Source organism: Podarcis pityusensis (genome assembly GCF_964106645.2).
Source record: "Podarcis pityusensis genome assembly, chromosome: Z".
In the NCBI taxonomy this organism is placed as follows: domain Eukaryota; kingdom Metazoa; phylum Chordata; class Lepidosauria; order Squamata; family Lacertidae; genus Podarcis; species Podarcis pityusensis.
This window is the reverse complement of record NC_138044.1, coordinates 50378309-50521393: the sequence shown is the minus strand read 5'-3', so window position 1 is coordinate 50521393 and position 143085 is coordinate 50378309. Positions and strand designations below refer to the sequence as shown.

The following is a 143085-nucleotide window of genomic DNA, read 5'->3' as shown; positions in this document are numbered from 1 at the left end:
GCAATAGGGCAAGTGCTTCTCCTCCGGCATCCCTTGTAGCCGAGTAAGATTTTCTTCCATAAATATGGATTTTAACAGTGAGCCTGTAAGTGACTGTGGAGGCCAATTCTGGATTCACACATCCTTCCACAGTGGGGACATTGGTTTCTGGGCGGGAGTTGATCCCAGCGAGTCTTCCTTCCTCTTCGCCCGTTTCTCCCTTGCGTCCCGAGTTTGAGTGTCTTCAAAGCCCACGACACCTTTGGTCAAGGCTGTTCTCCCATTGGAGCGCTTGCAAGCCAGTGCTTCCCAGTTGCCGATGTTCGTACTACATTTTTTAAAGATTTGCTTTGAGATCTTTCAACCTCTTTTGGAGACCACAAAACAGACCTCAGCGTAACACTCAAAGCGGAAGTGTGGCACTCAAATCAGAAGCAGAACCAGGGCCATCTTGAGCACATGCGCCGCCAGGGTGCAAAGATCCGCCCAGCGACCCCAAATTTTGTTGTGTTGTTGTTGTTTAGAAAGCGATTGGGGTGGATCCGGCCCCCGGGCCTTAGTTTGCCTGTCCATGGACTAGATCAGGGGTAGGTAACCTAAGGCCTGGGGGTTGGATGTGGCCCAATCGCCTTCTCAGTCCGGCCCATGGACGGTCTGGGAATCAGCGTGTTTTGACATGAGTAGAATGTGTCCTTTTATTTAAAATGCATCTCTGGGTTATTTGTGGGGCATAGGAATTCATTCTTTTTTTCCTTCAAAATACAGTGGTGCCTCGCAAGACGAAATTAATTCGTTCCGCGAGTTTTTTCATCTTGCGGTTTTTTTCCGTCTTGCGAAGCACGGTGTCGGAAAAGCTTTGGAAAAGCTTCAAAAATCACCAAAGTCTTCAAAAACCTCAAAAAAGGCTACCACACCGCGTGCTATGAGTTGCTCCTCAAAGTCAAGTCACAACTGTATTAACGGTTTTAAGAAAAAGGAAACAAACTTGTAAGACGTTTCCGTCTTGCGAAGCAAGCCCATAGGGAAAATCGTCTTGCGAAGCAACTCAAAAAACCAAAAACCCTTTCGTTTTGCGAGTTTTCCGTCTTGCGAGGTACCACTGTATAGTCTAGCCTACCACATGGTCTGAGGGACGGTGGACTGGCCAATGGCTGGAAAAGGTTGCTGACCCCTGGATTAGATGTTCCCTGCGGTCCCTTTCAGCTCTGTGATTTGTGATTCTGTGGTTCCTTTTCAGAAGGAATCAAATGAGCTTACTGTTCTAGCGAAGTCTCTAGGTGTCTTGCCTTCCTTTTTAGCTTCATCTTCCTCTGAATTCTCCCCTTCCTGGAAGCGAGTTAACCAAAGAACCGTTTCGCTGGGATCAGAGGCTGTTTGCCCTCGTGCTGCGCTTACCTGGAGCCTCTTCAGTGGAGCCCGAACAGCTAGGAAGTGTCCCGACAGATGAGTCTGCCATTACACAGATGTGTGAAGTCACAGGAGGTAGCCTTTTTGCGCCTTTTTCTTGGTTTGCCAACCTCAATCCATCTACTTTGAAATCATGACGAGCATTAGTGCATTGACACGTAACATCTGGCTAAGCTTCTCATTTGTGTCTATATGTGCCTAGATGCCTGTGTCAAACCAAAACCACCAGAAGGCCTGTATTACACAAATCCAGTTAAAAAAACACACACGTAATAGGCCATATTGTAACAATTGCAAAGTTCTTTACTAGAAACTACTTACTTCGTGACATAATACATTAAAAGATAGCTTTTCAGTTGATCACCAGGTCCAGTATGTACAAAATACAAATCCTGTTTTGTCAGTGCCATAGTACGTTTTGATCTAATTTCTCTAGTTTCTCTTGTATTTTCCTGTCTGATGTATTCCTTAGACGAGTGATATGAAATACTCTTCTAAGTGTCTAATGAAGATGATAGGGTTGGCAGGCATACTGGACTTAGTGATCAACTGAAAAGCTACTTTAAGTAGTTTAGGTTTTCTGGTTGTTTTGGTTTTGCGTTTTGTTGTGGCTGTTTATACTAAAAAAAAATAATGGGTACACTGATGTAGAAAAAGACAAGTTATTAAACATGTTTACCTTCTTTCAGAGTGAAGGTGACCAGGTGCTTAATGGTGACATGAACTTTGAGTCTGTATCTAAGCAAAAAGGACGTTTAGAGAGGCATGGAGCCTCACTTGCTGAGTATGTTAAGAATAATTTGATTCCTAGAGGGTTACGCATCCCAAAGGCACCTACTCAATTCAAAGAGGATAACAGATTTGTGGAAAAATGGGTGTGAACAAATTCTCAACAAATGTTCCAGTGATTTAATGTTGTTAATAATAGAACAATTCGTAGCCAGTTTAGACCAGATTAATAAGGATATAGAGGAGGCGAAAGAATGTCGTGAAGCCAAGCTAAACAAACTTGATTATGACAAACTCATACAAACGACAGAAGAATACATGAAGAACTTCTCTAATGAACTCACTAATTTGAAAAGGAAGAAATTAAGTAGAGATCATAATGACTATTCAACAGGTGGAGTTTATTTATGGCTTACCCCCACTGGACAGGTTGAAAAAAAGTCCAAGAGACCTACTAATCAACAAACCTTGACCACTCCTGCAGATTATGATACACTGGTATAATAATAATAATAATAATAATAATAATAATAATAATAATAATTTATTATTTGTACCCCGCCCATCTGGCTGGGTTTCCCCAGCCACTCTGGGCGGCTTCCATAGAAACAAAAAATACAGTAAAATACTGGTACCTCGGGTTAAGAACTTAATTCGTTCTGGAGGTCCGTTCTTAACCTGAAACTGTTCTTAACCTGAAGCACCACTTTAGCTAATGGGGCCTCCTGCTGCCGCTGCGCTGCCAGAGCACGATTTCTGTTCTCATCCTGAAGCAAAGTCCTTAACCCGAGGTACTATTGCTGGGTTAGCAGAGTCTGTAACCTGAAGCGTATGTAACCTGAGGTACCACTGTACTTCTAGTTTTTCTAGCTAGAGTGGAACAGATGAAGATAGGGAACCTAGACTCAGATCATTGTCTGCCTGTGCCAGCATCTCCCAGTGCCAGGTTCTTTTGTCTGCCAACCCTATCATTAGACACTTAGAAGATTATTTCATGTCACTCGTCTGAGGAATACATTAGACAGAAAAATACATTTTACATTTATGTGTATATGCCTATGTCTGCAAAAAGGTCCTGAATGGGGTAACTGTGCCCCTGAAGGACCAGGTGCGCAGCCTGGGCTTCATTTTGGACCCTTGGAGGCGCAGGTCCATTCTGTGTCCAGGGCAGCTCCATCTGGTACGCAGGATGAGACCCTCCCTGCCTGCAGGCTTTCTTGCCAGAGCGGTGCACGCTCCGGTTATCTCCCACTTGGACTACTGCAATGCACTCTACGTGGTGACCCGTGAAGGTGACCCGGAAACTACAATTAATCCAGAATGCGACAGCTAGACTAGTGACTGGGAGCGGCTGCTGAGACCACATAACACTGGTCTTGAGAGCAGAGCGAGGACCACCTTCTCCTGCGCTGGTCGGCTTCCCGTTGGCTGCAGGAAGCTCCTGCAGCCAATGGGAAACTGCTCGTGCCTCCTCCGCACCGGAAGCAGTGTTGTTAATAGCATTTGTGCATGCGCGTGCACACTCCAGCCCACCACAGTGTCTGTGGGACCATGAACTGACCCCTGAGATAAAGCTTTTATTTCCTGCTAAACCTAGAAGTCAGGTAGGCATTCAACCTAGCGCCAGGTTCAACTTCCTTGGCGGTGTACCTCATGAGCTAGCAGAATGGCTTGCATGAGAGAAGGCTACAGGAAGTCACTGTGTTTCTCATGGCTGGTTGCACAACAGATTGCTGTAGCCCCGATCCGCCTTGTTGCCCATCCAGTCTCAAAGTAAACCCATTGGCGTTGCTGTTGTGCAGCTATTCTCACCCTTACGCTAGCACAACAGCCCTTGCACTGGCTGTTTGAAAACATGGAATCTGTGCCATAGTTTTGTTCTGAGGCAGGCATCCCCAACCTGTGGTCCTCCAGATGTTTTGGCCTGCAACTCCCATGATCCCTAGCTAACAGGACCACAGTGGTCAGGGATGATGGGAATTGTAGTCCAAAACATCTGGCGGGCCAAAGGTTGGGGATGCCTTATCTGAGGTATAATAAGACCGAAACCCGTGTATTCTGTTCAGTGGCGCTTCTTTACAAAGGGGATGAACAAGATTCAACAGCTTGTGTGCAAAGTTAAATATCCTCCGCTTTAATCAGGCCAGGCATTGGTGCCATAGGGAAGAGAATGGCAGGGGGCGCTTGTACCTCCCATACAACAATACTGATGTCTTCTTTTTTCCCATAAGCTGGTATGATGGAAAGTCTACTTCATGGGTAGGCAAACTAAGGCCCAACCGCCTTCTAAATCTGGCCCGCGGACAGTCTGGGAATCAGTGTGTTTTGACACTTATTTAAAATGCATCTCTGAGTTATTTGTGGGGCATAGGAATTCGTTCATTTTTTATTTTATATTTTAAAATATAGTCCAGCCCCCCACAAGGTCTGAGGGACAGTGGACTGACCCCATGCTGAAAAAGTTTGCTGACCCCTGGTCTGTTTCAATAGTAGCCTTTTGCCATATTCACAAGTCATGTTGCCTTCAGAATCTCCTTATCTCTTCGCTTTCCATTATAGGACGTTCCTATTGTGTTCGGACTCAGAGGATGCTGAACCAGTGTTTAGAATCTCTTGCTCAGAAAGTTCAGAGTGGTGTTGTCATAAACTTTGAGAAATCTGGACCCGATCCACCCTACATTGGGGAAGGTATGGTAAACGCTTTATGACCATTGTAAACTCTTAAGGTTTGCAAATGTGTAAACGTCTTTGGTAAAAAAAAAGGACGATATTGCAAAACCAGAGTAGATTCTGTACACAATATTGTATTATAACTTTGCTTCTGACATTTCTGTTGAACAATTATCTTCAGTTCTTTGAATGCTTAAACTGGTTCATTTCTTGCTCCGGAAATGATTCTCCTGCTGCATGTTTTCATTCTTGGATGCAAAACTAATCTTTATCTTAAACACAAAACCACCACGCAGACTTTTTAATCTCCCCTCCCCCAAATTATCTTAGGCACAAAACCAGTCAATAGACCTACTTTTCCCAAAACAGTCTTAGATGTGCAACCACTACACAGACTTCTTTGTTTTTCCAACTCAAAATATCATTTTTACAGCTAATCTGTTCGCTCGTGGCTTTGAGAAAACACATCTAAGTAGTGATTGGAAAAGTAATGCTTGAGACCTAATGTGCTGTACTAACTTATTATTGTTCTCCTTTTGGATTTTAGATGGAGTTGTTGATGTCACCAGACCTATCAATTCTTTTGGTTCTCAGCCATGGCACAGCTGTCATAAGCTCATCTATGTGAGGCCTAATCCTAAAACGGGCGTTCCTGTTGGGCATTGGCCAATTCCAGAATCCTTTTGGCCCGATCAAAATTCACCAACACTGGTATGTCGCAGGGCTTTCAAGCTTCTTTGCAGATACGGTCAACACAAATGTCTTTTGGTGACCATTGGTAATGTGGTGGAAAGTAGCTGGACAGCTTAGTCGATAGAGCATGAGACTCATAATCTCAGGATCGTGGATTTGAGTCCCACCTTGGGCAAAAAAGGTTCCTGCGTTGCAGGGGGTTGCAGGGAAAGCAAATGATCCTTGCTTTCCCTTCCAGCTCTGATTCTCTGTTTTCAGATCGCATCCAATCTCAAGTAACACTGGGTAGCCCTAATACATGGGTCAGCAAACTAAGGTCCACGGGTTGGATCAGGCCCAATTGCCCACGGACAGTCCTGGAATCTCCGCTTGGATCGGCGTGATTGTTCGGGGTTGCGCCATTTTTTTGCATTTTTTTTGAGGTGCCTCCCCCCACACTGCCTCCTCCCTCCCGGCTTCTCCCCATCCTGCGAAGGAAGGGAGCTGGGCTTTGATTGGTGCCAGCCAATCCGAAGCCTCGTCGCCCACGCGCCAAGGTGTGGCCCAGGCTCACCATCTGCCCTCTGGCCTCTCCACCCATGGCCGCGCTGTGGGCATCGTGATGGCTGCGTCGCGGGGCTTTGGCTGGAGCTGGGTGCGTCTGTGGGCCCTGTGCCTGGCGCCCTGGAAAGCTGGCCCGGAAAGCAGAGGCGGCGGCGGCTCCCAACCGCAGGCGGAGCGGCGGAGGAGGTAGGAAAGCAGGGGGGGAGGGGCTGGGGGAGAGAGAGAAGCCCCCTTCTGCTGCACGTGCGCAGTCCGACCCGCCACAAGGTCTGAGGGGCAATGAACCGTTCTCCTAAAAATGTTTGCTGACCCCTACCCTAATATCCCCCCTTGCAACCTCTTAATTCTCCCACTGTGGGGATCATGTAGGCCAGAGGTCAGCAAACTTTTCAGCAGGGGGCTGGTCCACTGTCCCTCAGACCTTGTGGGGGGCCAGACTATACTTTGAAAAAAATATATGAACGAATTCCTATGCCCTATAAATCACCCAGAGATGCATTTTAAATAAAAGCACGCATTCTACTCATGTAAAAATACACTGATTCCTGGACCATCTGCGGGCCAGATTTAGAAGGCGATTGGGCCGAATCCGGCCCAATCACATTCTTATCCGGCCCCTGGGTGATCTGGGAATCAGTGTGTTTTGACACAAGTAGAATGTGCCCTTTTATTTAAAATGCATCTCTGGGTTATTTGTGGGGCATAGGAATTCGTTCATCCCCCCCTTCCCCCCCAAAATCTAGTCCGGCCCCCCACAAGGTCTGAGGGACAGTGGACCGACCCCCTGCTGAAAAAGTTCGCCGACCCCTGTTACAGACCAACCTTCTGGAACATTGTGACTAATGTATTCTACATTTTGAACACTTGGTGCTGGATAGCTATTGAGCTAGCCATTCTTTGCGATGTTTTGTGGAGTATTATGAAAAAAGGAATAAATTAACCTAGCTGGCCAATTGGCTCTTGGGATGACGCCCTGTAAGCTCGGTAGTGGCACCCGCCCTGTGGAACACCTCCCACCAGATGTCAAAGAGAAAAACAACTACCAGACTTTTAGAAGACGTCTGAAGGAAGCCCTATTTAGGGAAGCTTTTAATGTTTGACGGACTATTGTATTTTAATGTTCTGTTGGAGACCGCCCAGAGTGGCTGGGGAAACACAACCAGATGGGTAGGGTATAAATATTGAATTATTATTATTGTTGTTATTTCCCTTTTCCTCCAAATGGTTCTTATGCCCTTTCTTCCTTCCCCCCCACTTCCTAGCCTCCCCGCACAGCCCACCCAGTGGTGAGGTTCTCCTGCACGGATTGCGAGCCCATGGTGATCGACAAGCTTCCATTTGACAAGTACGAGCTCGAACCATCACCTCTAACTCAGTTCATCTTGGAGCGGAAGTCGCCTATTGTGTGCTGGCAGGTATTTGCGATATACCCATTCCAGGGTTCCCAAGCCAGTCCGGGATAAACTTTGCAGGTGAAAGTAGAGAGAATGCCCTGTATTAGTCTCTCTCTCTCCCCCCTCCCCCCCATTAGCAGCCAGGTCGTCGCATGTTGAAGACCGTAGCTTGGGACCTCAGCATTTGCAATCCAGCTTAGCAGAGCTGGAGAAGAACTTTCTCTTCCTGAGGACTGTTCCGAGTTGAAACATTGGTTTTCGACATCTGCCCATGCGCCATCACAGAATTTGCAGAATTGCTAATCCCTTACAGCCCTTTAGTGCCGCTACATGCCACGCTTTTTAGATAAAAGTTCAGAGAAGTTGCAACTTTTTTAACAAAAAAAAAAGGTAAAGGGACCCGGGACCGTTAAGTCCAGTCGCGGACGACGGGTTGCGGCTCTCATCTCACTTTACTGGCCAAGGGAGCCAGTGTTGTCCGCAGACAGTTTTTCCGGGTCTTGTGGCCAGCATGACTAAGCCGCTTCTGGTGAAACCAGAGTAGCACACGGTAACGCCGTTTACCTTCCTGCTGGAGCGGTATCTACTTGCACTTTGACGTGCTTTTGAACTGCTAGGTTGGCAGGAGCAGGGACAGAGCAACGGGAGCTCACCCTGTCACGGAGATTCGAAGCGCCAACCTTCCAATCGGAAAGGCCTAGGCTCAGTTGTTTAGACCACAGCGCCACCCGTGTCCCTTTCTGCAACGTTTTGAGAAGCTCATATTTATAATAACAATACAAGAATTACCAAAATGGATCACATTTTATTCAAGCCTAGCCTTATCTTCATTTAAGGAGCCCAAGCAAAAGCATTATTTTTCTCCCAGGCCATTGGCTAACAAAACCATCTACCGTGCCATGCACCTGTGCAGAACAGGCACCTCCGGTTGCGGAAACCTTGGGATCTGATCGGAGTCGAACCCATTGGCAACCGGAGGTACAGTGGCACCTCGGGTTAAGTACTTAATTTGTTGCGGAGGTCCGTTCTTAACCTGAAACTGTTCTTAACCTGAAGCACCACTTTAGCTAATGGGGCCTCCCGCTGCTGCCGCGCCGCCAGAGCACAATTTCTGTTCTCATCTTGAAGCAAAGTTCTTAACCTGAAGCACTATTTCTGGGTTAGCAGAGTCTGTAACCTGAAGCATATGTAACCCGAGGTACCACTGTACCACTATATCTTGGTTTGATAAGGGGGAGGGGGAGAAGGAATCTTTGCTTTGCAGAAGCAATGCCTCCCCATAAACCAGGTATGTCCAAAGTGCGTTCCAGGGGCCTCATCTGGAAGTAAGGGAGGGGGACGGGAGGAAGTCAAAGCTCAATTTGCGCCAAGATCTATGTGATGAAGAAATTTCATTTGGTTGTTCTAAAGCAGGCATGTCCAAGGTCCGTTTCGGGGGCCCAATCTGGCACGCTGGTTGGTTTAATCCGGTTTATTTCCTGGGGTAAAGTCCAAAAAAAAACCCTCAACAACTTCAATCCTAAAAAAAGCTCAACTTTGGGGTAAAATCCTAAAAGAAGCTCAACAGCTTCAAACCCCCCCCAAGTTCAAAAACTTCAGCTCTAAAGAAAGCTCAATTTGGGGGTAAATCCTAAAAAAAGCTCAACAGCTTCAATCCCAAAAGAATCTCAACAACTTTGGTCGGCCCTCACGCATTTTCACTTCATCAAATCTGGCCCTCTTTGGAAAAAGTTTGGGCACCCCGATCTCTGGTCTTAAACTGTGAGTGTGGGGAGTTATTGTTTTGGTTTGCTACTATACTATTCATTTTTGTGTCTTTACACCGTAGACTGCGTTTTGATCCTCGGATGAAAGGGGGGTATAGATATTTAATAAATAAAAGACATTGCCTTCTGATACTTTTAATTTAAAAGGTTTTTTTTTAAAAAAATGGACTCTGCAGCCCTTGAACAATTATTTATCCAATCATTTGCAACTGACTTGAGTGGGAAGTTGATCAGATCCAGAGCATTTTCCTAATTGCTTAAACAATTGTCAATCAAGTGGGTAACACTATCTCTATTATTCTTAGTCCCGTGTACCAATTTTAAGTGGATTATTTGAGTGATCTGTTTGAGTAGCCAAAAAAGCTCCAATTACCCTGTGGAGGAATGGAGATTTCGTTTTAAAAGATAAGTCTGCTGGGTGTTGACAGTGTGAGACTGCCTTTTGAGCAAGGGCTGGTGATGAGTTTTCTTGCATTTGGGTTCTAAGAACATGGTTGGGTTTCCTTTTTCCTCTCCTCCCCCCCCCCCATGTACACTAATCTGTTAGAAATGAAAAATACAAAACAATAACCACACATAGAAAACAAATAATACACCCATGTGACTTTTCTCCTCCAATACCCGTCATCTCTTAACCTTTAAGTCAGGCATCCCCAACCTTTGGCCCTCCAGGTGTTTTGGACTACAATTCCCATCATCCCTGACCACTGGGGTCCTGTTAGCTAGGGATCATGGGAGTTGTAGGCCAAAACATCTGGAGGGCTGCAAGTTGGGGATTCCTTCTTTAAGTTCTTAATTAACATTGCATCTTTGGTATCTCACCCCCAATACTCCCAATATATAACTTTTTTCTAGTTTCACTTTGCAAACTTAATCTATACATATCAACATATTACCCTTAGAGCAGTGTTTTTTCATGTAAATTCAAAACTTTGCCATTCTGTCCTTAATTTCTGGCATGTCTGATACCTTATGGCTGCTGTTAAATTTACTAATTCTATAAATTCATTTAATTTACATCTCCAATCTTCCTTTGTGGGGATATTTCCGTTCCAATTCTTTGTAAGTAATAATCTCACTGCGGCTGTGGTTGGGCTTCAAACCCACAATGGCCTTCCTAGAAGTGTAGCTCTGCAGAGCTGGTTCTAGCCATGTATGTTTCTTTGGTCTGTGAATTGGTGGTGCTGTTTTATTTCACCCCAGATTTGAACCTGGAAAGATCTCCAGAGCCCCATAAGATGTAAAAAAAAATCCAAATGCAATGAAATTGGGGCTTCTTCTACAGCCTCCAACACCTGGGGTTGTTCTCGAATATAGTGTGTCTTCTCCTCTTCCTCCCAAACCCACCAGTTCTTAGCAAGAACCTGTGGCTGTTTGGTTTGATCTCCCAAGGGCTGGCAGTGGAGTGGTCTGTTATTATTAATAATTATTAATTTATTATTTATTCCCCAGCCACTCTGGGTGGCTTCCAACAGAACACTAAAAACAGAATAAAACTTCAAACATTCAAAACTTCTCTAAACAGGGCTGCCTTCAGATGTCTTCTAAAAGTCCGATAGTTGTTTATTTCTTTGACATCTGATGGGAGGGAAGGCCCGCCGAGAAGGCCCTTGGCCTGGATCCCTGTAACCTTGCTTCTCGCAGGGAGGGAACTGCCAGAAAGCCCTTGGGAAAGGAACCCCGGCATCTGGGATGCAGACGCTTCTTCAGGTCTACTGGGCCAAGGCTGTTTAGGGCCTTTGAATTGTGCTTGGAAACGTCCCGGGAGCCAGTGCATGTCTTTCAAGACTGGTGTTATGTGGTCTCGGCGGTTGCTCCCAGTCCCCAGTCTGGCTGCCGCATTCTGGATTAATTGCAGTTTCTGAGTCACCTTCAATGGGAGCCCCACGTAGAGCCCATTGCAGTAGTCCAAGCGGGAGATAACTAGAGCATGCACCACTCTGGTGAGACAGTCTGCAGGCAGGTAGGGTCTCATCCTGCATACCAGATGGAGCTGGTAGACAGCTGTCCTGGACACAGAATTGACCTGCACCTCCATGGACAGAGGTGAGCCCAAAATGACCCCCAGGCTGCGCAGCTGGTCCTTCAGGGACACAGTTGCCCCATTCAGGACCAGGGAGTCCCCTCCCCAGCTGTTCACGCATAACAGTACTTCTGTCTTGTCAGGATTCAACCTCAATCTGTTAGCCGCCATCCATCCGCCTCCAGACACTCACACAGGACCTTCACTGCCCTCACTGGTTCTGATTTAAAAGAGAGGTAGAGCTGGGTGTCATCTACATATGGATGAACCCCTAGCCCAAACCCCATGATGATCTCTCCCAGCGGCTTCATGTCAACGTTAAAAAGCCGGGGGGGGATGGAGCCCTGAGGCACCCTGTTGTCTCCCATCCAGAACAACGCACCCTTTCACTCTCCGAGGGCCGAGAGAGGGGAGGCAGGGGCCGTAGTTGTGCTTCAGGCAGTGAAGATCTGATTTTAATAATAGCCCACCATCTGGACAAGTGGGGCCAATACCACTGAAAAGTGCAGTAGTTCCGGACTTCCGGGGTGGCGCCGTCGGCAATGGCGGACTCCCTCTGATCTGGAGGGACTAGCTCCACGCAAAACGGGTCTTTTCCGCTACGGCGAAGCGGGGACCCTTTCAAAAATCACAGGCGGATGAAGCCTGTGACCATGGGACTCGGCGGACACCTTTAGCGCCCCCCCCAACCCGCAAAGGAACCCACTAACGGGCTCCGGAGCGAAGAGGGGGAAGTGGCGCGGTGCTGAGAGTCAACTGCTTCCGTGGAGCGAAGCCGCACAGCCATTGCCGGAGAGCGCTGCCTTTTTCCTGGGACAATTTGGCTTCTAAAATAATCACCCGTGAGTACTTAAATTTCGGACAATTGGACTTTAAATAAGGACTTGCGAGCAGAAAGGAAAATTGGACTTAAAAGTTTACCTCAATTTGGCACTGAAACGGGAAGGTCTAAACAGGAAGTCAGCCTTCCGTTTCTTTGTAGATAGATTAAAGCAAAGACATGGCAAACTAGAGCTCAGAAAATCGCTTGTAAAAGATTAACTTTCATCATTTAAAATTGTTGAACCCCCTTCGGAAGCAGGAGAAGAGGGGGGATTTTTTCGGACTGTTTAAACCTGCAGAAGTGAGTGTAAAGTAAAGTAATTTTCCACCGTCCTGATCCTGGAGCAGGGTGTCAGGACTGATGTTTATTGAAGCTCATTGACCAGAGACAAACGTTTTTGACAGATAGCTATAAGAAGAGAAACATTGATTCCATTGTTCCCCTTCGCATTTTAAAGGAACAAATATTGACAAAATATCTGAAAAAGGAAACTTTGTTGTTAGACTTGTCTTTAAAAGAAAGATCAAATAGAAGTTTTCCCCCTAGAGGGAGACTGTGAAACTGTAACCAACTCCGGGGAGCTTGCAGCTGTTACAGATTACAATCGTGGGAATAGACTTCTGACCTTGCAGGACAATGTATTCAGAAGCTCTGTTGTGTGCTTTCTGTAAAACAAATGCCCTACTGGAACAGCTACATGAGAAGACGGACTTGATGACTGATGCGATCAGAAATTTTGAACAGGCAGTGGGAAATTATATGGAGCCCACCCAGGAATTAAATCAGGAGTGTGCCCTGACAGAACAGATGAGGGAAGAGGATGTTGCTGAATCTTGGGCGCCAGAGATGAAGGGAGCTGTGGCCCAGCAGGAACATGAGCTTTTGGATTTGACAAATGAACTTGGAAAAAGTCAGATTTGGAAAGATAAAGTTTGGTTTGGTTTGGAAATGGGGGGTTGGATAGACCCCCCTATGCAGGGATGTTTGGACTTTTCAAATCTGGCAATGGGCTGTGAGATGTTTGGGGTTGTGGGGGCTCTTAATTTTGGAGGGATTTTGAAACATGTTCTTAAATACCACATGGAGTTTAGTGTGGACTATGGAAAAGGGGCTGATTTGTCAAGAAGGGTCAAAAACATTGTTAAGCTGGAGTTCCCACGAGTGAAAGGAGCAGGAGACAAAGGAAAATACAGTTATAAATATGAAGAAGAGCCGCGGAAGGGACATGGAAGAGACTTAAGGGCCTTGGATACAAGGTTACCAGGTTAATGCGCTAGATCGATGGGATAATAAGGACTGACAAAACCTGGGACCAGGAGGAAGGGACGCTGGATGAAGATTGGATTGTTTTTATTTCTTTTTTTTACTACTAGGATTGTTTTATAAAATTGATGAATGTTAGAAAAATGTTGGAATGAAATTACTTGGCTTTAGCAAAAATGTTTAAAGAATTATGTAAGAATATTATGGTTATGAGAAGTTGGTAAAAATAAGATTTAAGTTTTAAGCTTTAAGGTTCTTTATAGTAAGATAAGATTAAAATAGATTAAGGTAATGTAATGACAGAATATTATGAAATATGGAAAGGATTTGCCGCGACAATTAACAACTAGGATACAAAAAAAGGGAGGAGGAGGAGGTCAAAGAAAGAAGGCAATGACAGTTGAGGATTTGAGAATGATGGATTTGTTTTTGAGTGTTTGTGGTGTACTTTTGTTTTTTTGAATTTGTATTGTTTGATGTGGTTTGTTTTTTCTTTGTTTTTTCTTTCTCTTTTTCTGCTTTGTTCTCTTTTGTAATTCTAAAAATTTTCAATAAATATCATTTGAAAAGTGCAGTAGTTCCTTAATAGCTGTACCCCAACATCAAGGAATAATACAGTGGACCCCGAAGGTAACGTATCTTTCCAGTTGTGAATGCAGCAAACCCGGAAGTGTAGAAGCGCCCTATCTGGAGGACCCACTGTAAAAGGGCCTATCTAAGCACTTTAAATTTTAGGTGATTGGAAGCTTTGATGCACTCTCTAGTCCAGGGGTGGTGAACCTTCAGCCTTCCAGCTGTTCAGCAACATCCGAAGGGTTCCCCTACATATTGTTCTGTGGACTGGAATTGGGTTTGTAGTGAAACTGATGTCAATTAATGTGGAGCCGCCTCAGAGCCATCATAGGCTCGCCTGCTGATTCATAAATGTGTTACAAAAACAATAGGAATATTACTGCTTGAATATATTCAGCAATTCACTTATAACAGGCACATCCAACTGGTAGATCGTGATCTACCGGTAGATCACTGGATGTCTGTGGTAGATCACTGGCTCCCTCCAAAGAAGCTCAACAACTGGTTCCCCTATAAAAGCTCAACATTTTTGCCCTTCAACCCCGAAAAACGGGGCTTTCCTCCTCCCTAAAAAAAGTTCAACAGCTTTGACCTGAACCCCAAAATAGGGGGTAGATCACCATTACTGCCAGTTTTTAACTCTATGAGTAGATTGCAGTCTCTCAGGAGTTGGCCACATAACATTCATAACATTTTCTTTCTTCCAATCATAATTACAGGGCAGATCACAGCATAGTATAGCAAATACATAAAACCCACCGATCAAACAAAGTGAATTTACAAGAAGTTCAGTCAGCTTTTGTGGGTTTTCCCCCCATCAGCTTGAATCATAATGTCATGCAGACCAGCTGCTTTTCTCATGATCATATTAACTGGTGGTACTGTCCTGAGGTAACAGCTGTCCATAAAGGAATAAGAGTGATTTTATTATAGATAGTGTAATTATTGGACGCTTGGTTTGACTCTTGGTAGAAAGCTTTGTGCGTTGGTAGCTCTGTTCAGCCAGGAAACTTCCTTTTCTGTGTCTTGCAGGACCGTAAATGGGCAAAAAACAAGTAAACTGCCCAGGATTCCTCCCCTGAGCCTCTGAGAGAAGGGGGAAAACAATTGCGCTGTGACTATTGCAAAAAACACATGCCACGCCACGTCTGTGAAAACGCCAGGATGTTTTGAATTCCTCCGAAGGCCAGCAGCCCCTTGCATGTGCTGAACTTTTGTCTCTTCCTTTGTCGTTCTCCAGGTGTTTGTGAGCACCAGCGGCAAGTACAGTGAACTGGGCCACCCCTTTGGATACCTGAAAGCCAGCACCACTCTGACGTGCGTCAATCTCTTTGTCATGCCGTACAACTACCCTGTCCTTCTCCCTCTGCTAGGTGAGTGTGGTGCAGAGTGTCTCGGCGCAGCCGAGCAGGAAAGGGAGCCTGTCTGCCCGCGGTGTTTACTTGCCAGCCGTTTTCTTAGGTGGGACGGGAGGCCGGAGCGCCTCGAGGGTTGCAGGCGGCTCCATTGGAAGGAGAGGGATTTTTACACCCGCCCTCTCCCTTTTTCTCTCTGCAGCAGAGGAGGAGAGCCGCCTGCTTCGTGGGCATGTTTGACGCTGCTCACCTCCTCGACTCGTAGCTCCTTCCTTAATTGGAGTAAGGTTCAACCTCCGTTCTTTTCCCCTCTTTCAGGACGTTGGTGCCTGCATAGTCTTTGGCAGCAGCGTTGTGTCGCCCGTTTTTCATTGGGCTTTGTGAGCTGGGGGCGCACATTTCCAAAGGGGGCACACGGGGAAGAAGGCATCCCAGAGAGGACTAGAATATGGTTACCAGATGTTCCTGGGACCACAAATATATGCCTCCAAGAAGCAAATGGGATTAGAACCTTTCAAGAAGTGGTCCAGGAAACAAGAACAACTCCGTATGGGGCTGTGTGTTCTTCCAGAGAGGCAAGAAATATGGTTACCAGGCAGCCCCATTTCCCGGGGAAAGTCGCCGGATTTACAAACCTCTCCCTGGACAACATCCATCCCTGGATTTCATTTCATGTCCCCGGATTTATATTTTAAGCGTTGTAGATTTATTAGTAGGAAATGAACATTGCGTGATTGGTTCAATGGCAGAAGACACATCACACAGGGACTTAAGGTGAGGCAAAATGGCAGGTGCCACAGCAGTGAGCAGCTCCAGAAGCCACTGGAGCCAATTGCACTACCAGGCTACTGAGGCTGCCGCCGCCACTGCCAAGGAGCAAATGACGCCCGACGCATCAACTGGGGGAACCACTAACCTGCCCCCTGCGACCCAAATCGAGCCGGGGGTGAGAGCATCCAGCTGACTGCCCAGTGGTGCTCCAGGGCCAGGAAAACCCCAGAGCCAACGCAGGGAGGAGGAGAGGAGGAGGAAGGAGAAAAAAGAGGCAAGCCCCGACCTTGACGTGCCACTGCCGGATATCGTCTGGGGACAGATTTGTAAATCCAGGGACTGTCCCCGGGAAACGGGATCGTCTGGTAACCATAATATAGAAGTGCATGCGCCTTGAGCTATTTCTTGCCTCTCTGGAAGAACACACTCGCACACCCATACGGAGTTGTTCTTGTTTTCTGGACCACTTCTTGAAAGGTTCTAATCCCATTTGCTTCTTGGAGGCATATATTTATGGTGGCTGCATTTTAAAAACACAAGCTCTGCTGAACCCGCTCTTCCGTGCCCCCTTCCCCACAACTCTTTAATAGAAGGTTTTGGGGAAATGCTCAGGCAGGCTTCATGAATCGCCTGGGGCTTTCCAGAGGCTTTGAATTGCTTTGGTGCAGCTCATGGTGTCCTGAAGTGATCTCCTCTTGTTTCTCTGCCCCCAAAAAAGCACAACTGTGAGGTTCCTCCTGACTGCAACCTGTTAAAAAATTCTTTCCCCAACATTCATGTAGAAAGAATCGTACATCAGAGGACTCTTATTTTTGTCTGCATCAGCCTTCCTTGTTCAATAGGTGCTATTTGTTGGATGTGTGGCCACTCTTCTGAGTGGTACCCCTTCTGTCAAATAACCCTTGGATTCTTCCAGGAATTAAGCTACAAGGAATTTTGCCAGTCTCAATAATGGCACATGTAGGGTACCTTGTTTTGGGTCAAGCTTCTGCTGGGAATAGTTTCTCAGATACTTAGTATCCTAATTTACCATACTTTTTTTGTGGAAAAGACTAGGTTATTTTTTACTCTAAAACAGGCTTCTCCAAAAATCCGTTCCGGGGGCCTAATCTGGCCCCCCGGTCAGTTTAATCTGGCCCCTGTGGCAGTTTATTTCCTGGGGTAAAATACTAAAGAAACCTTAACTTCAACCCTAAAAGAAGCTCAGCAACTTTGGTTGGCCCTCATGCATGTTCACATCATCAAATCTGGCCCTCTTTGAAAAAGGTTTGGGCACCCCAATCTAAGGCCTTTAAATTGTGAGTGCGGGGAGAGGGGTTAATTGATTTTGGGGTAAAATCCTAAAGAAAGCTCAACAACTTCAAAAGGTGGACAACTTTGGTTGGCCCTTTGGTCAGCCTCCACAGCCCTTCACTTCATAAAATCTGGCCCTCTTTGAAAAAAGTTTGGAAACCACTGCCTAAAAGAATGTTAAAAAACCGGGGGTCATCATCTCCCCCCATCTCAATAAATTTGTGCCCCCCAAATAGGGGTCATATGATACATGGAAAAATATGGTAAATACACACTTACAACATTTCACTTTCAACAGTACCACAGAATTAATAGTTCAAAGTGTGGGCTCTCCCCTTTGCATGGGATTGTAAGGGGAATATACGGAATGTGTTGGCATCTAAAACGAGAAGAATCTTAAGTTGTTTAGGACTTCAGAGGTCTTCAGACTGAGCACTGCTGGTTCCCTTCATTCAAAGCTGTGATTGTTACTCTGCTAAGGTACAGCTTAATTTTTGTCTCTGTGGATCCCTTCCACTGCCTGTGTCAAAACTGGATATATAAGGAGGAGAGAGGCTAAAGAGAGAGAAAAGCCCATGGAAGCATAAAAACTCTCCAGATTGTTCTCAAGGGACGTTCCCGCGGAGCATGACTCTGCTCGGATACTGTGACTGGAACATGGGGCATGTGGGTGACTGGTCTTGTTTCTCCTCCGTGCAGATGACTTTTTTAAGGTTCACAAGCTGAAGCCCAATCCAAAGTGGCGGCAATCTTTGGACAACTACTTAAAAACCATGCCTCCCTACTACTTGCTGGTACGTACCTCTTGCGAACTCAGTGGCCCTAAATAAATGAATTGGTGGCTGGCTGTCCTTGGCAGAGCGGTTTTTACGTGTCTTCTGCTGGAAACCAAACAGCCCACAGGCCAGGGTTCAAAAACCAAAAATGCTTTGCAGCTTAGCACGACTTACTGGCCCCTCGTCCTTGGATTGCTATCCAGTGCAAGTCCAGCATTTATTCTTTCGGCTCTCCCTCCTCCCCTTGGGAATACTTCTTTGCTGCGACTGGCAGTGTGGAAAAGCTCCTAGTGAAGCCCTCCTCTGCCCCCGGATAAATCTCATTTAACAAAGGGCTGGGCTGGGGAGGAAGCTGGGGGGCGCGGTGGAAGCGGCAGAAACCTCCCTCATCGCTTGGGCAAGACGCCGCTGTGTGGACTTGCCATATCCCAGCAATCAGGGACTCTCGCCTCTGTGTGGAATCAGCTGGTGGTGCTGCACTGCAAAGCACCACGCTCGCAGTGTAGCCCGATGCCCGCCGGCGAGCCAGCTGAAACCCACCTCGCTTCCCAAAGCGTCAATGCCAAGCTTCCTCAACCTCGGCCCTCCAGATGTTTTTTTGTCCTACAACTCTCATGATCCCTAGCTAGCAGGACCAGTGGTCAGGGATGATGGGAATTGTAGTCTCAAAGCATCTGGAGGGCCGAGGTCGCCTTTGCCTGCCTTAGCTTGACGTAACACTGATCTGCGAGGAACTTTAAAAAAACAACGGAAAAACTTTTTTTTAAAAGAAAAAAGAATATTTTTGACCCTCTTCTTACTCTTTTTTGTTTTGTTTTCCTTATAGCCGTTAAAGAAAGCCCTAAGGATGATGGGAGCTCCAAATCTGATATCAGATAATTTAGATTGTGGACTTAGTTACAGTGTTATCTCTTACCTTAAAAAACTCAGCCAACAGGTAGTATCGACAAAACCTTTGCAATCAGAAGTACATTGATGATGATGACTATGATGATGATTTGTTTTATTTTTAGTGTGTTTTGCTCTGGTTGTATAAATGCATTGCTTAAGGAATGTCGTGTCCCCCCCCCCCCCCCCCCGTTTTTTGAGATGGGTAAAGACTGGCCTGCATTTCCGTTTTCATGTAAGTCAGGCTTCCTCAACCTTGGCCCTCCAGATGTTTTTGACCTCCCAACTCCCACGATCCTGAGCTAGCAGGACCAGTGATCAGGGATGATGGGAATTGTAGTCTCAAAACAGCAGGAGGGCCGAGGTTGAGGAAGGCTGATGTAAGTGGTGGGGGCTGCTGGAAGAAGTTACTGAAGAAGAGGAAGACAACAATTCAGCTTACTTGTCGCGTGTTCTTAGTTGTTTGCTGCTAATGAGCATTGCAGTCAACATTGCGGATGATTTGAAAGAGTGGCAGCTGTCCAATCTTATGTGGCTGGTGGCCAAAGGCCTCCTGTCTTCCTGAACCCAGTTTTCATAAGGGCTACCTAAATCTGTAACATCAAAGAAGTGCTATTCCAGGTGTCAGCAAACTTTTTCAACAGGGGGCCGGTTCCCTGTCCCTCAGAACTCGTGGGGGCCTGGACTAGATTTTTTTTGGGGGGGATGAATGAATTCCTATGCCCCACAAATAACCCAGAGGTGGATTTAAAACAAAAGGGCACGTTCTACTCATTTCAAAACACACTGATTCCCGGACTGTCCGCGGGCCGGATTGAGAAGGCGATTGGGCTGGATCCAGCCCCCGGGCCTTAGTTTGCCTACCCATAGGCTATTCCAGGCTTCCTCAACCTCAGTCCTCCAGCTGTTTGGGGCCTACAACTCCCATGATCCCTAGCTAGCAGGACCAGTGGTCAGGTGCGATGGGAATTGTAGTCTCAAAACATCTGGAGGGCTGAGGTTGAAGAAGCCTGTGCTATTCTTTCCCTTGCTCAAATTCGCCCTTTCCCTGTGGTATTTAAGAAACGTGACCAGTGCTTCTTCCTGTTCTGGTTTTGCCTAACATTAAATAGAGTAACCAGTTGTTACCAAATTTTTCTGTGCATAAGATGAGGTTTTTTTGACCCAAAAATGGGGTTCAAAATTTAGGGTTGTCTTATACACGAGTAGTGCTGAGCAGGCAAATGGTTTTTTGGCGCGAGCTTGTAAGCGGCGATTGGCTGCTTGGTCATTTTTGGGGGGCGGATACTGAAAATGGCTCACCCGCCAGAACGCAGCGCACAACCACATGCGTTGCTCGCGATTTTCGGCATCCACTCCCCACCCCCCCAAACAATGAAGAGGCAAATCACCACTGAAAATCTCAGGCTTCTGCTTCGTTCCGGTGGGTGGGCGATTTTGGCATTTGCTGCTTGATTGTTGGGGGAGGGGATGCCGGAAACTGCTCACCTGCCGGAATGTGGCACACAGCCACTTGTGTCGCAGCTGCCCGGTTGCCGCTGTTAGCCCTCCCAATCCTGTTGCTGTAGCCAATAGACAGCTGCCCTTGTCACCGCAAGCAGGAGCATGATTGACAGCAAGCCGGACAGCTGATAGGTGGTTTCTGTGACGTGAGCGGTTGTGCACTGCCTTCTGGTAGGTGAGTGATTTTTGGCATTCCCCCCACATAGTCCTCGCCCCAAAGCTCAATCCCCCCTATTTTCTAAATTTTGAGGCCCCCAAAAGTCTTAAGTGTGGTAAATGCCGGCTAAAGCTTTCTACCTTCCTACGGACAAGGAGGATGGAAGGATTCAGCTCACACACAACAAGGGTGGATTTTGCTGATTTTGGAGAGCTTGGAAACATCACTTGAGTATCATGCCTGCAGTTCTAGAAAATCGGCCTTCCCCTCCAGGCAAAGCATCTTGAAATACTCACGCAAGGGCCTTATTGTCCAGTGAAAATCAAGTCCACTGGTGGCCTATTTGGCCCTCCAGCTGTTTGGGGACTACAATTCCCATCACCCCTGGCTCGTTTTGACATGAGTAGTATGTGTCCTTTTATTTAAAATGCACCTCTGGGTGATTTGTGCGGCCTGCCTGGTGTTTTGACATGAGTAGAATGTGTGCTTTAATCTCTGGGTTATTTGTGGGGCATAGGAATCCGTTCATTCCCCCCCCTCCAAAATCTAGTCCGGCCCCCCGCAAGGTCTGAGGGACAGTGGACCGGCCCCCTGCTGAAAAAGCTTGCTGACCCCTGCAACTCTTTCAGCATGTAGACAGCAGGCTTGGGTTGCCTTTTGACGCGGCCAGAATTTGCTTTACGCTAGAGTCGTCTGCGCTGCTGTTTGCTTAACGTGCCGTGTGCTTTTGTCATAGACGAAAATCGAGTCGGAGCGGATCATAGGGTCGGTGGGCAAGAAAGCCCCGCAGGAGACTGGCATTAAAGTGAAGAACCACTCCAGCGGCCTCTCCCCGATCCAGAACCGGGATTTCAAACAGCTTCTTCGAGGGATCTCGGGGGAATCTCCGCTCAGGCTGTCCGAAACAAGCGCGAAGGAATTTGCCGGCTTCCACATAGGGCTCTTCAACAAGGTGGGTGTGCGGCGACATTCGCTCAAGCATATGAAATGGAGTCATCGTCAGGATTGGAAAGAAAAGAAAAAAGGGGGGAATGGAGGGGAAGAAAAAATGGAAAGGAAGGTGATTTTAACCAGTTGTGTCCAAGCTTTTTCCAAAGAGGGCCAGATTGGATGGAGTGAAGGGCCGTGGGGGCCGACCAAAGTTCTTGAGCATTGTTTAGGATTGAAGTAGTTTAGGTTTTTTTAAGATTGAAGTTGTTGAGCTTCTTCTAGGATTGTTGTTGAGCTTTTTGAAGGGCTGGAGTTGTTGAGCTTCTTTGATGATTCAAGCCGTTGCTTTTAGGATTTTACCCCAAAGTTGAGCTTTTTTTAGGATTGAAGTTCTTGAGGTTTTTTTAGGGTTGGAGTTGTTGAGCTGCTTTTAGGATTGAAGTTGAGCTTTTTTTTGGATTTTATCTCAGGAAATAAACTGCCACAGGGGCCAGGTTAAACCAGCCAGCGGGCTGGATTGGGCCCCCGCAACGGACTTTGGACATGCCTGTTTTTAACTTTATGTAGTGGGTCTGTAAGGAGGCGAAGGCTTTATGGGAAATGATTTGTTATAAACTTTAAAAAATGTTGAAAATAAACATTTGTTTAAAAAACACACCAGAAGCCTTCTTATTAAGCATTGTAGGTAATGAAATTCATAAGCAAGATAAAAGCCTTTTTATCTGCAAGAACTGCAGCAAGGATATTATTAGCCCAGTGGTGGTAGGGTTGCAAGAAGTTTTGTAAGGTGGACTATCAATTACAGTGGTACCTTGGTTTACAACCACAATCCGTTCCGGAGGTCCGTTTCTAAACCAAAACAGGTTGTAACCCAAGGCGTGCTTTCGCCGATGGGGCCTCCCCCCAAAATTTGTTTGTAATCCTAAAAAAAGGGTTTTCATCCAAAAAACGGTTGCAAACTGGGAACCGCATTTCAGGGTTTGACGTGTTTGTAATCTAAAACTTATGCAAACCAAGACACCACTTTTATAATTTAAAAATGGTTGATTGACAGTTAGGATTTAATAGTAATAATTATAATTCCAAAATGCAGTATTAGATAGTAAGTGGGGAAACCATGAGTCGAGGAGGAGGGAAGTCTCAGGCTGTTGCTGCCAAAGGTTTTCTATATTATATAGCAATTGAATGTTACTTTGAAAATATTTGCAAAAACTAATAAAAATTATTATATATATTAAAAAATAAACAAGGTGGGTGTGACATGGTGCCAAGGGGGAACAAACTGCTTGCTTTGCAACTTCCATCTTTGCAAATGATCTGTTTTGTTTTGACAACAAACAGGATCTGAAGCCACAGGCTTACAGGAACGCTTACGATATTCCTCGCCACAGCCTTTTAGACCAGCTGACCCGCATGAGGACGAACCTGCTGAAAACACACAAGCTCATTCTTGGCCAAGACGAAGGTGGGTGCTGTGTTGGTGTGGCACTGAATTGAGGTTGACGTTTGGTTCCTTTAGGTCAGGGGCTGTTAAACCAAAGTCCACGGGCCAGATCCAGCCCAATCGCCCTCTGGATCCGGCCCATGTATGGTTCTGCAATCACCGCTTGGATCGGCGTGATCACCATTCCCCCCCCCCCATTTTGTTTTCGGGTGCTTTTTTTGCAATTCCCCCCTGGACTACATCTCCCAGCATTCTCCAAGGTTTTTTCCTTCATAACCAAAGATCAGATCTCTTTGAAATTTTACACAGAAGTCAATAAGAGAATGAGGATTTCAGGAAAAAATACACCAGTACTCAAAAGATTTTATAAATGCCTTTTTATGGAGAAAAATAAAATAAAATGTACATGTGCTGAGGGTCTCGAGGTTTTTGAAATTTTGAAGTACTATAATTATTATTTTTTTGAAATTTTGAAGTGCTATAAAATTTAAACCGTTTGAGATAGAGGGGGAAAATTTAAGGCGATTTCTTTCAACCATAAGGGAAGGGTGTGTACACCAAGTTTCATCCAAATCCCAAGATGGTGGGTGACATGACCGCATTGACATGACGTGGAATGAGCCTTTAGGGAAGTTTCAGTCTTCTGGAAATGAAGTGTGGTCTCCTTTCTGTTTCTGCTGCAGACTGCCTTCATAGTGTTCCTGTGGCTCAGATGGGGAACTACCAGGAATATCTCAAGATGATGCCCGCTCCTCTACGAGAAATTGACCCAGACCAGCCCAAAAGACTCCATACTTTTGGGAACCCTTTCAAGCAGGATAAGAAGGTAGGCCGATTTCACGGGGTCCCCTTCCCCCCGGCAATTTCTCACGGCCTGTGAATGAGTGGAGTTGCCCCTTTCTTACAAAAGAAGAAGAAGAAGAACACTGCGGATTGTTCTTAACGGGTGATGATGTGTCTTCCAGGGCATGATGATTGATGAAGCAGACGAGTTTGTCGCTGGTCCTCAGAACAAAATCAAGCGCCCAGGAGAGCCCAACACGCCAGCTTCTCTGAAAAGGAGGCGCAGCATGTCCCCGATGCTAAGGCGGCCCCAGTCTCCACCAGCGATAGCCAACCATGTCAGTGGGAAGGGCCCCCCTTCTGCTTCAGGGGCACCAGCCAACACCACCCTCAAAGCCATGCCAGCTTTCAATGGTAATTTGTGCTTAGCCTCCTAAAGGCTCCCTGAGCGATTGCCGTCTGCCTCTTCATGTGCTTTTGACAATGTGTGTACTTCGGTGAAACATGCATTTTTTATAATTTTTTTATTTTGGTCTTGTGTGCACTGAGGTTTTGTCTTCTGGAATCATTTTTATAAGCAGAGGAATTGAACTGTTTGACGCTATTGTAATAAAACATACCCAGAAGCACTATAATAAATAAGCAAGCTAACTTACTGAAACAAAACTCCTCCCCCAAGCATGCTCCGGGCAGCTTCCAACAAAAGATTAAAAGTACATTAAAAGATCAGTCATTAACAACTTGCCCAAACAGGGCTGCCTTCAGATGTCTTCTAAATATCAGGTGGTTGTTTATTTCCTTGACATCTGACGGGAGGGTGCCATCACCAAGAAGGCCCTCTGCCTGGTTCCTTGTAACCTCGCTTCTCGCAGGAAGGGAACTGCTAGAAGGCCCTCAGCGCTGGACCTCAGTGTCCAGGCCAAATGATGAGGGTGGAGACGCTCCTTCAGGTCTATTGGGCCGAGACCGTTTAGGGCTTTCAAGGTCAGCACCAGCACTTTGAATTGGGCCCAGAAAGGTACTGGGAGCCAATGTAGGTCTTTCAAGACCGGTGTTACGTGGTCTTGGCAGCCGCTCCCAGTCCCCAGTCTGGCTGCCGCATTCTGGATTAATTGCAGTTTCCAAGTCACCTTCAAAGGGAGCCCCACATAGAGTGCATGGCAATAGTCCAAGCAGGAGATAACTAGAGCATGCACCACTCTGGCAAGACAGTCTGTGGGCAGGGAGGGTCTCATCCTGTGTACTAGCTGGAGCTGCCCTGGACACAAATTTGACCTGCACCTCCATGGACAGCTGTGAGTCCAAAATGACTCCCAGGCTGCGCACCTGGTCCTTCAGGGACACAGTTACCCCATTCAGGACCAGGAAGTCCCCCATACCAGCCTCTCCCCTGCCCCCAAAGAACAGGACTTCTGTCTTGTCAGGATTCAACCTCAATCCGTTAGCCACCATCCAACCTCCAACCACCTCCAGGACCTTAACCATCTTCACTAGTTCCAGTTTGAAAGAGAGGCAGAGCTGGGTATCATCTGCATACTGATGAATGCCCAGCCCATACCCCCTGATGATCTCTCCCAGAGGCTTCATGTAGATGTTAAAAAGCATAGGGGCAGAGGCACCCCACAAGTGAGATCCCAGGGGTCTGAACACTCATCCCCCAACACCACTTTCTGGACACGGCCCAGGAGAATGGAGCGGAACCACTGTATAACAGTGCTCCCAGCTCCCAGCCCCTCTAGACGGTCCAGAAGGATGTTATGGTTGATGGTATCAAAAGCCGCTGAGAGATCCAGCAGAACTAGGAAACAGCTCTCACCTTTGTACCTAGCCCACTGGAGATCCTCGACAGGCGCGACCAAGGCAGTTTCATTCCCATGGTGAGGCCTGGATCCTGATTGGAAGGGATCCAAATGGTCTGCATCCTCCAGGCGTGCCTGGAGTTGTTCTGCAACCACCCACTCAATCACCTTGCCCAAGAATGGAAGATTTGAGACTGGGCAATAGTTGGCTATATTGGCCAGGTCCAAATATGTTTTTTAAGAAGCAATTTAATGACTGCCTCTTTCAGTGGTCCTCACAGAGGGAAGCATTTGCCACCCAGTGGATCCCATTGCCCAGCCCTTCCTGGCTCGCTTTTATGAGCCAGGATGGGCAAGGATCAAGGAGACAGGTGGTTGGTTTCACTCGTCCAAGCGAGTGGAACAGATTGGAATTGATTCCATACAACTCAACTAGACAGGACTCTTAGCTCTCTCCCGCCCCATCCCTGATCCCACAGTGGAGTCTATCCCTTTCTGAATCTGAGCGATTTTATCTGCAAAAAACTTTCCAAAATCGTTGCAGGAGATCTTGGGGTCTTTCCCAGGCCCCGGTGGCAAAGGTGGTTCCGTGAAATTGTGAACCACCTGAAAGAAACCACCTGCTGCTGTTTTCTGCAGATGCAATAGAGGCGGCGAAGAAAGTCCTCTTTGCTGTCGCTATCACCACTACCTGTGTCTGGTCCGATTCAGAATGAGTTTCCACCACCGGCGCTCTAGCCGTCTCAGCGATTGTTTCATCACACTCAGCTCTGTGGGAGACCACGGGGCTGTCCGGGCTCCATGCAATCGGAAAGGGCGCTTCAGAGCCAGGCGGTTGATAACTCTGGTTAACTCCGCATTTCAGTGGCCGCCCCCGGGAATCAGCTGAAGGGCCATCAGCATGGCATAAAGCACCCCCTACCACTCTCTGGAAACCATTTGGATCCATTAAGTGGCGGGGGTGGCCCATCCGAATCAGTCGCACCTCCTTGCAGAGGGGAAGGGTTGCAGAGAAGTCCAAGTGATCTGGCCACAGCACTTCTTTCGTTTCACTTTTACTTAATGTCAGATCACCCGTCACTAGAGGTGAACACCAGGTCTAAGGCATGTCCATGACTATGAGTTGGGCCAAACTTGTTCGGGGACTGCCCCATGGAGGCCATGCTTTCCACGAAGTCCCGAGCGCCCCTTGTAAGGTCGTGTTGGCGTGGATGTTAAAATCCCCATGGCCAACCAAACTAGGTGTCTCCAGGAGAACATCCGCCACGACCTGAAGCAGCTCAGGCAGGGAATCCTTGCTGCAGCGGGGAGGAAAGGCATCCTGCATTGCCCCTATTGCCTAGCTTCTGGAACACACAGAGAACTAGGTCTTCCCAATAGGGCGCCCAGTGCAAACCAGTGACTCCCTAAAAACTACTGTGACACCCCCCCCCACCCACATGACCCAGGTTGCTGTGTGTACAAGAAACCTGGTGCACAAGCAGCGGCAAGGACAGGTCTGTGTGCTTCATCAAACCAAGTGTCCATCACACATGGCCAGGTCAAGTCCTTCAGCCACGCTCAAGTCTTGTGAATCATTGACCTGGCATTGCACAGGTCGTGTGGGTCTCCCTTGCTGATTCCACTGTCCATCCAGTCATGATGGGGTCTGGTCTTAGTGTAACTCCTCCTCCTGTCCGTGAGCACTGAGATTGGGCGTCCCAGAGACAACCCCCCCCCCTGTGGAACGTGCCCCAGCCATTCTGTCGGCTGGGCACACTCCCTGGCAACCCTGACCCTCTCCCCTTAAGAACCAAATACAAACTATATAAAAAAATAGAAACTAATTTTTTTAAGGGTTGCCACTGATGAGCCCACAAAAGGGGAGCCTGTTCCCACCTTGATGGAATTCCAGAGCTGAGCTTGTAAAGCAGTAGTGGCCCAACTTGGCCCTCCAGCTCTTTTGGGAGTCCAACTCCCATCATCCCTAGCTAACAGGACCAGTAGCTAAGGATGATGGGAGTAGTAGTAATAATAGTAATAGTAATAATAATAATAATAATAATATTAATAATATTAATATATAATAATAATTTATTATTTATACCCCACCCACCTGGCTGGGTTTCCCCAGCCACTCTGGGCGGCTCCCAACAGAATATTAAAATACAATAACCTATTAAACATTAAAAGCTTCCTTAAACAGGGAACACTGCTCTAGATCAGGCGTAGCCCAACTTGGTCCTCCAGCTGTTTTGGGACTGCAACTCCCATCATCCCTAGCTCCCAGGACCAGTGGCCAGGGATGATGGGAATTGTCCCAAAACAGCTGGAGGGCCAAGTTTGGCCACCACTGTAAGGAAACAGGCCTGGTTTGCCTGGGAGCAAAGAGACCTGGGGTGGGTCCTTTAGAGACCTTGATCTTGGGGCCATTAGGGCTCAAAAGGTTGGTTGTTGTTTTTTAAAGCACAGGTGCCATTCCTGTTGATTGCCATCAAAATTAATTCATGCTACACCTTACCATTGCCGAAAGAGTTGTTTAAATGCAGCCTAGCTAGTTTTGTTTCTTGACTGATTAACTGTGTAATTAACTATCAAATTACTTTCCCCACATCCTTTCAAGGTCCTATTTTTTGCTTTCTGCTGTGGTGCTCCCATTGCTAGACGCTGGATCTTGAGCCGCCTAGGAGGTGCCTTCTGCTGTGTGTTTAGCTACTACTAATACTAATAATTTATTATTTCTACCCCAGCCCATTCTGCTGGGTTTTCCCAGCCACTGTAGGCGGCCCTTTTTACCTGTTGTTGTCTTTTTAATTATATATATTGTTTGTTTTATGTTCCTATGGCCATTGGCTAATGCGCATGAAGTTTATCTATCTTTCTTTCTAGGCGGCTCCCAACCAAATATTAAAAACACAATCGGGTGGCCAACTCCCAAGAGACTGCCATCCACTCACGGAGTTGAAGACTGGCAGTGATCTACCACCTTTTTGGGGGTCTAAGTTGTTGAGCTTTTTTTAGGGAGAAGGAGATCCCTAAGGGGTTCGGGGAGGCCCTTTTTGGGGCATTCAGGTCAAAGTTCCTGAGCTTTTCTTAAGGAACAGGAAGTCCCTTTTGGGGGGTTCAGGTCGAAGCTGTTGACTTTTGGGGGGGAGCCAGTGATCTACCACAGGCGTCCACTGATCTGCTGGTTGGGCGTGCCTGTGATACGGCGTTGAGCATTAGAAAATTTCCCTAAGAGAGCTCTTTCTTCTGGCAGATGCAAATAGCAATATGGTCCCGGATGGCAACGGTGAGAAGAAAGCTGAACACTTCCAGTCCCTGGACAAGCAGGGAGACGGGCTGCCTGTGCCCATGATGGCCTTGATCCCCCCGCCCCCAGCAGCCCTGATGGATGACAACCTGCCCAACGAGGTGGACTCCCTGTCCGGTGAGCTGAATTGCCTCGGGGAAGACGGATTGGACCTCAGGCCTGTCGCCAGCTCCCTGCTTCGCAGACCTGTCAGCTACAGTGTGTCTTCAGGGGACCCAAAACTCCTGCCAGGATCCGCACCCGGGACCACACCCCATTCGGTGAAAATCACGCCCAGCATGTTCGAAGGGAGCAACGAAGTGATCAAAATCAAAGTGATGAAGGAGGTCCGGAAGCCCGGGAGAAGTGAGTGTTTGAGAGGGGGCTGGGTTGTCCGAAGGGAGGTCCTGCGTTGCTCCCACCAACCCAGAAAGAGCGCCAGGGCAGCCAAAAGCCGTCTCTCGACTTTTCACAGTTGTGAAATGGGAGGCGGCGCTGATGAAGCTCGTGGTATTTCAGTCTCCGCCGCTATCATTTATTGCAGGGACACTTCAGTTCCCGGGAGGGCGGGGGGCGTTTGCTATGGTGCCAGTCTCGCTTGGCACCTTTTGGAATTTGTGAGGATCCCCTTTTTTTTTAGAGTTGGCAGAAATGTAATTGTAGAGTTCGTCTGTAAATGGCAGTAGCTGCCTATCATAGTGGAATTCACATTTAGAAACCTGTGGAACGTGACCACGAGAGAAAGTGATTTGTCAGTTTGGTGTGGGGTGCTGTTACAAAGGGAAGAGGAGGAAATCGGTGCTAGCAGGCGAAAATGTCTTTTCTCCAATGAGGAGGGTCAAGTCGAGGCAGCAGACTGACTCATTTATCTCCAGGCTTGTCCCATGCGATCCTGCACAAACAGCTATGCCCCAGGAGAGAAGAGGAGTGGCCTTTAGGAGGACACTGAGGGTCTGAAAAGGACAAAGATTCCACCATGGGAGAGTTTGAGATAGCAGCCACTGCTTGGAAGCACAGGGCAGGGTTGAGGGCAGGATTCTGATGGTCTTACCAATGCTACCATGATCTCACGTTTTGTTTTGTTTTTTAATTGTAGATTTCGAAAAGATTTTCTCTCTCCTTGAAGAAGTTCAAGGCCCTGTTGAAATTCAAAAATATTTCATTGAATTTGCTATCAAGGAAGCAGCAAGGTTTGTATCCAGATGACATGTTCAAATCTTGAGCAGATATGTGCATGTGTTCTGATAGTGGCCTGTTTGCTTCTTGCCTCCTGTGCTGCATGATGTTCTTTGAAACCACCGCCTTTGATGGTGGGAGGAACCTCTTTTGCTTGTAGGTTGATGGGAGGACTTAACATTCCAAGCACAGGAGGGTGTGTGAGCCTAGGCCCTGCATATGTTCTTCAGAGTAATGCAGAGGCAGTTGTTTGTTTCAGAGGGGGAACTTGGAACAGAAGTGCAAAACCACATTAAATTGCTCCCCTTCCCCCCCCCTCTTTCTCTTAGGTTTAAAAAACGGGTGTTAATTCAGCACTTAGAGAGAATACTAGAGGAAATAGAGTTCAACAGCCTGCACAACAGAGTTAATCATGTCAACAGTAGATAATAATGCCCCAGCAAGACGAGTGCATGGGCCAGGGAGAACAAGTTTGCTGTGTTGCAGAGGAATGGAAGAGGACGTGGCAGCAGCTGCCCCTGGCAGTCAGGCGGCTTTTCTGTTGAAGTCTGAGAAGAAGGGTGGAGTTTTTATGCTTGCAAGCCTCTCTCAATGGAAACTGAGCTGTGACCTTGATGGATTTGCTGCAGGGGGTCTGGCGTCCTCCCTCCCCACCTCACATTGAAGGGCCTGATCTGCCCAATGGGCTGAAGAAAAACACTCAGTGCTGCCCTCTGCCGCAGGTGATGAGAATTTACTCATTTGAACCTTTGTTCTAAGACACTTTTTAAAGAGCTGCTTTAGGCAGCAGGTCGAATCTGGTAAAACAAAAATGCATACGTTTTATCTGCGCTTGTGTTGGAGAGAGCCTATGTTCAAAAAGGAAAAAAAAGAGGAGAGAGAGAAATCCCTTCGTGATGGTAGTGCATGTTGCTGCTACAGACACGAAGGCAAAAGTTCCTGAGAACTGGCAGCCGACCCAGGCATGAGTTTTCAGGGTAACATTGAATTTGAGAGTAAAGCAGCTGCTGAAACTGGGTTGAGGAAAAGTGGTCAAGAGGCCTGTGACTGCTGCTCCTGGTAGCCGCTAAGCAACCTACCTCAGCCTCTCTTCTCTTTTGTCTGCAGACTTTATGAAAGCGCGTGCCTGAGGCTCCCCAGGTCCTGACTTCAGTTCTCTTTCATCTTGTGAGGAGGACGGAGACTCTTCACGTGGACTTGGCCTTGGAAGCGCTTAGAAGGACACTTTGGGGTTTTTAAAAAACAAACAAACAAAAACAATCCCTGTCCCCCAAATATTATGTGTGTGTGTGTTTTACTTTTTAAATGTTCATATGAAAAGAGATTATTTTGGACAGTGTTGTTTACCAGATCCTTAATTTGATATATCAAACAGAGTGTGTGTGTGTATGTGTGTGTGTGTATGAGAGATGAATTTTTTTAGCACTTGTAAATAATAAAAATCATTTTATGGTTTCCTAAGAAATGCCTAATCTGAATGAGGTGCTGATGAGGAATCTCTGGTAATCCCAGTTGCCTGCAAGCACAAGAAACAAAAGAACAAAAGACCCCAAACACAGAAGACCCCTGCTGTTTTCTTCCCTCCTTCTTCCAAAAGACCACTTTGACTCTTGGAATGCACATTTCTTCTTTGCAGGAGGAGCTGGTTCACATGGTTTGCTTTGACTATAGTTGCCACCTGACTTTCCACATTATGTTCTTCAGTCACTGGCAGATTGTCCCTTTGCATTCCATGGTGGTGCCAGGAGTGGGGTGACTCCTTCTTCTCCTTGCCTTGGATGCTAATGACTTTTTGTTTGGGCCCTTCAATGGGATACGAAGCTCCTTACATTAGGCCCAGTCTTCCCTGCTTTGAAGCAACAGAGCTTCAGTTTTGAATTTGAGCAGCTGCCACAGCACTAGTTTGGCTCACATTTTATCTAACCCTTGATGAGGGAAGCTTCAAGAAGACTTGCAACTCCCAGGTGGAAGCATCCCAGATCCGAAGAGCATCCTCTTTCCAGTTGGGAATAGGGGCTGCCTCTCCTACACAGAGGAGAAAAGGCTAACTACAAACAGGAGCAGAAGGAGCTCTGACCTAGTTCTGGCAAGGGTGGCCCAAGCACGTTTCCCTTCCAGCTGCTATTATAGCATGGGGGTGCAGACCATGACCTGGGTTTTGGGCCTGCACAACTTGCATTTCAGCAGGAATGGTGTCTGATAACTGACCTTTCTGCCATTCTTAACACTTTGTGTTGGTACTTGGATGCACTATGGCCTGACTCTGGTGCTGCCATAAACTCCCTACTGTCCCAACCTGCCAGCTCTCTGTTGGAAAGACTTAATGCAGAGAGTGTTTGAAGCCATGCTTTGAGTAATCTTAAGTTGCACTCTGTGACACTGACTGACTTGCTGCTTTGTAATTGCTGGCTGAGCCAAAATTGGATAAAGGAAAAACCCAAAGGCAAAAGATAAGCCACTGCGATGACAAAAGACTTGACATTACTCATCTGGTGTGCTGATTCCAGGACAGCTACACAGCAGTCTTCATAAGTCACTTCTCAAATTTGTTCTTCTGACAGAGCAAGGCCTTGGATTCTTCATGATTCCCCCCCCCCCCCGCCCTTTTGCAGTGGGAGAGCGCAGCCTTTTACAACTGATGACCCCCATCAACTCCAGCCAGCACACAACCATATTGTGCATGGACTGATGGGAGTTGTAGTCTTAAACAAAGGCTGGAGAAGGGCAAGGAATGGTGGTGAGATAAAGGGAAAGCAAATGAAGACCGGGGCCCCTGTTGTAGTGACTTGAGGCAACACTACTGAAGTACATTTTCATACTTGCTTGATTTATCTTCCAGAACCCTATGTGTGAACAAGCTGGTGTGTGTTTCTCTAGCAGAAGCCCATTCCCAATTTGGTCTAATCATGAGCAGAACCTTCTAAAGACTTGAGCTGCTCTCCCATTTCATGGCCATTGGCCATGTGTGCTTTTGGCTAAGGATAACCTTGGCTGACAGATTCTGGTTGTGGACATAATTTCTCTGAAGCTAGGTCCTTTTGGTGGCTCATCTTGTGTGAACACAATTTGCCAGTTCTGCAGGCTGGTATTGGCAAAACAAGACAGGGCTCTCCCTGGAATCATGGTAGAAGACACATGCACAAAACACATACCCATGTGAGTGCTAAAAATAAAACCCTAATTGTGTAGTTTGTCTCATTTTCCTGCACTGAAGTAATCTTCAGCTGCTCTGCTTTGCCCTAAACATCTCTAGGGAGGGAAGGGGAGATTCAGCAGGCGGTAGACAATGGGAGTTGAGACAAGTAATTAAGGTGTCACCTCTGTAGATGACCAGTTGCAGGGGTTCTTTTATTTTGAAGTAGACTGTCTAATGCACACCTGCATTTTGATGTTGCCTCATGCACAGGTGCGTCTGCCTGCTCTGTTTAGCTTTAAAAATTCCTAACTTCTTAAACTTTGGAGAGGCATCCTGTTAACCATGCTGGCATGTGAAAGCTGACAGCCTCCATGCTAAAGGCCTCTCCTCACTTCTACTACCTCACTTCTACTAAGTGTGATGGGAGCAAGGAGGTCCTGTGGCAAATCACAAATTTGGGTACTGCAGAGTACACCTCTGCTTAAGTAAATTGGTGACAAAATATTTCAAGATTTGAGGACATACCCAACTAGCTGTGAGTCCAAATTCAAATCATTCATGTGTGCAGGTCTTATTTTTACAGCCGCCACCACCATGCATTATCTTTGAGAAAATGTTTACATGAGGAATACTTGATTGCCCATTTTTTACCTGTAGACAAACTTGTTTAAAGCAACTTTGGAGCAAATAAGAAGTCTGGTTTAGATTGAAAAACTGCAGCTTACACCTGTCTTCAAAAGGCTTCCATGAAAACTTTCTACTGAGGAACAGCATATGGCTGTCCCCGTGCTCCTGGACAAGAGTTCCCTCCTCCCTGACCATAGAATCATAGAGTTGGAAGAGACCACAAGGGCCATCGAGTCCAACCCCCTGCCAAGCAGGAAACACCACCAGAGCATTCTGCTTAAAGACCTCCAAAGAAGGAGACTCCACCCACTCCTTGGCAGCAAATTCCACTGTCGAACAGCTCTTACTGTCAGGAAGTTCTTCCTAATGTTGAGGTGGAATCTTCTTTCTTGTAGTTTGGATCCATTGCTCCGTGTCCGCTTCTCTGGAGCAGCAGAAAACAACCTTTCTCCCTCCTCTATGTGACATCCTTTTCTATATTTGAACATGGCTATCATATCACCCCTTAACCTCCTCTTCTCCAGGCTAAACATGCCCAGCTCCCTTAGTCGTTCCTCATAAGGCATCGTTTCCAGGCCTTTGACCATTTTGGTTGCCCTCCTCTGGACACGTTCCAGTTTGTCAGTGTCCTTCTTGAACTGTGGTGCCCAGAACTGGACACAGTACTCCAGGTGAGGTCTGACCAGGTGAGGTCTTGACCACTGGCCAAGCTGGGTGGGGCGGATGGAAATTGCAGTCTCAAGAGAAAAGCAGGTACCACATCCCTGATTTATCAGATTGCTAGTTCTCAGTGTGGAGTATGGAGTAACTACTTGCATGCTGGCTGTTATTGCTCCTTAGCTAATGATGCTAACTAATGAGTTGGAACAGATTTTAAATTTAGTAAGCAGAGTTCATCGGAATTACTGGCTAGGCAGGCAATTTCAACTATGTTAAAATTTACTTGCTAGGCAAATTAGGTGTATTCTGCATGGCTGCTTGCCATAACAGTGGTACCAATACAAGGGAGAGGCATGTCGCAGAGAAAGGGTTGGCGTTGCTATCAAAACACAACCACTACTTTTATCCCAAGAGACGGGAAAATGCATTTTGTGTATTGCAATCGAGCTTTAGAATAGCAGCTCCTTAGAACTTCCTCTCACCTGTGTGGGTGTAAACCAGGGGTCAGCAACCTTTTCCAGCCATAGGCGTCCACCTTCCCTCAGACCATGTGGTGGGCCAGACTATATTTGGGGGGGGGAAGTGAACAAATTCCTATGCCCCACAAATAACCCAGAGGGGCATTTTAAATAAAAGCACACATTCTACTCATGTAAAAACACGCTGATTCCCAGACCGTCCACGGGCCAGATTGAGAAGGCAATTGGGCCACATCTGGCCCCCGGGCCTTAGGTTGCCTACCCCTGGCGTAAACAGACACGGCCACAGCTATCTAATTTAGCTGCTATTTATAAAATTCTAGTGGGTGTCTCTCAAATAGAGGAGCTGCTCCTATGCTGCTACTTCAGGCTAAAGCTGGAGCTCTGCCTGCCTCAATAATCTTATACTGAAAAAATCTTACATGTTCAAAAGAAGTTGCCAACTCAGATGGTGGGAAGTAATGCTAGCTTTTCAAAAAACAGGTAAGCTTTTTGTACAGAGAATTCAAGTCATGGGCTTCTAACAGTAGCACTAGGATTCAGTTGCTTGCATGCTTTCCTGGCAATGTCTTCCTCCTAAAATAAGGCCTGGGAAAAGTGTTCTATAGTAGCCCGTAAGTTTCTACTGTGCCTGTAGAAGGGACGCGGGTGGCGCTGTGGTCTAAACCACTGAGCCTCTTGGGCTTGCTAATTGGAAGGTTGGCGGTTCGAATCCCCATGACAGGGTGAGCTCCCGTTGCTCTGTCCCAGCCTCTGCCAAACTAGCAGTTTGAAAGCACACCAGTGCAGGTAGATAAATAGGTATCACTGTGGCGGGAAGGTAAACGGTGTTTCCATCATGGTGTTCCGTTGTGCCAGAAGCGGTTTAGTCCTGCTGGCCATAGGACCCAGAAAGCTGTCTGTGGACAAACACCAGCTCCCTTGGCCTGAAAGCGAGATGAGCGACGCAACCCCACAGTCACCTTTGACTGGACTTAACCATCCAGGAGTCTTTTACCTTTGCTGTGCCTGTGGGCTTAAAAAGGTTGCCAACCACCACTGCTCTATGCAAACCAGAAGGCAAATTCAATCCAGTACAGCAGCAAGTGCAGTAAAACACAAGCCTTTTCCGAATAAAAGGGAAAATAATGGGTGTATTTAAAACCACCCTTCAGCTTTATACAAGTCGCATTTTTCTTAGTTCAATCCTTGAAGAAAGAATTCATACCCCATGTGCTTTTTAAGGATGTTGGTTCTTTATTAGGCAATGCAAGATCAAAAATGAAAGAACAAGTTTTGCACACGTGATAGTTAATGTCAATGCTGGAGGTTCAAGCTGCTACTCCTTGCAAGTTTAAATGCCCAAAGGACATTCAACAGGTTGCAAACTTAAAACACAAACGTGGGGAGGACTCCGTTCATGCAGCGATGCCCTGCTGGGATGGAGCCTTTTTGGCAACCCAAAGCAGGTTCTTGCCAGGTTTGTAGGCACCTGGTTAATAAGGAGAGTTTAGCTGAAAATGATTTTCATACATGGTACTAAGACAGGGGGAGGGGAGTTCAAACTGAAGGACACCTGTGACACCGGCCATTCTCTTATGCACAGCCACTAGCCCACAAGCTCCACTGCACTGTGCAACCTTTTCCTAGCAAACATTCAGGACTGCGCTGCAAGATTGGATTGGGTACTTTTCTCACCCCACCTCAATTTTATGCAATGAGATCCACAGGGAGCCGGGTTACCACAAGGGACAAGATCCTTTTATGCAGCCCAGATCACCCATGCAGGGTCAAGAAAAACTTGGCTCTTAACTCCCAACAGTAGCAGCTGTAATTCTGAAAATGTGCTGGGAGACCCTCACTGGCTTTAAAGGAAATATTAAAGTGAACCATCAAGTAGGTGAAGCATAAGACCTGCAGCCTCTCTCGTCAAGAAAAGGAGATCCCACCAGCTGCTGTTCTCTGTGCTTAGTTCTGAAGAACTGTTTCAGTTTTTACAGAGCAGGAGTCTTCACTCCAGGACAAGGGATGGTAGGGAACAGTAAGGCCATTACATAACAACAGACTTTATGTTCAGTTTGCCACTGCGTGTACTTGGGGGGACTGTAACACTAAAATAACTTCCATGAACAAGCAGCAATCTGAGTTTAAACAAGGCCATGTCTTCTTTACATTCACAGCTCAACCACACACAAGGAGTGTGGTGGAGTCTCCTTCTTTGGAGGTCTTTAAGCAGAGGCTTGACAACCATATGTCAGGAGTGCTCTGATGGTGTTTCCTGCTTGGCAGGGGGTTGGACTCGATGGCCCTTGTGGTCTCTTCCAACTCTATGATTCTATGATTCGATGATCCTGACCCCTGTGGTTAGGGTGCCTTTTGTGGAACCAGGAACCACCATGCAGAGAAAAGAGCAAACCATACTGGGTGGAATGCATTGTTTTATTCTATCACAAGTGCACCAGCAGTTGATGCCCATGCGTCTATACTGTGCTGCCACAAGTGGATGGGGCACCTTTCTTTCACTGCAGAAAAAGTAAAATGTAAACACGCCATTGCAGCCATGGAGAGACGAACAGCTTTCCTGCAGCCCACTCCAACCAGTTTAAATCTATGGCAAACAAACATGGGGACAAACTAAATTTAGTGAATTGACAGGAATCTATTCCCTCTGCTTGAACACCCCACATGCTCCAAGGCAGGTGACTCGGAGATGCCATTAGCAAAAGAGTAATGCAGCAAAGTGGAAAAACAAGACAAACAGGGTAAATTGTTTAAACAAAAGCAAAGCAGCTCTCCCACCTCTGGACAAACTTCGTCCTACGTTTTCAGTGAGAGTGCACACTTCTAAATGGAGGGAGCTGGATTAAAATGCACCCTTCTGAGCAGAAAGTCAGGAAACAACTTGTCCACGTTACAAGAACAAACTGAACAGCCTTGTGGCATCTCAAGACAGACATCCTAAGCAGTCCCTGAGATCCTTGTACGTTATAAGCCACTCGCTCATGTAGCAGTCCCATCCTCACCCAGACTTGCAGCCCTTCCTCAGGCACGGCCCTCCTGCTTTGCAGCAGTAATGCTGTTGCGATCCACCTTGCTCCCAACTTAGGCAACAGCCAGCACTTGCTACAATTAGCAGGAGCTTGGTGTAAAGTGGATGAGACTACAGATGGTGTAGTAAGGATGTAAGCATCCTTCCTGCCTAACCCCCAGTGAGATCTCCAATGGCTCTCAAAAATGATCCATTTCCCTTCAAAACCTGTGAGCATTTCAAGGTAGCTCAAGGACACTGAGCAATAAACGAAGGGAGCTTTTGTGTCCCTGGCAACAGTTTGGGTAAAGCTCCCACTTCAGAACCGCCTGTCTGAATGTCTCTGATGCTGGTCATAACAGCGACCTCATTACTTCAGCCAAAGTGCTGAAGACAGGAAAGAAACACAATCACCATTGTCTTCTGTGTTAAGGATGGGAGGGAAGAGATAGACACAAAGCAGCCCCCTTCCTCAGCATTCAACAGAACAGCAGCATAAGCCAATACCCCTTTCTTCTGTGCTCATCTGTGGCATTAAAACAATCACCTACTTTTTGGAAATAAAGAATTTGCTTTCACTAAATTCGAATCAACCATGAAGGTGGGCTAATGGACAAAAAGTAAAGTGATGTTTCACAGCATAATTCTAGCAACAATTTACACTGTTTTGCCAATTCAAAATTCAGTCATTGTCATTAACAGTGTTTGAAGAAGGTCCTTTTTAATAATTATATATATATATATATTTATAAAGTCTGGATGATCAATATAAATACTGCTCCAGAAATGAAATAAAAGTGTTTACACCCCCAACTCCAATGTTACAGCTCAGTGTCCTGTTCTATTTTTAGAATAATCTGTAAAAATCTTTAACGGCGAAGAGGTTCGAATTTTCGCAACTTCAGCGATGCACTAGACGACAAAGCATCCCTGCTGGAGGAAGAATGGACCGTGTCTGGGGACTGGAATAATACTCTGCCCCGGTGATTAAAAACGTAGAAGGATGGATGGTTCCTTAATGTGTCAAATGTCCTGAAACAAAAAGCAGAACAAAAAGGAGAGAAGTGCAATTGGCAACAAATCATAACTGTTAATTCACAGTCCTATTCTGGTTAAAATGCCATAACCAAGGTTACCTTCAGATCTTCCTTGGACATATTAAAAAGTTCAAACTTGGCCTCCTGCCCCAATACTAGTAAGAATTTCTATTCCACCTTCAAACAAATACGCAATGCTCAGGGTAGCTTATAAAAATTAAAATCACATGAAAAAACCAGCAACAGCAAACACACACAGTGCAATGGAGGCAAGCAGAGAGATAAGAATCAAACTCCAAGATAAAAATATGATCTGTTCTTAGCTAGAAGTAGCAGCAGCAGCAGGGGTGACAAACCACAGGAACCACACTGGGGCATCAAGGCAGAGAAGGATACTGGGGCCAGGCCAAAGATGGCTACCAAAAATGTGGCAATAAGATGGAGTTAAGGCCAGAGCCTGGTAGGATAATGGGAGGCAGAAAAAGCAGCAGAAGTCCAGGATGCGCTAAACTGAAGAGCTTGTTCTACCATTTTCTCAATTATCTCCACCGCAATCTCCCTTTGGCTCCCATCACCCCATGAAGAGTCTTGCTGGATCAAGCAGCCATCTGTTCCTTCCTCCTGCTTCCCACAAGAGTCCAACAGGAATTGGGCATGAAGGTTACAGCCTTCCTATTTTTCTGCTGATATTCAGATGGTGGATACCTGCTAATCATGTAGGTTTCATAGTCAACATGGCAAAAACTTTCCTTTTTAACCAGGCATCTGGCTCTTAACTATCTGGTCTTTTAGAGTGGGTGGGGAGACACCCACCCACACACCCCTGGTTTTAATGTGTGTAAGTTGCTTTGAGTTGCAGTAGCAAAGAAAAAGTAACTAATAAATCCAATAATAACAATTACTAATAGATATGCAGCATAGAACAGGTTTCTTTTAACTTTACCATGTGTGAGAGGGAAGTACAGCAAGCTGTAGTTTCTCAATCTTACAGCATTGTGCAAATGATGAAATAACAACTGCTAAACGTCTTCTAATTGATCAGGAGAGAAAAACCCTCCTCTTTAAACAGACCTGGAAGACTGCCTGATGTAAAGGGTGGGGGAAAGAATAAAAAGCAAAGCACTGAGCAAAGTAATAATGCCAGCAGAAAGAAATGGGTAAAAACATACTTATTCTTCAGCTCTGAAGTAGCATCCATGTCTTTAAATTCCCCTGCAATATGTACTATGCCGTAACAGGTAACCGCAAAGGCCAACAGTGTTTGAAGCACTATCTGTAACAGATTAAAAAGTAAACAGCACTTGAGTGACTTAAGTAAAATAGTGCTAATAGAATTCCCCCTCGTATTTGGTCTTAAATATCCAACCACTGTGCTTTTCAAGATGGGAAATCTCACGGCTTCAGAAATGTGCAATGCAGCAGGATTAATTCTGGACTTGAGACACCTCAAGTTATTTACATGGCTGAATAGGCATGAGCCTGGCAACTACTTCTCAACCTTATCTAGTCCTCTAGTGTGGAAAGGAGGAGGGGCAGAGGTGGGTGGGAATGGGTAGGATGCCTCACACTGATACGTAATAATTTTTGAAGGATGATTACATTGGGCTGGAAAGTGGATAGCAGATACCACACAACAGCTCCATGCAAACAAATACCTGCCAAATGCTAGAGGGAGAGGCTATTTGTTCTGCAGAGTATGGGGAGTAAAACAGAGGCTTTCAAAGAACTGACTGGAGAGAGTGGCAATTCCTAAAGGAATATTGCTAAGGGAGAAGAGGAAGATGCCAAATTTCAGATGAATCTCAGTCACACTGCAATGCAGGCTGCAGATTAGGGGAAGAAGCATGGTGACACAAGAGCTCAGATTCAGTTTGTAGAAACAGGGCAAAGTAAAAAACAAAAGCCAGAATTAAGTTACACAGTACACTATCCATATAAGTCCACAAGCCAGTGAAAACGTTTAATTTGTTCCTGGATGTTTCATCCCCCCACCTTATTCCATTACAACCATACTAGTTTAAATGGAAATGTATCATCTTACAGATCACAGTCAAGTCAGCACTTGCATCACTGAAAGAAAAAGAACATTTAACTTACATCTATTGGCAAAGTTTCATCTTCCTTTTCTGTTAATCTCATGTAGGAGCGATCTGCAAAATGAAGACATGCTGGTAAATTAATCTGATTTCCTTTCTATGTTCACGGAGCAAAAAAGGGGCCACACAGCTGGGTTTTCTATCAACTCCACTACAGGTAAAAAGCCACCTCCACCTCAGTTTCTCTTTCTGATTATTAATCAGATCTTCAAATCTTGCCTTGGTGGATTAACTAATCTCCATAGTGCACACAAGAGAAATGTGCCCAACAGCTATAACTGAGTAATGCAAGAGAATCACTGGTAGCTCTCTGCTGCCTTATTCCAAGTCAGTTCTTTAGCGCACTTGTCCACAAGGATTGGCAACAGTTCTGCAGGGCTTCAGTCAGGTCTTGCCCATACATACCTGGAGATGTCTGGGACTGAACCACAGACTTTCTGCATGCCATGACCCTTCTCCTCACGTATCTTACAGAAAGGCCTCAAGCTCATTTAGACAACCACTAATCACTATTTCAACTAAAGGCAACCAGTCTATGTTGCTTCAGTATGCATATTAAACTGTTCTCCCAAACTTGTCATAACAGGGAATCACTGCCGGCAACAGAAACAAATCACTCCACCATCTAGCTTCTCCTGTTCAACTGGCTGCCCTGATCCAGAAATATGGGAGTTTGTGCAAATTCACAATGCAATTTCACAACTAAGCTGAAAATGTTACAACTGGTACTATGTCAGCAGTCACCCATGTTTGTTGGCCAGGGTGTCAGTAGACACATATAGAGTTGGGGTGACAAGCCGCTACCGTACTATTTTAACTGGTTACTTGAACAGTGTCCAAGTGCCCATATCAGAGAGAATCTGTCCCTACCCCACAGATTACAATCTATGTTAGAGCAAAAAGATACAAATGGGGAATTCACATTGGCTGCCTTCAATCCAAGTATTTTATGGACTAGGCCAAGGTCTGGCAGCATGCCACCAGTCCAGTCACCAAAACCCATTGTGTGACAGTTCCAGGAGAGGCCCATGAAATTACTAGCCCAGCTACTCATCCATTTTTGGTATTTCTATACTACTCTTCTTAATATTTATCCTAGAGTGGTATGCAATGCAATTTTTAAATAAAATAATATATAATGAAAAGTAGTCAACACAGCAGAATGCACATGTGAAATAGCAATTAAAGTAGCAAAACATGAAGTATCTTCTAAAATACAGCTGTAGCTGTTAAAAGGAAGGTTAGAGGTTGGGCGCGCGCGCCAAGTTCAAATGTAGAGGCGCGCGGAAGTACAGGGAGCCCGGAGGAGGGGCCAGGTCCCAAAGCCCGCAGGAGGGGGCAAGAGCAGTCTGGGGATTCCGCGTCAGAGGAATCCAGGAGGGGCGAAACCCCAGCGGGCAGGAAGACCCTGCGGAAAAGGAAAGAGAGAAAGAGGTGGAGCAGCGCAAGGCTCTTAAACTGGTGCAGGGGAGGGACTGATTCAGAGGGGACTACAGCGGTCTAAGCGTAACAGACGTAGGGCTGCGCGCCTCGGATGTGAAGCAAACAATGAACTGCAATAAACACTTTTGTATATAAGAAGAGATAGGCGTTGGTCTTTTGTGAGCTGAGACTTGAGGCAGCCCTGACAGTAAGTCCCCTCTCCTGCACCAGTTTAAGAGGCTTGCGCTGCTCCACCTCTTTCTCTCTTTCCTTTTCCGCAGGGTCTTCCTGCCCGCTGGGGTTTCGCCCCTCCTGGATTCCTCTGACGCGGAATCCCCAGACTGCTCTTGCCCCCTCCTGCGGGCTTTGGGACCTGGCCCCTCCTCCGGGCTCCCTGTACTTCCGCGCGCCTCTACATTTGAACTTGGCGCGCGCGCCCAACCTCTAACCTTCCTTTTAACAGCTACACTACTCCCTTCACTACTCCCCTCCCCTTCCGGGAGGGTGGCTTGCTCCGACCTCCCTCCCTTCTCTGCTGCCGGAGCTGCTTCCCCTGATACACTGAAACCTCCACCCCCTTCGCTGCACTCTGGCGGGGAGGCTGGTCCTGACGCCCAGCTGCCACTTTGGGATCCCCCGCTGGCCCCCTGCTCCTGACACGTCCCCCCTGGGGCTCCCCTGGCCTTGACCACCGGCGCCCCCTTCTGGGAATCCTCTGATTCGCTGGAAAGACTCATGGAATCTCTTGAGTCATTGTCATCCTCTTCCTCGCTGTCCTGGGATTCATCCCCATCGCTCTCCATCTCCTGCCTACCCTGTGCCTCTGTCCCTGAACCCCTGACAACAGCATTCCCCAATACTACTTTAAATTATACTCTACAACTGGCCTGCCACATATGAGAAAACCCTCTCCTTCATTATTGCCCACATTATCTTTAATGGTGGTGGCTCTCACAGGGGCCTCAGTAGGAGATCTTACTGAAGGCTGATGTGGGAGAAGGCAAACCTTAGGGACCAGAGTCTCAAGCAATTATGAGTTTCCAAGGTTAAAACCAACAATTTGAACAGAGTTTCGAAGCAAACCAGTAACCAATCTAGATACAATGGTACCTCAGGTTAAGAACTTAATTCATTCCAGAGGTCCGTTCTTAACATGAAACTGTTCTTAACCAGAGATATCACTTTAGCTAATGGGGCCTCCCGCTGGCGCCGCACGATTTCTGTTCTCATCCTGAAGCAAAGTTCTTAACCCGAGGTACTATTTCTGGGTGGGCGGAGTCTGTAACCTGAAGCGTCTGTAACCCGAGGTACCACTGTATTACAAAACTGGTTAGATATGTTCCCAACAAGCTGTTCCCATTAAAATCTTGACTGCTGTATCTGGGGGATTCATACTGACGCACATAACCCTGAAGGGATTTGCATGGTTACTGTTAGCTCATCTGGCGTATAGATTACAGATGTAGAGACCAGATCAAGCAACACATTGCATCAGGAGTTGCATGATGACTCCAGCACTTCTGCTGAGATGACCACCACCTGCTGAGCTTAAGACTCCCTTCATTCACACAACTGACAAAAACATACTGTCTCCACATCATACTTGATACAACATCTATTCCCTATTGACTTAGTCAAGCACCTGCTACTCACCAGCTGCCTTTATCCTAACACCAGCCTAGTTCTCCCAACCTCTCTCCCACAGTGTACGCTGGTGTCACACCAATCCAACTGATCCCCTTGATTTCTAATGGCACTCCTATTCCACCCACTACACCCCATAGTCTTTCCACATCAAGTTCCATTTCCAGCCATTAAAAGTCTTTGTTCTATTCACTGCCAGAATTAGAATTCTATGAGACGAACATAAAGGCAAAATTTCACCAGGTGCCATTCACCATCTTAGTGCTACAGAGATCAGAGAAACCTTTTGTGGACTGTTCTTTTTAAGGTCTTGGGATCCAACAACTACACAGCCTAAGATAAGGTCTGACATTCTCCCACCACAGTCGAGCATGGACAAAAACCAGAAATCAGGATGGTACCGGGAATGTGTACAATGCTCAGTATCTGGGAATGTGAGGAGGCAACAATCCATCCCTCCCAGGTTCCAATGGCTGTCATACGTAATAATGGGTATTTCACTAGCGTCTCATAAAATTCTATCTCCTGATGTCTCACACACCTGAAAAAAGCTGCGGGCTCCAATCAGCGTAAGCTTCACCCACAGCAAGGCTACAGCCCTATGCACCCTTACTTGAGAGCAAGCCCTACTGAACGCAGTCAACCAGAGCAGGATTGTGCCTACAAACTGCTCCTGCATTTGCCCTGGATGTCCCACGGGATCCCCTTCTGACTCTACCACAATTCCCATGCTGCACAGCCACGTTCTTCTCCGTGGTGGTCAGGGCCGGATTTAGGCTTGATGAGGCCCTAAGCTATAAGCTCCTGAAGGTAATGGGGCCCTTGATATGTCCAGCTGTCCTTTGTCCACAACAAATTGTTGTGTTTTTTGTGTTATGCTATATGGTAATTTATGGACCTCATAGGTATCTAAAGCCATTTGCACATAACAAAAAATGTATTTTATCAAAGTAATTGTTGAACTTATATTTTGGAAATGTACATCCAGGTTCCCCCCCCCTAATTTTTTTGCCCCCCCCCAAAAGAGTGGGGCCCTATGCTAGAGCTTGTTGAGCTTATACGTAAATCCGGCACTGGTTAATTCTACCCTCGCAATTTACGACACGGACCTCCTCCCTTTCCTCTAAACGCGGCAGGCGGAATTCCCTCCCTCCCAGTAGGTGAGGCGGGGAAACGCTGGCGGCCCCGGGCCAGTCAGGAACCCGAGCGGCCCTTGGGACCCCCCCTGCCGGGGCCGCCCCCCAGGGAGGCGGCACATTCCAGAAGACACGTCCTGCTCGCGCCCCCGCCCCGCCTGGGAACCCTCGGCGCCCCCCGCCCCTTCCCAGGAGGGGGGGCTGAGCCGGGCCGGGCGGCGCCGAAGCCCACCAGGACACCCCCTCCGTCAGGGTGCGCATGCGCGTAGGGTGAGGGGACGGGGCGCTGCCGCCGCAGACGGAGGCCGGAGCCACTCACGCTGCGCGGCGGAGAAGGCCGCGTGCGCCAGGGCGAAGAGTCCGACGCCGACCAGCCCTTTCCACAGAGAGGCGGCCGCCATCGTCTGCCTCGTTCCCTCACAGGCACTGCCGGGGGCGCGCACGCGCACGAAAGGACAGCGGGAAGCTTCCGGCGAGAGCTCAGACGCGAACGCGATGCGACGCGAGGAGTCGGGCCTTCGCCGATCGGCGCGCGGGGATGACGTAATGCGCAGCGGAGGCTGGTGGGAGCCTCTCAAGCAAGCAAGCAAGCGCCTAAGAGAGGAAGGAGGAAGGCGGGGCCGCTGCTGGTGGCGGCGGCGCGAATCGGCGGAAGTGGGCGGGGCCGAGTTCAGGTGGGCCTGCCAATGCCTGCGCCACACGCCCTTCTTCGCCGCCTGACTCTCTCTTGGCTCGGTCGCACCCGAGTTTCTGAGGGGATGAGTTTGGCGCCTCTTTTCGCCCTCAGCGCCTCTTCCTGTTCTCCTCTTGTCACCAAGCGCCTTTCCCATAACCGATAACTATCCATATACAAAGCAAGGGGAACTTTTAAATTGAAAAAGACAACAGCATCAAGTAGGCCATGAAGAAACATAATAAAACAGTTATTACTAATCCGGGTCCTATTCCTGCCGAAGGAGCACAAGATGGCAGACACAGCAAGAGCAAACATTTAAACCAACTTAAAGCGGCCGTTAAAAATAATTCACAAGCATTTTAAAAACAGCCAAAACGTTCACACCAGTTTTTTTAGATAAAAAAACCCCACAACTTGAAGGTATTCACAACTAGGGATCTCAGAGTTGCCAGAAGCAGTATATCTTCCAGCCACCAAACGCCTGAGCAGTTAGAGGTGTTCCTAAATTTCTTCTGAGATTCAGTAATGAAGGTGTCCAACAAAGGGGGAGCCACCATTGATAAGGCCCTGCCCTTGCCCTTGCCCCCAACACACCTGGTGGAGCCACCACCAAGAAGGCCTCACCTTCCAGCCATAGGGTGGGTCTGGAAGTCACTGGTTCAAATGTTGCTTTAAGTGAGACGCTTGCATATTGTTTGAATAATATATTTTAAAAATAATTTTAAAAGAAAAGGCCTTCTAGGTAGTTAAAGAATAGTATAGGATAGTAATAATATTGAAGCCTTGGCTGTCTAAAGTTAAGCAGAAATGTCAAAACAATAATAACATGCTCAGTAGCAAGATAGGTGGAAACATAAGCCCTTCCAATGATTTATTTGTATTATATTTAAAGCATTTTTATCCTGCTCTTGGGTTTAAAAAAGACTGCCAGAGTGACTTACAAATGTCACTGATGAGACAGTCTCTGCCCTCAGGTTTAATATGTGAAAGATGCTACCTTTTGTGTTGTGTCTTTTAGATTATAAAACGGAGGGGAAAGGCTGTCTTTGTAAGAGATATTTGTAAGCCGCCAAGGCAGCCTTTTGAGGAGGGTAAAAGGAAAAGGGAAACTTGGGCTCTGCAGAGTTTTTATTGGGAGCCAATAGAATGGAATAATTTAAAAATGGTAGCTGCTCTTTCCTGCAAAACTGACACAGTATTAATGACGTCCAGAAATTTTATCAAGCAAAGGTATAATGTATTTATCATTAGTCATTTAATATTATGGATGGTCTGGGAGCATAATTATAATTTAGCTTTTCATGATCAAGGTTAAAATTCCCATTGAACTCAATGGGCCCTTACATCTGAGTAGACATGCAGAGAATTGCACTGCAGCACTCTCTTATTATTTCTTTCCTTCTTGCTTTATTAACTAATTTATTTCTTGTTTGCTTTATTAATCTATGATTAATATACTTTTTTTAAAAAGCTAGTGATGGGGTGTTAGACAATCTTCATTTAATCATTTTCAGATCATGGGTGTCAATATTTATCAATGTTTGCATTAGGCTTCCATCATAAGGTATATAATTTTTAATATTTTAATTTTTTGAGATGTTTGTATTCATGAATTATGTTGTACACTGCCCTGGGCTCCCTTGTGGGAAGGGCAGAATAATAATAATAATAATAATAATAATAATAATATGCACTTACCTGTGGGACTTCTTAGTGTATTGCAGCTGTGAGAAGGAATTTTCCATGCTAAGGATGAGGAACTGAAAACTGGCAGTATCATAATGACTTATTATAAATGCATGGCAGTTTTGTATTTTGAATGCATTCTGGTCACCACACCTAAAAAGGAGTTTCAGCACTGAAAAAGAGGCAGAAAAGCACAATTGAAATAACCAAGGGGTTTTGAATTTTTTGATTTCCGGAGAGGCAATACATGGGGGAACAGAGAGATGGTATAGGTTTATAAAGTAATGACATATGGGAAGATGAATTGTTCTCTGCTTCCCATGATATTTGAATTTGGATTGTCCAGTGAAACTTTTATTCATATCACGCTGGAATACAAACTTCATGAATGGAGTCAGTTCTGTGCCTTGTTTTCACTTCTGAAATGTAATTCTTCTACTTTTTACCCATGAATAACATTGGCTGTTAGTCATGGTAGCTAAATGGACTAAATGCTGAAGCAGAACAAGGTTGTAAAGCCCTCCCTTGGGAATACTCAAGATGAAGTGAGTATGAATGATTGTTTATTGGATCGGCCCTTGGATCACTAATAAGCATGATACCAAAACTTCCATAAAGGCGCAGTAGTTACAGTTAAAATTATTATATGTATGCAATTCCTTGTGATAAGCAGAGATTTGTTTATAAAACAAATAAACATGTAAGCAGGTAAATTTGATGACAGCAAGATATGCTTTATACTCTCATGTCTTCAAATCACTATGACAGCTGACAGAAATGGAATCCAAAAACTTCCCCCTGCATTTAGTGGCTTACTCTGAATGAAGCAACTCTCCAGGTTACCTACTATCATGTGCTTATAGCAGGAAGCCCAGATTCTTTCAAATCCAAGTATTTAATTCTCTTTAATAGCTCGAAATAATGTTCTGTAATATCAGTATACAACTGACACTGAAAGATATAATGAACCAAAGCCTCACAGACACTAGGATGTTGCATTGGGATCCCATGAAATCTCCCCAACGGCACCATGGATTCCATTTGTTCGAAATGTAATTGAGTGAAAGCTTTCCAATAGTCAGTTGTCAAAGGGAATAACAAAGCATTTTTCATATTGATGCTGATGTTTTACATTTCCCAACCATTTCACTGTTCTTGAGGATGTGGGAATTCTGGTTTTTCTTTGGATTACATACTGTAGATTAAGTTAGTGTTAATATGTCTATGGCCATCTCTGTTGAAAATGGTAAATGCTTTATTTTCCTTGCTCTCTGGGGCAAGTGGCAAGGTATCAAAGTAACCATTTCTTTAGTCTGCACATTTAGATAATAAGACAGATATATTTGTGGGGTCCTTCAATACAGCTCTGACTTGATTGGGTAGATAAGATTGGGTAGAATCATAAAATCACAGAATTGAAAAGGACTCCAAGGGCATCTAATCTAATTCCCTGAAATGCAAGTTATTAAATTGCTAAATAAACTGCTTTTATTATTTCAGTTTCCATGCTGCTATTCCACTCACGACATAACAATAAAAAATACAAATCAATACATCATTAACAATAACAGTTTAAATGCTAATTTATTTCAAAACATAATATGGCAATCCAAATAAATAATTCATTTTGATAATATGGATGTTATATTTTAATTCATGATAAAATAAACTTTCAATCATGAAAACATATCAATTGATGTCTGTTGTTGTTGTTGTTGTTGTTGTTGTTGTTGTTGTGTCCGACTCTTCGTGACCCCATGGACCATATAAATCAGAATTGGATATTTGCTTGTTAAAATTAGTTCCTGACCTTGATCCCAAAGGAGCCTTGGTCTGTGGGAACATAATGATAAACATTTCCAGTACCATCAGATATAAACAGTTAAATAACCAGCAGCCAGTATGTGGCAGTAGTAACAAATAAAGTGCATAACACTTTTTTCCACAGAGGCTAAAAACTGAAGTGCACACAGTTTGTATTAGCTGGGTCACATACTATAAACGTGCACTAATTAATCCTTGCACAAAGTCATTCTGTGTTGGCAACAGGTGGTTTCAGTCACCTCCTTCAGTCTGGCTTCTCAACAACCATCACAACACCCCTCCCTTTCCCTGATCTCACCTGGGGGGTGGGCATAGCTAGGGCAGCCAAAAGGATACCCCCCAGCCCCCACCCAAAGGGAACCCTTGTATTTCGCCCCACCACCTTCTTTTCACCCCTGACCAAAATACTGGCAAGGGGCCTCCCCCCCCCCGTGTGGTCTCCAACCGTGGCTCTCAAATGGTGTGGCGGCAGGAGAGAATGGCATGTGTCAAAGAAGCATTTAAACATTTCAGTGCAGTATAGTATGCTATCAATTGATTGATTGATTGTAGAATATGGATAAACGTATTTTCAAAATGAGAGCAAGACCATCAAGTGACAATGAGGACAATCCTAGCTGTTTTCCAATGTTTCCGTTATCAGTAAAAAAATTACTATACTTTTCCATGTATAAGACTAGGATTTTTTTTACTAAAAATGTTAAAAGGGGGATAATCTTATACACGGGGGCAATCTCCCCCCATTTTCTTAATTTTGAGTCCCCCAAAATAGGGGGAATCTTATACACGGAAAAATACAGTATTTTTTTTTAATTATTCTGAAAGTGTCGGTCCACGGAAAAAAGTTTGAGCACCTATTATTTTTTTGGAGAACCACAGACAGCTTTAACACCTTCACCTTCATGAGTGATGTCAAAGTTACAGCGCCTGCTGTGTCTGTGTACAGACTGATACTGGACGGACATGTTTTGCTGCAGCTGGGGCAGAGGAAAGTGTCCGCTTTGGCTGCTGCAGGTGCACTATGGCAGTGCCTCTCTCTGCGCTCCTCCCAGCTGTCATTCCTCCTCTGGTCACTGCTGTGGATGCACCACCTGACCATCTGTCTCCAGGCACTGGCAGTCATCTGCAAAGGATTCCCACATGGCACGGTCTTTCAAAGCAGAACCAGTGAAGATCCTGTGTGAGTGTCTGGAGGCGGTTTGGATGGCGGCTAACAGATTGAGGTTAAATCCTGACAAGACAGAAGTACTGTTATTGGGGGACAGGGGAGAGGCTGGTGTGGAGGACTCCCTGGTCCTGAACGGGGTAACTGTTCTTGAAGGACCAGGTGCACAGCCTGGGAGTCATTTTGGACTTACCACTGTCCATGGAGGCGTAGGTCAATTCTGTGTCCAGGGCAGCTCCATCTGGGACGCAGGCTGAGCCCCTCCCTGCCCGCAGACTGTCTGGCCAGAGTGGTGCATGCTTTAGTTATCTCTCGCTTGGACTACTGCAACGTGCTCTACGTGGGGCTGCCTTTGAAGGTGACACGGAAACTGCAATTAATCCAGAATGCGGCAGCCAGACTGGGGACTGGGACTGGCTGCCAGGACCACATAACACCGGTCTTGAAAGACCCAAGTTGGCTCCCAGTACGTTTCCGAGCACAAATTCAAAGGGTCAGTGCTGACCTTGAAAGCCCTCAATGGCCTTGGCCCAGTAGACCTGAAGGAGTGCCTCCACCCCGGACGCCAGGGTCCCTCTCCAGCAAGAAGCGAAGTTACAGGGAACCAGGCAGAGGGCCTTCTTGGTGGTGGTGCCCACCCTGCGGAACGCCCTCCCAGCAGATGTCAAGGCAATAAGCAACTACCTGACTTTTAAAAGACATCTGAAGGCAGCCCTGTTTAGGGAAGTTTTGAATGACGGATGTTTTAATGTATTTTTAATCTTTGTTGGAAGCCGCCCAGAGTGGCTGGGAAACCCAGCCGGATGGGTGGGGTATAAATAAATTATGGTGATGATGTCATGTTTGTTGTAATAAGGAGGAATAGAGCTTCCACACCTGGATCTGCTGATCCTGTGGCTCCTGGGTGAGCCTGCCCTGGGCGCAATCACTCTCTTCCAAGGGGACCCACTCCGGAACGGGGCCATCTTTACCCGAGGGTGCAAGGGGGGTGGGGCACCCGGGCACTGATTTCTGCGGGGTGCCAGGTGCCTGCCGCTGAAGCCACCCAAGGTCTTAACTATCTACCTGTTATGAAATAATAAATAATTTGGATCAAGCTAGAAAAACAAAATACATACGGTATATGCCTAGGTATTACTGATGCTCCCTGGCCAGGGCAGGCCTCCCGGCGAGAAGTTGGGCTGCGGCACCCAAGCAGCCTGGCAGTGCCTGCTGGCCTATAGCAACGCCCTGCTCTCCATCCTCACCCCGTCCTGGGGGAAGCAGGTGCGTCCCTTGCTGGGGGAGGGGGAGCCCTTCCCCGCACCGGTTGTAGTCCCGCCTGCCCCGCGGACCAGGCTGGGAGCAGGAACGAGGCGGGGCTGCCCTTTCGCATGGAAGGGGCGAGGTTTCTGCAGCAGCCTCTTCCTTTTGGAAGGCGAAGCAGCGGGGCTGGATTAGAACAACGGCGGCGCTTGGCAGACGCAACTAAATTTGGGGGTGCTGGGCGGTTCTTTGCACCCCAGACGGCCCTGCATGATGTCACGTTTGTTGTAACAAGGAGGAATAGAGCTTCTTCCACACCGAGATCATCCTGCGGCCCCTGCGGCCGCCTCGCCTCCTGGGCGGGCCTGCGCCCTGGGCGCGACCGCTGCGCTTCCCAGGGGGACCCACTCCGGAGCCCACCCTGCGCTCCGCCGCGCGCCCGGCGCTGCTCTCCCCACGGCGCCTGCTCCTCGTGCGCCCCTGCTGGCCGCGCCTGCTCGGCCTGGGATCGGCGCTTCCTCCTCCCTCTCCAGTCCCGGCTGCGGGGAGGGAAGAAGCGGAGGGGGACCCGGAGGAGCCATGGCTGCCCTGGCCCAGCTGCCGCGGGGCGGCTGGAGAGGCGGGCCGGCGGGACACCTGGGGGACCCTGGCCGGCGGCAGCAGCGGCTGCTCCTGGGACTGCTGCTGGCGGCGGCGGGGCTGGGCGCCCGGGCAGAGCCGCTGCTGGCCTCCGGAGCGCGGCCCGTGGCGCTGGAGGAGGAGATTGTGTCCGAGAAGGCGGCCGAAGCCAGCCACCGCCAGGACAGCGCCAACCTGCTCATCTTCATCCTCCTGCTCACCCTCACCATCCTCACCATCTGGCTCTTCAAGCACCGCCGCGCGCGCTTCCTGCACGAGACGGGCCTGGCCATGATCTACGGTGGGTGCAGCGCGCCGCGCTGGGTGCAGGGAGGGAGGCTGGCAGAGACCCCCTGGCGGGCACCCGGGCCACTTTCCAAGGGGGCCCGTCGGCCATTTAGGAGCAGGGATGCAGGCGTGCCGGATGTACGTATGAGCTAAATGAGCTATAAGTTAGGGCCCCCCTCTCTTGGGGGCCCCCAAAAAAATGAAAGGGAAAAAATCCTGGATGTACATTTCCAAAATATAAGATAAAAAACAAATAAAATAAAACCTACATACAGCAACAGTGTGTTGTGTTGTGTAGGCTCCTATTTGTTATGTGCAAATTTCTTCAGGTACCTATTAGGTCCGTAAATTACCATATCATATATTCAATACAAAAAACAGTGGCAATTAGTTGTGGACAAAGGACAGCTGGACATAGAAAGGGCCCCATTAACTTCAGGAGCTGAGGGCTTCATCAAACCTCAATCCAGCCCTGGATGCAGCGCTGCTCCACTGTGGCGGCGCAGTGCTGCACCTCCCCCCCCTTTTGAGGCATCTTCCCTTGCTCCCACCGCCTGCCCACATCTGTGTGTGGAGCCCACGCCTAGGAGAGGGGCAGGGGGAATCGCTGGGGCCGTTATCAACGTGCCCGGCAGCGAGTCCACTGCCTACCTGTGCGCACACCTTTAGATTCAGGACCTGCACGGTTTCCTTCATGCATATGATGAAGCGAGCTGCTGCCTCCGAAATAAAGGTCGTGTTTATTAGCCCTCCGGGTATCGTGAAACCATTTGTTTTTCCATGTTCAGAGGCGCTCGTGAGCATAAGCAACAGGTAAGATGGTTGTATTGCTGCTCTTTCTGGAGCTTCCCACACAAGGTGAGGCTTGGTGACAGAATGGCTGGCCGAAAGGTGCCGGGGTTGAGACAACAGAGCTTCTTTTTCTGCCTTGCACTCCCTTTCACACAAAAATAAAAAGAAACGCCTGCCTTACTATGTAGTTGCCATTCTGCTCACAGTGCAGAATCCCTGAAACTGCCACACTCTTGCCCCGGACCTGCCACCCTGTGGGCAGTTTATGACCTTTGGACAGTGCTGCTGCGAGGTTAGGAAACAAATCCATTAGTTTGGGACTCCTGAGGACCCCACTATAGCTGTGAGATGGTGATTGGGTTTCCTCACTCTGACCGCATCTTATAGCGGGATTAATAGTCACAAAGTGTTTTACAATCGGCTCCTGTTAGAGCTGACATGGGGGGAAGTCCAGCCGGGATCACAAAGTGTTGCTCCCTAGTTCTCATGCACAGGATCACAGCTCAGAACCATAAGAAGAGCCTCCTGGATCAGAGCAAAGGCCCATCTAGCCCAGCATCCTGTTCTCAGTGACCAACCTGATGCCTGGAGGAGGCTCAAGCAGGACGGGACCCAATTGGGGTTCCCAGCAGTGGGCAGACAGCATTCTGCCTCCGAGAGCAAGGGAGCACCTACTGCGGATAGCCTTCTGCTCCATTAATTTGCCTAACCCTCTTCAGGATTAGTATGCTAGGTGTGTTATTATTCTCACCAGCCATCTTGGAGGTAGCTCTCTTTTAATCCTGTTTTTTACAGGCAGGGTGGGTTTGATTTAAATCAAATCAATTTAAATCACTAGTCAGTAGAAAGACTCATTCTTGCTGGTATATTCTTAATATTTACAACCAGACGAAGGTTTCCTTTTTAGAACATTAAATTTTCAGAGTCATTTTGACAGTTCTATAAAAAATTACTGTTTTAGTTATACTGTTAGAAATACATAGAAAGATAATTATGTAATTATGGTGAGGTTTAATAAGTTAACAGTTTACATTTGGACAACTTTTCAGCTGTACTTGATTGGAAGGAGAAAAATAATCATTTCCTTAATGACAATTTAAACAATTTATTTAACTAAAACAATAACATTATAGCATATGTATCCATGTTTGTGAACTGATGTAATTAAACGTTTTTTTAAAAAACAACACACACCTTAGACTGAGTTTTAGCACACATGAAAAACTTAAAACAAATCCTTATTTCCTGATGAATAGCCTCAGCACTATAATGTAACGTAGATAGAATACTATCTTTAGGAAGATTTTTCCTCCAAAAATATTTTATTTTAAAAATCCAATTTAAATCAAAAGAATCCTATTTAAATAAAAAAAAATCTGATTATATCAACAAAATCCTATTTTTTATTTCAAAAAATCATTGATTTCTCCCACCCTGCTTTATACAAATCTACGTTGTGGAATACTGTGTGTGGTTCTGGTGAAGGAGAAGGCAGAGCTGGAAAAGTTTCTGAGAAAGGCAACTGAAGTGATCAGGGGATGGCAGCCATTTTCGCTATGAGGAAAATGGACCTTTCTCACTTAGACATGATAAAGGACTGCAATTCTGTGTGGGAAAAGTGGGTGATTTTTTTTCTTCCCCCTCTCCTATAGGGCTAGAATCCAAGGTCATCCAATGAAGTGGATCCAATTTTTTTGATTTTTATTTTTAAATCATTGATTTTTATCCACCTTGTTTACAGGTGAGGGTGAGAGATTTTGACCTTCTGAAGGCTATCTAGTGAGTTTGTGGCCAAACAGGCATTTGAACTGAGAGTTCCCCAAATCCAGTATTGTACAGTGGTACCTCGGGTTACAGACGCTTCAGGTTACAGACTCCGCTAACCCAGAAATAGTACCTTGGGTTAAGAACTTTGCTTCAGGATGAGAACAGAAATTGTGCTCTGGCGGCGCGGAGGCAGCAGGAGGCCCCATTAGCTAAAGTGGTACCTCTGGTTAAGAACAGTTTCAGGTCAAGAACAGACCTCCAGAACGAATTAAGTACCACTGTACAGTGGTGCCTCGCAAGACGAAATTAATCCGTTCCGCGAGAGTCTTCATCTAGCGGTTTTTTCGTCTTGCGAAGCAACCCTATTAGCGGCTTAACGGATTAGCACTATTAGCGGTTTAGCGGCTATTAAAGGCTTAAAGGCTTAGGGGATTAGCTGCTAAAAGGCTATTAAAGGCTTAGCAGATTAGATAAAGGGGGGGGGGGAGCGAAAAAAAAATCTCTAGACTCGCAAGACATTTTCGTCTTGCGAAGCAAGCCCATAGGGGAATTCGTCCTGCGAAGCAACTCAAAAACGGAAAACCCTTTCGTCTAGCGGGTTTTCCGTCTTGCGAGGCATTCGTCTTGCGGGGCACCACTGTATTCTAGATCCTGACTGGTAACAAGCTTTCTCTTTCGAACATAGGAATCCCTTAACTTTGGCAGGGCCAGTAATGCTTGTACACATATACCATTAATCTGTTCTTCCTTCCAGTGCTGCTTTAAACATTTTTTTAGAGAGCTGATGGGAAATTGACAGCATTTCCTTTGCTACCTCTCCAGTGCATGACTTGTGACACTTGGTTATTTTACTAGGGTAGTCACAAGAATGGTGCTGGAAAATTAAAGACCTTAAACTCTTCGGAGAGAAAGCTGATTGCTCAACAGAAACAAACTAAAAACTGCAAGAAGTTTAAATTACTTTGTCTTAGATTCCCAAGTGATCAGGCTAGATATATCTGAGCTTGCTTATTACGAAGTTGCTAACTGAGCAAGGAAGCAAACATAACACCTGAGTTATATATAGAGAATGGTCTGCAAACATTTGGAAGGGTTGTGTGCTACATATTTTTAAGAATTGGTGCCAATGCAGACCTATGTTCCTATTTTAAAAGTTTGCAATAGATTATTGTACTTTCTTTGTAATTCCAGTGCTTGCCATGGGGCCCAGTGACTTGAGCATGGACATGGGAGACCCCCCAAAGTCCGGCCAGCTGCAGAGGTTTTTGGGTAGTCCACAAAAGCAAGAATTTTGTGGCACTGTGAACAGTAATGCCACTACAAATCTGGTAGTTTTCAGGGTGGCCTGAGACACACTGTCTTTATCACAGAGTTGTTATGAAGCTGAAAGAAAAACACTTATAAATTGATTCTTAAGAACTGTAAAGCCATTTGTAATAGTGGGAAAAGATTTGGAGGGATCACTGTGGTAGTTGAGCATATAACCACATATATGCATATATATAAGGGTGGTTCTTGTGATATCTTTTGTTATTGATTAGAGTCCTGAGGTCCTTGTGTGAAGAGCCTGTTGGTGTCACCTTTAGATAGTCAGGATGGGTAGAGATTTACTGTCACACGCATGCACAGATGTGTCTTGCTCTGGAGGCCAGGACCTGAACCCATGGCTTCAAGTTACAAGAAAGGAGGTTCCAACTAAACATCAGGAATAACCTTTTGACAGTAAGAACTGTTTGACAGCGGAACAGACTCCCTTAGGAGGTAGTGGGCTCTTCTTCCTTGGAGGTTTTTAAGCAGAGCTTGGGTGGCCACTTGTCATGTATGATCTAGCTGAGATTCCTGCATTGAGAGGGTTGGACTAGATGGCCCCTGGGGTCCCTTCCAACTCTAAAATTCCAAGATCTGTGACCTGTGACTTGTTTCAGACTTCCCCTGGGAGTGAGATTAAATCCTTTTTCAAATCTTAACTTGAACTTCAAATGCCAGTTGAATGAATGAACCTCAGTTTCTGTGTATATAAACACACAAAAAGTGAAATCGGATTTTTATTCCTGACCCCATATGAAGGCTGTAAAAGGATAAAGGTGAAATGAGTGTCATTCTAAGATTGTTTTAGTATTACTTTCAGCACCTGCTGTGACTTCAGTTGGCTCCCAGAAGAAGTCCTCTGTGGTGGTATGGCTGCCACAAACTCCCCTCTGTGGGGCATGTAGACGATATTATCAGGACAACCTCAGTCACTTTCTCATGGGGTGCATGTAGGTTCTGCCTTGTTTCCAAGATGTATCCAGGATCAGCATCCTAGGTTTCTCTTAGGTCCAGTTCATGAGTCTCACCATGGACATATTTCTGTGGATAACTCAAATCCGTTTATTGTGAGGACCATGCCTGTACACAAACATCAACACAACAATAGTTAAAAAATATTAAAATTCATTACATACTACGCCAACAAAACCTTCATCCCACAAAATAGAAAGAGAGGGAAAACAAGCAACGAGTTAAACAGACGATGAAGGGGTCTTTACATTGTCATCCATAAATCTTTCCCTGGCTTTCATGGCCTTCATCACAAAAACCGCTACCACATGGGTAATACGTGGGTTTGCATCAACTAACAAAAATTTTACTCTATCTTCAGGATTGGTTATAGAGTTGGGTATAATTTGCAGCAATGCGTCTCTAAAGCCCGAGTAGATGGGGCAATAGAGGAGGTAATGTGTAAGATCCTCTTTAATTTTCATAAGGCAAGGGCATAAACGATGTTCTACTGGGGTTTTTGTGAATCTACCGGTCAGATATGCAGTTGGCAGTGTTTGAAACCGTGCCATAGTAAAGGCTCTCCGAAGGGTGGGATCAGTGATCTCCACCAAGTAGTTGGCACAGATTTTGACTGCTTTTACTCGAGGAAACCAGTAGGAAAACCCAGAGTTTTTTATCTTTGTGGAGTCCAAAAAGGCGTCTTTTTCAAAGATCCATTCCCGAACTTTATCAGGGCTCCACAATTTGAGGGTATTAAACTCAGGTAGATTGTATCTGGATAGGATATCTAGTAGGTTTTTATGCCAAGTAGTATTATTTTGTAATGATACAAAGGCTTGTTTAGCCAATAAGGTGTTCGGGGCATCTGTGAGGTTGGTGAAAAAACGCAGGAATCTTAAGTGGGCCCTGGCAGACACAGAAGGTAATCCTACTTCCACTCTTAGGTGAGCTGCCGGAGTACTCTGAGGGAGGCCTAGAATTCTTCTGAGGTAAAAATTTTGGAAGATTTCAAGCCGTTCTAACAGCTTCTGATTCCATCCCCAGAGTTCTACTCCATATAGCATCTGGGGAATCACTTTTCCAACAAAAGCTTTTAGTGCCGGGATCACCAGTTGCCCTCCCCTCGAATAGAAAAAGCTGAGCAGAGCACCGATTGTCCTACGTGTTAGAAGGGCTACAGTCTTGAAGTGGGCAAGCCAGCTAGATGTAGCTTGGAAAGTGATACCAAGATATTTAAAAAAAAGACACTGTTCAATTTTGTGTTCGTCTAAAGACCATCTAAACTGTGGATAACTCTTTCTTACATAAACTTTAAATGGTTATGTTTGTAATATCTTCCTAAAGTAACCACCCATTGAGAACCATATTGACCCTTAGCCAGCTGTTTGGGGAACACACACAAGGGGTGATTGCCCCCCCTTACCCAGAGGACCCAGAGGCACCCCTCCAGCTGATACACAAAGCTCATCTCCCCCTCTCTCATCAAATGATCAGTCTGAGATGAAGAAGGGGACGGTTGGCATTACTGTCAGGAGCTGCATCTCTTTTTTTCAAACAAACAATTTTTACATCACCGCTGCCAAAATTGATTTGTTCTTAGACAACTAGAAACATTTGCATAGATGGCTAAACCAGACCTCCAGACTAGGGACTAACCACCAGTAACTTATATCCTTTGTTGTGTATCTTTTATATTCGTTTTATATGTTTTTATATTTCTGTAAAACTGTCTTGCGTCGTTATTGAGAAAGATGGCTAAAGAGATTCAACAAATAATATCGTACTTAGATGTATTGGTTGCTTTCCCCTCTTGTTGGTTACCAGATCTTTCTGAGAAGTGAAGCAAGTGCTGTTTCTCAAGTCCTGTTCCATTCTCTCTCATATAGGCACTTTACCCATGTGCTCAGGGTACAGAGTACAGTGGTACCTTGATTCTCAAACTTAATCTGTTCCGGAAGTCTGTTCCAAAACCAAAGCTTTCTAAAAGCAAGATGCATTTTCCCATAGAAAGTAATGCAAAACGGATTAATCTGTTCCAGACTTTTAAAAACAACCCTAAAACAGCAATTGAACATGAATTTTACTATCTAACGAGACCATGGATCCATAAAATGAAAGCAATAAATGATGCAGTGCAGTCACACAGTCAGTCAATCAATCAGTAGCTGAACTGGGTACTACACAGTAACAAAAACAAAAAAGAGCCATGAAAACGCAAATGAATAGCAAAAACAGACAGACCTCAGTGTAACACTCAAAACAGAAGTGTGGCACTCAAAACAGATCATGTTTGGCTTCTGAAAAAAGTTCGCAAACCAGAACACTTCCTTCCGAGCTTGCAGTGTTTGGGTTCCAAGTTGTTTGAGTATCAAGGCATTTGAGAACCTAGGTACCACTGTAAAGCAAAGAGGTAGGTGACAGTGTCATGGAAATTTCCTTCCCTGAGCTTTTAAGAAGCCTCTGAGTTCCAAACAGTCAATTCAGATTGGGGGGGGGGGGCTTTCCAGAAGATCAGCATTATCAAATGGAATTCTGCTTTGTAGGGAACATTAACACCTGAGAAGCAGTGAAGAGGCTGATCTCCTGGAAGGAGGTGCCAGACCTGCGCAATGAAAAGGTTGTAGGAAGAGCCACCTAGTTCAGTATTTTCTACGCCTGCTGGTGGGCAGCATGGGTTCAGGCAGGGATGTGGAGATGCTGAGGATTGAACCAAGGACCTTTTGCATGCAATGTGTACACTTTTGCTTCTGAGCTATGGCTCTTCCTTCCTTCTTCCTTCCTTCCTGGGAGGCAGGCAGGCTAACTGAGTGCAGCCTTCTTTTAGCAAGCTGGCCCAGCCCGGCCAATGCCTTAGGATGCTTCTTGTAGCACCAACCCCAGAAACGCTGCCCCTTCTCTGTCAGGGGACACTAGCCACTTCCTTGCTCCCAGGCTACTCCGCTGTTGCTCAGCCTTCCTCTCTCCTCTCCCCTCTTGCTCCCTTTAGTCAATCTGTTATGCAAGATAGTTCCTAATAGCATCATGAGCATGTGTCATGTGAGCATGGAGGGTTTGTCTAAGTGTTTCTCTCGCTATTTTTATGAGTCCTTATAGTAATTAAGTGCCTTGGAACTACAGACAGTTCAAGTTCCTTGTAGTCTGTACTTGCACATTTTTTAAAATGTGTTTACTTTGTGCATACATCACAGTTTCACATGTGCACTTTACAAATGTGGCAAACAAAGCGGTTCTTTGAGTGTTACATCCTGAGATCTTGTAGCCCCAAGCCTTAAAATCTCTTGGCTGTGGCTGCAGTTCTTCTCATTCAGCGCTCCCTTTCACTTTATTTATTTACAGTATTTATATACTGCCCACTAACAGGAATTCTCCCAGTAGCTTGCAGGTTAAAAAGGAAGACGCTAAACTATAAAAATAGAACATGAAACACAAAATCTAAAACGGCCTTTGTGAGCCTAGCACTCTCCTGATCAAAACTTCTCCCATCAGTCCAAAACAATACTCACCAGCCCTGGTCAGCATGATCTTGCTTTCTGGGGCTGATGGCAGCGGTCGTCCAAAATATCTGAAGGGTGCCTGTCAGGTGTGGTTTGATCAAAACAAAATACAACCACAGCAGCAGAGTAAAACCGTTGGCAGAAGACAACCGTGCAGACACTGAAAGAGCACTGAATTTACTATTCACAGGTGTCCTGGTGGGTGTTGTCCTTCGCTATGGCATCCACATTCCTAGTGATATCAACAACGTGACTTTAAGCTGCCCAGTGCAGACCAGCCCTGCAACTCTGTTGGTAAACCTCAGTGGGAAGTTCTACGAGTATACCCTGAAAGGGGAAATCAGTTCCCACGAACCTAATAACGTTCAGGATAATGAGATGCTCAGAAAGGTAAGCTGGTTTTCTCCCTTCTCTTCTTTGCCCCTCCACCCTAGAAAGGGTTTCTCAGTTCCACCTCTGGCTTTCCAAACCAGTCTGGTTGGGCTGGGCTGACCAGGGCCAGTGGGCCCTGAAGCAACCAAGCAAGAAACCTGGTTTGGTAGGCTTTCTCATGTATCTCCTCCTCCTCCTCCTCCACCATCATCATCCCACTGGTCCTTCTGTGTTCTGTTATGGAAACCTGTTCATGTGCCCTGAACTCCTTTCTCATCCTTGGCTGCCCACCCTCATGCACTCCAAGGTAATTAGCTAATAGCACTATCTATTTCATCTTAAATTCCTTAGGTAGAGCCTCCAGAATGGAAGTTTCCTGTGTGTAGCCTTCTCCTTTTTTTCTCCCTGTACACACAAGTCACATTTCTGTATTACCTAAAACTTTCCAGTTCCAGGTATGGTGAAGGGTGTTCCTGTTTAGAGTAATGGGAGCTTTTTCTTGTGAAATTATCCATTGTTCCCAGGTTGTAAAAGCCAAACATTTGGCTCCCTGAAGCAGTTGTGTTTGCTAACGTTTTTATTCTTGATTTAAAGTGAACTTAATTAAGCTTTATATACAGTCTTATGTAAAACTTTCCTTACCTGGATTTTTATTCGTTCTTTTTCAAAAAAAAACTTCTACAGGTGACATTCGATCCAGAAGTATTCTTCAACATCTTGCTCCCTCCAATTATATTTTATGCAGGATACAGCTTGAAAAGGGTATGTCCTTCCTCATTTAAACCGATGCTTTAATATGTTGAAAGAAATTCTGGTGCTTTTACACCTTTGTCAGATGTGAATTCTGCTCTATCCTGTAGGCTCAGGTAATGATGCTGTCCATCTCAGCATTAATGTGTTAAAGGTGAAGGGACCCCTGACCATTAGGTTCAGTCATGGCCGACTCTGGGGTTGCGGCGCTCATCTCGCTTTATTGGCCGAGGGAGCCGGCGTACAGCTTCCGGGTCATGTGGCCAGCAGGACTAAGCCATTTCTGGCGAACCAGAGCAGCGCACGGAAACGCCGTTTACCTTCCTGCCGGAGTGGTACCTATTTATCTACTTGCACTTTGACGTGCTTTTGAACTGCTAGGTTGGCAGGAGCAGGGACCAAGCAACGGGAGGACACAAAGCTTCGTTTAAAAAGCTGTAGAGCTATTATAACTGTTTGCAGGCCTAGCCCACTTATTGAGCAAAACAACAAATTAGCACACCTCCTGCCCCCACCTGCTACCTCTCCCCCTTGCCTTACTTTTAATGTCTGGGCCCCTCCCCCTCCTTGGCCCTTCCTCAGAGTAAGGTGTTGCAGGAGAACTGGCCCAGGAGGATGCAGCCTGTGCTGCCATCACTTTTCTGGAATGGCAGAAATGTTGCCACATGTCCGGAATTTGGAAGTCTATACAGTATTTTAGAAGTCTATATTTTTGCATTTCCCCCCCAAAATAGCTCAAAAACTTATCAGTTATCCAGTTATCTTTGAGATTTTGCTAAAAAGCTCAACCACTTTGTTCAAAACTAAAAAAGCTCAACAATCTTTGTGTCCAGATTTTGACTTTTTGAAATATGGCAACCCTATTTAACTTTCAAAGTTATTTTAAACTTTTAAGTGATGCTTCAGAAGAATTTAAAAAGTGAAGGGGAGAAGGAGAGGAGCAGCAACACAACACCCTGTCTTCTTATGCCACCCATGCCAACTTGTGCAACCTGTCCTGTGACTGAAAACAGGCTTTCTTGCACATCCAGGTATTGTTTGTAATGAATGGGACCTGCAGCAAAATGGAACGTTCTTGTTCCAGTCAACCAGCCATGCTGTCCTCCACAACACACTCTTCATTCCCCCCTCACACCCCATTTTCAACTCCCCCTCCCCGTGTACCACCTTTTTAGCATTTCATGGCCAATGAGTGCACACAGTTACTGAGTGGGTTTCTCCTCCTCATCTTTCTTCTCCTTATATTTTTAAACTTCTGGCAACCACAGGGTTCCTGTGAGTCTGCGCATGATTGATGCTGCTTTAGCTAGATGAGCCATGGTACTCATGTGGGATAATTTCTGCTGCAAGGAGTTTTTGTATTTGTATAGGCTTCCTATGCTGTTTAGAATGTGTTACGTTGTGGGCAGTGAACCTCCATCTGAATCACAACTCCTCCGCCCCAATCAGGGCCTTGCTGGCTGGGGTTGATGGATGCTGAAATCCAGCAATGTTTGGGGGGGCCACAGGTTCCCCTCCTCAGGGGCAGGTTTTTTGTTGTTTATATGGGTGATAATCATTCCAACTTGGTTGACGTGGGAGTCCAGTGGAGCAATCTTGTGCATCTTTTGAACTCTGTTTTAAGCAATTGTTCAGACAGCTATTGAACTCAGAACAATATTTTGGAACCTTTGGAAGCTTCCAAATTCTGAATTCATTGCAAGGCTCTTTCGCCTCTCATATCTAGCCAACAACAATCTATGGAGAACCTGCTCTTAATGAAACATTTTAGAAAAAGCAGAGGTTGGGCATACTTTCACTCTGAAATGCTTGGCTGAAAGTTCCAGCTTCCTTAGGAGTCCGCCCCCCCCCCGCCCCCAAATCAGATGATAAACTGTGGTCATGTGAAACCTTTAAGATTATATAAATGAATAACTGTTTGATCATTAGTTGTGGCTGTTTGTTCTTTGTAGTAATACTTACATTATAGACATGTGCACACAGTTGGCATCTGCCTGTTTGGATTTATTGTGGCAGGAATTGGCCCGGGTGAGCCTTGTGCCCTCTCCCTTCTGCTGCTCTCTTCTGGCATTGGCCACGACAAAGAATTCAGAAGCTTTTGCATCTTCCTGGCCCCATAGCTGGAGATGCTGGGTCCTTCTGCTTGTAAAGCAGGTGCTCTCCCACTGAGCTATGAACCTTTCTTCTGTCAGTGAAAATCACTGCAGTTGTCTTAGAACGGAAGGCTTGCTTTGCTGCTTGTGACCAGGGCTCCAGCGTTCTGTTCCTGACGGTGGCAGCCAGGTGCCTCTGAGATGCTCTTGGGCAGAGCCTGGAGGCCGTGGCTTTCCCTTGTTTGCTCTCAGCTATGCAGAGGGTTTTGCCACTGGAGGTTCAGCTGTTATAAGCTATTAGCTTTCTATATACCCATCCTCCACCAAGCTTTCTAACCCTTGTTAAAAGACCATCTAAACTAATGGCCTCCAACACATCTTTGGTAATGAGTTGCATAAATTAGTTATGCATGGTGCGAATAAGTGTTTTATTTATTTCTCCCTCTGTTTTTGGACTTCATGCCAGTTTGATTGGGTGGCCTCAACTTCCAGTATTCTGAGAGAAGGAGGGGAAATTCCCCTAGTGGGTGCCTGTTTCACTTCCAACCAGGCCAGTGCCTGCGTGTTGAGAAAAATGATTTCCATCTGAACATTATCAAAGGCTATCCTTTGTAATCCAAGGCTTCACATATGTCCCCTTCTACCCTGATTCTCAGTGTGGTAGTGACTGTCGTAGGAGTATAATTTACTTGAAGGAGCCACGGGGATTATGACTTTTCTAGACAGGATGAATTGTAAAATCACCTACTTCTGACCAAGCAGTGTGCAAGCCTATAAGCCTGTGGAGTCCACCCCCAGTCTTCTCTCCTCGCCAGTACTCGTTTATTCTTTGCCCTAAGCACTGTATTGGGGGAAAGCCAGAAGCAACGGTAGTGCCTCTAAACTATAACCAAGTAGGTTGTAAAAATAAAGATTACAGCCGGACTCTGTAAGAGCTGGGGACCCACTGCATCTCCCAAGCATGTGCCACCCTCTTTATTTTATTTCTCTGCTTGGGGGTGCATGGCCTGAGCTAATGGAGAGATTGCGCATTTTGGAACAAGTAATCAAGAATCCACTTGAACAAGTATTTGACCCTCGGCTCTGAAGCAGTTTAATTTAATGGAAGACTCTCTTGCTTGCCTCTTAGCGGCATTTCTTTCGAAACCTGGGATCCATCTTGGCATACGCTTTCCTCGGAACGGCCATTTCCTGCTTTGTGATAGGGTGAGTGTTTGCTTTGTTCCTCTAGACTTCTTGAAAATGGAAGGAGAATGGATCATGATGGGTGTAGGAATTCTGAAGGGTGTGTATGGTCCCCTTTGAGCAGCTGTTTAGTATTCACCAGATGTAGAAAGCATTCTTATTTCTCTGTGGTTTTTTTGTTATTAAGCTTAGGAATCTGAAGGTGCTAAATGTGCAGTTTAAAATCAGTGTTGTTATTGTACTTGAGAAGATTATCACATTAATATTCATTTATCCTGCCCTGGACCAGCATTTAACAAAATGCTGTGTTAGTGCATTTTGTAATGTTACAAGCTATCTGACTTTGCTACTCAGTTATCTATTTTTACGTGGGCTGTGGTATTTTTTGTATTGTGACTTTACTGTTGTTTTCATTAATCATAGTCTAGTAATGAATTGCAATTGTTGGGAATAATTTTCTGTACAGTTACATTTTGCTGATTTTGAGAGTTGATTTTATCATGTAATATCAGAAGCAAAATATTGAATATTACCTTACTTTATTTAAGTTTATTTTACTAGTCATATTTTTTGGTTACAACTTATTTGTATTGGACCAGATTGATGTAGGTTGTGTGGCCTTTATACTGCCTTGTCTATAGCAATGTTGGAAGGCAGTATACAAATTAAATGAGAAATGAGAAAATGTTACCTGTCCATGTTCCTGTTGAATCACCAGGTCCATCATGTATGGCTGTGTTTCTCTGATGAAGGTGATGGGACAGCTTGGAGGAGATTTCTACTTTACTGACTGCCTCTTGTTCGGTGCCATTGCCTCTGCTACTGACCCAGGTGTGTTGCAGACTTGGGCCAGATGTTCCACGGAAGATATTCCTTGGATCCCAGCTCACTTTTTGTTCTTGGGTTTTTCTGTCTCCTACAAGAGTGGAGATAGTTTTTGGTTTTTTAAAATGATTTTTATTGAATTTTGCATCTTTTTTAACATAATCACAACTAACAATATAAACACAAAATAAATTCTCGATTACCCCCTTCCCCCAACTTCCCTTCCTGGTTTCTTACACATTCATTTCTCCTGCTTATTATTTATTTTGTTCTTAACCTCATTTTTATATTTTTGCTTTTTGTTTTGCTAATTGTAAGTGTTTAATCAAACACTGGCGTGCTCTGGTCCATGGGGTCACGAAGAGTCGGACACGACTAAACGACTAAACAACAACAACAATCAAACACTGCAAGTGAATTCATTTCCTTACATTGTTTCTGTAGATAAAAGGTTCCCAGTCTTTTTAAAAGTCTCTATTGTCCTTATCTTTTAATCTTTCAGTTAGCTTCACCATTTCAGCATACACCATCTGTTTTTCTTGCCACTGTTCTTTCGCAAGTATTTCATCATTTTCCCATCTTTCGGCTAGCAAAATCCTAGTCGCTGTTGTAGCAGACATAAATAAATTCTTCTTATTTTTTGGCAGATATTTGCCTGAAATGCGTAATAAAAAAGCTTCTGGTTTTTTTTTAATAAGATATTTATTAAGGTTTTTTTAAAATATTACAAAAAAATAAAAAAAAATGACAAAAATACAAAATAAAAATAGTTAAAAACACACAGATTTTCCATTACTTATTTTCCTTTGACTTATTTCCCGGACCTCCTCATACCTCCCTTTTTTGTATTCCACTTCAATCTGTTGGTTCAGCAAATCCTTTAAAAGTAATAATATTAAATTTTTACCTATTTATAACCCTTTTTTCATATTCCCTTAAAGCATTACAGCTGGAAACCACTTAATTACTATCCAACATCATTCTAACATTCATTAATTTTACAATATTTCTGTAGATAATCTTTGAATTTCTTCCAATCTTCTTCCACTGACTCTTCGCCCTGGTCTCGGATTCTGCCAGTCATTTCTGCCAGTTCCGTAAAAAGCTTCTGGCCTCCCAACAAAAGTTAACTTAAACATTTTTTTATTTCATTATAAATCATTTCCCAGTAATTTTAAATTATTTTACAATTCCACCACATATGAAAAAACATACCTTCCTTTCCTTTACATTTCCAGCACTTATTGGAGCCTGTTCTATACATTTTTGCCATTTTCACAGGTGTGATATACCATTGATACATCATTTTCATATAATTCTCTTTTAACAATATACAGTACAGTCAGTAAATTTTAAATTGGCTTTCCATAATTTTTCCCAATCTTCCATTTGTATATTGTGTCCTATATCTTGTGCCCATTTAATCACTACAGATTTGACATCTTTATCTTTAGTCCCCCATTCTAACAATAAATTGTACATTTTCTTTAAGAGTTTATTATTATCACCTACAATTTCTCTTTGAAATCTAGATATAGTGTATCCAAATCCTTTCTTATTACCTAAGAGTGGAGATAGTTTTTTAAAGTTGAGAATGGGCAGGCATAAGAACACAAGAAAAGCGCAGCTGGTCGGATCACGGTGCAGCACCCTCTTTCTCGCAGTGGCTGGCCAGATGTTTCCTCTAGCAAGCCCACCAGGGCATCATGGCCATAGTCCCCTCCTGCGTGTGTTTTCATGGCAACTGGCAGTTCCAGTTGTGTTCTGCTCCTAGAGGCAGTGCTTAGTATACCTGACATCCATAAATTTGTCTAATCTCCTTTTAAAGTTCCTGGCCACCAGCACATAATGTGGCAACAGATTCTATTGTCAAACCTTTTGAAAGGAGTATTTGCTTTGTTGTCTTGCCTTGAATAGCCCACCGTTCCACTTCATTGGATGACCTTGGATTCTAGCCCTATAGGAGAGGGGGAAGAAAAAATCACCCACTTTTCCCACACAGAATTGCATAGTCCTTTATCATGTCTAAGTGAGAAAGGTCCATTTTCCTCATAGGGAAAATGGCTGCCATCCCCTGATCATTTCAGTTGCCCTTCTCAGAAACTTTTCCAGCTCTGCCTTCTCCTTCACCAGAACCGCACACAGTGTTCCGCAACGTAGATTTGTATAATGGTGTTACAATAACAGAGCTCCTATTTGTAGAACCTTTCCTGATGATCTGCATTGTCATGAGGAAGGGAATTTCTGTGGTCTCCCATGCTTTTCCTGTTACCAACATTAAAAAGGGGGAACCAAGGAAACCAGAATTTTCTGTTTATTACGTAAACACAAGACTTTCATTTCCACCTCCATGACATTGAATGGAATGTCTGTGTACTTAGAGACTTGAGCTGGGCTTAGGGCAGGTGCTACACGTAAGCCAGGCAGTCCAAAGGATTCGGTTTTCTTCCCTGCCCCCTGCTTTTTTATATTGATTGATAACAAATGGGATTTGGAGGGCTTTTATTGGTAACAAAGAGCACTTGAGCTCTCTCAGATTGTATGAAAAGTTTTACCGTATTTTTCGCTCCATAGAGCGCACCAGACCATAAGGCGCATCTAGTTTTTAGAGGGGGAAATCAAGGAAAAAAATCTTATTCCCCGCTCCCCAGCCCCAAAGAACAAAGAAGCCAAGACATTGAGCGGGATCCATCCTGCTGGCTGTCTTGGCTTCCTCTTTAGCCGCGCACAACCTCTCCTGCCGGAGGGGCTGCACGCGGCTATCTCTGAAGCCTTTGGAGCGCAGCGCGAGTTCCCACTGCATTCTGGAGGCTTCGGGCTCCAGGAGAGTCTTCAGCAAAAGGAACCTGAAGCCTCCGTAACGCAGCGGGAACTCGCGCTGCGCTCCGAAGGCCTTCAGGCGGCTATCCCTGAAGCCTGGAGAGCAAGAGGGGTCGGTGCGCACCGACGCCTCTCGCTCTCCAGGCTTCAGCGAAAGCAACGCAAAGCCTCTGGAGCTTCGGAGGCTTAGCGTTGCTATCATTGAAGCCAAGGAGCCCGCATTCGCTCCATAGGATGCAAACACATTTCCCCCCAATTTTTGGAGGGGAAAAAGTGCATTCTATAGAGAAAAAAATATGTGAGACTTGCCTCAGTCTGTGTGAGCTCTCTTTAGTGAAATTGAATCCCTTAAACATATTTGGGTGCACATATTGGTTTTGCTAGGTGATATAAACTAAGTTGAGATGCCTAAGTCTGTATTTTTCCATGTATAAGACGCTCCCATGTATAAGACGACCCCTGTTTTTTGAGCCCAAAATCAAGAAATAATTAATTGCAACAGTCTGTGTATAAGACAACCCCCAATTTTAAACTTTAAAATTTTTGGGAGAAATATAGTCTTATACGTACTTCATCACTAAAGAAAATGTACTTGAGCATGTGCTTAGGAAGAAGTGTTTCAGACAACTGGCTGTACAAATAATGGGGAGAACTTTAGAAAATACATACATACATACATACATACATAAAGTAACTGTACTTCTGAAGTAATCCTAACATAACAAATATCTTAGCAGTGGATTTATAATGTTAGGAGTCAGTCATCTTTGAGGGAAGATCTGGCTTTTTTCATGAGAAAGAAAGACCGTATAGAGAACAGCCAACCTAGTATATGAGTTAGGAACTGGCATGAGTTAGAAGCCCCCAGTTCAAATTACTGGAATGCCAGGAGGCAGTATGGTGTGGCGGCGTCAAGGCTAGAACTGGAGAGATCTGGGTTCAAATTCCAACACAGCCATAAAATTCAGTGATTGACCTGGGAGCATTACCCCTCTGTTTGTCTGATCTATATCACCACCTTGTTGTGAGGGTAAAATGGGAGAAAAACTAGAACAATGTACTCCTGAGCTATTGGGATATAAATGTGATGAAATAAGCCTCCACATCTACAACATGGGCAAAACAATACTGGCATCTCTACATTGAAGGGTTGCTGTCAGTATGTCTGAGATAATTAATACAAAGAGCTATGAGTAGTTTACTTAGATGAATGATTATGATAAACACAGGAAATGAAAAAGGCCCAGAAGAAACCCTTATGAAATAAATTTAGAATGATTGTCTCAGGGTGCTGGTAACAATACAGAATTCTTGCAAGAGCCCGTTGGTCTGAATTTCATTTTTCAACTTTCCTTTATTGTTTTCTTGGACAGTGACCGTACTTGCCATTTTCCACGAGCTTCAGGTGGATGTTGAACTGTATGCCCTTCTGTTTGGCGAAAGCGTCCTCAATGATGCCGTTGCCATTGTCCTGTCTTCGTAAGTTCTCTGTTGTCTTTCTCAAGGTTTAAGTAAGCGACATTTCACATGAGGCACTACGGATGTCATCTGGGAAGCCTCCATGCCAGCAGTAGGTGCCTCTGGGAACACAGAGTGCTGGCAAGGAAGCTGTAATTGGGAGGAACTGTAAGCGGTGTAAAAAGGGAAGCTACCTCCAAACCAAGGCATTGCTTGTTTTCAAAGGAACAACCCATTGTTTGTGTCCATTATAAGGTGAGCCTTGCTGGATCAGACCAAAGTCCATCTAGTCCAGCAACCTGATCCCTATTGTGGTTGACCAGATAGCGCCAGGATGCCCACGGGCAGAGTGTGTGGTTAACATGCTGTGGCTCCCCAGTAAATGGCATTCAGAGGTGTGCTGCTTCTGGACACAGTTGGAGGCAGCGGTGCTTCTGAATGGCAGTTGCCAGAAACCACAGGAGGGAGGGGGCTCTTCTGTTCAAACCCAGCCTGCGCGCTTCCTACAGGCATATGGCTGGCCACTGTGAAACTAGATGGGCCTGATCCAGCAGGTGCTTCTTGTGTTCTTATGACCTCGGGGTTCTATATTCCTGTCAAAACTAGACACCCAGATTCCCCATTCTCACCTGCACCCCTTTGATTGGAAAGGCAGCCAAGCATTCTCATGCACCTGTGCTTAGGTTAATGACTTTCCTTGCTCATAATATTTAAGATGCTGTTCTCTGCTGTGGACTGCTTCAGTTGCCCTGATGTTGAACAGGACTTTCCTGTTGCAGACAGCTGCCCTGCAATGCATCTGATATCCAGCAAGGTGTGCCAATGAGAAACCTTTGTGTTTGTTTGCATCCAGCTCCATTGTAGCCTACCAACCAGCAGGGGACAACAGCCACACTTTTGATTTAACGGCAATGTTCAAGTCCATTGGCATTTTCCTGGGGATCTTCAGCGGATCATTTGCCATGGGAGCAGCTACTGGAGTAGTGACTGCTTTGATATCCTTTAAGTTCAATGAGTGTTACTTGGCTTTCTAACTGCTTCATGCCTGTCAGGGAACTGCCATCAGTGCCGGAGGGAGAGAGCAAAAGCCAGAGGGATTCCAGAGAGCGTCCAGGGATCGGGAGAAGCAGCCCATCTTCTGGGGAAGAGAATCAGCGTAGCACCAGTGGAGAAGGGGGCAGATGGGGGAAGCGGCGAGGCGGTCCCATGACTCCTTGCCTGGACCAGCGGGGAGAGTAGGGGTCCTCCGTTGCCCACGCCCTCCTTGCGCAGAAGGCTTTCGCGCAGAGAGAGTAGGAGGAGACTAGGCGTCAAAGAGCTTATTTGCTGGAAGAAGTTTAAGAAACGCCCACTGACGGAAACTGCCAGCGATTGAGTCAGCCACGGGTGAGTGGCTGTCCAGACAGAAAAGGTTCACTTTGGCAACCCAGCCAGGTGTTTGCACCCAGCCGGGGAGATAAGCATCGGCTTACGCACGAGCAACCCCTACAACCATTACAATGTCTCTGCAAATTCGAACCATTTTTCTTCAGCATAATACAAGGGTGTGTAACTTTGGGAGAGGCAGGTGTAGTTCTAAATGCTTGTTAACAGCTTGGCTGAAAGATGCAAAAAGAACAACTCCACAGATAACTAAATGCGGAGAATGGTATGTGAAACTCTGGGATATTTTATGTGAACCACCCTGAGACCTTCGGGTATAGGGTGGTATAGAAATAATAATAATAATAATAATAATAATAATAATAATAATAATGCCTTAAATAAACTAGCCTGGGTCCTGCAGGTGAAACAGGCAGCACAAAATGGCATTCTGCTTAGAAAGGAATGGGCTTGCTTCCTCTAATCCTGGAATGGAAGATAAGATTATATACTAAGAGCTCTGTTTCCATTACAGTGGTACCTCAGGTTACATACGCTTCAGGTTACAGACTCCGCTAACCCAGAAATAGTACCTCGGGTTAAGAACTTTGCTTCAGGTTGAGAACAGAAATTGCACAGCAGCAGCAACAGGAGGCCCCATTAGCTAAAGTGGTACCTCAGGTTAAGAACAGTTTCAGGTTAAGAACGGACCTCCAGAACGAATTAAGTACTTAACCCGAGGTACCACTGTGGGGGGAGGTAGTACATAAGCAAACACACGTTTGTATCCTTTTTTGTGTAACTTGAATTTTGGTGCCATTTTGAATCAAGATGGCAGACTGAAATGTGACTTTGCCCGCGTTTTGTCATAGATCAAGCCATCTTCTGTGATATTGTCACCAAACTTGACACAAGGCTTTCTGAGGTGGGGATGGGGGTCTATGTTGAAGTTCAGGTGCCAGGCACCATTTTGGATCAAGATGGCAAACAAACTTGGTTTTGGTGTGACACTTCCCATTTTTTTGGCATAGGCTTGGCTGGCTCTTGAGATAAAACTCAGCGCCAAACCTCCGTACAAGGGTTCCTGACAAGGGGATGGCAGACTTTGTCACCATTAGGATCCTGGACACCATTATGAATCAAGATGGCAGACCAGAACATCACTTGGCACATTTCTTGACATATGTTTGGCTTCCTCTTAAGATATCATCACCAAACTCAGCACAAGGGTTCTTGAGGAGGTGGTGGTGGTCTTTGTCAATATTTGGACTCCAGGAGCCATTTTGAATGAAGCTGGTTTATTGAAATGGGACTTAGGTGTAACCACTTGATTTTTGGTGTGTTGGGTCCAAACTCAGAAATTACACTATCAGTTGGGGGGGGGGGTTATTTTATTGTTATTTCTAAAAGCTACGGATACTTCCTGCTAGCAAAGAATGAATCAGCAGGGTAACAGTGCAAATAATCAATATGCATATATGACTGTCCTTTGGGGCCTGAATAATCAAATTGGGAGATTACTTGCTTCTTGCTCTATTTTCCCCTGCTGAATATTTTCATCCGCAGAGGAGCCCACCTGTGTCTTTTCCTTAACCCCTCTGTCACGTCACCAAATTCACCAAACTCCGTGAGTTCCAGCTGCTGGAAACAGGCTTGTTTTTCCTGATGTCTTGGAGCACCTTTCTGTTGGCTGAAGCTTGTGGCTTTACAGGTAAGCTATGGCCTGTCTGCTTGTCTGGGTGTGTTGGATTGCTTGATGGGATGGATAACAGTTACAGAGTCTTAGAATTGGAACTGTGTAGAGTTGGAAGGGACCCCAAGGATCATCTAGTCCAACCCCCTGCAATGCAGAAATCTCAGCTAGATCATCCCTGACAGATGGCCATCCCTCTGCTTTAAAACATCCAAGGAAGGAGAGCCCACCACCTCCCAAGGGAGACTGTTCCACTGTTGAACAGATCGTACTGTCAGAAGTGTCTTCCTGATGTTTAGTCAGAATCTCCTTTCTTGTAACTTGAAGCCATTGGTTTGAGTCCTACCTTCTGGAACAGGAGAAAACAAGCTTGCTCCCTCTTCCATGGGACAGCCCTCAATATATTTGAAGATGGCTCTCATATCTCTTCTGAGTCTCCTCCAGGCTAAACATACCCAACTCCTTCAACCATTCCTCATAAGGCTCAGTTTCCAGACCCTGGATCATCTTGGTCGCCCTCCTCTGCACACCGGCTTGTCAATATTCTTCTTAAATAGTCAGATAGATGATCCCCTTGTTGTCAGTGAGGCAACTGAGGAATTTGTTGGACCTTATATTCCCGGCAGAGTTTGAGTTCTATCAGATATTGAGGGAGCTCAAGTCTCCGATTACTATTATATATCTCCTTTTTCTAACATATTTGGTGTGGCACAGAAGCCTGCAGTGTACAGGTGTATCCTCCCCCACCCCCTTAAACCAGCAATCAGACTCGAAGTAAGACAGCTTCTTGAGTTCCTGTGGTTCTGCGAACCCAGACCTGCCCAGTCATCTGTTTCTGTGCCATTCTTTATGGGAAAGAAGCTCTGTCCAACAGAACAGCCCATGTTTGCAGCACTGATTGAAACACATCTCCGTTCCATGTACTTTGTGACAGTTTTAATGTAATTCTCTGCCTCCAGGTGTTGTAGCTGTGCTGTTTTGTGGCATCACTCAGGCCCATTATACTTATAACAACTTGTCCACTGAGTCCCAGCACAGAACTAAACAGGTGAGTCCTCTGTCCCAGTGGCGACCTGTGGGTCCCGCTGCCCCTTCATCATCCAGTTTCATTCTCCTTAATATGTTTTAAATGTTCTCTCCTCCGCACCAGCCATTTTCTTTTCTTTTTTTTAAATGATATTTATTAGAGTTTCCAATAAGAAGAACACATCAGTAAAAAATTTAAAAAGAAAAAAGAAAAATACACAGTTCAAAAGTACACAATACATAATCCAAAAAAGAACAAAAAACAAAAGACAAAAAAGAAAACAGTTAAAAACAATACCACCTTTTCATCACCATTTTTAAATTAACTTATTTTCTGGACCTCCTCATACCTCCCTCTTTTGTATTCCAGTTCAATTTTGTTTGTCCAGCAATTTCTTTCCCTCTTTTTTAATCCCAATCCTTAATCTTAATATAGTATAACATTAAAATTTTTACCCCTTAAAAACCAAATTTCCATTTCCTTTAGCTTTTTTAATCCTAATCCTTAATCTTGATCTATATGTAACTTTAAAGCCTGTATAGCTAGAAGCCACTTAATTTCAATCCATCATCACTTTAACATTCTTTAATTGTGCAATGTTTCTGTAGATAATCTTTAAATTTCTTCCAATCTTCTTCCACCGACTCTTCTCCCTGATCACGGATTCTACCAGTCATTTCCGCCAGTTCCATATAGTCCATCAGTTTCATCTGCCATTCCTCCAGTGTGGGTAACTCTTGTGTCTTCCAATACTTTGCGATGAGTATTCTTGCTGCTGTTGTTGCGTACATAAAGAAAGTTCTATCCTTTTTTAACACCGATTGGCCGACTATGCCCAGGAGAAAGGCCTCTGGTTTCTTCAAGAAGGTATATTTAAATACCTTTTTTAGTTCATTATATATCATTTCCCAGAAAGCCTTAATCTTTGGGCACGTCCACCAAAGGTGAAAAAATGTGCCTTCAGTTTCTTTACATTTCCAACATTTATTATCGGGCAAATGATAGATTTTTGCAAGCTTGACTGGGGTTATGTACCACCTATATATCATTTTCATAATATTCTCTCTTAAGGCATTACATGCCGTAAATTTCATACCTGTGGTCCATAACTGCTCCCAGTCAGCGAACATAATGTTGTGTCCAACGTCTTGTGCCCATTTAATCATAACAGATTTCACCGTTTCATCCTGAGTGTTCCATTTCAACAGCAAGTTATACATCTTTGACAAATTCTTTTTTTTTTTTTTTTAAATGATATTTATTAAGATTTTCAAAAATACAGAAAGTAAAGATTAAAGTACATTCAAAGCCTTATTTTCATACATCCACTTTCCGGGACTCCGCCCTTCCCCCACCCCTACCATATTCCCCTTTCATATTGTTGGCTCCACAAGCTCTCAGTTCTAATTGAAACTTAATTTGTTTAGACCATTATTCGAATTTAAAATTTATACACTCCTCATCAATACCCCTAATAAAAGACAAAAGTTCTCTCCCCAGGGCCCACCCCATTTTCATTCCACAATTTCCCTTTTTTTAATGATAAGGACACCCCACACAATAGACATATAAGAAATAAGAAATAAAAAGTATAATAGATGAGAAAGAGCCAATTCAAAAAAAAAAGTTGACAAGCCTTTGGATTTTAGTTCTCCCCCCCCCTGTCCCCGGTTTAATTTCCCCCTGACCACCAAACCATGTTATCTGCCTGGAATTCTTAAAGTCCATAAATCACCTATTTCCCCCAACTCCTTGCTGGCTTTTTCTTTTTATAATTATTTTTTAAGACATTTAACTTCAAATCTTTAATAAAACTCCCCCCATTGTTCTTTCCAAGTTGTAGTCCAATTTCCTCTTGTTCCGCTGCTGAAACGTTCTAATTCAGAAGTTTAGTAACTCTACAGGGATTATTGTTATTCAGGAACAAAAACTTGCGTTCAGTCCCTTCCTTTCTTCAATAGAAAATTCTATTGTCTCCTTTAGCTGAACACCCTGTAGACTAAATATTATTTCCGTTTTGCAGCTTTCCCAGAAGATAACCAGTCCTGTAAAATTCCAATGGTATTTTTCCACTTACGACCATCTTTGTAATGTCCCGAAATTCCTCTAGGGGGATTGTTGTAACTTTGTTTTCTCTAGTCCAAAAGTCCGATTGTTATCCATGTTTTCGCCATTTTGTATCCAAGTTTTAACGGGTTATAGCAAATTGTAACAAATTTAACCAGCAAAGTTCTCATAATAAAATCCTCTCTGCTTTCCGACTTTGACAGCTACTTTGACAGCTGTCAAAATCTCCGACTCTTTTCACCAGGCTCTCTCTTCAATCACCCCGGTTCCCAGGGGGGGGGGTTACGTTTCCCTCTCCCTCAATTCTTCCTCCAGCACAATTCTTGTAGTTCCCCATCGTGGAATTCTTAGTTTTTATCAGCAATACAAATCTTTTTGGACCTTGGTTTCCCCATCCTTGTTTTGGAAGGTTTACAGTAGGGAGGGGGACTGACTTCCTTTTTGGATCCCCCCCCGCTCGTGTCCAATCCGAAAAAAAAATTCTTTTTTTCTCCTTTTGAACCCGGTTTCCAAATTACTCACGGGTTGTTGTTAAGAAGTCCGAATTTTCAATGGAAGAAGTCAGCGCTCTCCGCCGGATGGCATGCGGCTTCGCTCGGCAGGGATAGCAGAGGACTCAAAGCACCACGCTTCTCCCCGGCACCCGATCCGTAGCCTTTAAAAAGGCTCCTTCACGAGTCGGGAGGGCGCTAGCGGTGCCAGCCGAGTCTCCATGTCCACGGCCCCCGTGGCCGTGGTTTTTAAGGGTCCCCGCATCGCCGGTGCGGTAGGACCCAGCCCCTGCCGAGCAGGCTCCCTCCGGAGCTCGGAGGGAGTCCGCCATTCGGCGATGGCGCCAACCCGGAAGTCCTTGTCTTTGACAAATTCTTAGTTTTGGGTTCGAACAGTTCAGTTTCTAATTTTGATTTTTCCACCTGGAAGCCAATTTTCTTGTCCAAATTAAATGCCTCCATTATCTGAAAATAATGAAGCCAGTCTCGCACTTTGTTTTTTAATTTTTCAAAACTCTGCAATTTCAGTCTATCTCCGTCTTGTTCCAAAATTTCCCAATATTTCGGCCATTTGACCTCCATATTGAGTTTTTTCAAGGCTTTCGCTTCCATTGGTGACAGCCACCTTGGAGTTTTGTTTTCTAATAAATCCTTGTATCTTATCCAAACATTAAACAATGCTTTCCTGACAATATGATTTTTAAATGCTTTATGTGCTTTGACCTTATCATACCACAGATATGCATGCCATCCAAATACATTGTTGAAACCTTCTAGATCCAAAATATCAGTGTTTTCAAGAAGCAGCCATTCTTTCAGCCAGCAAAAAGCTGCTGATTCATAATAAAGTTTAAGGTCTGGCAGGGCAAATCCACCTCTTTCCTTTGCATCCGTTAGTATTTTAAATTTTATTCTGGGCTTCTTGCCCTGCCAGACAAATCTAGAAATATCTTTCTGCCACCTCTTGAAACAATCCATTTTGTCCACAATTTGCAAAGTTTGAAACAAAAACAACATTCTAGGCAATACATTCATTTTTATCGCAGCAATACGGCCCAGCAGTGAAAGCTTCAAATTTGACCGCACCAGCCATTTTCATAACCCATCAAAACACCAGACATCCAGTAGTTTGGGGAGGGGCTTATGGTTGCCTTTTCAGGTTTTTCTTTTTTAAATTATAGTTGAAAACTTCTATTCTGTTATAACATGCATCACTGCAATTCTTTTTAGTTTTTTGGTTGTGCTGACTGTGTATTGGGCATGGGTTGGTTTACAGCATGGGTAGGCAAACAAAGGCCTGGGGGCCGGATCCAGCCCAATCACCTTCTAAATCCAACCCCTGGACGGTCCAGAAATCAGCGTGTTTTTACATGAGTAGAATGTGTCCTTTTATTTAAAATGCACCTCTGGGTTATTTGTGGGGCATAGGAATTTGTTCATTTCTCCCCCCCACAAGGTCTGAGGGACAGTGGACCGGCCCCCCGCTGAAAAAGTTTGCTGACCCCTGGCTTACAGTAATCACAAACTATTGTGCCAGTAATCATAAACTCATCCTCTTTTTGCAATGTGTGCCCAAAGAAATTCGCTGCCCAGACATTTCACTTATGGACATACTTGGTGTTTTCTATACTATCTTGACATGTGTCACAGCTATGATTGATATTCCTTCTCTCTCCCTTGTGTGTGTGTGTTTTGCTTTAGTTGTTTGAGCTCCTCAATTTCTTGGCTGAAAACTTCATCTTCTCCTACATGGGCCTTACGCTGTTCACCTTCCAGAATCATGTGTTTAATCCAACGTTTGTAGTGGGAGCTTTTGTATCCTTTTATTCCAAAAGAGTAGAAGTTGCCTTTTGCCACCTCCCCAATCAACAGATATGAAATGGGGAGAAACCTCAGATATAAATAACAACAACATACGTTGCATAGGATAACAGAATGGAAAAAAAAGGGGAAAGAGAGGTGGTGGGGACAGAGGCCCGCAGCCTGGGAGCATATCATTCCACCTTAAGCAAGAAATGATCAGTGTTTATGGCTGTTGAGTGTTGCAAATTTTTGCAGCAGTTGTTAGAGGTCATTTCATAGGTGTGCGTCACAAACTCTAGCACTTTCAACCGAACCTTTAGATTCCAGAGGCAAAGCTTGTGAAGAAGGTTTGGAGGCAGTGGGAAAGAGACGAGCGAGGGGGCACAGTGTGGCCTGCCCTGGAGAAAGGGGCAAAAGCGTCTGAGCTCCAGCCAAGGTGTACCCAGTGACCTTAAGTTGCTGGAGAGTAGATTTTGGATGAACACGAGGAAAAACTTCTTAATGGTCAGAGCAGATTGAGAACAGAGCCAGGGCCCTAGGGAGAGTGGGCAAGAGGAAAGAGAGGAAGGTACAGGGGAAGGAAGGAAGGAAGGAAGGAAGGAAGGAAGGAAGGAAGGAAGGAAATATTTGAGAGGATAAAGCAGCAGAGAGGAAAAGGTGGGGAAAGAGTGTGGGTTGAGGAGGGAAGGGGAAAGGCTCCCATTGGTACCCTGTGCCCAAGGTCTCCCCTAGAAGCCTTGAACTGGCCCTGATTTTGAACAGCTGGAGCCTTGTTGGCTCAAGGATGGGGATAATCATATACAGTGATAGTCTCTGTGTAGGAATTCATGTGTACAGTGTAATGCAGGGATGTGTGACCTGTGGCACTCCAGTCATGGCTGGGCGCTAACCCCCACCCTTCCCGGCCACTGACCATGCTGACTGGGGCTGACGGGCATCCAATAACATCTGGAGGGTCGCAGATGTTCCTACTCCTGCTGTAGAGGAACCTATTGGGCTTGTTTTGGTCCTCTTTGAATCTGTGGTTAGGACAGGTGCTGTGTGTGCTTAGCATATGGTAAATGCATTCATGAGAAACCTCTCATCAATGCATAACATACTTCTGATTTCTGGTGCACACATGTCTGTCCTTTGTAGAGATGACCTCCATTTAGGGGGAATGTTAAGATATGGTAGCCCAGGGGTGGCTCTCCCATTTTGCCACTTGAGGTGGGACAGGAATGCCCAGAATCAGCAGTGGGGGCCCCATAGACCTGCCTCTGGGGTGGGGGGGCTTCTGCCACCTGAAACAGCAGCCTCACCCTTCCTAATGGCTGGGCTGACTGTGGTAGCCTTTAGATACCATGGCTAGAATCCAAACAAACATGGTTAGCTCTGTGCACTAATAGGAATATTTAAGTCCAATCCTTTCCTCAGACGTAAGCTGTGTTTTGTTCACTGGAACCGTCTGCCTAGTGAGTATGAGTCTTAGATGCTCATTTCTCAAAAGGCCTTCCATGTACCCTTGTGCCAGACATGGGTGCTTTTAATACCCAGACTTTTAAAAGCAGCTTGAGCTGTAATAAGAGTGGTTTGCCTGTGGCACAGAGCGCTTGATGGAAGATCTGGGCATTGTGTCAAGAATTCAGCATGCTTAAAGCTTTCTGGGAAAAGCCATGGCTCAGTGGTGCAACACCTGCTCGGCATGCAGAAGGGTCCCCGGTTCAATTCCTTGCGTCCCCAGGTAGGGCTGGGAGAAATCCAGTGCCTGAATTCCTGGAGGGCAGCTGCTGGTAGGCAACATAACCTAGTGGCCTGATAAAAGGCAGTTTCCTATGTTCCCGTACTCAGAAGTGGTCCAATCAATGTTAGGTGGTATGGCTGAGATCTCTGAACAGATTGCTTCTCAGCAGTCAGGTTTTTTGCAGTTTTGAAATTGCTAGTTTGGGATTGCAGGAGGTACTCATGCTCTCTGAAGGCCACTGATTCTCCTTCTTGACATGATTATTTGTTATTTGTCACTGTTGGAATAAAAACTCTTCTTTCTTGTGCAGTAGGAACATTGGTAACCCACCATTTTTAGAGTTAAACGTAAACTTTAGTGTCAGCTATCGCATGATGCATTCTAATTTTCGCAAACCTGTCAACAAGGAGGGGAAATCCTTAATATGTGCCCAAATCTAGCTGGCTGTATTCCTGGGGAGAGCTGCAAACATTTACCCTCTCTCTTTCCTGCTTAATTTGGGGAGAAGAAACAAGATCGGGACAAATTTCCAACATATGATGATGTTTGCTGGTGAGTAATCACCTCTTGGGGTGTTTCAAATCCATCCCTTCATAGATTATTTTCATAAGTACAAAGTCTGCTTGTAGAAAGAGACAAAGGATGGAACCTTTAGAGATGCCTTAGATTTTATCTTAGGGCAGTGATTGCCCTGCCTGATCAAAGGTCAGCCTCTGATCCCCCAGGCCAGCCAGATGCCTCCAGGAAGCTGCAAGCAGGAAATGTCTGCAAAGAAGACAATTACTGGCTGTCATCAGAACCAAGATTGGGAGAATGCGCATGAAAATGTTTTGAATACATGCTTAGTATTAATAGCAACCATTTTTGCTTCTTGCAGTGATTCAGCCATTTTTGCTTATTTTGTTTATACTTGCTCTTTCTCTTCCCTGCCCAGGCTTGCTTTCAACCAAAAATAAAAATAATACAAAAACAGCAACATGTGAAAGCAAAGTACAATTGACAACAGGGTGGATTTGATTTAAATCAAATATTATGAAACCCACATGACCTGAAGGTGTTGCTGTGTAGTGCTAGGTCAATGATTCATAAGACCACTGCCATCCATGGCTTGATTGTGGATGGAAGACTTGACCTGGCATGCGTGACAGAGACTTGGTTGGATGAAGCAGATGGGCCTGTCCTTGCCGCTGCTTGTCCACCAGGTTTCTCTTACACACAGCAATCCAGGCCGTGTGGGCGGGGAGGGGGGGTTGCAGTGATTTTTAGGAAGTCACTAGTTTGCACCAGGCGTCCTATTGGGAAGACCCACTTCTCTGAGTGCATGTTCTGGAAGTTGGGCAAGAGGGGCAGTACAGGATTCCTTTTGGTGTACCGACCTCCCCGCTGCACCAAGGATTCCCTGCCCGAGCTGCTTCAGGTTGTGGCGGGTGTTCTCCTGGAGACACCTAGTTTGGTTGTCCTGGGGGATTTTAACATCCATGCTGACACAGCCTTACAAGGGGTCACTTGGGACTTCATGGAAAGCATGGCCTCCATGGGGCTGTCCCTGAATAAGTTTGGCCCAACTCATAGTCATGGACATGCCTTAGACCTGGTGTTCACTTCCATGGATGTTGGTGATCTGACACTAAGTAAAAGTGAAACAAAAGAAGTGCCATGGTCAGATCACTTCCTGGTGCAACTGGACTTTCCACAACCCTTCCCCTCTGCAGGGAGGTGGGACTGATTTGGATGGTCCGCCCCCGCCACTTAATGGATCCAAATGGTTTCCAGAGAGTGGTAGGGGATGTTTTATCCCATGTTGATGGCCTTTCAGCTGATTCCCTGGTGGCCCGCTGGAATGTGCAGTTAAACAGGACTATTGACTCTCTGGCTCCGAAGCGCCTTCTCCGATTGCATGGAGCCCGACAGCCCCATGGTTTTCCATGGATCTGAGGGCAATGAAACAATCACTGAGACGGCTAGAGCGCCGGCGGCGGATAACTCATTCTGAATCTGACCGGACGCGGGTTAAAGCTCAATGTTGAGCCTACCAAGTGGCGATAGCGACGGCGAAGAAGACTTTCTTCACCGCCTCTATTGCATCTGCAGAAAATAGTAGCAGGAGACTCTTTCAGGTGGTCCACAATTTAACGGAACCACCTTTACCACCGGGGCCTTGTAAAGACCCCAAGATCTCCTGCAACGATTTTGCAAAGTTTTTTGCAGATAAAGTCACTCATATTCGGAAGGAGGTAGACACCACCGTGGGAGCAGGGCTGGGGCGGGAGAGTGCTAGAGCCCTGTCTGGTCAAGCTGCATGGAATCAGTTTCAATCTGGTACCTCTGAGGATGTGGACAGGCTGCTTGGATGCGTGAAACCAACCACCTGTCTCCTTGATCCTTGCCCATCATGGCTTATAAAAGCTAGCCGGGAAGGGCTGGGCGATGGGCTCTGCGGGGTGGTGAATGCTTCCCTCTGTGAGGGAACATTCCCAGATCCGCTGAAAGAGGCGGTCATTAAACCGCCTCTTTAAAAAACATCTTTAGATGCGGCCAGTATGGCCAACTATTGCGCAGTCTCAAATCTTCCATTCTTGGGCAGGGTGATTGAGCAGGTGGTTGCTGAACAACTCCAGGCACGCCTGGAGGATGTGGACCATTTGGATCCCTTCCTCATCATGGGACTGAAATTGCCTTGGTCGCGCTGGTTGATGATCTCCAGCGGGCTAGGAACAAAGGTGAGAGCTGTTTCCTAGTTCTGCTGGATCTCTCAGCGGCCTTTGATACAATTGACCATAACATTCTTCTGGACCATCTAGAGGGGCTGGGAGCTGGGGGCACTGTTATACAGTGGTTTCGCTCCTTCCTCCTGGGCCGTGTTCAGAAAGTGGGGGGGGGGATGAGTGTTCAGACCCCTGGCCCTCACTTGTGGGGTGCCTCAGGGTTCCGTCCTCTCCCCCATGCTTTTTAACATCTATATGAAACATCTATATGAAACCGCTGGGAGAGATCATCAGGGGGTTTGAACTGGGTGTCCATCAGTATGCGGATGATACCCAGCTCTACCTCTCTTTCAAATCAGAACCAGTGAAGGCAGTGAAGGTCCTGTGTGAGTGCCTGGAGGCAGTTGGAGGATGGATGGTGGCTAATGGATTGAGGTTGAATCCTGACAAGACAGAAGTACTGTTTTTGGGGAACGGGGCGGGCTGGTGTGGAGGACTCCCTGGTCATGAATGGGGTAACTGTGCCCCTGAAGGACCAGGTGCGCAGCCTGGGAGTCATTTTGGACTCACAGCTCTCCATGGAGGCACAGGTCAAATCTGTGTCCAGGGCAGCTGTCTACCAGCTCCACCTGGTACGCAGGCTGAGACCCTCCCTGCCCACGGACTGTCTCGCCAGAGTGGTGCATGCTCTAGTTATTTCCCACTTGGACTACTGCAATGCACTCTACGTGGGGCTATCTTTGAAGGTGACCAGGAAACTACAAGTAGTCCAGAATGCGGCAGCTAGACTGGGGACTTGGAGCGGCCACCGGGACCACATAACACTGGTTCTGAGAGATCTGCATTGGCTCCCAGTACGTTTCCGAGCACAATTCAAAGTGTTGGTGTTGACCTTTAAAGCCCTAAACGGCCTCGGCCCAGTATACCTGAAGGAGCGTCTCCACCCCCATCATTCTGCCCGGACGCTGAGATCCAGCGCCAAGAGCCCTCTGGCGGTTCCCTCATTGCGATAAGCAAATCTACAGGGAACCAGGCAGAGGGCCTTCTCGGTAATGGCGCCCGCCCTGTGGAATGCCCTCCCACCAGATGTCAAAGAGATAAACAACTACCTGACATTCAGAAGACAACTTAAGGCAGCCCTGTTCAGGGAAGTTTTCAATGTGTGACATCTTAGTGTATTTTTGGTCTTTGTGGAAGCTGCCCAGAGTGGCTGGGGAAACCCAGCCAGATGGACGGGGTACAAATAATAAATTATTATTATTATTATTATTATTATTATTATTATTATTGCTACATAATGAAGGCCTGCTGGAACAAATGAGCTTTTAATTGCTGACTGAATGCAGACCAAGTGAGAGAGAGCCAGATCTCCACAGGGAGGGCGTTTCATAGCAAAGGTGGTGGTGCCACTGAGAAGGCCCTGCTGTGTATAGTAGCCCTACTGGGCTATGCTCAATGAGGGAACCTTCAGCAGGGCCTTTCTTGCAGATGTCAAAACCTGGCTTGGGTAGTACTGCAGAAGGCACTCCTTCAAACACCTGGGTCCTAAGCTGTTTGGAATTGGTTTGTTGGTACCTATACTTTGAACTGGGCCTGGTTGCTCTCCTGCAGTGATTTCAAATTCAGTGTAAAATGATCCCATCTCACTGCAAGAGAGCAGCATTATGCGCTAGCTGCAAATACTGGATCATCTTCAAGGGAAGCCAAACACTACAACAGTAGTTGTAGGGGTTGTTCCTAGAATGGCCATAGCTGGAGAAACAGCTGTAGCTCCACATAGGTTGCATCCTTGTCACATGGGCCTGCAATAATAATATATAATAATAATTTATTATTTATACCCCATCCACCTGGCTGGGTTTCACCAGCCACTCTGGGCGGCTCCAAATTGAATATTAAAAACACAATACAGCAAGAAACATGAAAAACTTCCCTAAACAGGGCTGCCTTCAGATGTCTTTTGAATGTAGGATAGTTGCTTATCAACATCTGGTGGGAGGGCGTTCCACAGGGCAGGCATCACCACCGAGAAGGCCCCCTGTCTGCTTCCCTGTAACCTCGCTTCTTGCAGGAGAGGGACCCCGGCGTCCGGGGTGGAGACGCTCCTTCAGGTCTACTGGGCCAAGGCCGTTGAGGGCTTTCAAGGTCAGCACCAATACTTTGAATTGTACTCAGACATGCAATGGCAGCTTGGAATCTAGGAAGTCCCCCCCCCCCCGACTCCAGGCATCTCCCTTCTAGAAGATTGCCAGAACAAGCTGTATTACCTAATTTTTGGACCTGAGAAGCACCAGCCCACAGATAATGCACCTTTTTCAAATTAATAATTTTTATTAAATTTTCAAATTGTACATTTCAAATTAAACATCTTTTATTATACCATACATTCACTGACTTCCTTCCCTCCCTCCCCTTCCAGGATTCATTTATCTTATCCAACATTCCTACATATTCTAATATATCTATCTAATTTAATTTTCCTATCTTACATCAGTTCAGAATATGTTATATTGTTGAGTTACTTTAATACTGCCAGCGTTTTTAACTGTGCACAATTATTTTCATTATACTCAACAAAAAGATACCACTCCTCTTTAAATACCTGTTCTTCTTGTTCTGTTATTCTACTTTTTAGACCTGCTAATTCTGCATATTCAGTCATCTTCAGTTGCCAATTCTCTTTCTTTTGTGTCAATCAAAATTTTGTGTTTAATTCGTGGCTCCCCCACCCCGACAAATTTAGAAATACCCCTTTTCCATTCCTTGAGGCAACTTGGTTCGTCAATAATCGGGATCGGTTGAAATAAAAGCAGCATTTTGGGGAGCACATTCATTTTAATAGCTGAAATTCTCCCTAGTAGGGAAAGTTTAATCCTTCCCCAAATCTCTACTCTTTTTAAATCTCTTTCCATAGTTTAATGTTGAAATAAGTCAAGATTCCTCACTGTCGACCAGACACCTAGATATTTTCAGGCAACTCTCCATTTCCACAGGCAAAGCATCTTATCTGGGTTCAGCTTCAGTTTTATTAGCCATCCTCCATCCCTACTTTCAGGCACCCAAACAGTAATTGTACAGCTGTTCCTGATGCAGATGAAATGGAGAGAGAGGATTTTGCCCTGTCCCCTATATTTATATTTATCTTTGTATTTATCTGTATTTATCTTTGTACTTGTTGTGTTTTTGAAAGTGCAAAAATATGACACTTGATCTTAGCCAAAAGGCCGAGAATCGATGAAAGTGCAAAAATACGAGCTCCTGCCATTTGATTGGTGTCACTGCACTAAACATGAAGGTGGCATCATTCCAGTGGCAGAGGCTTAAAAGATTATCTAAGCATCTCTTAAGGATTGGCCTTAAGGCAGGGTGGAATATGATGCATGAAGGAGAAGGTGTTAATTAACACATTAAGAGTCCTAGCATGGACCAGGATCTAGGCCCTTGTGCAGCTTGCTCTGGACGTCTTTCTCTCGTGCCTCTGCATAAGTACAGCGTAATCTCTTCACACACATGTCACTTGTGCAAATGCAACTACACACACTTTGCTCTTGCAGCAGCAGCCTTCCCAACTTAGGGGAGGAGGGCAGGCAGGCAGAGCGAGAAGAAACCCCACCTGTCTGCTGCTTCTACCTGCCTCTCTGCCTGTCTGCCTCTGCTCCCTCCCGCATCTGAGGAAGTTGTGCTTTCTTCTTTCTCTGGCAGCGATGGCGCAGGGAGGTCCTCCATGCAGGCTTTCCCTCTTGCCAGCCAGCAGCCTTTGGCTTTGAGCAATGTGGTGTATGGGCACTGCCTCTGGAAGAGAGCCCTTGCCAATAATAATAATAATAATAATAATAATAATTTATTTCTTCCGCAGGCACTCTGGGCGGCTTCCAACAAAATTTTAAAATACAATAGTCCATCAAACTTTAAAAGCTTCCCTAAACAGGGCTTCCTTCAGATGTCTTCTAAATGTCAGATAGTTGTTTATTTCTTTGACATCTGATGGGAGGGCGTTCCATAGGGTGGGCGGCACCACCAAGAAAGCCCTCAGCCTGGATCCCTGTAACCTCACTTCTCACAGGGAGAAGGCCCTTGGGAAAGGAACCCCGGCATCTGGGATGGAGACGCTCCTTCAGGTCTACTGGGCCAAGGCTATTTAGGGCTTTCAAGGTCAGCACCAACACTTTGAATTGTGCCTGGAAACGTCCTGAGAGCCAATGTAGGTCTTTCAAGACCAGTGTTATGTGGTCTCAGCGGTCCCAGTCACCAGTCTGGCTGCCATATTCTGGATTAGTTGTAGTTTCTGGGTCACCTTCAAAGGGAGCCCCACGTAGAGCGCATGGCAGTAGTCTAAGCGGGAGATAACCAGAGCATGCACCAGTCTGATCAGACAGTCGGCGGGCAGGGAGGGTCTCCACCTGTGTACCAGCTGGAGCTGGGAGACAGCTGCCTTGTGATCATACTGTAGATTCTGGTCCACGAAAGCTTATGCCGTAATGACTGTGTTCATCTTGAAGTCACTACAAGATTCTTTTTTGCTGGAAGTTGCAGCTTGGAACAGTAGCACTCCCCTCCTGCAACACCACGTGAAATGGAAGAGAGTTTTCTGGGGGAAGTGGGTTGGGGTTTGCACTCGAAAGGTGAAAAGTAGAAAAGCTTGTGTGTGTGTGTGTGTGTGTGCGCGCGCACGCACATACACTCACGCGTGCCCACACATTCTTGCATGTACATACTGCATTCAGACTCCGGGACAGAAATGGAATAGGCTCTTAGGAGCCCGGCCATAGGCCACACAAGGTTTGATGAGCCTTTCTTCCCAGGCCTCCGTGGAGCCATGGCTTTTGCGTTGGCCATTCGGGACACAGCCACCTATGCACGGCAGATGATGTTCAGTACAACACTTCTCATCGTCTTCTTTACCGTCTGGGTGTTTGGAGGTGGCACCACTCCTATGCTGTCGTGCCTTCACATCAGGTGAGTGTCGGTTCGAGTCTTGTGCTGTTGTCTTAGCTAAGGAATCTTGCTGTGATCTGTACAATGTATCATGTATGGTGGGGATGTGATAAAATCAAAAAGTTCTGGAGTAATATTTATGAAGAATTAAAAAATATGTTTAAAATAACATTTGAGAAAAGGCCAGAAGCGTTCCTTCTAGGTACAGTGACAAAAGACATCCCCAATGATAAGAAAAAAATATTCCTATACGCCACGGCTGACGCTAGGGTTTTACTGGCAAAAAACCTGAAGGGAGATATAGTCCCATCAGTAGCAGATTGGCAAATTAAATTTTGTGAATTTATTGAATTGGGCAAAATGATGGCAGCAATCAGATTACAATTTAATCAAAAATTGAGGAAAGAATGGGAATGTGTAGAGGAGTATAAGGCAAAATATTGTTCCAAAAGAAACTTACTGATATGCTTAGACTGATGTTCGCAAAGTTAGGATAAAATTTGGAAAAGATTATACGGGTTTTTATATAAAGTATATTGCTTTAACACAATATTAAAATAATATAAAATTAACTAAATAATGCTAAGCATGGGGGGAGGGAAGCCACAGGGATATAAAGGGGGAAAACGTACAGTGATGCAGTAGAACCTGGGGTTACGGCAGGAATCCATTCCAGAGGCCCCGCCACAACCTGAAAATGACACACATCAAAGCTCCGCGTCTGCGCATGCACGATTTAGCGCTTCTGCGCATACACGAGTGGCGAACCCAGAAGTACCCCGTTCCAGTACTTCCGGGTTTGCTGCGGATGTTTGCTGAAGCAGATGCAAGCGGAGGCAGACGCAGAACGAGGTTTGACTGTATATGTATGTAAGAAACAGAATGTAAGAAATGTTAAAAGATGTTCTTTTTGTTGAATGTAATACTGTAAGAAATAAATTAAAAAAGGGGAAAGGGGAAAAAAGGAAACCTGCTGTGCAGCTTGTCATCCAGCTGGTTCAGTTATCACAGGCTTGAGCAGGTAAATGCCCACTCTCCCCCGCTCACTTTCCCTGCCTCCCACCCATCAAACCTCTACTGCCCTCAGATTTCTATGGGTCCCTGAGGCCTCTAAGCATGAGTTCTTATGTTGCTTTTCAATTATTTCATTTACAGCTTTTTCCTTCCCTTTTTGGGGGGATACCTGGTGAGATCTCATGTGTGGAGAAACCCTTATCTTGTCTGTAGGTGGCCCCATTTTGCTGCCCAAGCGCTGGGTGCTCACGTTTCATTTTGGAAGAAATAATAAATGCCACAATTCATTAATAAGTGGCATAACAAATAGTTGCAGTTTATTAAAATGGTGCTGAGATTCCAGATGAAGAACTTTTTTCAGACACTTGTAACAGTGTTTATAGCCAGGTGGGTCACATAGAACGAGAAATCTAGAACAGATAAAATGGTTCTTACTGAATGGACCACATAATTATTAGCCTTTATTTTCAAATCCTATCAGAGACTTTTCATCTCAGTAAACATAGTTCAGGTGTGCATGTTTGTCCTTGAGAAGCAACTGTGCTTCTACAGCCTGTAATCATTTGTGGGGGTGAAAACCAGGAAGCCAGCAAAGGAAGAGAAACCCTTTGCTCCACATTTCCCCACTTCATAACAATGGAATCTGAGGGTCCGTCTTTCTGAAGTGAGAAAGAGTGTTAAGCAGGAACTGAATGATGGGGAAAGTGTGCTTGTGAAATGTCTCCTCTTGGTCGCTGGGGGTCTCCTTGGTCACATGACTTAATGAGAAGGATAAAATCAGTGGCCAGATACAGTTGGATTAGCTTAAAAATCCAAGACTGCAGGGCTTGACGTACATAGCCTAGCAGGGAGTAAGTCCTGTTGAACTTAGTGGGGCTTCATTTACTAAGTTATTCCATGCCTCCCTCCTGCAAAACGTTAGGGTGGCCCACAGCAACATGAAAACCTTTAAAAGGACTCTGGAGCAGGCAGGTGTAATTTGTTATGGACATTTCATAATTTAATTTAATTTTTTAAAACAGTACAGTGGTGCCTTGCAAGACGAAATTAATCTGTTCCGCGAGTCTCTTCGTCTTGCGGCTTTTTCGTCTTGTGAAGCACGGCTATTAGCGGCTATTAGCGGCTTAGCAGCTATTAACGGCTTAGCGGCTTAGCGGCTATTAACGGCTTAGCGGCTTTAAGAAAAAGGAAACAAACTCGCAAGAACTCGCAAGACGTTTCGTCTTGCGAAGCAAGCCCATAGGAAAATTCGTCTTGTGGAACGACTCAAAAAACGCAAAACCCTTTCGTCTAGCGAGTTTTTCGTCTTGCGAGGCATTCATCTTGCGGGGCACCACTGTAGTTTGATTTTTGTGTGAGGAAAAAAAGGTGGTTTCTTTCTTTCTTTCTTTCTTTCTTTCTTTCTTTCTTTCTTTCTTTCTACCATGCACCCTTCCTGCCAAGGGCAAGTGCTGTGGGCTTGTGTTTTTAGCTTTTAAGCCCACATCTGGGCAGTGAGAGGCCTTGTAGATGAAGCCCACAGAAGAACTTGAGTAATTGTTTCCTCTTCTCTGCAGGGTTGGTGTGGATGCAGATCAGGAGAACGTGGTAGGTGGCTGTGCTCTTTTTCTCTGCCTCTAACACAGGGGTTTCCATGGTGGATATCCTCACATTTGTTGTGGTGGCATGTTGGTTAATTTCCTCACGTAAACAATTTTTTATTTATGTATGCAAAACGGTTTACCGTTCTGTTTCTGCAGCAGCCTTGCAGAGTAGTGACTGCCTTCAAGGCACCTCGAAGCTGAGTAGATACTTGAACTCTGTTGCAAGCGTATCTTCTGAAATAACACACCAGGGGAATAATTATGGGCAGAGGAAACCAGTCCCAAGCAGATGGGGAGGGTCTGTTGGTTCTCCCATGCAGATTACAAGCACCGGCATGCAAACCCAAGACTAGAGACTAGCTGTGCAGAATTTGAGCCAGAAGCTTATGGGAAGGATTGGTGCCGTTTCGGGACCAAGGGCCAACATGAAGAAGAGGAAGAGCAAAGCCAACTCTCCTTGCTCTGTAGGCCCTGCCTTTCCTTGCCTGCCCCCAGTCACATGAAAGAGTATGTGAAAGCAGTTTTTGAAACTCCCACTGCTCCAGGCGCATTTTGTGACAGGGAATTTCATTAGCGTGAGCAGTTTCTGAGCTTTGCACCTGAGATTTCAGATTAAAACTGCAGAATGGAAGGAAAGGAGGCCCTTTTTCTGCCTCCCCACTTCCAGCTACTCTCTGAAGAATAGAGAAGAGTCTGTCTTAAGAATATTAGGAGGGTGGGCAGGGGAAGGACTGGACCATGTGAAAAATGAACATAAGATTTTAGGTGCAGTTCATTCATTTTCAGCTTTGTATTCTTGTTATAAAAAAGCATGCCTAGACACTCAGTTGCAGCGCCCATAACCTAGGTTTAAGGTGCCATTTAGCTCCTAGCTTTCATACCTCAGTTTCTAACACTGCATGAAAGCACCATTTCAGTGCCTCGACTTGCTGGAATCCAGGACATGTCAATCTGCCAGAAATTAGGACAGAATTCAGCATGGCCTTCCAGTGAAAGAGGGGATGGCAGGAAAAGGGAAGCTTCTGTTTGTGGTTCACGTCACTGAAAATGCTTGCATGCCTCTGACACCAGTGCTTTGCCAGGCTATCACAGGCAGAAGAAATAAAAAAATTCCTTCCTGTAGCTACAGGAAGGAATTTTTTTATTTCGACTATGGCAGACCAACACAGCTACCCATCTGTAACAGGCAGAAGAGTTTCTTTTCCTTGCCAAATGCCTTGTTTGGAGTGTGATTCTTGTCAACCAAAGTACTGTAATTGTGCCTCATTGATTTGTTTCAGGGAGTGCCGGAAAATGAAAGGAGAAGTACCAAAGCAGAGAGCGCTTGGTTATTCCGGCTGTGGTACAACTTCGACCATAAGTATCCTTAAGAGAAACAAAAAACGGTTCTCCTTCTTTCTCCTCCTCCTCTTACGTCTTGGCCTTTGTACTAGGAGGCCAATATCTGCCTCTGTCCATGATGGGGGAAGAGAGCTTCTCCTCTCTGAGAAGTCTCTTCTGCTCAGCTGTGGATCCTCGTCTTTCATAAAGCCTATTGCCTGGCAGTCAAGAGCCAGAGTGATAAATCTGTCATATTTTCAGTTACTTAAAGAGTCAGCCAGCTATTTTAGCCTCTGGAGGTGTGGATGTTTTCCAAAGGTATAGTTTGTCACACAGGCTGCCCCCTAGAAATGTGGTTCCCAATTTGCTAGGTACTGCAGACCCGCAGTTTTTCTAAAGCCAAGCCATGGACCCCCTGCTTTTGAAAATGCTGGTATCTCTGTAGCAGTTTTTGTTATGTGAATGGAGCCACCGTCCCTTCCAGCTTGTCCTAGTGCCAAACCATCCATGCCAGACTAGTCACATGACCTGCTCGAGAGCATGGTGCCCCCAAAACATGCACTTTTGGGCCCTGCAATCTCAAGCTCACAGGAGAGCACGGCCCCCCAACAAAGGATGTCCTGGATAGTTGACAGATATGTGCCATGGATCCCAGTGGCTCTAGTATAAAACTCATACCACTCAGCAGTGGAACAAAAACAACCTATTACTGAAGTGCCCCGACAGGAGCAGAGAGCCCCCCCCCCCCCCCGCGCGCTTTCTTGGGACATTGGAAAACCAGTTTTCAGAAAGTGAAACTGGATGAAACTTTTTACCACCACTTAGTGAACAATTAGGTAGGACTACTAAAGGCTTGATAAAATTACTTTGCTCTGATCCTGGGTAGCCAGTTAGCCAGTCGTTGCCCATCAGAACCACTTGCTTGTGTGTTGCTTTTGTGAAGAAGTTGGCCTGGAAAGTAAGACCTTAGTGCCATCTGTGGGCATGAGCTGAACACGAAATAAGGGCAACTCTGGAACGCATTCCTACTTGAAACTCACCCGGCTCCCTCTCTGTGTCTTCCCTGTTGGAAAAACACAAGGCATTTTTACACAGGGCTTTTTATGTACAATACCACATTCAATTGCCGCCACTTATATATCATATTTTTGAGCCTCGCTGTTGTTAACCTTTTTTTTTTTTTTTACAGTCACTTGCATTATATTTTACTACTTTTTAAAAACAATCATTTTAAAATGATTTTACTGTATATTTTCATGATTATGTTGTATGCATCTCTTGGTGAATGCATGCAGTGGGATTTAATAGGTTTTCGTTAATATCCTTGGCTTCAGTGAAGGTCCTGTGTGAGTGCCTGGAGACGGTTGGGGGATGGATGGCGGCTAACAGATTGAGGTTGAATCCTGACAAGACTAAGTCCTGTTGTGGGCGGGCAGGTGGGTGTGGTAGACTCCCTGCTCCTGAATCGGGCAGCTGTGCCCCTGAAGAACTAGCTGCGCAGCCTGGGGGTCATTTTGGACCCATGGAGGCCCATTCTGGTCCATTCTGTGTCCAGGGCAGCTCCATCTGGGACGCAGGATGAGACCCTCCCTGCCCGCAGACTGTCTGGCCAGGATGGTGCATGCTCTGGTTATCCCTCGCTTGGACTACTGCAATGCACTCTATGTGGGGCTACCTTTGAAGGTGACCCAGAAACTACAACTAATCCAGAATGCGGCAGCCAGACTGGTGACTGGGAGTGGCCGCCAAGATCACATAACACTGGTCCTGAGAGATCTTCATTGGCTCCCAGTACGTTTCCGAGCACAATTCAAAGTGTTGGTGCTGACCTTTAAAGCCCTAAACAGCCTCGGTCCAGTATATCTGAAGGAGCGTCTCCACCCCCATCCTTCAGCCCAGACACTGAGGTCCAGCTCCGAGGGCCTTCTGGCGGTTCCCTCACTGCTAGAAGCCAAATTATACAGGGAACCAGGCAGAGGGCCTTCTCGGTGGTGGTGCCTGCCCTGTGGAACGCCCTCCCATCAGATATCAAGGAAATAAACAACTATCAGAAATTTAGAAGACATCTGAAGGAAGCCCTGTTTAGGGAAGCTTTTAATAACTGATGTTTTAATCTGTTTTTAATCTTTTGTTGGAAGCCACCCAGAGTGGCTGGGGAAACCCAGCCAGATGGGCAGGGTATAAATAATAAATTGTTTTTGTTGTTGTTGCTATATAAAAAACCCATGAAGTGCTCTCATTGAAGTGTTTTGTGCCTTAATAACGCCCCCCCTTCAGTTACCTGAAGCCCCTCCTGACGCACAGTGGTCCTCCTCTAACAACAACGCTCCCAAGCTGCTGCGGCCCCATTGCCAGGTGCCTGACCAGCCCTCAGGCTTATGAGGTACGTGCAGAACCTCCCAGAATGACCATGGAATACTTTCTGTGTATGTTGTGTTTCCGCAACTGCTGAGGTTTGGCTGTGCAAAACAGTTACTGTATTCTTGGAGCAGCTTTTTCCACCAAGTGCTGTGATTGCTTTTCAGTTTCCAAATCAGACTGGCTTCTGTCTTTATCTATTTATCATATGCCACTTTCTTGCTCAAAATCGTGCTTAGAGCAGCTCCAAACAGCATCAGAAAAGTGCAATAAACATATATAGCAACATTTCAAGATAATCCACTGCTAACATAATGCAGCAGAAAGCCACATACCATACTTTTCCATGTATAAGACTATGGTTTTTTATTCAAAAATCTTGTTCAAAATTTGGGGTCATCTTATACATGGGTAGTGCATTGTGGGGACATGGAATTGGTTGCTGCCGCGAGTCGGAGATTGCTATTGGTGGCTGCGGGAAGGGCTGGTGTTGATTTGCTGTCGCTGCAGCAGTTGGGCAGGCAATTTACTGCTTTTGACAGTGAGGGGACAGAGGATAGTTTGCTTTGTTGATGCGTGTGAGCAGCACTGTCGGTCTGGCGGGTGAGTGATTTTTGTCATTTCCAAAAAACTCTGGGCCACCCCCCCCAAAAAAAAAGTTCAACAACTCTGGGCAATCCCCCCCCCCCCAGTTTCTTAATTTTTTGTCCCCCCAAATAGGGGGTGTCTTATACATGGGGGGTGTTATACATGGAAAAATACGGTAAATGTTGCTTGGTCAGTCAAAGTCCATCCATACCTTCATCATGTTCCCAATAGACCACCCTTTATTGGCATTCCTAAGCATCTGATACTTCTGAACTTGGCAGTTTGATTTTGGTAATGGCCTTTGGGAGACCTGTTTGCCTCTGTAAAATTGTTAAATACTATGGGAGTCAAAGAAGATAAATTCTGTGGTGTTTTATGAATGCAGATGGACTTAATTTTTAAGCAATATTCTTGTGGAGCAGGTATTTAGCCCCATTTTACAGGTATAAGTGAGGCAGGGGAGAAATGATGACTACTCCGGTGGGGTTAGGACCAAATTGTCCTGGATCTGAATCTCGTGGAACATGCCTAGGTTGTGAAACCTTCATATTCTGCTTGGGACATGGGTACCTTGTAGAAAATTGCAGTCATAAAATAAAAACTTTCCAATTTTATTATGCCAGTCAGACATCTTGGGCAGCAGGAATAGATATTAATTCAGCATATTAGCTGCTTGGTAAAATAGCTCTTTTCTTTTACTCAGAATCAAGAGCAGCTGAAAGACGATGATTCAGACCTTATTTTGAATGACGGAGACATCAGTTTGACCTACGGGGATTCCACCGTGAACACAGATTCTTTGACATCTGGCGCATCTCGAAGGGCGGCGGGAAATAGTTCTGAGGACACCCTGGACCAGGAGCTTGGGTTTGGGGACCACGAACTTGTCATAAGGGGCACACGCCTCGTTCTCCCCATGGATGATTCAGAGCCATCCTCAAATGTAGTAGACAATGCCAGACATGGGCCGGCATGAGATCTGCTGGTAACAAGGTGATCAGTAAACACCCCCCCCCCCCACATACGATCATAAAGAAAAATGTACTACCTACAACAAAAAAACTACTGCATGTCTCAGAATGTCTAAGCTGTATAAATATTACTTATTTATATGGTGTTAGGAGAATATAACTACCCATATGAGACAACTTGTGAAGAGCGACTCTTAATTTTCATAAGTTAAACTCATGGACTATACTGTGTAGCAGTGGAACTGTTTTAGAACAAATATCCTTTATGAAGGGGGAAGGGGGGGACTGCTGCCAAGATCTTCCCTCCCAACTTGTGTCAAATAGTCTGCTTTTCTTTTGCAATTTCCCATCACTTACCTGAGAGTAGGAAGGAGGTAGTGGTGGTGGTGGCATCTTGGGTTGCGTTTTGCCACGTCCATCTCAGGTGGTGAGCAGGTGGTTTTGGCTGCCTTCCTTTAGTGGATGGCAGCTCTGGAGACTTGAAATTTCCTCTCTGTAGCACTGCTATAGGATTTGTTAGAACAGACCTTGATATTATGATGGCCTGCATGCTAAACCTGCCACCAGCCGATAAGAAGCTGTGATGGTAATAGAGTGCTTGGATGAAACGGTCAAGGAGCAAATGGTCAGTGGCTTGTTGACAGGAGCCGCTTGCATCTGTCTTCCAGTTGCAACAGGTGCTTCTCATAATAAGGCTCCAGGTGATTCATAAAAGCAAGTTCTTTAAGATTTGTGCTTGGATTGAAGGTGGGTGTTTGTTTTCTTTTTGTGTTTAAATTTCTCTCATGCCTTATTCCATAGGGCCAGGGGCAGGTTCTGAGTTATGAAGCAGTCAAAGTGGGCAAAGTTTGGTTTTTCACATAGAGAATTAAGTAGTGTTTCTAGATCAATTAACAGCCATACGAAGCCATTGCTGGCTCCCTTTCTAAACTTGCAATTGAGTGGCTGTGCCTTTCAGCTATGTCAAAATTTTCTTCTTGCTGCATAGCTGCCAAGAAGACCAGTTCCACACCATATCGTGGAGTTCAGCTGTGTGAACAGGACATGCAGAGGTTTAAGACTCTTAGGTGTGGGTTTTCAAAAGTGGCAGTTTAGGTAGTACCGAAAGGGAGTTGTCTGTCCATCCATCCTGTATAGTTGCACTTTGGTTTGGTCACTTCGTTGCATGCTTATGTGACTATAAAAAAACTACAACCTCTGGTTTTTGTTCTTGTGTCTCTTTCATGTTAAATGAGAAATATATTTGTGAGCTGCCATAGATTATTTACATGTTTTTGTTTTGTTTTGTTTTGTTTTGTTTTGCCTAAGGAAGAGCCCTGAACAACTCGCTGATATTGCACTTGGTGTATTCAGCCTCATCCTGCCATGATATTTTTTTATTAAGCCTTTTGATTTATTTTTTTTACTTGGTGCAGTGGGTGTTTTTGGGAAGCCAGGATTTCTGAATGCCATGTTTTCTTCAGAGAAAACAGTTACCATATAAAACCTTTCAATGTACAGCTCTTATTTCTGCCCCTTTTCTCAAAGCGCTATAGGGCTGTACAAACTTAACACTTTGCTCTGCTAACACAAAAGTGTGATGACCCTGAAAAAAGAAGAGAATCCGGTTTTGATTTGTTTGAACATCATTCCATTTAACAACAGTACAAAGAAAAGAGAGAGCAAGAAGCTGGAGAGAAGCAAAGCCACCCTCTAAAGGCAGTAGATTCCCTAACTCGGTTGCAGCAGGATGTTGGGAAAGGTGTGGGGAGTCAGACCCCTATGTGGTGGATGTGCCCCATAGCACACGGTTTATGGAAGAAAGGCAGCTGCAGCAGGAGAGGGAGAAGCAGCATGGACTATCTCCTCCAGGAGGGAGAGTGTGGCACATGTTCACACCTGCAAGAGAGCTTGGCTTCTTAGGGGTGCCAGCCAGACTTCTTGTATTTATAAGAATTGGGGGCCTTTGACTTTCATCAGTGGGTGATGGTTCTTTTCCCGCACTAAGCAGGAAGCACTTAAGTGCAGAAGTAGCAGGAGGTGGAGTTCTTACAATACAGCCAAGAAACCAAGATAACTTCTCTCTCTTTCTTTTCAAACTTTTTTTTTTATGTTCTCAGGTCTGAATGTCATGCCTTAAGTATGCTTCCACGCAGTTCCTTGTTATTTATGTCCTTTCTTTTAAGATTGAACATTTGGCTGCAGCCAGCCATAGAGGTTGTTCATGCAAGCTCTATTGAAACGAAGGGAAATTTTTCAAGAACAACTCCGATTCATGTTTTTCTTCTTCTCCTCCAGCTTGCACAAGAGAAGTAGGACCTCCACTGCACCTAAAAAATTAATAAATGCCGGTTTCCATTGTTATCATAGGAATTCGTTGTTGAGTACTGATACATCCTCCCCCCCCCCCCCCGCTATGCAGGAATTCCACGAAGTATGTGTGTGTATTTTTATATGATGTCTGTATCTTAAAAGTTTGATGTTAAAACAGTAATAGGGAAAATGCTCATGAGTTGAGATTTTTACATCACCTGCATATTAATGATTTCCTTTGTTTAAGGCTTTTCCAAACAAGAGTCAATGACCTCTTTATCCCCCTCTTATTAAATATTTTGTAAACTGATATAACCAGTAATCATATTGACAAAAATATCCCCGTCTGATACTGTGGAATGTTGTGAAACAAACTTCCTTGACAAATCCGCTTCTAGTCCACAGGGTGTCACTGCACTCCTCACCTGAACAGGGAGAGTGCTTGTGCCCCTTGGTGCCCCTTGGACCTTGTTCTGATGAACTTTTTTTGTAGGTAATACCAGAGGGAAATAATTCTTAGGCTCGCATTGGCCGCCTCCCTTTTCTGTCTTCCCATTGCAGAAAGTAGCCCATGTCACAGCATTGCAATGCTGTGCCTGTGCCAGTCCCCTCTCAATACAGGAGAGCCGGAGAGGGGCTACCAGTAGCAGATTCAGTGAGATCTTGATGCAGCTGAATCCAGTAAAGTGAAACACTAAAATGTTTATCAGTGCCACGATAAATAAACCGTATTCAATAAGTAAACCCAGCCAGATAGGCAGGGTGTAAACAATACAATTGTTGTTGTTGTTGATTAATATAGATGTTTAAATACAATAATAAATAATAAATAAAATGATAGATCCAGATATGAGAAGCAACAAATGATGCATAAGATCAAATGCAGATCATCCAGACAAACTAGATTTACTGTGACACATCATATGGAGAAATGTTTTGGATCACTGAGGAAGTCCCACATGGTTGGAACACATTTTGGTCTTGGCACAATTGTTTGTCACAAGAGTTGGTTGATCAGGCATCGATTGGATATATCAGTATATTTATTAATCCCTTTATTTTATTTAAATACATTTTATCTCTCATGGTATTAAAGCTTGCATACTTCTTTCTAACATTTCTGGAGTAGCAAGTTTTATTCTTTTGATCTTACCCAGTTCACTGTTCTGTGTCTTGCTTTGGAGGTTAGGGCCCACACACCCTCTTTCCAATATAGCGTCCCGTCATTCTTTACTGTCCCGCTGGGAATAGAAGGATGAAGTGCATTCAATAGCCAAAGTCTTCCTCCCTTTTGCAGAAAAGGGTAGAAAAATGTTCCCTCTTTGTTGTCAATAGCAGTCATGGAAAGTTCCCATAACCCTGTAAGGTGGGATCAAAGTTGCAAGTTAGGTTCCCTGGCACAAGCGATGTATTCATGCTCAAAGTGGGGCATGAACAGCAGGCACAGATATTATCCCTGCCATGCTCCAGAGGAGACATATGGGGCTCTTTCAGTCTCACTTTCCAAAATGGTGGCAATTGAATGTACATAATTTATGGGTGAGAGGATCAGTTGCCAGCATTGCTTCTGTATCTTAGTTATGAATTAAGGATTTGTAGTCATCCACATAAATTTTGTGGGTTGCTGTGCTGGCCAGGATCCCCTGCCCTCGATTTCCCTTTGCCCAGACTGAGCATCTCTGCTAAAATGAAATACCATTTTTAAAAAACAATCTCTCTCCTTATGTAGTAGTAGTAAGCTCCCCATCTTTGTTTCATACATTTAGCTGCTTGGCATGTTTATGTCAATAGGCTGCTGTAAATTCCAGATTTCTGATGCTTATTAGATGAATATTCTGTTTTCGTCAGGGTGATTGTTTTGGTCCCAGATTTTATTGCATGTGAATAATAAAGAGAACCTTTTAACAGAACTGATTAAAGACATATACTGAAATTGCCCAAGGTTCACCCATGATTTGCCAGAAATAACTCCTAATATTTTGTATTGACTAATTTATTTGATGTTAACGTAGAACATTATTTGTGCTTAATATCTCCAGGGGGTCTTTGCACTCTTCCCCCATCCTTAATGACCTCGAATACAGCTGTGGGAACTTATTACCTCCCAGGTCCAGGTATGGACCCTGATAGGCCATGTCTGGTGACACAGGAGCATAATCCTTGATAAAAGGATTAAGAAACCCCTTCCTTTGGGAGCTGTCTTTTCTCTGAACAAAATGGACACCTTTTTCTGCATCAGATGACACTGTATGTCAAGTTCTGGTTTATTCTACTTACTATTGGAATTGTCTGTTGGAATTTCATGGTACTATTAACTGCTATAGTTGTGGTGTTCTTGTAATTATATTCTGAAGCATAATTGCACCTTTTTTGGTTTATGATGACTAAATCTTTGATTGTTCCCTGCACTGTGAAAGGAAAAAAGAATCATGGGCCTATAAAAAATAAGTTTGTTTCTTTGGATTTTGTGTCTCTTTGTGTTCCTTGTAACAACTTATAATTCCACACTTATTTTGCATATTTGATGATTTTAAATCTTTGCTAGGGTTTTATCACGAAAGAGTACTTGTCCCAAACTTGGATCTTGCTATCTATGGAATTCTTCATTTTATTATACGTAGCATTTTATCTTTTAACCAAAATACAAAAAACAACAAGTATTCACCCTGACTGATCCAAGCACCTTGTCCACATCCTTGAGTCTTACGAACCATAACTCATCCAACACAGCAGGGCTAGACACCTTGAGATTCATCTGCTGTAACAGCAGTCAAGTTCCCAGTGGGTGCAAGCAATTTTATCCTCAAAGAGCTTTGCAGACAAGTCACAGTGCGGTACTGTGGGCCCCACCACCTCCTTTGGGCCAGGCTAAAAGGTTCTGCACCATCTGGAAAAGCTCTTCTGGGTGGCCCAGCTGGGATGCAGTGGAGGCAGCAAAGTAGGCCTTCTTGATGATAAGCCTGCATCAGTGCTCAACTGCATTCAACTGGAGTTTTTCTCCACTTGCATGGAAGCCTTGGGTGGGTAGGGAGGGCCAGCTCCCCCCCCCCCCATCAATAAAAATAGCTAACTGAGGCTCTGCCCCCCAGTGGCGGAGGAAGGGGGCGCGCCCTGCCCTGGGTGTCATCACTGGGGTGTGTGTGACAAAATGAGTTTTTGTTTTTGTTTTTTAAAAGGGCTCACGAAACTTTTTAGGAGTGACATGGTGGCTTAGCCGCGTGCAGGTTCTGCACTGCCTGAAACAGCAGCGTGGGACTTGCATCTGCCTCTCCCTCAGCCGTCCTACAGCTGGGGGGGGGGGCGGCGGAGAGGCTCCAAGCTTTGGAGAGGCTTGCCCCGCCCTCACGGCTAGCTATACCACTGCTGGCCCCTCCCAAAAAAATCCTGGCTACGCTCATAATTGAAGCTGTCTCCCGGCTCATTTCCTTGCCCTAAGCTCTGCAGTATACCAGGGAGCCAGGCAGGCTCTCAAGCAGGGGCAATCATGTCAATGGCTTGAGCCATTCAGATGTTCTAGATCAGGCTTCCTCAACCTCAGCCCCCCAGATGTTTTTGGCCTACAGCTCCCATGATCCCTAGCGAGCGGGATCAGTGGTCAAGGCTGATGGGAATTGTAGTCTCCCGGAGCGGAGAACAGGTAGGGGCGTGGCTGGTGCGCATTCCAGGGGCGCAGCTGTGATGGCACCCTTTCCCCAAATGGTACCCGGTGCAGCGCATGCCCCCGCCCCCCTTCGTATGCCAGTACTAGAGGTTGGCCAGGGCTTCAGCCTCAGAAATCTCCCAGAACCGCCTGGAAACCCATTGTATCCATCAGCCTCTGAGGGTGCACTGTCCTAACAGGTCCGCTACCTCTGTAGAGTGGGAAAGGTGCTAAAAGCCTAAATCTCTGGAGCTACTGTAGCAGCACAGAAAGGAAGGGGCACAGCTTGCCTATGTCAGGATTTTTCTCTTGGAAGTCAAATGCAAGCATGATGCATGCATTTTCCAACCAGACCTTTCTCTCTCTCAGTGCAGCAGGCACAGATCTGCTTCTTCCGAATTCTTGAGAGGAGGTGCAGCATGCAATGGAAGCAAAAAGACTGCTGTTGCTCAGACAAGAAGCAAGCAGTATGGCCTTAGCCAAATGGCAGTAACTAAACTCAGGAAGTGGGATGAAGACAGACCCCAAAGTCCCTGCTATTTGGCATCACTGTTGAGTCATTTATACAGGGAGAAGAAAGGGGAACTAAGGAGTTCTTAAAAGAAGGTATCAACCCTCCAGGACTTGTGTGGAGACAGTCCCATGCATAAGGAGGGACAGAAATAAGGAGAGGGGTTGCAGGAGACCACCTGGCAGCTGGGTGGGATGTCACAGGTAAAGGTGCATTTGGAAATAAGAGCAGAAGCGAGAGGCAGCTCTTCAAAGCACCAGATGCAGTCTATGCCAGATGCACAAGGCACCTGGGAGCCAGTACAGTGGTACCTCGGCTTACAAACACTTTGGGTACAGACTCCACTAACCCGGAAGTAGTGCCTTGGGTTAAGTCAGAACCTTGCCTCAGGATGAGAACAGAAATCATGCATTGGCAGCAGCGGGAGGCCCCATTAACTAAAGTGGTGCCTCAGGTTAAGAACGGTTTCAGGTTAAGAACGGACCTCTGGAATGAATTAAGTACTTAACCCGAGGTACCACTGTATAGTCATATGGTGGGAGGAATAAGAAGCTTCGGCTTTGGAAGACCGTGGCATGATCATAGCTCATTGGTAGGGAGCGTACATGTCTTACAGGCAGAAGACTTACCTCTGGGCATCTTCAGTGAAAAGGGTCTTGAGTAGCAAGGTGTCTGCCTTGGGCCTTGGGAAGCCGCTGATACTGAACTACGCGGACCAGTTTATTTGCCTTGGAGAAGGCAGCTGTGTATGTTTGTATGATTATAGCAGCATTTATAGGATCACAGATCTGAAAGAGAGCAGCCGGCAGGCCAAATATTTCAAGGGGCAACAGAGATTGGGTGGAAGCTGTAAAAGTGGAATAGGACTTCAGGGGGAGGAGCTCTATCAACTGAACATCTTTTGTTGGCAGGTTGCCAACAGAGATAATTACAGTGATAGATGATAGCCAGGCATGAATCTTGGCTATCAAATTCACTCTAGAGCAATGGTATAGCATGAGGGGCAAGGGATGCTGTGGCCCTCAGTGCAGAATTCTGAGGGGGTGCCAAGGCTGTGTGTCTGCTGTGTTCTTCTCACAGTCAGTGAAGGGACAGCAACTCCTAGGTGGAATTCCCACTGGCTGGATGCCAGTCCTTCCCTGGGGCCTCCTTTCCGTTGTGTGTCCTTGGGCGATGTGCGTGCCCCACAACAGGACCTTCCTTCACCTGTCCTTGCACAGTGCAGCCAAGGAGTGGCAGCTGGGAAAGGGCTGCGCTTGGTGCCTTGGCTTGCTCCCTGCCGCCCTCCTACTAGGCCTGCTGCAGCTGCAGCCCAGGTGCTTCTGGGACGCTGCCAAGCCCACCAAGGAGACCAGGAGCACACCAAGCTGAGAGGGCAAACATGGTAACCAACAGGCAACCTCCATGAGGAGCAGGAAACTAGAGGGGGTGATTGACTTATGAGCGGAGGAATCAACATCTTTCCAAAAGATATGTTAAAACTCTGATGGGCATAAGGTGTGCAAAAGCCTCCCTTTCTTTAATTATCTCTGAGATGGTTATAATTTATGACCGAGAAAGGTTTCTCTGTCAGCCAGTGGATATTTACATCTGGTGTGTGAGCTACTTTCTGGCTTTAAGAAGAGTCCATCATTAAAGGCTGAAGGCAGAACAGAAAGCACGCTCTAATTGTTTTAGACAATAAATTTTTAAATAATTACAGGAAGTTATGAGTGCTAAGAATTTTTATTTTCTTAATTTTTAATTTTCTTTTTTCTTGATGAAAATTCTTTTTTTCTTGAAATCAAAAATAATTTTGCCACTTCATATTTATTCCATGGGAAAGGAAGGTGTTTTCATTAGAGAAAACACTGTGAAGATCTTAAGGTGGAGATGGGAGACGTAAAAAGACTGAAATATTAGTAAGACCAAAAACATTCAGTATGGCAAATATATCACTGGACATTCCACCGACTGTTGGCATCCTTCAGCAAATGTTTGATGAGCAGAAAATGTCATTAAAGCTAAGATTGATGAAATGGTTAATGAAAGAGGATCAGAGGATGAAATGGAAAGCGGAATCAAAGAGGACAAAGAGACTTTGGAGAAGAATATAGATAAAGGATTGCCAGAACAGGAAAGTGAAACGGAAAAGTCTTTCATACAGATTTTTAGAAGAATGAAAGAGTTAAATAGTGAAGCTGAGATGTTGGAGGAGTGCAATGAAGCCATGGAGGGAGAGCGGAATAGACATGATGAGCTAGCAGAGATAACTGAGTAAGGACTCTCTGTACAGCTTGGAGTGATTTTCCAGGAAAAAGCTATCAAACCTCTGGAGCTTTTCTTGGAAATATAATAAAAGAAGCATAAATTGAAGGATTTTTTTTTTTCAAAATCAAGGTGAAGAAACCATGGCAAATACAGCAGGAAATGGGAATGGAAAATATATAACTGGTTGTGAATTGATGAATACATAATCAGAAAAGAAATATGGATTATTATTTTAATATATGATCACAGCAGAGAGATTTGCGAGGAAAAGATGGAAAGCCTTATTATGGTTTAATATGGAGGAATTATTTGTTGACATTATTGGTGATGAAGCTGATATGTTTGAATGGAGAAAAACAATTGCTGACATTTATTAATAACAAAAATTAGATAACCCCTTTGGACTTTTTGTGTGAAAAGGAAAAGGAATTAATCTGAGACATTCGGGTTGGAAGACTGGGAAAATAGATCAGTTGGATGTCAAGCCAGAGTGAATATTTTGAATGATTTCTTTCATGTAAGTGACAAACAGAAAATCAGAACTTTTATTTTTCTTCTTGTCTTCTATTTTTGTTTTCCTTTGGTGTTTTCTCTTTTTCTCTCTGTTCTTGCTTTTATTTAAATTAGTTTCTTTTAACTTATTGTATTATGAAAAAGCTTTAATAAAATCTTATTTAAAAAAAAAAAAAGTGGCATAGGGCTCCCTTAAACTGTTTTTTCCTGTAAATCTTACCAATGAAATATTGGCAGAGGAGGCAATTGTCTCACCATATTGGGGAATTTTAAATTGTATATTGGGTGTATAAAATGACATAGTGGCAAGATTAGTAAGCCCTCGTAAGATTGTGTTCTATGTATTTTGTAATTTTGCATTTACTGTTAAGATACCTTGACTTTCTAAGCCAGTATGATGTGGTGGTTAGCATATTGGATTATGAGTTACAGCACAATGTATACATATGTGCACTTGAGAATAAGCCCTAATGTGTTCCATGGGCCTTACTCCCAGGCAAGTGTGTGTAGGATCCAATACAGTCAGGTCGTGGAAGGGTCAGCTCATGCCCTGCCTTGTCCCTGGGTTTTCAAACTGTCGCCTGGCTTTCAGAACATTCCAGAAGAGCAGTGACTAGGTATGTGGAGAATGTTCCGCTGGAAATTGATGTCACAGTGACATGCATCTCATAGCAAGGAAGACATTTTGAGAGAGAACTCTATTAACTGATATACCAGTCACACGGCTGTGATAATTGCTCTCTTATAAGAGCACAAGAAGAATCCTGCTGGATCAAACCTGACTCTCATTTCTCCAGCATCTGTTTTCACAGTGGTCCACAGAGGGGGAGGCTCACAAGGAGGACTTGAGCGCACCATCACTCTCCCCACCAGTAAGGAGAATCCATAGGTAAAGAGCCTCTGACGGAGGAGGGAGAATAAAGCCATCGTGGGTAGCAACCAGTAGTCTCATCCACCAAGAATTTATCTAATTATCTTTCAGGGACATTGAAGCTGATGGACGTCTTTGCCTGTTGTGGGAGCAAATGCCATAGTTAACTATGTGCTGTGTGTAGAAGGACTGTCTTTTGCCCATCCTGAATCTCCCAACATTTGCTTCATCAGATGTCCCTGAGTTCTAGCATTGTGAGAGAATAACAGCTTCACTCTGCCCACTTTCTCCAGGCTAGGTTTCATTATGTAAAATTCTGCTCATATTTTCTCTACACCAAAACACCCCAAATGTTGTTGGGGACCCTGTTATGCAGTGGTTCCGCTCCTTTCTCCTGGGCTGTGTCCAGAAAGTGGTGTTGGGGGATGAGTGTGCTCACTTGTGGGGTGCCTCAGGGTTCCGTCCTCCCCCCCATGCTTTTTAACATTTACATGAAGCTGCTGGGAGAGATTATCAGGGGGGTTGGGTTGGGCGTTCATCAGTATGCGGATGATACCCAGCTCTACCTCTTCTTCAAATCTGAAACAGTGAAGGTCCTGTATAAGTGCCTGGAAGCGGTTGGAGGATGGGTGGCAGCTAACAGATTGAGGTTGAATCCTGACAAGACAGAAGTACTGTTTTGGGGGGACAGGGGGCGGGCAGGTGTGGAGGACTCCCTAGTCCTGAATGGGGTAACTGTGCCCTTGAAGGACCAGGTGCAGAGCCTGGGAATCATTTTGGACTCACAGCTGTTCATGGAGGAACCGGTTAATTCTGTGTCCAGGGCAGCTGTCTACCAGCTCCATCTGGTATGCAGGCTGAGACCCTATCTGCCCGCAGACTGTCTTACCAGAGTGGTGCATGCTCTAGTTATCTCTTGCTTGGACTACTGCAACGCGCTCTACGTGGGGCTACCTTTGAAGGGGACACAGAAACTGCAATTATTCCAGAATGCGGCAGCCAGACTGGGGACTGGGAGTGGCTGCCGGGACCACATAACACCAGTTCTGAGAGATCTGCATTGGCTCCTAATACGTTTCCGAGCACAATTCAAAGTGTTGGTGCTGACCTTGAAAGCCCTCAATGGCCTCGGCCCAGTAGACCTGAAGGAGCATCTCCATCCCCATTGTCAAGAATGGACACTGAGGTCCAGCGCCGAGGGCCTTCTGGCAGGTCCCTCTCTGCGAGAAGAAAGGTTACAGGGAACCAGGCAGATGTCCTCCTTGGTAGTGGCACTTGTCCTGTGGACCACCCTCCCTTCAGATGTCAAGGAGATAAAGAACTACATAAGTTTTAGAAGACATCTAAAAGCAGGCCTGTTTTGGGAAGTTTTTAATGTTTGATGTTTCATTATGTTTCAATATATGCTGTAAGCCGCCCTGAGTGGCTAGGAAAACCCAGCCAGATGGGTGGGGTATAAATAAAATTATTATTATTATTAACACTTCTTCATGCAGAAGAAGAAAACAGAAGATTGAATCAAATGCTGTAAACTGCAGATTCCCAACTGAATTCATTTTATCTCATTGTAGTTTATTGTGTGTGGTCTACAGAAGAAAGTTTTCTGGAGTTCATGTACCATTTGTGAACAGTGTTCGAAACTCCCACTGTTCTAGGTGCATTTTGCAACAGGGAATTTTATTAATGTGAGCAGTTTCTGAGCTTTGGGCATACTATTGAGCCTCAGATTTCAGATTAAAACTGCGGAGTGGAAGGAAAGGAGGACCTTTTTCTGCCTCCCCACTCCCAGTTACTCTCTGAAGAATAGAGAAATGACCCTCTTAAGAATGTTAGGGGGGTGGGCAGGGGAAAGAATAAAGCATGTGAAAAATGAACATAATACTTTAGCTGCAGTTCATTCATTTTCAGCTTTGTATTCTTGTTATTTAAAAAGCACGCCTAGACATTCCATTGTTGTGCCCATAACCTAAGCTTATGGTGCCGTTTAGCTTCTAGCTTTCATAGCTCAGTTTCTAACACTGTTTTTTAGACCGTCTATGGGCCAATAAACCATGGCATATGCCCCCTACGTTTAATAGACAGTACCACACTTCTAAAAGATAAAGAAGCTATTGCACTGTGCTGGAAAGAACATTACCAGCATCTCCTTAACAGCAACTCCCCTTTTGCTGCTGAGGTCCTCTCACAAATTCTGCAAAAACAAGTTAGAGATGAGCTTGCAGTACAGTGGTACCTCTGGTTAAGTACTTAATTCGTTCTGGAGGTCCGTTCTTAACCTGAAACTGTTCTTATCCTGAAGCACCACTTTAGTTAATGGGGCCTCCTGCTGGTGCCGCGCCGCCAGAGCATGATTTCTGTTCTCATCCTGAAGCAAAGTTCTTAACCCGAGGTACTATTTCTGGGTTAGCGGAGTCTGTAACCTGAAGCGTCTGTAACCCGAGGTACCACTGTATCTCCAAATCTGGGAGAGTTGTGTACAGTGGTAGCTTGGGTTACATACGCTTCAGGTTACATATACTTCAGGTTACAGACTCCACTAACCCAGAAATAGTACCTCGGGTTAAGAACCAAAATGCTTGTTTACAAAGCTATTGTACTGCCAACCTTACTATGTGCTTGTGAAACATGGACCACTTATCAACGCCATCTCCAACTCCTTGAAAGATTCCATCAATGGTGTCTCCAAAATTTTTTACACTTCACTTGGGAAAACAGGCGAACTAATGCCAATGTAGTGGAAGAAGCAAAGATCACCAGTGTGGAAGCAATGATTCTTCAACATCAACTTCATTGGACTGGTCATGTTTTGCGATTGTCTTCCAAAGCAGCTACTCTATTCTGAACTTAAAAATGGAAAGCGTAATGTTGGTGGTCCACAAAGAGGTTTAAAGACTGTCTCAAAGCAAATCTAAAAAAATGTAGTATGAAAACTGGGAAACACTGGCCTGAGAGCGCTCCAGTTGGAGAACAGCCTTTACCAAAGATGTCAAGGGCTTTGAAGACACTCAAACTCAGGACACAAGGGAGAAACGTGCTAAGAGGAAGGCACACTTGGCAAATCCACACCGTGATCAACTCCCGCCCGGAAACCAATGTCCCCACTGTGGAAGGACACTGTGAATCCACAGAATTGTCCTCCACAGTCACTTATGGACTCATAGTTAAAACCATGTTTATGGAAGACAATCTTACTCGGCTACGAGTAATCGCCAAAGAAGAAGAAGAAAGAAGAAGACTGTGAATTACAGTAATGGTGACATTTACTTCTATTTAGTTTATAGACTTAAAAGCAGGGTTTCATAACATCATTTATTTCACATTCATGAAATATTATGAAAGAAACATACTACATAGCATTTTTTTAAACTTACAAATCTTAAGGATGCATTCAGATGGGCTCATATCCTGCCTATGCCTCTGGGGCAGGTGGAATCATGGGCTGTGAAATTGCAAAAAGTTCCACAATCTGCTCCCAGCATGCAATGCTCAATGGAATGAGGCCTGAGGTTTGTGGCGGAACATAACTGCCTTGTCCTGGATCTAAAGGTTCCAAAACAGGAATCTCATCCTCATCTGCCTTTATTCTTGCAAGCCCATGTCTTACCAAGTATAAAACATGATACATGTTATCCAGGGTTTGCGCAAAAGAATTTGGATCAGTCACAAACTTAAAGAAGTTTATGGGACTCTCACCGCCTTCTCTATAAAAGACTTTCAATAGTCCCAAGATCCTGTCTGCTTCTTTTACCGTTGCTTCATCGTCACATGATTCTTCCATGTCTTCTGACTCTGCAGAGTCTGTCATGGCTTGTTGCGGAGATGAATGCCCCTTGACTTGTGCCCCAACAACAGGAGGGTCAGCACTGTGGGCAGCTTCCCCCCCCTCTGAAGGCTCCGGGCCAGTTTCTGCTCTTGCCCTCTCTTCCTCCTCTTTACTGTGGAATAGAAGTAATTGCGATAAGGCACCACAGAGGGAAAGCAGCCATCACTAAAACATAGATAAAACAATGATTCAAAAGAAATTAAACACTGATAGAAGAGAATGGAATTGTAGAGATGGAGGGGAGCCCCAGGGGTCATCTAGTCCAACACCCTACAATGCAGGAATAGGCAATAAGGCAACTGCAAAAGTAGAGGGCACACATACTAATTCTCTCAATTACAGTAGAACAGCATAAAATAAAACATATTAAACTCTTTGTTCTTTTTGTTTTTGCTTCCACCATACAGCAGAAAGAAAAAGCAGGCAGTTTGACTTACCGTGGGTATAAAAAGTGGTAAATATTTCTAAATTATTCATATAGAAACAGAAATTTAGTTTGCATCCAGCTTAGACATCCTACTGGTCAGATTCTCAGGGTGGAAGCAAAAAAAGAAAGAAAAAGAAAAAGAAAAGAAAAAAAGATAGAACAAAGAGTTTGGTAACCCCCTTCCTCCTAAGTGGGATGGTGGTGACCAACTAAGCCTAATAGGACAGATTAAGCTATGGTTTTAACCCCTTCATGCATGAATTAAAAGTTAAGTGGGTTAGTTGCATAAGACTGATTTATCCCACAACAGAAAAAATAATAATCTGCCAGCAGAAGGACAAGAAGAAGAAGGGGAATAATGTTCTCTTAAGAGCATGAGCTTTTTGGAAAAACAAGTTCTGTTCTTTATCTTGAATGTTTATCAGCTAAGTGGACTAAATATTTATCACCAGGCTGTTATCAGTTTTTCCTCTTCAATATCACCTCCTGCTTCAGAACAAATAATTCAAGACATGTTAATATCTCTGAGTGGAAGTTGTGTCCACTAAATCATGTTAAGGGTTAAGCCATAGAGAGTGAACCACTTTCTATAAAAGACATACAATCCCACCTTGGAAATTCTCATGGTTCCAGGGTGCTGGTTAAAATCTTTCCTTTTGAATATTAAAAAAGCGGTTGGAAAACATTGAAAAAGTAATTATATGAGAAACCATTCTACTAAAAGGACTGATTTCTGTATTTTATAAAGCATTAATATTTTATTCACTTCACTCAACAAATCTCTGTAATGGAGGGGCTCACTGGCATAGCCAAATAGAGGATGAAAGCTGGCAGAATCTATGGTCAAAGAGACCATACAAATCTTCATTGGCTTTGACAAGGAAACATCCTCTCAAGTTAGCCATGGTTGGTGCTTGACCTCCAGGCCATGGTCCTTTACAAAACCAATTTGCTCTCCTCTATGTTGCAGGTGCTGTGCAGGTATATGCCCAAAAATATGTGGTGGGAGGACTGCCCCAAGGTAGCAACTTTTTGGAAAGGTATTTCACTGATCACAGCACAAAGTAGCCCTCTCTGCCCTTATTTGGCTCTGCCTGATGTGTTTACACAAGGAAGGATGAATTTAGAAAGTAAGGACTTATATAACATCTGTTAACTGAAGGCACACTGCCATCTTGGAAAACTTTGAACTACTGAAATCTGGATCAATGGTACACTATACTTTGGCAAACAGTGCTGTTAGAAGAATTATGATGCAAACTGAAAGTTGCAAGAGGTCAAAGGAAACATGGCAATTTCTATGCTTTTTGATATAACTATTTCTTTCTGCTTATTTATTTATTTCATAAAATGTATACCACTTGTTTGTAGAAAAACCTCAAAGCAGTTTAAAACTATCACTATAAAATTTACAACTGTAATTTAAAACAGAGAAAGTTAATGAGGTTCAGGTAATGGGGTACATAACATAGGAGTCCCCTCAGTTTTTTGGCATAGTTTCATAATTAAAGACTTATTTTCAGGCTGGCAATTACAACTTTGAACCCTGTAACAAAGAAAGTAAAAGAGCAATAATATTAAAAAACCTCAGCAAATTTTTTTAAAAAGTGATCTTAACTTACCGGTTTTCAGCCATTACGGTATTTTGTATAATTGTATATCTGGTCTTGTTTTCTTCTTTTTCAAATCTTCAGCATATAATAGAAGAAAGAATATCAAAACAAAACATTAGAAAAAGCATGTTTGTTTACGCAATCCTGAAATGTTTTTAGCTTATTCTTGATTTTAATTTTCTGAATGTTTGAATAGTAGTTTTTAACTGTGTTCACTCATAATTACCAAAGCAAAATAACTCTTGAGCAGTGTCATAGAGTGTGGTGGCTTCCCGCAATTGTATTTAATGCATTTTACTTGAACATTTCTCTGCTGCCATTCTCTGCATCTGGCTCCAGAAGGACTTGCACGACTTCAACGGACACGTCCCATCAATAGGGGGCTGGACTAGATGAGGCTTGGGGTCCCTCCCGGCCCTGCAATTCTGTGATGAATATAGTCCTTCACTTTTATCCTGCCTGGACCAGCCTGAGTTTACCATAAGCAAAACAGGCTCATGCGCTCTCTTTTTTCAAGGTCTTCGCATGTCACCATGGCCTCGACTTCTGCACCGTTGCCAGGGAGCCAACTGAACTGGTCCGCAAGAGCCAGACTTTTGGCCAAGCTCCAGAGGCTTTGCAGAACAACTTCCACCATCCCCCCGGTTCCCAAAGATTGGGAGAACAAGCCCGAAACGGCGCCATGAGTGCTGGGCTGGGAAGGCTTCTTCTAAACCCAATTGAGGGAGGGAGGGAGCATTTGGGGGAGGGAAAGAGTTATTTCTTCACCAGTCTCAACCCGCCCCCCCGCAACCCCCTTCCCTGCTGCAATGAGGCTTGAGAGCAGCGTTTTCAAGGGGCAGTTTCGGGGGGGAGGGTGACAGCCGAGGTGCGGACAGTTAACCCTTTCCTCCCAGGTATGGCCACCCAAGGACTCGCGGCTACAGCAGAAGTCTTCTGTCAAGCCGCCCTGCAAGCCCGACTCCAGCGTTTTGTTCCCATGCACGCGTGTCCTTTCCAGCTCTGACACGCAAAAACCTTTGCAATGGCAAAGGATGGAGCGCCACAGTTGCTCCACGCGCACACGCGAGTACACCTCGGAACAAACCCGTAGATGACACGGCGTCTTTGCAAGGGCTCCCGGGGGGCTGCAAAACGGGGGTTCGGGTGCGGGAAAACCCCCCAACATGCTCCGCCCGGGACGAGCTACGTGTTGAACCCCTCGGAGGCTTCCCGTTAGGAGCAGAAGAGCAGCGGGGTCCCCTTCCTGCCCTCTCCAAATGCACCTCTGGAACGCCCCGGGGCAGGATTTGAACGGGAGTCAGCCCGCGAGCGCCGAGGAGGGTCCCGCAGCCCACCGCTCACCTTTTTCTGCGCTCCGAATCACCGTCCGCAGGACCTGCTTCAATCTTAGCGCTCAGCAGCGGAACAGACCTGATCGGCGCTCCTTTGAGCCGCAGAAGCAAAGCCTGTCGTGTCATTGGCCCAATCTGAGGATGGCTCCACCAATAGGCATTCAACAGGCAGCTTCGGGGATCACATTTCAAACACCTGCGGAAAACTTTCGGCGTACTCCCGGCTTCTGCAGGCACTTAAGGATCCATCTTCCCAGGAGAGGGGCTTTCTGACTGCAGTGCTTCGGATTGTGGGATATTCCACATATAACTGTTCCTGAATTGCAGGGGTCCTCGGCGACCCTTCCAACTCAGTGAAAAGTTTCTGTTGTAAATAGCGCAGTGCCTAGTTATGTATTATTGCTCCATATCATGAAGGGGTCTGAGTAAGGTTTTTTTAATTGCTCTGGTTCCCTCCCCCGCCGCCCCCGTCCCTACATTTAAAGCCCGGTCACAGTGCATGACTTCCCCCCAAAGAGTCATGGGAACTGTAGTTTTACACCTCAAACAGCATGCAGGGAACTGGGCTGGGGCTGGGGAGAGGGAACACGGGTCAACATTGCCTACTTGGGTCACCCCCCCCCCCCGGTCTCTGGTCTAAATTGTGTCCTTCATCCTGCCAGGGATGTGTGAGACCAAATGTGCGGATACAGAGTGCTTTCTGCTCTGAAATGTGCTCTGTACATGATGAGGACTACGGCAGTTAAACTCCATTTCCAAATGAGTAGTGTGGGAGACTCTCTGCAGCCAAGCTTTCCACAACCTCTAGAAAAGTCCAAGATGTAGATCCCAAAGCCCAACAGGTGGAACAACTGCATGCAGCCATCGGAGGAATTCGAACAATGGAGAAGGGACACCAAGGGTCAGCTAGTCCAAGCCCTTGCAATGCAGCAATCAATCAATCAATCAATCAATCGTTCAATCATTTTATTTGCATGCCGCCTTTACAAAATTAAAATCATGCTCATAAACAATCATCAAAACATCAAAAAGTACGCAACCAATCAAATACTTTCCACATACATAAATCATAACATCCAAAATAAAGCTACAAAAAATAACATCAACAAAAGGAACAACTCCCTCCCAACAAAACCACCTAAACAATGGCTCAGCTCCATAATCTCTGACAGATGGCCACCCAACCTCTGCTTAGAACCTCCACTGAGAGTCCACTACCTCCTGAAGGAGTCTGTTCCACTTTCAAACAGTTTTTGCCATCAGAAATTTCTTCCTAATATTTGGTTGGAATATCATTTCTTATTATTTGCTTCTGTTGGTTTGGGTGCTCCCCTTAGTTTGGTCACTCTTTTGTGCACATGTTCAAGTTTGTCAATATTCTTCTTAAATTGTGGTGCCCAGATTGAGCCCAGACTGAGCCCAGGACTCTGGGTGGGGTCTGACTAAGGCAGAAGAGAGTGAACCTGCAACTTCCCTTGATCTGGACACTAGACTTCTCTTGATGCAGCCTAGAAAACCATTCGCTTTTTTTGATGCTGTTTCACACTGTTGACTCGTGCTAAGCCTGTGGTCCACCAAAACCCCTAGATTCCTTTCACATGTACAACTTCAGAACCTGACATTTGTCCCTGTTGAAGTTCATTGTGTTAAGCACCTTGTTTCTCAAATAGGAATTCTGTTAATCTCCCCCCGGTACCACCTTCTCCATTTAGACCACAATTTATCTGAGGGATGATGTTCTCATTTTGTCCTTAGCTTCTTGCTTTATCTGAGGCACTGCCATGGAGTATTCAGGCTGCTGCCCCTTGCACCCTTTCCCCTTCACGCAGCATCAAAAAACAGTGATATAATCCAACCTTGGCATATTCTTCTGTGGGGCCATGAGTGAGGCCTTGTGTAGGTTTCTGTGTGCTGTTTGTAGCTGTGATACAAACGAAACAACCCAACACTAGGAACATTCAGTTAGTTGCTTGTCTCAAGATGCTTACGAATGCAAGGCCATCATTTGTTTTTATTTGCTTAGTTTTATTTTTATTTTAAAATTCTTGGTTTACAAAAGTACGTGCATTGCCTCTTTTTGCAAGCTGTGGAGTCTTTTTACATTTGATATGAGACATTAGTGCAGTATGCAGAATAAGGTTGGGGAAGAAGAAAAGAGGGAAGGAGGGGAGGTGGTAAACTTATATTCCAGGTCAGCATTTATATATATTTTTATATATCATATATATTTATAAACAATAATGGAATGGCTGAAGGGGCACTTCTCACCACAGCCCTTGGTGGTAGCTTGCTGAAATGCCTTCTATGCAAAGCGGCAAGCCCCTGGGGAAACCGGTTTGTTACCTCCCTCCGCCAAGCTGCCTGGCTCTGCAACTCCTCAGAGCTGGAGAACATGCTTCGTGACCGCCTCGTTGGTGGCCTGAGGGACCGTTGCAGAAGCTGCAATGATGCTTCTACGCCAAGAAGGACCTAACGTTCCAGACGCACCAAGGCAACGCGACGGAGATCACGGACTGCCAGGTATACCAGTTGCCCCATTCCAACACAGATAAAATTTACGTAGAGGTTCAGATAGAGGAAGCCCTGTGCCACATGGAGCTTGACACGGGTTCAACTCTATCCATAATCTCGGCATGGACCTTAAGGGAACTGTGTCCTAATGGGGGTCCCAAACTCAGGCCGACCCATTCTCCCTCCAGGACTTCCAGAAACGTAAGGTCCCCACAATGGGGGTGGGGACCTTCAGGGTGCAATATTGAGGGCAGAAGCAACAATTGGACTTGCTTGTGGTCAAGGGCCCCTACATAATCTTGCTGGGATTGGCATGGTTTGGACCACTGGGGCTAGCTGTCACTAGGGTGAATCGCACTAGCTTACAAGTGGACGTGGACGCCATATGCAAAGAGTTTCCAGGGGTTTTCGATGGGGCATTGGGACGATATACGCCCCCCCCATTGCCCTACAGCTAGACACCGCGGTACGACCCATCAGGCTCAAGGCCCGCTGGGTCTGATTCGCCCTGAAACCCCTCATCGACTAGGAATTGGACTGGCTCTTGGAGCAAGGAGCGCTGGAGCCAGTGCCTAATGCCCCCTGGGAAACCCCAATCGTCACACCTGTCAAGTCTAATGGTTCGGTCTGCATCTGCACAGACTACAAATGTACCATAAACAAGGCCCTCACGGCCCACGCATACCCAGTGCCAGTTGTCAGCCATGTCCTCGCCACCCTGGCTGGGTCAAAATTTTTTGGCAAGTTGGACTTGGCCCAAGCCTATTAGCAGTTGCTGGTGGACAAGGCCACAGCAGAGGCACAGACGATCCAAACTACAAGAAAGAAGATTCCACCTCAACATTAGGAAGAACTTCCTGACAGTAAGAGCTGTTCGACAGTGGAATTTGCTGCCAAGGAGTGTGGTGGAGTCTCCTTCTTTGGAGGTCTTTAAGCAGAGGCTTGACAACCATATGTCAGGAGTGCTCTGATGGTGTTTCCTGCTTGGCAGGGGGTTGGACTCGATGGCCCTTGTGGTCTCTTCCAACTCTATGATTCTATGATTCTATGATTGTGGCGCACAGAGGAGCGTTCAGGGTAAAGCAGCTGCAATTTGGTGTCAGCGTGATGCCAGGCATATTCCAGAATCTAATGGACTCTCTCCTTAAAGGGATTCCTGGCGTCACCCCCTTCTTCGATGATGTGTTGATTGCCGGGCCCACGCCAGAGGAGTTCGGGGACCGCCTCCGCACCGTTCTGCACCGTTTCCAGACGGCGGGTCTCAAGGTGAAGCGGGAAAATGTCTACTAGGAGTGCCTCAGGTGGACTTTCTGGGATTTATGGTGGACGCAGAAGGGGTCCACCCAACTGGGGACAAGCTACGAGCCATTTGTGATGCCCCAGCGCCCAAGAGCAAGACTGAACTTCAGGCCTTCTTGGGACTATTGAACTTTTACCATTCCTTCCTTCCTCACAAGGCGGCGGTAGCGGAGCCCCTACACAGACTCCTGGACAAGCGGGCCCCTTGGGTGTGGGGCCAGCGCCAGGAGGCTGCATTCCAGGCAGTCGAGGACTTGCTTGTCTCAAACTCGGTCTTGGCACACTTCGACGAGAGGCTGCCGGTGGTGCTAGCATGCGACGCCTCGCCCTATGGCATTGGCGCTGTCCTGGGACACCAACTCCCAGATGGAAGAGAGGTACCGGTAGCATACTTTTCCCAGACACTCAACGCAACCGAGCGGAATTACTCGCAAATCGACAAGGAGGGGCTGGCAATTGTGAAGGGAGTAAAAAAATTCCATGGTTTCTTGTATGGGCAGCCCTTCACCATGGTGACTGACCACAAGCCATTGCTCGGCCTGTTTGCCCCTGAGAAGCAGACCCTCCAAGTGCTGTCTCCAGGCGTCCTCAGGTGGTCAATTTTTCTTGCCAGCTACCAGTATGCACTGATTCACCGCCCTGGGAAGGCGATGGGCCACGCGGACGCCCTCAGCAGGCTACCACTACCAGAAACAGGCCCCGACCCAGCGCCCGCACAAGAGGTTATGAGCCTGGAGCTGCTTCCCGACCGCCCCATTCAGGCACAAGAAGTTGCACACCATTCCAAGAAAAAAAGGGTCATCTCCCGGGTCCTGGACTGGGTGTGGAGGGAATGGCCCAGCAGCAGCCCTGGGCCAGAATTCGCTGGCTACACAACCCGCAAACATGAACTGTCGGCCCACAAGGGGTGCCTGTTATGGGGAAGCAGGGTCGTTGTTCCCCAGCCCTTCCGCAAAAGGGTCCTCACAGCCCTACACGAGACACACCCAGGGGTAGTGAGAATGAAGGCCCTTGCCAGGAGTTATGTGTGGTCGCCGGGGATCGACGGAGAGATAGAGGCCTGGGTCAAACACTGCCAGGCCTGCCAAGAATCCCGCCCAGATCCCCCAAGGGCCCCAGTCCAGTCCTGGGAGTCCGCCCGAGCACCATGGTCACGCCTGCATGTGGATTTCGCTGGCCCCTTTCAGGGGAAAACATTCTTCATAGTGGTGGACTCCTACACCAAATGGCTGGAAGTCGCACTGGTACCGTCCACTTCTACATCCGCAGCCATCCGGGTACTATGCAGGCTGTTTGCAACCCACGGGCTCCCTGACACTCTCGTCTCAGACAACGGGACTGCATTTATGTCAGGAGAATTCCAAACCTTCACAGCGCAGAACGCCATCCGCCACATCCGTTCGGCGCCATTCCACCCTGCCACCAATGGCCAAGCAGAACGCATGGTGCGGACCACCAAGGACACTCTCCGCTGCATGACGCAAGGGGACTGGGAGTACCGCCTTGCCACATTCCTCCTAGCACAGCACAGCACCCCCAGCTCAACAACTGGCTGGAGCCCAGCTGAACTACTAATGGGCCGGCGCCTTGCAATCAGACTGGACCGCCTTCACCCCGACAGAGCTCAGGATGAGGTAGTGGTGGGGGAAGGTAGGACCCCCCGACCTTCGTGGCCCAGGACCAAGTGTATGCAAATAATTTTGGGGCAGGCCTGGCATAGTCACCAGGGTGACTGCTCCCATGTCGTATGAGGTGCTAATGGGGGGGGGGGGAATGCTGGCGCCACCACTGCAACCAGCTATGGCAATGATTCTCAGGAGAAAACCGGGAGGAGGGCAGGACAGAGGGGTCCCAAGGGGACAGCTGAGCAGTGAGGCCCGTAGAAAGGCCTGTAAAGGGGCAACACATACGTAGGTGGCTGGCGTACCTTGAGGACTATGAATGCAACCTCCCAGGCTGGACTGGAACTTAGAGGGGAGGCGTGTTATGTACTGAGCTGAATCCTAGAACAATAGGATCCAGAATGCAGCAGTCTGATTGGTCTGCAGGAGCCACCCAATCCAGCTCCAGGTGGAAGTGAATCAGCATTTATATATATATATTTCCAGTGGAAGCTTACAGATCCAACACAACGGTGGACAGAATACTCAGATCTTCTTGCCACATTAGCAAAGGTGCTCTTCACCTCCTCCTCACTCTGGCCTTTGACACTTGAGGTGTGTATGTTTTCAGGACCCACCTTATGTTTGTGGTTGTAAGCTGTTTTGAATTGTTTTTGATGTGTTTTAAAGCTGTAATTTGCCCTAGGGCCTTAGGGTGAAGGGTGGATAATAAACAAAAAAACCAACAAAAAAAGAAGTTATCCACACTTTATTTTCCTTCCCCTCACGTCCTGGAATGGGTAGAGGGAAAAGGCTTTGGAGAAAGGGGTTGTGCCATGTCAATTTTAAATCCGAAAGGAATGCAATGGGAGTTTGAACTTGGGTTTCCCTGCAGCCTAGATGTACACACCAAAAATTTAAAACACTTTTCACAGACACACACAAAAAGAATCCTCAGAACTGTATAGTTTTACCCCACACAGAGCTACAACTCCCATCTCTTAAGAAACTACACTCCCCAATAGTCTTTGCCAGAAGGAGGCAGGCTCTAAATGTATGGCGTGTTTATGGACCCCTGTTTGAAACTCTTAACTTCTTTACCACAGGAAATCATTTCTTTTATAAAAAGGATGCCTCTTCCTTCAGGGCTCTGCTGTCGGTTTTTACCCAGAAGCAAATGTAGGGTTTGTAATGATGATTGAATGCATTGTTTAAATTGGTGGCTACTTGTTATTATCCTGTTCTCTTGGTAAAGTTCAAGGGCAGCTAGATACTGCTGATGCAAGCTACTGCCTTGGAACAACGATTCCAGAAGTCCTCCAGTCTCTGGGACAGACCCATCAGCCTCTTCCTCCTCCTCCTCGGCTTCAATCCTGCCACCCCATCGCCTCCCCTCCCCTGGCGCAGCAAGCCAGCCAGGGCCAAAGGACCTCCAGAGTCTTGTTTACATAGGATATACCAGGGCCAAAACTAGACTTTCTGTCACCCGGGTCAAAGACCCAATGTGTGTTGGCGTACACACACACACACACACATATCATCTATTCGTAAGGGGCATAAAAAGTAGGCAATATATCATTTGAATACAAAAGAATCCTAAGACGTATTATGGCTGTATGACCAAAGGGGAAATGAGTATCCCTTACAGTAAAAGCAAATTGTTTGTCAAAAGCAGAACTTTCATGTGCAGCAATTGTCTATCTGAAATCAGGTTTTGAATTAGATTTATTTAGATACAGGATCATTAAAAGACTGAATTTCCATAAGATCAGTCAAGACCCTCTGGTTTCCTTTTAAGATGATTCCTTTCCATATTATTTTTGTTTGATTACTGATTTCAGAAAATGATAATTTTGTAGTCATTTTAGATCCATGTAAGGTGAAGAAATGCTTTTTGTGAGTCTAAAGTAGAAAGTGCCCTTTTGTTACAATCCTAATGCCCGGGGCTCCCAGAGCTTGCCAGGGAACTGCCTCTGGCAGAAAAAATGCTCACACACCCCTTGCTTTCCTGTGTATGGATCATGTAAAGTTAATCAGCCTTAGCTATTTAAACACATTCAAAGTTCTGAAGGATCATAGAACTGTAGAGTTGGAAGGTCATCTAGTCCAACCCACTGCAATGAGGAAACTCAGCTAAAGTATCCATGACAGATGGCCATTCAAGCTCTGCTTAAAAATCTCCAGTTAAGGAGTGTCCACTACCTCCTGAAGGAGTCATTCCACTGTCAAACAGCTCTTGCCATCAGAACATTCTTCCTAATGTTTAGTTGGAATCTCCTTTCTTGTAGCTTGAAGCTATTGGTTGAAGACCTACCCTCAAGAGCAGGAGAAAACAAGCTTGTTCCATCTTCCATGTGACAGCCCTTAAGGTATTTGAAGATGGCTATCATATCACCATCGACACAGGTGGTGCTGTAGTCTAAACCACAGTGCCTAGGGCTTGCCAATCAGAAGGTCGGCGATTCGAATCCCCGTGACGGGGTGAGCTCCTGTTGCTCGGTCCCAGCTTCTGCCAACCTAGCAGTCTGAAAGCACATCAAAGTGAAAGTAGATAAATAGGTACTCTGGCGGGAAGGTAAATGGCTTTTTCGTGTGCTGCTCTGGTTCGCCAGAAGCGGCTTAGTCATGCTGGCCACACGACCTGGAAGCTGTACGCCGGCTCCCTCGGCCAGTAAAGCGAGATGAGTGCCACAACCCCAGAGTTGGTCACGACTGGACCTAATGGTCAGGGATCCCTTTACCTTTACCTATCATATTGCCTCTCAGTCTCCTGTTTTTCAGGTTAAACATACCCAACTCCTTCAACCATTCCTCATATGGCTTGGGTTCCAGGCCCTTGATCATCTTGGTTGCCCTCCTCTGCACGTGTTCCATCTCATCAACATCCTTCTTAAATTGTGGTGCCCAGAACTGGACCCAGTATTCCAGGTGTGGTCTGACAAAGGCATAATAGAGCAGGACTATGACTTCCGTTAGTCTGGACACTAGACCTCTGGTGATACAGCCTAGAATAGCATTAGATTCTTTTTTTTCTTTTTTTGCTGCTACATCACATTGTTGTTGTTTTATGTTTTTATTAAAGATTTATTAGTTTACAAAAATACTTGCATTATCTATTTTTTCAAGTTGTGCTTTCTACAGATCAGTTTCTTTTGTTGTGAGACGTTAGTGTTGCATACGGTGTTAGGTTAGGAAGAAAAGCGGGGGGGAAGAAGGGGGAGAGGGAATGGTGAGTGGGGTGGGGTCAGGTGGCAATGCTTCTATTCTTCCACATAGTGTATGTGTAGGGTTTTGTGTCAGCGGATTGCTATGGTATTAAAGTCCATATTGTTAGTCTTGCAATACTAACAATATGGCTCGGGAGTATATTTGTTTGTAAGACACTGGGCCAAATTTCATGTTTGTTACTACTGCTAATAGATATTTCCACTCTAAGCAATCAGAAGCTTTGAGGATGTCTAGGGACATACCGTATTTTTCGCTCTATAACACGCACCCGACCATAACACGCATGTAGTTTTTAGAGGAGGAAAACAAGAAAAAAAATATTCTAAACGAAACAGTGGATGTATGATTTTTGTGGTTCATGCTGTGGCCACAGACATGTGATCTGACAGTGAGTTTGGAGTAGCCCAATGCAAAAATCCTGAGGATCCATGTGGATCCATGCTTTGTAACCACGTTTTTGCACCACTGTGGCCCCAGGCAACAGTGGGTGCGTGATTTTTTTGGTGCAAGATGTAGCCATGGACATGCTATGTGATCTGATGGTGAATTTAGGGTGACCCAGTGCAAAAATCCTGAGGATCCATGTGGATCCGTGCTTTGTAACCACGTTTTAAGTGGGGAGGGAAGGAAAAGCACTCAAGGGATAAGGAGCACGCGTGGGGTGTGTGGAGAAGGATGCTGCTAATAATGCAGGCGAGGGATTTAAGGGGAGAAGGAACATGCGTGGGGTGGGTGGAGAAGGATGCTGCTAATAATGAAGAAGAGGGGTATAAGGGGAGAAGGCTCCTCTCCTCTCCCGCTTTGTTCCTTTAAAGCGAGCAGGCTCTGCTTTTCTCCCTCCTCCCCGCTCATCCCCGGCTTAGCGAGCTGAAAAACTTTGCTGCTATGTAGCGAGCTGAGTAGGGAGGAGAGAGGGACAGAGAGCCTGCTTGCTTTAAAGAAGCAACCGCACTCCTGTAAGCGGCTCCTTTCCTCTCCCGCTTTGCTCCTTTAAAGAAGCAGGCTCTCTGTCCCTCTCTCCTCCTCACTCAGCGGCTCTTCTCCCGCTTTGCTGTTTCAAAGCGAGCCACGGAGGAGGGAAGGAAGGGAAACCATGGATCCTCTGCTCACGACTGCAGCAGATCCCCCCCGTCACCCGTAGGCATTCCCTCCATAACATGCACAGACATTTCCCCTTACTTTCTAGGAGGAAAAAAGTGAGTGTTATGGTGCAAAAAATACGGTAATTGTCAGTGGGAGTTTAGTTGCCTTGCTGTGTTCAATCAGATTCAGTAGTTTCCTGATAGAGTCTGTTATACTGCAACCAGGGATGAACCCAGTCTGGTCTGGGCTTTTATAGCACCCCTCTGCTGGCAGGGGATGGCCCACACAACGGCCGTCCTGCTGGGTTTGGACTGGGCCGTGCGCTTCTACGCTGCCTCCCTGCCTCTCCCAGTCCCCTCCCACCTTTCTCTCTCAACAGCTGCAGCAGCAGTGGCCGTGACCCTGCGTCACACTGTTGACTCATGTTAAGCTACATATATTTGTGCAGCGTTAGCCACCCCTCCCAGTTTGGTGTCATCTGCAAATTTGATGAGCATCCCGTCAGTTCCATCATCCAAGTCGTTTATAAAGATGTTGAACAACAATGGGCCCAGGAGAGAACTCTGTGGCCCCCCACTTGTCACTTTTTTCCAGAAAGATGAGCGAACCATTAATGAGTCCTCTTTGGGTTCGGTCCGCCAACCAGCTACAAATCCACCTAACAGTTGCCTTGTTCAAGCCACATTTTACCAGCTTCCTCATGAGAATATCATGGGGGACTTTGTAAAAAGCCTTACTGAAATCAAGATACACTCTGTCCACAGCATTTCCTTGATCCAGAGCAATCAATTGGTCTGGCATGACTTATTTTTGAGAAACCCATGCTGGGTCATAGTAATCGCAGCATCCTTTTCTAAATGCTCATAAACCAACTATTGAATTAGGTATCTGTTCTGGAGCGAAATGCTATTATTTCCTTGCATATAATATTTATTTCTTGGGGGTGGGGAATATATGGTGAAGGCATGTTCCTGGGCTCTCCTCAGCACATACATATAAATATAGTAACAATAACTGTGAGAATGATTAGGCACATACCAGAGAGTAAGTCCCATTGAACTCAGTGGAACTTACTGCTGAGTAAAAGTGCTTAGAATCGTGGTATAAAATTGGAGTCTTTATCCAGTTACCTGGGTGTATATGGATTAGCTACAGCTTCCTTCAAAATTACAGGAATGGATAAATACAAAGTACTTCGTATGTCAGCATCACTTTTTTTTATTTGCTACAAGCATTCACATGGTATAAACATGTATGCTGTCCTCTCATCCAAACAGACCCCCCCCACAAAGATATTATAAGCCACATATTATAAGCAAGCAAAACTCCAAATAGTTTATTTTGTGAACTTGTCATTCAAATTGTTTAATCATGACAAAGACTCCTGTTTATAAGAAAAAAGGAGAGGGTGATGAGATCTGATCTCTTCATCACTTTTAACTGATCTCTGAGATGTGGAAGAGAGGGAAAAGGAAAAAGGATATTTCCGGTGGTTGGGTCCCTTCCAACTCTGCAACTCTATGATTCTCTTTCCCACCTTCCAGCCCCCCTAGTCCCTCCCTCTAGTCTAGAATTACTTTTTCACACAGTTGCAAACCCACAGAAGATCCTATCTTCTGCTTCATGCAGCCTCTCTGGATTTTCCAACTCTCCCTCTCCCTGTGTCACCTTGTAAATGAGCCTTCTTCAGCTTCATTGGGAAAGGGGATGGAAAAAGCTCAAGGCTGCCTAACAACAAAGGGAAACGGTAAAGGGACGGTATCCTCAATATACAAAATACTACTCCAAAATCCCGCAAATCCCCTAGACGCAATCAAAAAACAATGGGAGAATGACATAGGCTATGAGATTAACCCCACTCAATGGACCAGAATGTGGTCTAAACCCCCCTTTAAATCCATATCAACGAAAAGAAAAGAACTCACACTGAAACTCACCTACAGGTGGTACCTAACACCAAGGAAACTAGCACTAATACACCCAGGAACCTCACCAAAAAGCTGGGGAGGGTGCACCTCCACAGGCACATACCTCCACATGTGGTGGGAGTGTCCCAAAATCCAACTATTCTGGACAACAGCCATACAAGAAATATGTAAAATAACTAAGCAAGTAATAGACATCACCCCAGAATTGGCCCTACTAAACATCTTCCAAGACAACAATGCCCATTTACACCACAAAGAACTCATAACCCACCTACTTTCAGCAGCCAGAAACACCATAACCAGACACTGGAGAGACCTGTCAGGAGTAAACATGGACCAATGGTACCAAATAGTATGGGAAACAGCCCTACTAGAAAAATTAACTAATAAACTGAAACTGACACGGGGACAAACAGAAGAAGACACCTTCACCCCGGTATGGCTCCCCTTTATCACATACACAACCCAACAGGACAATGACAAAAACCCACCAACAGCATACAAATCAATATGGCTAACCTGATCCAAAACCCACCTCACTCACACACGAAAACAAAGATCACCACAGCCAATCACAAACAAACAATCACACCCTAGGCCAACCCCAACCTCTGTCACCACCAAAGGAACACAAGTGAACAACACAAGCAACGCTGACACCAAACTCTACATACATTAAACATAATAGAAACACCGCCACCCGACCCCACCCCCATCCATCTCCCTTCCCTCCACCCCCCTTTCTTTTTTTTCTTTTTTTTTTCTTCTCCCCCTAATGCCTCAACAAATGAAACGGATTTGTAAAAATGTTACATGGGAAAAAAAACATGAGGCATCACACTTACCTCTGTAAAACAAGGAAATCCTTAATAAAATGTTTTTAAAAAAAAAAAAAAGGCTGCCATTCACTTTTTCATATTACTAAAACAACGAAGTCCTGTTTATACTGGGGACAAAATACCTGCCCCAAATGAAGGAAATGGTAAAGCTGACGTAAGAAGCACTTTGTATTTATCCCTTCCTACAATCTTTAATAATAATAATAATAATAATAATAATAATAATAATAATAATTTTATTTATACCCCGCCCTCCCCAGCCAAGACTGGGCTCAGGGCGGCTAACAACCCCCCCCCCAAAAAAAGGTGATTAAAATACAATTTAAAAAAGATTAAAATACAACATTAAAACATTAGGATGCAGCCTCTTCTCAGGAGGAGAAAGGAAAAAGAAAAAGGGGGAGGGAATCAAACTGATTCTAAGCCAAAGGCCAGATGGAACAACTCTGTCTTACAGGCCCTGCGGAAAGAAGTCAGATCCTGCAGGGCCCTGGTCTCATGAGACAGAGCGTTCCACCGGAGCCAGTGTTGAGAAGGCCCTGGCTTTGGTTGAGGCTAATCTAACTTCCTTAGGGCCCGGGACCTCTAGGCTGTTGCTGTATATGGACATTAGGGTTCTCCGTGGGACATACCAGGTGAGGCGGTCCTGTAGGTGCGAGGGTCCTAGGCCGTGAAGGGCTTTAAAGGTCAAAAGCAGCACCTTGAACTTGACCCTGTACTCCACCGGGAGCCAGTGCAGCTGGAAAAGCACTGGGTGAATATGCTCCCATGGCAGAGACCCTGTGAGGAGCCTCACTGCAACATTCTGCACCCGCTGGAGTTTCTGAGACAGCTTCAAGGGCAGCCCCGTGTAGAGCGAATTACAGTAGTCAAGCCTGGAGGTGACCGTTGCATGGATCACTGTGGCCAGGTCTGGGCAGGAAAGGTAAGGGACCAACTGCTTGATGCGGCAAAGGTGGAAAAATGTCGCCTTGGCTGTTGCTGTAACCTGCGCCTCCATGGAAAGGGAGGCGTCAAGGATTACACCCAAACTCTTAATGGAAGGCAATGGCACTAATTGGGCCCCCGCAAGAGAAGGGAGTTGGTCCCTCATCCCTATGCCATCCCGACCCAGCCAGAGGGCCTCTGTCTTCAAAGGATTTAGTTTCAATCTGCTCCCATGAAACCATCCAGCCACAGCTTCCAAGCATCTGGTCAGTGTGTCTGGGGCCCAGTCGGTGTGGCCATCCGTCAGCAGATAGAGCTGAGTGTCATCAGTATATTGGTGACAACCCAGCCCAAAGCTCCGGATAATCTGGGCAAGGGGGTGCATAAAGATGTTAAAAAGCATCGGGGAGAGGATTGCGCCCTGCGGCACTCCACACACCAAGGGGTGGCGTGACGACAACTCCCTCCCTAGTGCCACCCTCTGTCCCTGACCAGAGATAAAAGAGCACAGCCAGTTACGGGCTATGCCCTGTATCCCCGCGTCTGCGAGGCGGTGGTCCAGAAGATCATGATTGACAATGTCAGAGGCTGCTGACAAATCTAAGAGAATCAGCAGGGAAATGTAACTTTAAATTATTTAATTGCAAAGGTTCATCAGCCAACAATTGTTTAGGAAACCTGTGGGGGTGTTTAGTCCTTTATTGTATGTAAGTTAAGCCTCACAGGACTGCTCAGAAGTAAGTCCCACTGAATGCCATGGAGCTTACTCCCAGGTAACTGGGTAAGGAGTGTGCAGTCTCACACTGCAATCCTAAGCATTTTTACTCAGAAGTAAGTCCCACTGAGTTCAATAGGACTTACTCCCTAGTATGTGCCTGGTCATTCTCACAGATTGATTGATTGATTGATTGATTGGTTGTCATAGACCAAATGGAGCAAACAGCACGCAGACCTAGTGGTGGGAGGAAAAAATCCTTAAATAAGAGACACGGGGGAATGATTAATGGACTTCAATGTCTGTACACTAATGCACAAAGCATGGGAAATAAACAAGATGAGCTTGAGCTCTTGGTACAGCAAACTAAATATGACATAATAGGCATCACTGAAACCTGGTGGGATAAGTCCCACGATTGGAATGTAATAATGGGGGGATACAATCTATTTCAGAGAAACAGACCAGACAAGAAAGGAGGAGGTGTGGCGTTATATGTCAGGGATGTGTATACCTGTGAAGAGATCCAAGATTTAGAACCTCAAAGCCAAAGTGAGAGCATTTGGGTCAAAATTAAGGGAGAGAAGAATAACAGTGACCTCATTGTGGGAGTTTACTATAGATCCCCAAGCCAAACGGAGGACATAGATGATGCCTTCCTGGAACAGATGGCCAAGCATGCAAAAGGAAGGGAGATAGTAGTAATGGGGGACTTCAATTACCCGGATATTTGTTGGATGTCAAACTCAGCCAAGAGCATAAGGTCAAACAGATTCCTCACTGGCCTTGCAGACAACTTCATTGTCCAGAAAGTGGGAGAAGCAACAAGAGGAACAGCCATTTTAGATCTGGTCCTAACCAATGTTGATGACCTGGTTAGTGGGGTAGAAGTGGAAGGATCATTAGGCGCGAGTGATCATGCTCTTCTGAAGTTTACTATACAGCGGAAAGGAGCAGCCAAGCATACTAGGACTCAATTTCTTGACTTTAAGAAAGCCGACTTCATAAAACTTAGGGAAGTGCTGGGTGAGATCCCATGGACAGTAATACTAAAAGGAAAGGGAGTTCATGATGGCTGGGAGTTTGTTAAGAGGGAGATACTAAAAGCACAACGTCAGGCAATACCAATGAGACGGAAACATGGAAGGTGCCTAAAGAAGCCAGGGTGGCTATCTAAAGAACTTTTAACTGAGTTAAGATTAAAAAAGGATGTGTGCAAAAAATGGAAAAGGGGGGAAACCACCAAAGAGGAATTCAAACAAATAGCCAGCATGTGTAGACACAAAGTCAGAAAAGCTAAAGCACAGAATGAACTCAGGCTTGCTAGAGAGGTTAAAAGCAACAAAAAAGGCTTTTATGGGTATGTTCGTAGCAAAAGGAAGAACAAAGAAACAGTGGGGTCACTCAGAGGAGAAGATGATGAAATGCAAACAGGGGACACAGAAAGGGCTGAACTCCTCAATGCCTTCTTTGCCTCAGTCTTCTCTGATAAAGAAAACAATGCCCGACCTGAAGAATTTGGAGCAAATGATTCAGCAAAGGAAACACAGCCCAGAATAACTAAGGAGATAGTACAAGAATACTTGGCTAGTTTAGATGTATTCAAGTCTCCAGGGCCAGATGAACTGCATCCAAGAGTATTAAAAGAACTGGCAGATGTGATCTCAGAACCACTGGCAGTCATCTTTGAGAATTCCTGGAGAACAGGTGAAGTCCCGGCAGACTGGAGGAGGGCAAATGTTGCGCCTATTTTCAAAAAGGGGAAAAGACAGGGCCCAAATAATTACCACCCAGTCAGTCTGACATCAATACCAGGGAAGATTCTGGAGCAGATCATTAAGCAAAAAGTCTATGAGCACCTAGAAAGGAATGCTGTGATCACCAATAGTCAGCATGGATTTCTGAAAAATAAGTCATGTCAGACTAACCTGATCTCGTTTTTTGACAGAATTACAAGCCTGGTAGATGAAGGGAACGCAGTGGATGTAGCCTACCTTGATTTCAGCAAGGCATTTGACAAGGTGCCCCATGATATTCTTGTAAAGAAGCTGGTAAAATGCGGTCTTGACTATGCTACCACTCAGTGGATTTGTAACTGGCTGACTGACCGAACCCAAAGGGTGCTCATCAATGGTTCCTCTTCATCCTGGAGGAGAGTGACTAGTGGGGTGCCACAGGGTTCTGTCTTGGGCCCGGTCTTATTCAACATCTTTATCAACGACTTGGATGATGGACTCAAGGGCATCCTGATCAAATTTGCAGATGACACCAAACTGGGAGGGGTGGCTAACACCCCAGAGGACAGGATCACACTTCAAAATGACCTTGACAGATTAGAGAACTGGGCCAAAACAAACAAGATGAATTTTAACAGGGAGAAATGTAAAGTATTGCACTTGGGCAAAAAAAATGAGAGGCACAAATACAAGATGGGTGACACCTGGCTTGAGAGCAGTACATGTGAAAAGGATCTAGGAGTCTTGGTTGACCACAAACTTGACATGAGCCAACAGTGTGACGCGGCAGCTAAAAAAGCCAATGCAATTCTGGGCCTCATCAATAGGAGTATAGCATCTAGATCAAGGGAAGTAATAGTGCCACTGTATTCTGCTCTGGTCAGACCTCACCTGGAGTACTGTGTCCAGTTCTGGGCACCACAGTTCAAGAAGGACACTGACAAATTGGAACGTGTCCAGAGGAGGGCAACCAAAATGGTCAAAGGCCTGGAAACGATGCCTTATGAGGAACGGCTAAGGGAGCTGGGCATGTTTAGCCTGGAGAAGAGGAGGTTAAGGGGTGATATGATAGCCATGTTCAAATATATAAAAGGATGTCACATAGAGGAGGGAGAAAGGTTGTTTTCTGCTGCTCCAGAGAAGCGGACACAGAGCAATGGATCCAAACTACAAGAAAGAAGATTCCACCTCAACATTAGGAAGAACTTCCTGACAGTAAGAGCTGTTGGACAGTGGAATTTGCTGCCAAGGAGTGTGGTGGAGTCTCCTTCTTTGGAGGTCTTTAAGCAGAGGCTTGACAACCATATGTCAGGAGTGCTCTGATGGTGTTTCCTGCTTGGCAGGGGGTTGGACTCGATGGCCCTTGTGGTCTCTTCCAACTCTATGATTCTATGATTCTATGATTCTATGGTTGATTGATTTCCCACCCTTTCCCTTGACAAGGCAACTTAGTCCACTGAGTCCAGCATCCTGTTCTCACCTTCTCTGTGAATCCGCATCATTCAGGCACCTGGTATTTATTACTTCCTGTAGATCTCACCAGAATGGCTTGCGAAGCTTGAGTTAGAAAAAAACACATTAACCCAGCAGAATGCCAGAATCACTTCTCCTCCCATTGACCCTGTATGTAGGATTTGCTGTGTTCTGCTAGTCTTGGATTTCCCCCTTCTGGTTTCATGCTAAAACTGCAATAAATGAAGTGTGGGGAGAAGGGAGAAAATAAATAACTGAGTGCATGCATCACAAGTGGCAGTTCAAGGCAAATTTACTTGTGTGCATATATGACAGACCTGTGCAAACTAATTTACACAAACTTATGTATAAGCCCCACTAAATGAAGACTTGATTCTGAATAGGATTGGCCTCCTGCATTTCTTCAATCCTGTACTCACTAGAAGTAAATCTGCAATCAATGCATTTACTATGGAGTGAACAAAAATGTTTAAATCTACCTATTCCATCTTTTAAAATGGTTGTTTCTATTTATACACAAATAAACTGAAATACTAGTTCCTTAGGTTGTGACCCTAAACACTGAAGGGACCCAACCCTGTTGAACTCAATGAAACATACTTCTGGGTAAACACTCATAGATTTGTAAATGTGGTTCCACACCTTGAGGAAACTGGGGTCTCTTTTTAAATTTACTGTTTCCTAACTTGAGACAGCGGACACATGTGGGGCTGTGGGGTTAAACCACAGAGCCTAGGACTTGCCGATCAGAAGGTCAGCGGTTCGAATCCCTGCGACGGGGTGAGCTCCCGTTGCTCGGTCCCTGCTCCTGCCCACCTAGCAGTTCGAAAGCACGTCAAAGCGCAAGTAGATAAATACCTTCTCTGGCAGGAAGGTAAACGGTGTTTCCGTGCGCTGCTCTGGTTCGGCAGAAGCGGCTTAGTCATGCTGGCCACATGACCCGGAAGCTGCACGCCGACTCCCTCGGCCAATAAAGCGAGATGACTGACAGGTTTCTGCCTGCCATTTACTACATTTGTTTCACCTTCCTCCATGGATCTTATGGAAGCAGCAGACTTTTAAAGGAAAGAACTAGTATCCTTAATGCAAATCTTTACAAAAACTGGGACAGAGGAAACTGCCTTAAGTGGTTTCAGAGTTTCAGTCCATCTTAGCAGCAGCAGCAGCAGCAACATCTCCCATGTTTCAAGCAGGGGGCATCGCAGGACTACCTAGAGATGTCAAGGGTGAAACCAGGGACCTCCTGCATGCAAGGCAGGTGCCCTTTCCCAGCTGCAGGTGAGAGCCCCTCTTTGGAACACAGGAAGGAGCATCCTCTGAAAATAAGGAAGGTCATTCTGCATTCTGGTATTGGGCCAGCTTTGGACTGAGAGGGCCTTGGGAAGACAGTGCCCTGGTAGCCCTTTCCTGCCTCAGGGAGCCGCCTTGGGCTGCCCTAGCCAAGTAGCAGCAGTTGCCTCTAAGGGGAAGCAACCATTGGACTTCCCTGCCATGTTTCAGATTGTCCTGCTGCTGCTGCAGCAGCAGCACCACAGGGCAGGCTGGGGGATTTCAGTGGCAGGTGGTGGACTCAGTGGGCAAGCCTGAGGGGCCTCTGGGCAAGGGTCTGCATGTGTGGGCCCTGCTGGGCTATGAGGCATGGTTAGGCGATTGCCCAGGGGCTCAAGCCCTGACAATCTTGAATTGGGGGGCCAGCCTGCAGTTTATTAATGCAGCAGCAGTTTCATCAACATAGCAGATTTGCTTTTCAGGGATATAAGGAACTGTAGTGCCATGGGGGGAGGGCTGTGCGGTTGTGTGACACTCCTTCCAGAGCTTATGACCACACTGGGGCTGTGCTCCCATAGGGCAGTAAGTCACCATTCCTGCAGAAGCATTGCGCAAAGAACCGTTCACATTGCTGCTGAGTGCACATGACAGCAACAGAGAGGCATTTTCCTCCTGAGGGCCACATTCCCTTCTGTGTAGTGTTCCGGGGGCCACATGCCAGTGGTTGGTGGGGCCAGAGGCAAAAGGGGGGGGAGCCACAAGTGGAAGTTTCTTTCTTTTTCTCTCTCTGTTTTAATCAAATATGGAGATAGGAGACTTCCGGGGTGGCGCCATCGGTAATGGCGGATTTCAAAAATCACAGGCGGGTGAAGCCTGTGAACGTGGGACTTGGCGGGCACCGTTTGCGCCCCCCAATTGGCAAAGGAGCCCAGCAATGGGCTCCGGAGCAGAGCGGGGAAGTGGCGCGGTGCTGTGAGTCGTCTGCTTCTTCCGTAGAGCGAAGCCGCGCAGCTGTTACCAGAGAGCGCTGCCTTTTTCCTGGGACAAATTGGCTGTAAAACAACGATCCGTGAGTAGGCTAACCTCGGAATTAAGGGAACTTTACAAATTTTATGAACAATTCGGCACCGAAGCGGAGAGGTATAAACAGGAAGTCTGCCTCCCGTTCTTGTAAATGGAGTAAAGCAATGAACTTGAAAGCGGAAGCTTTAAAAGACGCTGGTAAAGGATTATAATTCGAGCATCAAAACAGTGATTTCCCCCCCTTGATTGCAGGGGAGGAGGGGGGAGAAGGTTTGAACGTTATTTCCCTGCAAAAAAGAGAGGAAGAGGAGCTAAAATCCACCGCTTAAAACCCTGGAACGGGTTCCCAGTGACAGTAAGAAGCCGTATTGAGAATTGCGCTGTTGTTGAAAGTACTCTTTGACAGTTAACTCTGCATCTGCGATACAACTAAGATACAAGATTGCTGACAGGCATCTCCTGGTTTTAAAGTAACAGGAAATAACTGAGATAGAAACTGTTGTCTTTTTGGTGAATTGGGGGGCGAAAGGGAGAAGCTAATTACTTTAAGACATTTCTGACTGTTACTGTGTCCCCCTACAGGAAGTTTGAAACTGTTACAACTGCAGCTGGCCTAAGGGAATTTTCCACTTCAAAACAACTCTGACTCTGATCGTGAGATTGACCTTGGGCTATATCTTGAGGGTTATGGCAGATGGGAAAAAGAAGATAGATTTGTTACAAGCAACGAGGTCTGGCAGAGTATTTCGCACAGACGGTGGGCTGCAAAGAAGGGCTTCGACATCTGGCCCTCCTGGTTTACCTCATCGGCATAACCTAAACCCAAAGGTATGGCAGCTGACGATGCCCTGGCTCAGGCACTAGGCAAAATTAATGAATCTTTGGAGAGAATAAGTAAACAAGTAGCCGAGGCATCGGGTAAAATTGATCAAAACACCACAAGTATTAATAATTTGGGACAGAAGGTAAATACCAATACAGAAACTATTCAGAAATTACTGCAGGAATCCACTTCGACACGAAAGACAGCCGAAGAGGCTAAGGAAATTGCAACTGCTACAGCCACTGTTGTAGAAGAGAAGATACCACCGTTACATAAACAACTTGAAGACCACAAGTCAATACTGTCTATGATTGAGTTGAAGGAGAAACAAGTGAATTTAAGGGTCAGGGCTGTACCTGAATTAGAGAAAGACAATTTGATTGAATTTCTTACGCAGGAATTTGCAGACTTCTGGAACCCAGATTTGGGGAAGGATAGTTTCAAGATAGTGAGTGCTTTTAGGCTTGGAAAAGGAGGGAGGAAGAACAGGGTGAGAGACTGTTTGATCACCCTCCGAACAAAAGAGGAGAGAGACAAAATCTTGAGTCTGCACTTCCAGAAGACCTTGGAAATACATCAGTCAAAAGTGGAGATATTTAAGGATATCCCGAAACATCTTTTGGACCTTAGGTCCAATTATAGAGATTTGGTTGCCCTGTTGAGAAGTAACGGAATTATTTTTAGGTGGGAATTCCCCCAAGGCCTATCCTTCAGTTATAAAGGGAAGAAGATTAAATTAAGATCAGAAGACGACAAAGATAAATTTTGGAGAGACCACGGAGAAGACCTGCAGAAGAAAGTTACAGGAGAGCTAAGAGCACTTGTAAGTGAAACCTTAGACACACCAGATTTACCTCCGGAACTAAAAGACCGCCTGAAGAAGGTGATACCACCGACAGAACAGGCACAGGCACTGGGTGCTGTTGGAGGAGAAGTAAAGTAGCTACATCATGGCTCTGCAACTACTAAGTTGGAATTGTAATGGTTTGAACTCCCCTCAGAAAAGGAGATCTGTGTTTCATTTATTAAAAAAGGAACAATTGGACTTGATTTGTCTACAAGAAACACATATAACAAGGTTACACAGGAAACTATTGATTAATAAAAGACTTGGTCAGGAGTTTATTTCATCGGACAAGGTTAAAAAAAGAGGGGTAGTGATTTATGCAAAGGACAGATTATTACCGAAATTTATCTTTAAAGATGACCAAGGAAGATATGTGGCAATTGAAATTCAAACACAAGGAGAAAAAATTTTGATAGTAGGAATTTATGCACCAAATGAGGGGAAATCCGATTTTTTTAAAAAGTTGCATGAGACCCTGATGGACTATTTGGATTATAATATGATTTTGATGGGAGACATGAATGGAGTGGTATCTATACATATGGACAAGGCACAAAGACAGGTAGTCACCAAGGATGGTAGACTACCGAAAACTTTTTTTGAGATGACAGACAACTTGGACTTAGTCGATATTTGGGGAACAAGGAACCCCATGGCTAAAGAAGGAACCTTCTTTTCTGAAGCCAATATGACATGGACAAGAATTGACCAAATATGGGTAACTAGAGGAATGGCACCGAAGACAAGAAAAGTGGAAATTTGCCCAAAAACCTGCTCCGACCATAATGCTGTTAAGATGGAAATGAAACTAACACCAACTGGCTCCTTTAGATGGAGGATGAATGACACCTTATTTAGAGATGAAGAAGTGCTTAGGAAGGCCCAAAAAACCTTGAGAGACTATTTTGAGATAAATATGAGCACCAATGTGGAAAAAAGAGTAATCTGGGACGCAAGTAAAGCGGTTATGAGAGGGTTCCTGATACAACAGAATGCATTAAAGAAGAGAATCCAAAATGAGAAGAAGGATGAAATTTTGGAGAAAATAAAGGAAAGTGAAAAAAGATTGAGAGCAAAACCAAAGTCTCAAGAGATTTTGAGAGAAATAAAGTTATATCAAGTGCAATATAAGAAAATGATGACTCAGGAGATAGAATGGAAAATTAAACAAATGAGACAAAAGACATTCGAGTCAGCTAATAAATGTGGGAAATTGTTGGCTTGGCAAATGAAAAAAAGACAAAAATTAAATACAGTTACAAATTTAGAAGTGGAAGGAAGGAACATACAGAACCCAGCTGAGATTAGAAATTGTTTCCAGAGGTATTTTAAACAACTATATACACAAGGGCCACAGAAAGAAACTGACGTAGATCGATTTTTGAAAACAAATGGATTACAAAAAATCTCTCAAGAAAATAAATTAATGTTGAATTACAAAATAACTGAACAGGAGATAGAAGGTGCCATTCAGAATATGCAATTGGGTAAATCTCCAGGACTGACTTCTAGATACTACAGATCCTTAAAAGAATGGCTAGTACAACCTTTGAAAGAGGTCTGTAATGAAATAATGGAGGGGAAAAGGGCACCAGAGTCGTGGAAAGAAGCATATATCACACTTGTACCAAAAATAGAGACTGAAAAGACGGAGCTTAAGAACTATCGCCCCATATCATTGCTTAATGTGGATTACAAAATTTTTGCAGATATTTTGGCTAAAAGATTAAAAAGAGTGTTAGTGGAAGAGATACATAAGGACCAAGCAGGCTTTCTCCCAGGAAGACATCTATCTGATAATACGAGAAACATAATTAATATTTTAGAAAAATTACAAGTGAATATAAATACTAAGGCAGTTTTAATATTTGTAGACGCGGAGAAAGCTTTTGACAATATTTCTTGGACTTTTATGAAAAAAAACCTACAGGGTATGGGGGTAGGCCAAGGTTTTGAAAATGCTATAAGTGCAATATATTCTGAACAAAAGGCTAAATTAATTGTAAATAATGTGGTGACGGAAGAATTTAAGATAGAAAAAGGGACACGACAAGGTTGCCCAATCTCCCCATTGCTTTTTATATCGGTCCTGGAGGTTCTGCTGAATATGATAAGAAGGGACCAGTTGGTTAAAGGTATACAGGTCGGAGCCAAACAGTACAAATTGAGAGCATTTGCAGATGACTTAGTATTGACGTTACAGGAGCCAGAATCTAGTACCAAAAGGGTTTTAGAACTGATTCAATAATTTGGTCAAGTTGCAGGATTTAAATTGAATAAGTTAAAAACCAAGGTCTTAGAGAAAAATTTAACACCAATGGAGAGAGAGAGGTTTCAGAATGAGACAGGTTTAACAGTGGTTAAGAAAGTTAAATACCTGGGGATTAACATGACAGCCAAAAATGGGAATTTATTTAAAGACAACTATGAAAAATGTTGGGCTGAATTGAAAAAAGATTTAGAAATTTGGTCAAATTTGAAGCTTTCCCTGCTGGGTCGTATTGCTGAGGTAAAAATGAATGTATTGCCTAGAATGTTGTTTTGTTTCAAACATTGCAAATTGTGGACAAAATGGACTGTTTCAAGAGGTGGCAGAGAGATATTTCTAGATTTGTCTGGCAGGGCAAGAAGCCTAGAATAAAATTTAAAATACTAACAGATGCAAAGGAAAGAGGTGGGTTTGCCCTGCCAGACTTTAAACGTTACTATGAATCAGCAGCTTTTTGCTGGTTGAAAGAATGGCTGCTTCTTGAAAACACTGACATTTTGGATCTAGAAGGCTTTAACAATGTATTTGGATGGCATGCATATCTGTGGTATGATAAGGTCAAAGCACATAAAGCATTTAAAAACCATATTGTCAGGAAAGCATTGTTTAGTGTTTGGATAAGATATAAGGACTTATTGGAAAATAAAACCCCAAGGTGGCTGTCACCGATGGAAGCGAAAGCTCTGAAAAAGCTCAATATGGAGGTCAAATGGCCGAAATATTGGGAAATTTTGGAACAAGAAGGAGATAGACTGAAATTGCAGAGTTTTGAAAAACTAAAAAACAAAGTGCGAGACTGGCTTCATTATTATCAGATAATGGAGGCATACAATTTGGACAAGAAAATCGGCTTCCAGGTGGAAAAATCAAAACTAGAAACAGAATTGTTAGAACCCAAAACTAAGATTTTGTCAAAGATGTATAACTTGCTGTTGAAATGGAATACTCAGGATGAAACGGTGAAATCTGCTATGATTAAATGGGCACAAGACGTTGGACATAACATAATGATGGCTGACTGGGAACAGTTGTGGACCACAGGTATGAAGTTTACGGCATGTAATGCCTTAAGAGAGAATATTATGAAAATGATATACAGGTGGTACATAACCCCAGTCAAGCTTGCAAAAATCTACCATTTGCCCGATAACAAATGTTGGAAATGTAAAGAAACTGAAGGTACATTCTTTCACCTTTGGTGGACGTGCCCAAGGATTAAGGTTTTCTGGGAGATTATTTATAATGACTTAAAAAAGGTATTTAAACATACCTTCTTAAAGAAACCAGAGGCCTTTCTCCTGGGCATAGTCGGCCAATCGGTGTTAAAGGACAGAACTTTCTTTTTGTATGCTACAACAGCAGCAAGAATACTTATTGCAAAGCATTGGAAGACACAAGACCTACCCACACTGGAAGAATGGCAGATGAAAATGATGGACTACATGGAATTGGCGGAAATGACTGGCAGAATCACCCTTTTATTCACCGCCTCCCAGGGGCAACAGCAGGGAGTGCATAGGAAAGCCGGCAAAAGCATGGGCCTAGCCAGGATTTTTGTTGATTGGGGGGAACAGGCTTTTGTTGGGGGGGGGAGAACCTCAAATTTGTATTGATTTTGGCTGAGAGTGGCCTGCCCCCCCCCGTTATGCCCATGCTGCAAAGCCTGCCCCACACTCATCTTTCCAACCTCACACATCAGAGGACGTTGAAAGGATCAGCAAGAGGTGGCTTAGCCCTTCCCCTCTCCACAGTCCCCTGCAGATCCAAAGGCCAAGTGGCCACCATTTCTGGGCCCTTTCCTCCTTCTGCTCTTCATGCCAATCAGTGGCAACAGAGGTGGATTCCATGGCCAGCCGCAGAGAAGGAAGGAGGTCAGTAGTGGTGCGAGCTGGGCATTTGTATCCAGTGGACAGGGGTTTAAAGCGCTTGCTGACTGGCCTGGGATATGCTCCTCCTCCATCTCTGGCACTGCTGTGATGGCCCAGCAGCTCTGAGAGCCCAGTTGGTCACTATGCTGTAGTTTGCAGCAGCACCTGTCAGTGACCAAATGAACTGCACCATGATGACATCCTTACAATTTTAGCATATAGCAAGTGCTATTTTTCTTGAACACGAGGTGCCAGAACTCACCATGAATACCTCTCTTCTTCTCTTATATTTGCAATGGCGCCCACCTGAAAGGTGCCAGAACTGAGTTCTAGCAAATTCTGGCTGAAAAAAAGCCCTGCAAATACATATTTAAAAAAGCCCTGCATATACATATAAGATTATTTCATTTTTGGGTTACAGGAATGGTTGGGGATGCTGCATAGCACAGGCCAGTGAGTCCTCATCCACCCACCATCTTAATTTGCTGAGACCTAGATATGAATATGCTAATTTCCTGTGAATTTCCTGTGTCCTTTTACATACCTAGGAATGCCCTGGACTGGGACATGCTTGGCAGCTTCCCAAGGGCGATTAGTGTTGAATTATTATTAGTAGTAGTAGTAGTAGTAGCAGTACTAGTCTTTTATTATTGTTTCCATCTATAGACCACTTACTCTCCAGAAATCTTGACGAATTTCACAGTAAATAAAAGTATATAACTCTCTAAGCAGTGAACCCAAACATTTATTAAACAATATAAAATCAAAATATACAATACATTTATTTCTCAAATTCACATGCCACCACAAGGTGGGTTACAACATATAACACAATAAACTCTCTCTCTCTCTCTCTCTCATATCACATAACATAATATGCACCAAATACAAAAAAGTTACACAAACACAATTATAAGCAATACATACTATTATATAATATGTAAGAGTGCGTTAGAAAAGAGTGCGTTAGAAAAGCATTGTTTAATGTCTGGATAAGATACAAGGATTTGTTAGAAAATAAAACCCCAAGATGGTTGTCACTAATGGAAGCAAAGGCACAGAAAAAACTTAATATGGAGGCCAAATGGCCGAAGTATTGGGAAATCCTGAAACAAGAGGGAGACAGATTAAAATTGCAGAGTTTTGAAAAACTAAAAAATAGAGTACGAGATTGGCTCCACTACTATCAAATAATGGAGGCATATAATTTGGATAAAAAATTAGGCTTCCAGGTGGAAAAATCAAAACTGGAAACAGAATTCTTAGACCCTAAAGTTAAGAATTTGTCAAGAATGTATAATTTGCTGTTGAAATGGAATACACAAGATGAAATGGTGAAATCTGCTATGATTAAATGGGCACAAGATGTTGGACATAATATCATGATGGCTGACTGGGAACAGTTATGGACCACTGGTATGAAGTTTACGGCATGTAATGCCTTAAAAGAGAATTTAATGAAAATGATATACAGGTGGTACATAACACCAGTCAAGCTTGCAAAAATTTATCATTTGCCCGATAACAAATGTTGGAAATGTAATGAAACTGAAGGTACGTTCTTTCACCTTTGGTGGACATGCCCAAAGATTAAGGCATTCTGGGAGATGATCTATAATGAAATTAAAAAGGTATTTAAATATACCTTCCTGAAGAAACCAGAGGCCTTTCTCCTGGGCATGGTCGGCCAACTGGTGATGAAGAAGGATTGAACTTTCTTTATGTATGCTACAACAGCAGCAAGAATACTTATCGCAAAGTATTGGAAGACACAAGATTTACCCACCCGGGAAGAATGGCAGATGAAGCTGATGGACTACATGGAACTGGCGGAAATGACTGGCAGAATCCGAGACCAGGGAGAAGAGTTGGTGGAAGAAGATTGGAAAAAATTTAAAGTATATTTACAAAAACATTGCAAAATTAATGAATGTTAGAAAGATGTGGGAATGAAGCTATATGGTTTTAACTGAAATGTAATAAAGATTTAAGTAAAAGTTGATTGATAATGGGTAAAAATGGAAAAATTAAAGGTTAGACTGTTAAGATAAATTATAGAATAAAAACTGAGAAAGATGGAAAGAATTTGCTGAAATAGTTAATTGAACTAGAATACAAAAAGGGAGGTGTGAGGAGGTCGATGAAACAGGTAAATGAAAGGTAAAGATAAGGAATATTGGATGTGTTTTTGTATGTTTTTTTGTTTTTAAATGTTTTTTTTGTTTTTTTGTTGTGCTGCATTGTTTCCTTTTTTAATCTGGTTTTTATTTTCTTTTGATGTAATGTATTGTAATTTTTTACTGTTTTCTTTTTTTCCTCTTTTTCTGTAATTATTAAACTTTTAATAAATATCTTTTTTAAAAAAAGAGTGTGCGATGCATAGTAAATACATACTAAAAAGTCATTTCACATTTTATATAATGTCATCTCTGCGGCAAATATAAGACAAAAAAGGTACTGTATCTAACAACAACAAAACCCTGAAAAAGGGGGGCAGGAATCAGCAGCAGCGTTATCTGAAGTTCAGAGACACAGTGGGAGAAGGGGGGCAGAGGCTCCAGGGCTCACCTCTGGCTCCCAAAATTGGGGGCTCTCTTCACCTAGGCTTTTCTTGTTTAATATTGTTAATTTGATCACAGCCAGAACTGTATTTTGAATATCATTCCTTTATTATATTTTTATCATTTATTTGCTGTGATTTATTTTTGTACATCCCTTTGATTTCTGGATGTTTAGTGGTCTAAAACTCATAATAAATGTTCTGTTGCTCAATTGTAAAAAAAATTTTTTATCCTGTGAAATAAATTAAAAGAAATAGGCTTTGTTTCAGGAGGAGATGAACTATTTGATGCAATGTAGGATTCCCCCATACTTCTGAGTGGCATAGGTAAAGGTAAAGGGACCCCTGACCATTGGGTCCAGTCGTGACCGACTCTGGGGTTGCGGCGCTCATCTCGCTTTATTGGCCGAGGGAGCCGGGGTACAGCTTCCGGGTCATGTGGCCAGCATGACTAAGCTGCTTCTAGCGAACCAGAGCAGCACACGGAAACGCCGTTTACCTTCCCGCTGGAGCGGTACCTATTTATCTACTTTCACTTTGACGTGCTTTCGAACTGCTAGGTTGGCAGGAGCAGGGACCGAGCAACGGGAGCTCACCCCATCGCGGGGATTCGAACTTCCGACCTTCTGATCGGCAAGTCCTAGGCTCTGTGGTTTAACCCACAGCACCACCTTCGTCCCTTTCTGAGTTGCATACACACATATAAATACATGCTTTTAATTTAAATAAGAACTGAAATCCTGTCCCCACGACAGAATGCGAAACATAACATTTTATTACTGTTTGTCTACCCTCCTTAAGTCAGATCAATTACTCCTCCTCGCACCTCTGATGGAATCTAAATTCAGTGAACCCTACACAAAGGCTAACCCCAAAAGGCAATGCATTCCAATAGAGCGCATAAAATTAAATCAAGGACAACGCAACCCTCCTACCACAGAAGTAAAGGCATATAAAACCTTCTCTTCTTACCCCGGGCCCCTGCATCACCAAACATGGAGGCTTTCTGCCTAGAATGGTTCTCTTCTTGTCAGCCTTGATTTGCCATTTGTAAAATGGGAACAACAGTGACCTCAGTTCACAGAGTTATATATTTACTTATTTCTTAAAAAGTTTCCACTGCTTGGCTGTAGAAACAAAACAAAACAAAGTTCAAATCAGCTTTCAATAAGAAAAAATAACAACAATACAGTAATTTTAGATTTTTGAAAAGATAAAATAGCAGTAGACTAAAAATAGATTTAAACTCACATCAACTTTGTAACTAAAATGTTTTATCAGATACTGTAAAGCATATGGTGTCTGCGCCTACCTGATCTCAAGAGGCAGGGAGTTCCACAGTGTAGGTGCTGCCACACTAAAAGGCTGAATTCTTATAAATGTAGAATGAGTACTTTGTGGCACCTGTAACTCTGCCAGTTAAAATGCAATTGCAAATTAAAAATCCCAGGCCACAAGCGTGCTTGCTGCTTACTGAGCAGAAGCAGTGATGAATTAACATGCAAATAAAAAATGGAATTGCCTTCCACCCTCCAGTGCAAATCTGACCCTGCAAAGCAGGAACCAGTCAATCCCAGTAAAGTACAGGTAACTGCATTC

General features: G+C 45.1%; 3 protein-coding genes and 3 long non-coding RNA genes across 11 annotated transcripts in view; 3 read left to right on the top strand and 3 right to left on the bottom strand.

Moving 5' to 3' along the window:
• The window catches only part of LOC308468269 (integrator complex subunit 6-like), a 41192-nt gene extending 9718 nt beyond the window's left edge, over positions 1–31474 (top strand). The window contains exons 5-19 of one of the 4 annotated variants that reach the window (XR_013981541.1): positions 1278–1461; positions 4675–4803; positions 5333–5496; positions 7284–7436; positions 15104–15236; positions 17982–18076; positions 18885–18995; positions 21343–21558; positions 22878–23001; positions 23664–23806; positions 23946–24177; positions 28801–29199; positions 29930–30023; positions 30339–30731; positions 31117–31474. Coding sequence is in view for 2 of the 4 variants with exons in the window: in XM_080990331.1 (XP_080846457.1) it covers positions 1278–1461; positions 4675–4803; positions 5333–5496; positions 7284–7436; positions 15104–15236; positions 17982–18076; positions 18885–18995; positions 21343–21558; positions 22878–23001; positions 23664–23806; positions 23946–24177; positions 28801–29199; positions 29930–30023; positions 30339–30438 (2277 nt within the window). In the remaining 2 variants the exon portion in view is untranslated. Of the gene's footprint in view, positions 1–1277; positions 1462–4674; positions 4804–5332; positions 5497–7283; positions 7437–15103; positions 15237–15420; positions 15501–17981; positions 18077–18884; positions 20070–20099; positions 20314–21342; positions 21559–22877; positions 23002–23663; positions 23807–23945; positions 24178–28800; positions 29200–29929; positions 30024–30338 lie in introns of those variants that run through there. The other 3 variants (XM_080990331.1, XR_013981542.1, XM_080990332.1) reach the window with 3 other exon arrangements.
• A 4650-nt stretch (positions 31475–36124) lies between these two features.
• Positions 36125–46098, bottom strand: MMGT1 (membrane magnesium transporter 1). Its single transcript, XM_080990445.1, has 4 exons — positions 45573–46098; positions 41053–41105; positions 40125–40228; positions 36125–38950 (listed from the first exon to the last, which is right to left on the bottom strand). Exons 1-4 carry the CDS (start codon positions 46081–46083, stop codon positions 38788–38790), a joined length of 831 nt encoding a protein of 276 aa, XP_080846571.1. The 5' UTR covers positions 46084–46098; the 3' UTR covers positions 36125–38787.
• A 3082-nt stretch (positions 46099–49180) lies between these two features.
• Positions 49181–51902, bottom strand: LOC308468312. Of its 3 annotated transcripts, none has more exons than XR_013981553.1 (4): positions 51732–51902; positions 50798–50954; positions 50338–50670; positions 49181–49448 (listed from the first exon to the last, which is right to left on the bottom strand). It is a non-coding gene; the product is annotated as an uncharacterized lncRNA (long non-coding RNA). The 3 variants fall into 3 exon arrangements; XR_013981554.1 differs by lacking the exon at positions 51732–51902 and adding an exon at positions 51481–51681; XR_013981552.1 differs by lacking the exon at positions 50798–50954 and having other exon boundaries at positions 50338–50649; positions 51712–51902.
• Positions 51903–51918: 16 nt separating this feature from the next.
• LOC308468310 (sodium/hydrogen exchanger 6-like) lies at positions 51919–99209 on the top strand. Its single transcript, XM_080990452.1, is given in 17 exon segments — positions 51919–52189; positions 52191–52768; positions 61261–61460; positions 62127–62204; positions 65415–65491; positions 66189–66301; positions 70489–70594; positions 71427–71568; positions 73541–73646; positions 74588–74676; positions 78915–79028; positions 81180–81291; positions 88247–88400; positions 90950–90980; positions 92257–92336; positions 94574–94679; positions 95946–99209. Coding segments are annotated over 17 exon segments (2571 nt in total). The 5' UTR covers positions 51919–51977; the 3' UTR covers positions 96219–99209.
• A 7009-nt stretch (positions 99210–106218) lies between these two features.
• Positions 106219–106576, top strand: LOC308467948. The gene is made up of 2 exons (XR_013981395.1): positions 106219–106308; positions 106402–106576. It is a non-coding gene; the product is annotated as an uncharacterized lncRNA (long non-coding RNA).
• A 2965-nt stretch (positions 106577–109541) lies between these two features.
• LOC308467859 lies at positions 109542–112223 on the bottom strand. The gene is made up of 2 exons (XR_013981341.1): positions 112163–112223; positions 109542–110225 (listed from the first exon to the last, which is right to left on the bottom strand). It is a non-coding gene; the product is annotated as an uncharacterized lncRNA (long non-coding RNA).
• Between the last annotated feature and the right edge of the window lie 30862 nt (positions 112224–143085).

Excerpts from the sequence above, each read along its gene's own strand:
- MMGT1 (XM_080990445.1), bottom strand. The coding sequence starts at position 46,083 with ATGGGAAAGGCGCTTGGTGACAAGAGGAGAACAGGAAGAGGCGCTGAG. Across the intron at positions 41,106-45,572 it reads GGCCTTCTCCGCCGCGCAGC|ATCGCTCCTACATGAGATTA; the intron begins GTGAGTGGCTCC and ends TTCATTTTGCAG. Across the intron at positions 38,951-40,124 it reads ACTTCAGAGCTGAAGAATAA|GACATTTGACACATTAAGGA; the intron begins GTATGTTTTTAC and ends TTTTTGTTTCAG.